Source organism: Talpa occidentalis, unplaced genomic scaffold, assembly GCF_014898055.3.
Source record: "Talpa occidentalis isolate TD23 unplaced genomic scaffold, MPIMG_talOcc4v2.1 talOcc4.17, whole genome shotgun sequence".
NCBI classification, from domain to species: domain Eukaryota; kingdom Metazoa; phylum Chordata; class Mammalia; order Eulipotyphla; family Talpidae; genus Talpa; species Talpa occidentalis.
The window spans coordinates 56,778,488-56,911,818 of NW_023601754.1; the positions used below are offsets into that span (position 1 = coordinate 56,778,488).

Genomic DNA, 133,331 nt, shown 5'->3' on the forward strand with positions numbered 1-133,331 from the left:
CTTCTGCCTGCTCTGCTCCCCGCTCTGGCTCTGGTGAATTCTCTCACCCTCCCGTGCTTCTGGCTGTACCCAGTGCATGTGTAAACAAAACAAACAAACAAACAAACAAATAAACAAATAAACATGCCTCTATAAAATAATAATAATAAAAAAAAAATTTTGAATCCATTCACAAGTCACATATGTGTTTATTCATAGGTATATTTAAAAATGCATATACTATAAGGTTTTTTTCTATCTCTAGCCATTCTCTATCCACCAGCCTCCCCTCTACATACACATCGCTAATTAGTTAAGAGGTTTCTGTGGCCATTGCAAACAAAGGTGAATATAGCAAATCTATAACCTCATGTACCCTTTCAAATACAAATGATAACATGCTGTACATGCTGTGAGGTATGTGGCTTCCTTAACAGCAAATTATTTTTTTTAAAGATTTATTTATTTATGCATACAAGAGCTGGGGTACAGGCCAGAGATGCGGAGGGAAAGAGGATTCACCAGAAACAGAATGGGGAACATATCAGGCAGACTGACTGAAACACACTGCTGAGGGGAGCAGCGGGCGAGACAGGAGAGGTCTGCTGTGCCATGTGGGTCACCTCCCTGGCTAGCCAGGGATCGAAGTCTTGCTGCAGAGGCTGCGGATTGCTTCATAGTCCTCTGCTTAACCCCTTGTGCCACCAGGGAGGCCCCTTAACAGTAAATTCTGAGATTTTTTTTTTCTTAGCTGTGCTGTTGGTTGAAATAACAATGAAGCAGTTGAAAGATCTTGCACTTTGAGGATGGGTCCGATATTTACCCTATGAAGTGGGATTGACAACTTTCTTTCTCTCTGATTATTTAATGAAAGACCATTGTTTTACTGCTTTCTTAATATTTTTCACAGTATAGGATTTCTCTTCTCAGCTGTAGTCATGTTGCTCTCTCACCACTAAAGCAGCCATGGTACTTCACTGCCGTCCACTGTCCTCTCCCCTCCCTACTCCTTCCCCTTGGGTGCCTCAGATCTATGGGCAGCTTTCAGGGTTGGTTTTAATGTTTGTCTTAGATTTACCTGCTGTTTGGTTTCTCTATATTCCACAAATAAGTGTATCTACTTCTGGTTAACTGCACTTAACACAGTCCCTTCCAGCTCCATCCATGTTGCCACAAATGGCATGTTTTTCTTTTATGATCACTGACTAATACTCCATTGTGTATATGTACCACAGCTTCTTGATCCACTCATCTGTTTATTTTCTTTTTATGAATGAGTATACCGAGATAGTTCCTCATTTTACACAAGAGCAGGGGAATGCAGGGATGCCAGTATTCCAATCTGTCCCTTCTCAGGGCCTAGACTGATGCTTAAACATGGATCCTGCAGGTAGATGGTAAAAGAGAAGGTTCCACTGTGTCCCAGCACAGTCATGTGCTTGATAATTACTTCCTTGGCTTGATAATTATTCTCTTGACTGTGAGTCTCTAGAGGACAGGAATGTGTTTTAAATATTTTTGTGCCTAGCACTGTGCCTGGCATATAACAAACACTCTATTTTTGGAAAGCTTTGGAACCTGAGTCACCAGTGGATGTCAATTTAGCAGGAAACAATTTTGCTATTTTTGTGCTTCATAAAGTACATGAGTATCTTGAGCATTTTAAGTTTGTTTTGCGTTTCCAGAATGAGTATGATTACTACCAATTTTTGAGCACTAACCATGCATCAGTCATTGTTGCCAAACACATCTCATTTAACCTACAACAACTCTGTGACTGGAATATTCAGATAATTTGGCAGATGATGAAATGGGTTCAAGAGGTTAAGCAACTCACCCAAGGTTGCACAGCTAGTGAGCATCAGAGCAGAATTCAAAAACAGGTGAGTCTGACCCCACAGCGAGTGACCTGAACCACTCAAACATGTCTACACATTAGTTGCCTACTTCTGGAAAGCTCCAAGGAAAGCTCAGCCTCTGATCTCACCCCATGACTTAATTTCAAGTGAGATGGCGGAAGGCAGGCTATACTCAGGGTCATCAGTATTTAGCAGTTTGAATGTTCACTATTTTGATGACCATGGATGTTTGAGAGGGAAATAACTCCAACCAAAAAAACATGTTTTTTGGTTTGTTTGGCAGGATTGCTTTCTAAATTGTGACTAATCTTAAAGCCCACCTATAATTTCTACTGTTTCCAAATGCCAAAACCTCACCAAGGTAAGGGGAAGGCTGATGTACTAATGTCCACCTTGATGTTATATTGAGACAGATGTAATGTCAGTACTTGCTGGTCATTTCCTGACAGGATGGATTTCAGGGGCCCTCTATTGGGAGCCCTTAAAATAGAACAGGTGTAGGGGTTAAGTCTCAGCGCTATCACCGCTGCAGCCTGAGTTCGACCCCTGGCCAGGGAGCTGATCCACACATGGCGCAGCAGACCTCTCCTGTCTTACCCACTGCTCCCCTCAGCAGTGTATTTCAGTAAATCTGCCTGTTCTGCTCCCCACTCTGTCTCTAGTGAATCCTCTCACCACCCCACACATCTGACCTACACCCCAGTTCTGTGCATAAATAAATCTAAAAATAAATAAAATAGAACAGGCAATTTTGTTCAAAAGCAGATGTTAGGTACTCAGCTTTAAAGGAACAAGAAAGTGAGCAAACAGTGTTAGTTGTAACATCTACCTTCTTTGGCACAATTTGAAGCACTGGGAATGCAGCAATAGACAAAAACTGACGAAAGTTCCTGTTCCTGTTCCTGTAACTTATATTATAGTAATAAGAGGCAAAAAGAAAAATAAAACACAAGTCAGATGGTCAGAGATCTTATGGAGAATGATAATGTAAGAAGGGGAATAGAAAATGATGGCTGTGCACACAATTTTATTTTTTTAAAGATTTATTTTATTTTTTAAAATATTATTTATTTATACAAGCACTGGTTACAGTCAGAAGCGTGGGAGGGTGAGAGAATTCACCAGAGCCAGAGCGGGGAGCAGAGCAGGCAGAAGGACTGAAGTACACTGCTGAGGGGAGCAGCAGGCGGCAGGAGAGGTCTGTGAGGTCTACGAGCCATGTGGGACCCTCCTCCGGAGGCGGGGGAGCAGCCGGGGATCGAACCGGCCCTCCAACCGGCGCTGCAGAGGCCACGGGCAGCTTCGCGACCCAGCGCTCAACCTCTGCGCCACCGGGGAGGCCCTATTTTTTTATTTTTTAAAGATTTATTTATGCCTACAAGAGCTGGGGTACAGGCCAGAGATGGGTGTGTGTGTGTCTGTGTGTCTGTGAGAGAGAGAGAGAGAGAGAGAGAGAGAGCATTCACCAGAGAGTGGGTGACAGAACAGGCAGTTTGACTGAAATACACTGCTGAGGGGGGCTGCGGGCAAGACAGGAGAGGTCTGCTGCGCCATGTGGTGGCTGCCATGTGAAGGGAACTCTTGCTGCAGAGGCTGCGGATTGCTTCATAGTGCGGTGCTTAGCCTCTTGCGCCACCACGGAGGCCCTTTGTGCACACAATTTTAAACTCTTACAGTGAATGTTGTGATTGTGAAGACCTATTGCCCGTTGGCCCCTCCTCTCTCTTTCTGAACATGCAAATAATAATCCACATTAGTATCACAACTCGTAGGACTTGCCTTCCCACCTCCAGGGTAAAACCCCAATAACCAAACATATTTAGCTCTAATATCCACTCTTTAAAGGAGGGTACTGGTGGTGCAGCAGGTTGAGCGCAGCGCTGTGAAGCTGTCCACAGCCTCTGCAGCACCAGTTCGATTCCCTGCCGGCCAGGGAGAGTCCCACATGGTGAGGCAGACCTCTCCTGTCTCCCTGACTGCTCCCCTCAGCAGTGTTTTCAGTCGTCTGCCTCTTCTGCTCCCTGCTCTGTCTCTGGTGAATCCTCTCACCCTCCCACACCTCTGGCCTGTACCCCAGCTCTTGTATAAAATAAATAAATAAATATTTTAAAATAATAAATCTAAAGGAGGGTATTTAAATAATATTGAGAGTTGGGGGCTGGGGGGAGGGGAAGGGGTGGGAATCAAAAGGGATTGGGGAGGGCCTCCCCTAGTGGTGCAGGCGGTTGAGCACAGCGCTGTGAAGCTGTCCGCAGTCTCTGCAGCGCCGGTTCCATCCCAGCTAGCCAGCAAGGGTCCCACATGGTGGGCAGACCTCTCCTGCCCTCAGCAGTGTATTTTGTCAGTCTGCCTGTTCTGTTCCCCGCTCCGTCTCTGGTGAGTTCTCTCACCCTCCCACGCATCTGGCCTGTACCCCGGTTCTTGTACAAATTAAAAAAAAAAAAAAGGGATAGGGGTGAAGAAATCAAAACAGGAACTCTTTAGGTAAGAGAAGGTAGAATTATCGTTACCTTTTCACCTTTGGCCTAATCATTTGGAAAGTAAAAAATAACTCGAAGGCTTGTCAGGGCCTAGAAGTAGCTGGAATGAGGTTCTGGGAAGGTTACAATAGCTAAGTCAGACAAAGAAGAAAATGGAATAATTTTGGTTTTCCCAAAGCAAAAGTTAGGTGCTTAACATTAAAGGAACAAGAAAGTGAGTCTAATGAATGAGGCAGTGGTAATGCCAAGAGGTGGTGATGGTGTATGGAGGTTTAGCCTCCACAAGTTTCAGCAGTTTTTTTTTTTTAGATTTATTTATTTTTATACAAGAACTGGGGTACAGGCCAGAGGCGCAGGCGGGTGAGAGGATTCACCAGAGAAAGAGCAGGGAACAGAACAGGCAGACTAATGAAATACACTGCTGCGGGGAGCAGCGGGCGAGACAGGAGAGGTCTGCTGCGCCATGTGGGAATCTCCTGGCCGGCCGGGAATTGAACCCGCGCTGCAGAGGCTGCGGCCAGCTTCACAGCGCTGCGCTCAACCCGCTGTGCCACCGGGGAGGCCCCCAGCAGTTTCTTATCTCTCTTTCAAAATGTCCCGCTACCCCCATTCCCCAACAAATCCAAAATAAACTCTCCCCAATATTCTTCATTTGTGGAAACTGACATTTTCTCCTCACGTCTCCCATGTTAAGTGTGAATAGAAGCATTTTCAGAGAACCCTGTTTTGTTTTGATCTACCATACAGATTAAGGCGTGTGCTCGCTAAAAGCAGCCACAAAACAGGCTCCTGTAAACCTGAGGCCATGTCTGGACAAGGCCAACGGAAGGGGTTTCATTGCAAGTCCTTACTTTAGACGTGAAGGCGGTGGTGGTGCACCTTCGGACTCGGCCAGGGACAGGAGTACAGGGTGAAACTGCGGATGGTGGTAATGAAGTCAAGATCGTAAAAAAAAAAAACAACAGGGACGCTCATGTCACTCAGGATTGAGCCCCCTCCCCGCCCCCGCGCTAAACAACAAGTCGTCTCCACGCGGCCAAGCCGTCCAACATGGGGTTCGAGGCCAGGTGTCTCCAGGCCTCCAGCCCTGCCGGCGTCCACGCTGGGCGCCAGGCGGGGCGAGCAGGCGGACCCCGCACGGCCTGCTGGGAGTTGTAGTTCAGCGGTTGGAGCGCCAGGTGGGGCTCTTAGGCGGACTCCGCGCGGCCCGCCTTCCCGTCTCCTCTCCGCACGGCTTGCTGGGAGTTGTAGTTCGGGCGTCGGAGAGGCGCGCCCAGCTGCGGGCCTCTTTCCTGCTTCCTCCCGGCCCCGGATGAGGGCGCAGAATAGACCCCACAGGCCGGGGGACCCGGCGCGCGGGGGGCTCCAGTTCCCGAGGTGTCGTCGTCTCCAGGGCCCAGCCCAGGGGGCCGGGGCGCGCCTCGCGCTCCCGCGCACGCGCACACGCTCCGGGCGCCGGCGGGATCCGGCCGCGTGCGCTTTCCCGCCCGGCCGCCCGACGGCCCGGCCTGCGTGCCCGGCGCTCGCCGCCCGGCGGCCCCGCGCCCCTCCTCCGCCGCGGTTTCCTCTGGCGCCCAGGCCCCGCCCGCGGCCCGCCTCCGGGCCTGGCTCGACCCGCCCCTGCCCGCCCCTCCCCGCGCCGGGCTGCTCCTGCTGAAGGCGGAGGCTCCATGTTGTCCCCTCAGCGAGCGGCAGCGGCGCCCTCGGGAGGAGCAGGTGAGGCGCCCCCTCCCCGGCCCGCCGCGGGACCCCCGTCTCCTGCTGTGGCCCGCGGCCGTGGTGCCCGCGCCGCGTCCCCGGGGCCGGGCCGCGCTCGCCTCCCCGGGGCCCCCCGGCCCGCGATGTCGGGGCCCGGCTGAGGTGCGGCGGCGCTTCCTTCCCCCGCGCGCTGGGGGGGTCTGGCTCGGGCCCCGCGCCCCGCGGGGCCGCGGGGGGCCGGGGCGGCGCCTGGAGGCTGCGCCGCGTGGACCCGCCCGGCCGGGCGGGCGCTGGGGCGGGCGCCGTGGCCGCGCGGACGGGGAGGGCGCGGGAAGGGCCGCGGCGCGGGGGCGCAGCGCCGGCGCTGGGAGTTGCTTTGCGCGAAGCTCTGTCACCGGCTGCGGCCCTGCCGGCCGGGCGCGCGGGGGGAGTTGGTGTTCACCCCCCTTATCCCGTAAAGGAGGTGGACTGTGGCCTAGGGTTGTGTCTTTTTTTTTTTCCTTTGTAAGTTTTTAAACGACGTGGGGTACAGGATGGTTTTCTTCTCCTGAAGACATAAGAAGTGATGAAAGTATCCAAATAAAAACTAAATAGAATCACCATACACCACGGGACGGCTGCATCTGTCACTTTCCCTGGCTCTGGTCTTGTTTAATGCGTGCCCTGCTGAAGCGGCCAGAAATTTCCCTTGCGAAATCTAAACGAGAAAAGAAAACACCCAAGCCATTGTTTGAAGACTTGCTAAATCCCAGCCCTCACATGCGGGTGACAACTTAGGTGGCATGTTGTGCGAAAGGCCGAAAAAGCGAAGGGACCACGTTTTGTCTGGGTTTGGAGAAGCAAAATTACATAGTTCCAGGCAGTGGCAAGTACTGGGCATTGCCGTGGACTGAAATTCAAATCAGTGCTGCTTTTCAGTCACCACAGAGGTTGTCTAGAAAGTCCTGTTGCTGCCTTAGTACCGGTGAGGGCCACATTTGCATAAAAAGGAGCTTTAATAGTGCAGAGTGGCACCAGCGCAGCGCGCTGCCTTCTTCGCCTTGGTCTGTAATCTCTCATTGGAGCAGTCATGACAGTAAGAGCGATAACAACGGGGCATAAATGTGATGATCGGTGCTGGCATAATCTTGGTTTCACTAAATAGGGCTTGTTCTGAATACTATTCAAAAGTAGTTTCTTATGAGTATTTTTTTGGGGGGGGCATTCACCATAGAACAAAGGATATGCTCAGTTATTTAAAATGAAATAATAGACTTGTAAGGAGCAAGAAATACAAAATCCTCATCTCATCCATTCCAAGGTGTTATTAAGTTTGGTTGTGTATTTTTTTTAAAGGATTTATTTTTATTTATGCATAGAAGAACTGGGGTGTGGGCCAGAGGTGGGGGGTGGTGGAAAAGAGGATTCACCAGAGACAGAACTGGGAGTAGAACAGGCAGATCTACTGAAATACGCTGCTGAGGGGAGCAGCGGAGAGGCAGGAGAGGTCTGCTCTGCCACGTGGATAGCTCCCTGGACTCGCCACAGTGGCTGGGATAGCTCAATAGTGCTGTCTTTAACAACCCTGTGCCACCAGGGAGGCCCTGTTCATATATTCTTTTAAAGATAACTTTAAAGTATCTTAGGGAACCCTAGATTGTAGTTCTTGTGTGAGAACTGCTTTAGAATTTACCTAGATGATTGAGCATGCCTGTTAAAAATTTTAAGGGCTTGTGTTTCTTATTGAGAAACTGTGCATGTAACTACAGCTTTGAGTCTGAATTTTAAAGCGTTTTCCCAGGTTATTTTTGAGATTATAGACACTTACTATCTAAAAAACACTAATGGGAAAAAGAGGGAACACATTTAAAAGGGAGAAAATAATCAGTTGCTTTACAGCTATGGTTCCTACATCTGCATATGCTAAAGTCTTAGATTCGGATGTAATTCATCCTGGGATCAGACAACAGTTAAAAAAACCTAAGTAACTAATCTACTTACTAACAAGTTTAACTGAAGGTGGTTGTTTACCTTTGAATTGATTTGTTACTTTATAGGAAGTATAATGTGTGAGTTCAGTGTTTTGAGAAGTTGCTCTTTTGTGTAAATTTCTGAAAATGCTTTTTCTTGGCATGCATTTTGATTGTCAGAACATGCTAAATATATTTCACAGCCAAAGTGTATTACAAATTAGGAAACAGACTTTACTGAAAGTAAGCAAAGGAGTTGTTGAACTTTTTATTAATGCCTTGAATGATAAGGAATCCAAGTCAGATATTGCTAGTGAAGAGAAACTTAATTAGTTGCAATACAGAAAGTAAACTTGGGTAACCAGATTAATTTTGGTCTTTTTATTTTTAGGAAAGAGTCAAGTAAGATGAATATTGAACTCTATTAAAAAAAAAGATTTTTTTTCCCCCATGCAGAATAACTTGGCATTATTTTTAGATTCAGTCTGGTCTCTGCATTTCTGAATCTTCAATACTGTTTAGTCATAATTGATTTTCATATATCATGAAGCACGACAAAATTCTTAGTTGATGAAGAAAATGTGGTTTTGCTTAGCATTCTGTGCTACAGTCCAGCTTTTTGACAACAGATGAAGTGAGAAAAAGCTTCCTTTAATTAGAATGTAAATTTCCCCCAATATTCTGTTTAGTTGGATTTAAGTAGTAGTTTTGCCGAAACAATCTTAAAAATATGTGTGTATTTACCTGCATATTTAATGCCTTAAGACAAACATATAGAAGCTCACCCCACCATCACCAAGAAGGTGCCACACCTAGCAGTCCCAGAGTTTCCTGAGACTTACCTGGAAGATGCTGATGTGTTTTCTCTGACTTGTCTGTGAATTGGGAACTTGTGAGGCTGCCAGCAGGCACAGCCCGTGGAAATGGTATGCTTCTGGTTTTGGGTGTGTTGTTCTTACCCTGTAGAGAATGTGGTGTCTCCAGAGGAGAGTGGAAACCTCAGGTCATAGCTTTTCCCTGACTCATGCACTCAAGTGTTTCTGTAACGTGAATTTGCTTTCTACAACTCGACACTGACTTTACCCCAGTGGTTCTTAATGCAGGGTGATTTTGCCACGGTAGAGATTTTAACAATGTTTGGAGACATTTTGGGGTCTCAAAATGCTTCCTCTTGTGTGGGAGGGGCACTAAACACAGTACTAGTACTGAGGCTGAGAAACTATGAGTTTCCTGAAATAGCAATTATAACTGCATCAATGAACTGGTTTCACTGAATTTATCACTGTTCACAGTCTCAAATATTTGAGACTTTTTCCTAATGGAACGTCTTTGATTTTATGTTTTCCATAGGACTGAAAAGGCTGATTATGGTTCAGTGTTCTCATCTACTTTGATTCAATCTGTGCAATTCTTTTAAGGCTTTTAAAAACCAAGTTAAGAGCTAATTCTAGGAAGAGTGCCCTTATCTGCACAGATCTCTTTATTTCTGTAATCATTTCACCCCGTGGTCATTCAACTTCATCTTACTGGACTGTCATCATTTTAGTTCAGAGCTAGTTTATTGAATGCAGTTTTTACAGAAATTATTTGAAGACATTAAAACCTATTGGTTGTTCTAGTTAAGGTGTGAGGTACCAAAAGTAAAGGATAAAACAGTAATTACAAGAAAAGCTGAAACTCACATGAACTATTGAAGTACTTTTTAATTATCCAACTATTTATAGCAGTGTCTATATACTTGAAGTGACGGTTGATACAGTATTATCATGAGCTCTTTGCTACAATAATCAGTATTTTTACCACTCACTTTTTTTTTTTCAACATTGGTTTTAAGTTCATTTACATGTGTATGAATGACAGATGTGGCTTTGGTCTATCCACATCTTTGTATATATACGGAGATGTCACATCTGCTATTCATATCTGTGAATGTAATATAGAATTAATTGCACATCTAAGCGAACATTAACTGTTGTCTCCGAATGCTTGTCTAAACCTTGGGAAATAATTACTTTGTTAAAGGAGAAGGCATATATGTAAGTTTGCCCATGAGAGGTTTTCCTAGTACCGTCCTTGGAGGTTAGATCTCCAGAGCAGAGATTCCTGAGAAGCGGGAATAATTTCAGTGTAATTAGGAGGAGCCCTTCCTTCCTTACCCCCCAGTATTTTGTGTGGGTCCTTACTGAGCAAGTTGCTTTACTGTTTTTAGCATCATGAATTTTGATCTGTTTTTGAGTCAGGCCTGTACAATTTCAGTGAAGTCAAGGGATGAATAAGTTAGCTAGCAAGTTTGGCTAGTTTTGGATATGCAGGAAATTGTCAGTTCAAGAGTCATTGAATTTTAGAAGTAGGAAACAGCTTCACGTAACTGCCTGCTTTTGTAGAGGACACGGAGACACTGAGAAGCGACACTGAGGTCGCTTATGCTGTTGTAGACAGCACGATACTGGGCCCAGAACTTGGGTCTTTCCTGATTGTGGGGGAAGGTATTGCTCCTATACACGCTGCCTCACCAGGACAACCTTTGCCAAAAGCAGAATTACAGCAGAGAAGGAAGAAATGCTGGGGTTCCCTGGTCTGTTGCATGTGGGAAGATAGAGTCAGGGGCACAGGCTGAGATGATTTGACAGCAGTGGAGTCACTGAGAGGACCCTTTTTTTTAAACAAGGAGCTATAATGGGCAACCACGAGTGGGTTCATTTTGATGATACAAACGTAGGTGGCCACGGTGTCAGCCCCAGAAGACTTGCCTGAGGTTCAGCCCTGACTCATGCCCTTTTGAGCTGAAGACTGGACATGCCCAATGTGCCCACTGTTAGTGGTAGAACTGGAACAGGAACTTGTCTTCTGACTCTTATGCGCAGATGTTTCTACATATTATTGCCGAGCTGAAGTGAAGGTGGAATTATTAGGTGAATCAGTCCCTTAGGCACATGTACTTTTGGATCTAAAAGCACTTTCGAAAATACTAAAGTTGCACCACTGAAAGAGAGGTCATAGTGAAATTATCAGCATGAAGAGCTCCTTGAGGAGTGAATGGGAACTTGGAAGACAGCAGGACACTGGTGTGTGTCCACTAAAGGCTGGAAAGAAGGAAAAGAACCAGTGAAATGAGCTGGTGAAGAGGTTTTAAGATGGTCACAAGGTTTTAAGAAGTTTTAAAAATGGGTGGCAATTGTGTTTTCTCAGCTGTTGATAGTCTTTTTTTTTTAATAAAATATTTATTTATTTATATAATAACTGGGGTACAGGCCAGATGCGCGGGAGGGTGAGAGGATTCACCAGAGACAGAGTGGGGAACAGAACAGGCAGACTGACAAAATACACAGCTGAGGGGAGCAGCGGGCAAGACAGGGGAGGTCTGCAGTGCCATGTGGAGCCCTTGCTGGCCAGCTGGGATGGAACCGGAGCTGCAGAGGCTGCGGACAGCTTCACAGTGCAGTGCTCAACTGCCAGCACTACCAGGGCAGGCCCTCATCCGATGATAGTCTTAAATGAGAAGCAAGAAGGTGGCCCCTAGACTTGGCAAGTAAGGTCACTGCTAAAACTAGAGGAGAGTTTCAGCAGGTTGAGAAGAAAGTCAGGTTGCAAGGAGCAGGTGGATAGCCAGTGGGTGAAGTCTTAGCTTTAGGGGGTTTAGCAATGAGAGGAAGGAGACTGGGAGAGAGAAGAAAAACGGATTTTTATTGAGGTGCTTTACCTGTCCTGTTGGGTTTAGTATTCACAGTACAAGGAAACTTACTCTCCTGTGTTGTATATTGCACTGAATATGACATTTCCCCTACTTCCCAGGCTGGCTGATGAACCCTAATTACAGTGTGACAGCATTGCAGTGAGTGGAATAACAGCATGTCCAAGGTTTTAGTGGGAATAGGAAAGTGGATCCATACTTAGCGTGTCCCTAATATGTGTGGGCATTGCTTTGAGATGGGTATTAAATTTATAAATAAATGGAGCCTCAGTGGTTCAAAATTTACATCCATTGTCACATTTTGACTAAGGGGTTGAGTTTGTTTAGTCCACAAATAGTAACTGGATGCCTGCCGTGCGCAAAGCACTGCCCCTGGCCTCTTGAGGGATGCGGGACTAAACAGACCTGCCTTGTGACGCTTACATTCTAGAGGGGAGAAAGGATCCAGGCCTGCCCATCCAAATTGCAGACCTGTTTTCTCTTTAGTAGAGCTGTAAAGTGATAGGCATGAGAGGAGGTAAGGTGGGCGAGGGTGAGCTAGAGCTTGAGAAAGTGCTTGGAGTCCAGCGGAAGAGGCAGTTCAGATGTGGGAACAAAGGGTTGAAGAGCTTGTACTTTTGAAATTTTGGCACCAAGACTGGACAGGACCTGAATCCTAACTTTCTTCTAGTAGAAGGACCAATGGGAATAAGTTTGCTTGGGAGAGAGAGTATGGAATTAAGGATTAAGAGGAAATAAGGCAGTGGAGGGGAGGAGGGGAGAAGGGTGAAAGGCTTTCACTTGAGGTTTGGCGATTTTAGCATTGAGCGCAATTTATAACTGGACCTCTAGTTACCGTCGTGATACGTCAGCACAAGTAACGAAGGGTTCAATCCTAAGACATGCAGTGATGTCATCGAAGCACCACATGGGGATGGTGACTGGGATGAGCGCCCGAGCAAGTACTGGTGGAAGGTGGCGTGGTGTACGGCAGGGGACCCCAGGCCTCCGATGCAGGGATCTAAGGGATTGGGTAGTCTGAGAAGTCAAGGATAGATCAGAAAAGGACACTTATGTGACATCTGGAAAGGGCTGAGTAGGAATAAAGTTTTTACCTGGAAAGTCAATAATATAGTCAGTCCTGCTGTCTTAGGATGTGACAGAGACGATGTGGGAAGTGAGCCGCTCTGCTTGTTTAAATCGAGTGCGATGTGCACAATTCAAAATGTAAGGCAAAGGGTTCCAAAGGATTTTTTCCTTAAATGGACCCAAACCAAAGGAACAAGATTTTTTTAAACCCAGGCTGCCCAGTCTGCTCCCAAGGGTGAACAGCCTGGTTCTCTTCCTTTTTACTGTACAATAGATGGAGAGGAAGAGATGAGTGAAGCTTTATCACCTCCTAACCCTCCTGACCTCCCCCAGTTGTCCTTCTCAGCCTCTTTAACTTATTTTGGAGTGTAATTCCCTGTGCGGAACTGCATGCATTTTGATCATTGGATTATTTCTGCTTGCCTGTAGCTTTTGAAACTTTTTTTAAAAAAGACGTATTTTATTTATTTATACAAGCACAGGAGGGTGAGAGAATTCACCAGAACCAGAGCAGAGAGCAGAACAGGCAGACCACTGAAGTACACCGCTGAGGGGAGCAGTGGGTGGCAGGAGAGGTCCGCGTGCCATGCGGGACCCTCACCCGGCGGCCGGGGATCGAATTGGCCCTGCAGAGGCTGCGGGCAGCTTTGCAACCCAGCGCTCGACCGCTGCACCACCGGGGAGGCCCAGCTCTTGAAACTTTATCTTCCCTGCCTGTTGCTCCGAGGATGCTACCTGCACCCTTGGGGTGATGGCCTAACTCTGTCACGGTACTTGTCATTCACTTTTTTTACAGTTGTGGGTTGTGTGCTTACTGTGTGTCGGTAGTGAAATAGATGAAGAGCTGGTACCTGAATGTCATTGTGAAGTGTGGGGACTTTTGGTTACTAGGTTTGGGTGTATCTGATAGAGCTCCCGAATAAATGATTTAAAAAAGGTTGACATTTATTCTTTCACGAAAAAAGTGAACCAGTATGGCGTCCTGCTGCACACAGCCCTTGGCCCTCTTAACCATGTTGCTCCCATATTCTTGGGGTGTTACTTTCCTATGCCTGGTTCAGGTGACTCACCCCTGTTCAAACTTGCAGCCAGCAGGAATGGTGAAGAGGCATCACCTGGAAGTTGTTGTATCTTTCCTGTCACTAGCTGCAAGATGGGGTTGGAAGTGTGTTTCTTTTGGGCAGTTATATATGCCCAGCCAAAAATCCATCACCATGGGGGTGGGGGCAAAATATTGAAGTAACCAGCCATCTGAGGGATTTTGGTGCTGCTTTGAGTGCTGCACAGCATTTCACATGGGCTTATCCACAAGGTCTGAATAATTGTTCTCCTTAGTTCTTTTGTATCAAGTGACTAAAAGTCTTTAGGTTCTGGATTCACCTGCTGTGGTGGCAACAAGAACTCTTAAGAGATTATATAGAGAAATGTTTCCTTTTTACCCAGGCGACAATGGGAAAGAAAAAGCATTAGTATACATTTGTTAACAGTGGCAGCATGACATTCAATCTATAACTTGCTTTTCAATAGTCTGGGGGGAAAAAAAGTGCAGGATCCCTTGTGTTGCTCTGATAAGGTAAATATACAACAGTGAACAACAGACCTGGGCAGGAGGGGTGGAGTCTGGCTGTTTGCTCTGTTAGCTGGCTGTGATCCTGCCGCCTGCCCTGCTCTCTAGGTGAGAGCCACCTGGGGGCCAGTCATATTTGGGGCCTTATCTGTCTGCCTGTACTATGCTTTACTGAATAACTGTCCTCATACTTAAAGTTTAAAGTTTAAACTTAGCCTGCTTATAAGTAATAGTCCATTAAAATCTAATTTTGATGTTTCCTAATATTAAAATATATAATCATTAAAATCATAAAATGTCCTTTTACCTCCCTGAAAAACGTCTCCCATAATATAGTGGTGTGTACGCTCACTCAGGAAGTAGTGCTTTGGCCTCATTCTCTAGGCCCTGCTAGTAGCTTTCGGCAAGCTTTGCATAAATCCGTGGCTACTAAGTGGCTCTGAATTTCAGAGAATAACTTTCTGCTTTCAACTCTGGTAGGGAAACTGCTAGTGAGTGCTTGATTTTTGAACTTTAGAATTAATTGCCTCTGACACTTTGACTAGGTTAAGAGTGATCTGTAAAACAGCCAACTGAAGAGCTCTCCAAGCTTTTCTCCAGGACCTGTTGGGTAAGATGCTTAACTTTTGTAAGTCTTAGTTTCCTTATTTTTAAAATGGGGCAGTATTATTTACCTCCTAGAATTACCTTGAGGATTAAATAAAATAATGTATGCGAACGACTTAGTGGAGGGAGGCACCCCTTCTAATGCTAATGGACATTTGGGTTATTTCCAGTTTTGGACTGTTCTGAGTTAAGCTGGTGTGAACATTCTGGTATATGTGCCTTTAGTGGGACATGAGCCTTTCTCTTAGGTGTACACCTATGAGTGGAATTGCTGGGTCATTGTGTGTTTAATCATCGTGGTTACTGCTAAACAGTTTTCCCAGGGGGTTATACTCCACCAGAAAGTCTGAGAATTCTAGTTGCGCTAAATTTTCTCCACCAATTCATATTGTTGGTCTCTTAAATTTGTTCCAGTCTAGCGGGCCAGTAGTGGCACCTCATTATGGCTTACTTTCTCTGAAAAGTAGTGGTGTAAAAGCACCTGTTCATATGATTATTGATCATTTGAATGTCTTTTTAATGAAGTGCTTGTTCATGATCTTTTTGCCCATTAATATATGTGAAATAGAAATATTTGTCTTTTCTTGATTTCTGTATTGATTCTTGCTATGAATTCCTTGCATATGGTTATTGTATTTTCTCCTAATCTGTGGTTTGCATTTTTACCCCCATAATGGTATATTTTATTTATGCACAGAAGAACTGGGGTAAAGGCCAGAGGTGCCGAGGGGTGGTGGTGAGAGGATTCACCAGAGTGGGGAGCAGAACAGGCAGATCTGCGGAAATACACTGCTGAGGGGAGCAGCGGGCAAGACAAGAGAGGTCTGTTGCGCCATGTGGGTTAGCTCCCTGGCTGGGGATCAAACTCATGCTGCAGTGGCTGGTGATAGCTTGATAGTACTGAGACTTAACCCCTTGTGCCACCAGGGAGGTCCTATCATTTTTACTTTTATGGTTAATGCTCTTGTGTGCCCTGTTCTGTTCAGAAATACATATTTTTTTTAAAGATTTATTTATGCATACAATAACTGGGGTACAGACCAGAGATGCGGGGGTGTAGGAGGATTCACCAGAGACAGAATGGGGAGCAGAACAGGCAGACTGACTGAAATACACTGCTGAGGGGAGCAGTGGGTGAGATGGGAGAGGTCTGCTGTGCCACGTGGGCTGCTCCCTGGCCGGCTGGGGATCGAACTCATGCTGCAGAGGCTGCGGATTGCTTCATAGTGTGGTACTTAACCCCTTGTGCCACCAGGGAGGCCCCACAAATACATATTTTAGAAATACTTGAAGGTCATTCTTTTCTTTGTGATAATAGGTGATGCCATGGAGAGTGGAAAACCTGGCCCAGTGCAGGTGGTGTTGGTTCAGAAAGACCAGCATTCCTTTGAGCTAGAGGAGAAAGCCTTGGCCAGCATCCTGTTGCAGGACCACATCCGGGACCTCGATGTCGTGGTGGTGTCAGTGGCTGGTGCCTTCCGGAAGGGCAAGTCCTTCTTTCTGGACTTCATGCTACGATACTTATACTCCCAGGTGAGCTAGAATTCTTTCATTTTATACCCAAAGAGCAAAATAAGCTCATGAATTATCCTTGATATATAAATGAACTCAAAATTTAAGATATAATGGAGATTTTATTTCTCCAATAGAAGGAAGGTGGCCATTCAAATTGGTTGGGTGACCCAGAAGAACCATTAACAGGATTTTCGTGGCGAGGGGGCTCTGACCCAGAAACCACGGGGATTCAGATCTGGAGTGAAGTTTTCACTGTGGAGAAGCCAGGTGGGAAGAAGGTAAGGCGGAAAACGATCTACAGGTAGTGCAAGAGCAGCAAAATGAGAACTGTAATGGGTGCTGGGATAATCCAACTTAAAAATAATTTATCAAAATGATATGAATAGATGGGTTAAAGATGAGCATGAATATAATTCAGTAGTAATGTAAGGCTTCTTTTTTGTTTTTAAGATTTATTTATTTATTTATACAAGCACTGGGTACAGTCAGAAGCTCAGGATGGTGAGAGAATTCACCAGAGCCAGAGGGGAGAGCAGAGCAGGCAGACTGACGAAATACGCTGCTGAGGGGAGCAGCGGGCGACAGGAGAGATCTGCATGCCATGTGGGACCCTCGCGGCAGCCGGAGATGGAACCGGTGCTGCAGAGGCTGCGAGCAACTTCCCAGCCCAGTGCTCAACCGCTGCGCCACCAGGGGAGGCCCCAATTATTTCTTCAACAGGCTGAAGCCCAGAACATTTTTATTACCACTGCAAGAAACCCCGTACCCTGAATAGTCACTCCTCAAACGCCTGTCCTCCCAGGTCCTGGCCACAGGGGTCTTCCTCCTCTGGACATTTCGTACAGATGGGGTCGTGCATTGTGTGGTCATTTTTATCTGGTTTCCCTACCCAGCTCAGTGTCCTCCAGGCCCGTGCGGCTCGGAAGGTCCCTCCTTTCTGGGCTGAACAATGCTCCGTGGCATGAATGTGCCCGCTACGTTCACCCTGCCCTCCCGGGAAGGCCATCCGGGTTATTTCCATTTCTTTGCTGTTATGAATAGTGTTGCCATGAGCATTTGTGTGCTAGTTTTTGTGTTGGAAATGTTTTCTTTTTCTTTGTTTTTACTGGGGTAGGAACACTTAACATTGCATCTGCTCTTTTTTTTTTTTTTTTTTTAAATAGAGGCATGTTTATTTATTTATTTATTTGTTTGTTTGTTTTGTTTATACAAGCACTGGGTACAGTCAGAAGCGTGGGAGGGTGAGAGAATTCACCAGAGCCAGAGCAGGGAGCAGAGCAGGCAGAAGAACCGAAGTACACTGCTGAGGGGAGCAGCGGGCAGCAGGAGAGGTCTTCGCGCCATGTGGGACCCTCCTCCCGTGGCCGGGGAGCAGCCGGGAAACGAACCGGCGCTGCAGAGGCTGCGGGTAGCTTCGCAACCCAGCGCTCAACCGCTGCGCCACCGGGGAGGCCCACATTGCATCTGCTCTTAACAAATCTTTAAGTGTACAGGTCATGGTGTTCCCGTGGACACGGGGCTGCACAGCAACCACTAGAACCCAGGTATCTTGGTAATCAAAACTTGAAGTCGCACCTCCTTCCCTCCCCAGCTCTGGTGCCCACCATATAATTGTTTCTCCGAGTCTCACTGTTGTAGGGCCCTCGAGGTGGAACCAAGCAGTGATTGTTCTTCTCTGACTGACTCACCTCACTCAGCATCCTTCCAGGTTCATCCCTGCTGTTATGTGTGGCTGGTGTCTTCCCCCGGCCCTCTTGCTGAGGCTGAAAAGTGTCCCGTGGTGTGTGTCCCCGGGGGGCTTCACTTGTCAGTAGGTGGACTTTCAGGCTGTTTCCATGTGCTAACTGTTGTTAGCAGGGCTGCTGTCACTTGGGGCTGCAGATATCTTTTCAAAATCCTGATTTCAGTTCTTTTGGCTCTATCTCCAGAAGTGAAGTGTGATTGCTGAATCATAAGGTGGTTCTATTTTTTATTTTATGCACAATCATACTTTTCCTCCACCATTTCCACAATGCCAACACCATTCTGTAGGCCCACCAGCGTGTGAAAGGGTTCCACCTTCCCCATGGCTTAGCTCTTGTTTTCTGATAGTCGCCCCCTCACAGCTGGGAGAGGGTGTCAAATTGTGGTTTGATTTGTGCTTTCTTGACGATGGCTGACGCACACCTTTTCTTATAGTACCTTTTGGCCGCTTCATGTATGTTCTTGGGAGAAATATCTATTCATGTCCTTATTTTTATTTTTATTTATTTATTTAAAAAAAGATTTATTTATTTATTTATACAAGCACTGGGTACAGTCAGAAGTGCGGGAGGGTGAGAGAATTGACCAGAGCCAGAGGGGATAACAGAGCAGGCAGACTGACGAAGTACACTGCTGAGGGGAGCAGCGGGCGGCAGGAGAGGTCTGGGCGGCAGGAGAGGTCTGCGCGCCATGTGGGACCCTCACCCGGCGGCCGGGGATTGAACTGGCGTTGCAGAGGCTACGGGCAGCTTCGCAACCCAGCGCTTCACCGCTGCGCCACTGGGGAGGCCCCGTGTCCTTATTTTTAAATTGGGCTTTTCACTACTGAGTTTGAAGGAGTAAAATATGTTTTCTGTTCTTTTGGGGATATACCTAGGAGTACAGTTTCTGCATCACAGACCCCCGTCTAACCCTTTAACAAATTGCTGAACTGTTCCTCAAAGCAGCTGCACCGCCCTGTGGTCTCACCAGCGGTGTAGGAGGCTCCTCTCTTGCTCCGCCTGGCCACACCTCAGCACACCTGGTCACACCTGATACTGTTCATTTTCTGATTATAGGCCACCTGGTAGGTGTGCAGTAGTAGGGTTGACTAATGATGTTGATATCTTTTCGTGTACTTATTAAACATTTATTTTTTTCTGGGAGAAATATGTTCACATCAAATCCATCTTTTTGTTGGGTTGTCTTTTTGTTTTCAAATTGTTCCTTTTGTATTTTGTATTTTTTTAAAGATTCATTTTATTTATACAAGAACTGGGGTATAGGCGAGAGGCGCAGGAGGATGAGAGGATTCACCAGAGACAGAGTAGGGAACAGAACAGGCATATGGACCGAAAACACGGCTGAGGGGGGCAGTGGGCGAGACAGGAGAGGTCTCCCGCTCCATGTAGGAATCTCCCTGGCTGGCCGGAGATCAAACTCACGCTGCAGAGGCTGTGGACAGCTTCACAGCGCTGCCCTCAACCCACTGCGCCAATGGGGAGGACCCCCCTTTGTATTTTGGATACCAGAGTCTTGTCAAATACTTTCTTCCATTCTTTGGGTTGTCTTTTTACTTTATTGGGAGTGTCTTTTGATGCACACGTGTTTTTGTTTTGATCAGTGCAGTTTGTCTCTGTATTTGGTTGCTTGTATTTTAGGTGTCCCATGGAAAAGAGCTGTTGTCTAATGCCGGGTCATGAAGAGTCATGCTTAAGTTTTCTTCTAAGTGCTTTATGGTCTTTGATCCATTCTGAGTTAACTTTTATGTGGCATGAGTTGGAACCCAGGGCCATTCTTTTGTACGTGGATCTCCTTGTGGCCTGATCCGTCTTGATTGCTCTTGGAGTTTGACAGCATTCTCATCACAAAGCGGATAAAGTGTGGGTGGGTTGAGCCAGCTGTGTTCACCTTTAGGTGCCATTGTATTCAGGTTGGAGACTTTATTTAGTTTGACTTTATCTTTCTTTTCTGCTGAGTATTTTTAACTCATTCCACCACCGTGGGTTGGGCATATGAAATTAAATCCATAAACGTAATGAGGTCATTTTGACTTGACATGCAAGTTATGTGAAGTGAACCTTCATTTCTAGGAATAAAAATACTTGAGCAACTTGGGTTTGACCTGTGCAGGCCCCCAGTGTGTGGCTTTTCTAGTCAATCCATCACCTGAACTTATGGAGACAGACAGTCTAGTACCGTGAACGTGTTTTCCCTAGTCGTTTTCTTTTCTCTAGCTTATGTTATTGTTAGAATTCCTATAATGTACAAAACATGTTAGTTGACCTTTATGTTATTGGTAACGCTTCCAGTCAACAGGAGGTTAATGGTTAAGTTTTCTGGGAGTCAAAAGTTACACATGGATTTTCTACTGAGTGGAGAGAGGAAGTCTATACCTCTTAACCCCCACGTTGTTCAAGGGTCAACTGTCCTTACAGTATTTTTATTTGCATTTGCTTCTATGAATCTTTAAAACATTTTGACTGATATTTCTCTTTTTGGACTCAGTGGAGCTTCCTAGAAAGTCCCCCTGTTGTCCTTTGCCATTGTCTTGATAAAGAATCAGCCCCTTGCTGATGAATTAACTTATTTTTCTGAACATACTAAGCCCAGTCCCTCTCTCAGAGTCAGTTACATTATACATGAATTTGAGAAGTTTTAGGATAATATACTATATTTAACATTTTGCATAAATCTCAATTTTAGGAAAACCTGAGGCTTCATGAAACGTAGTTCTGTAGGGGGTAATGATATCTAATTCTCCTGCTGTCACTTGGCATCTGTCTTTTGTAAAGATCAAAATAAACCTAAAATTTTTTTATGTCAACCAGAAAACCCTAGAAATTTGGGACCATGCAGCCTTGCAGGTGAATGCCGTCTGTTTTACTTTGTAATATACCTAAGTTTGAACTAAGTCCATTCATATTTTTTATTTCTTTTTCGGCAACAAAAAACATCCCTGTGATTAGCTGGATGAACTGTTTGGATAGGTGGGGTGATTTCCCCCTTCTGTGTTGCTCTCACCTCCCGGTTTTGTATCCTCTCACCAGGTCAGAGCAGACAGTCTTTCCCAGCAAAGGTCTCTGGTGAAAACAAAGCACCTAAACCATTGTACTATTTTGTGGAACCTGTAAGCAGGTGCTTAAGTGCCATTTAAGTGTTAACCTGTGCTTTTCAGTTTTTCCCTTTTTACATTTCTCTTTTCTCACAGCAACCTATTTTGTATGTCTTGTCTACTTTTTTTAGGTTGCAGTCGTTCTGATGGATACCCAGGGGGCATTTGACAGCCAGTCCACTGTGAAAGACTGTGCTACCATCTTTGCTCTCAGCACCATGACCAGTTCTGTTCAGGTAAAACCACTTGGCTAAAGAAAAAAAAAAACACAGAGGAAACACTAAAGGGAGTATATCTTGTGTCAGTTATTATGTCTTCCCAGTCTCTGGGTGAGATGTAAATGTTTTTAGACTGCAGATAAAAGTTAATCTTTTAGAAGCTTAAGAAGCAGCCTAAGCTGTTTTTCTATTTTGCTCATATGTGTGTGTGTGTGTGTATGTATGTGTGTATATGTGTGTGTGTGTGTGTGTTTGTGTATAAAATGTTCCAAGAAAAGCTTGAAAAGTAGAAATTGAGATGGCACCAGTTACACCAAATAGGAAACGTAGGTTTGGTAAAAACTTAGAAAAACTTTATTTCATGTTGTGAAAGAGGATTTTGTGATTTTAACCTTCACATTGTTTTCCAAAAGACAGGTAAAACTGTATTTGAATAGGCCTCATTTTCTTTTTTTTTTTTTTTAAAGATTTATTTTTATTTATTTAAGCATACAAGAATTGGGATCTAGACCAGAGGTGCAGGGGGTGAGAGGACTCATCAGAGACAGAGTGGGGAGCAGAACAGCAGATCTACTGAAATACACTGCTGTGGGGAGCAGTGGTGAGACAGGAGAGCTCTGCTGCACCATGTGGGTCAGCTCCCGGCCAGGGATTGAACTCAGGCTGCACCAGTGATAGCCTGATAGTGCTGAGACTTAACCCCTAGGTCACCAGGGAGGCCCCTCATTTTCTTTCTTTTTTTTTTTAAAGATTATTTATACAAGAACCGGGGTACAGGCCAGATGTGTGGGAGGGTGAGAGGATTCACCAGAGACAGAGCAGGGAACAGAACAGGCAGACTGACTGAAATACACTGCTGAGGGAGCAGCGGGTGAGACAGGAGAGGTCTGCTTGCCATGTGGGTTGCTCTGAGGCTGGCGGGGATTGAACTGGCACTGCAGAGGCTGTGGACAGCCTCACAGCGCTACGCTCAACCGCCTGTGCCACCAGGGAGGCCCCCCTCATTTTCTTATATGCAAAACTTTATTTATTTATTTATTTATTTAATAGAGGCATGCTTTATTTATTTGTTTGCTGGTTTGTTTGTTTTGTTTATACATGCACTGGGTACAGTCAGAAGCGCGGGAGGGTGAGAGAATTCACCAGAGTCAGAGCGGGGAGCAGAGCAGGCAGAAGGACCGAAGTACACTGCTGAGGGGAGCAGCGGGCGGCAGGAGAGGTCTGCGCGCCATGTGGGACCCTCCTCCGGTGGCCGGGGAGCAGCCGGGGATGGAACCAGCGCCTCAGAGGCCGCGGGCAGGTTTGCAACCCAGCGCTCAACCGCTGCGCCACCGGGGAGGCCCTTATATGCAAAACTTTCAATGCTTTTAAGCTTATTGAGATTGAGGGCTTGTCTGAAGTAAGCTAGAGTAGTATCAATTTGGATTTTTGTTTTCTAGATTTATAATTTGTCCCAGAACATTCAGGAAGATGATCTTCAACAGCTACAGGTATGGTAATAAAAATTTTAACATTATAACGTATCATTTAAGTTTTAAGACTAAGAAAAATATTTATGATTGAGTAGTTTTTTTTTTAATCCCACTCTCCCCTTCCTGCCCCCAAATAAGTAGTTTTGTTTTTTTTTTTAAGATTTATTTATTTATTTATACAAGCACTGGGTACAGTCAGAAATGCAGGCAGGTGAGAGAACTCACCAGAGCCAGAGCAGGGAACAAAACAGGCAGAGTGACAAAATACACTGCTGAGGGGAGCAGCGGGCACTGCAGGAGAGGTCTGTGCACCATGTGGCACCCTTGCCGGCAGCCGGGGATCTAACCGCTGCGCCACCAGGGGAGGCCCCCAAATGAGTAGTTTTAATAAAAGATTGAAATATGGAAGGTTTTTGGTTCACAGTAAACCCTACTCTCTGCACATGGATTGCTGGTTGTTTGGGGTTGACCACCCAGGGAACAGAAGGAAGGAGCAAATAAGCCCTGCAGATACCTCTGGGGGGAGTGATCTAAAGGAGGAAACAGCATAAGAAAGACCCTGAGGTTGAGTGTGCTTGGCAGGATCAAGGAACAGCAAGGAAGCCAGTGGGTGGGGATGGGGGTGTGACAGGAGACTGAGCCTTGAATTCACAGAAGCATTCACAGAGGTCCTGGGGATGCCTGGCGGGTGTACGTAAGGACGGGGGCTTTCCCTCTGGGTGGGATTGGGAGCCCTGATTGAGCAGAGGTGTGATGTTATTGACATACTGTAAAGGGATTGGTTACTCTGGCTGTCATGTTTAGAATAGATTTTTAGGGGACTGTAAAGGCATTCTGTGAAACTGGTAGTGAAGCTATTGCAATAATATTTGCAAAATATGTTATGTGCCTGAATAATACTATGTGCTTAATAACGGCTAGCCGTTATCTATTTATTGGGAACCCTGGATAAAGCTGATGTCCCCTTTGCTTCTTCCAGAGGTAACTGCTATATCAACTTTGTATATATCCTTTCTCTTTTTCTTTGTAATTACAAATAGATGCATATTCCCATAGAATATATAAGATGGCAGCAAGCCCTTACTCAAATCCTTTGAGGCAGATGTGTTTTGGAATTGACAGTTTTGGATTTTAGGTAGATGGTATGGTGTATACAGCATGAAGTCTAGTCTAGAATGGCCTTCAGATGATGCCTCCTAATTAAACATAGTATTTCTGCAGTGAGATGTTTGGCTAATTACATGAAATGAGATAAATAAGGGCTGTAAGAAACCTCAAATCAATTCAAGGTAGGATTTCATCTGAATGAGTTTGCTGCCTAACTTGGGATTTTAGGATTTCAGAATAATAGAGAATCTGTTTTTGTTTTGTGTGTTTTGTTTTACTTGTATATAGCATTTTATGTGTATCAGTACTTTTTTTTTAAGCAATATTTTGTTTTTTTTTAAAGATTTTTAAAATTTATTTTTGCATACAAGAACTGGGGTGTAGGCCAGAGGTAGCTGAGAGGATTCACCAGAGACAGAATGGGATGCAGAACAGATGGATTTACTGAAATATACTGTTAAAAGGTCAGTGGGTAAAACAGGAGATGTCTGCTGCACTGTGTGGGCTAGCTCTCTGGCTGGGAATCGAACTCATGTTGCAGTGGCTGGTGATAGCTTGATAGCGCTGAGACTTTAACCTCTGCAACACCAGGGAGGCCCAGCAGTGTTTAACTTTTTTTTTTTTTTTTTTTAAGATTTATTTATTTATTTATACATACAATCACTGGGTACAGTCAGAAGCATGGGAGGGTGAGAGAATTCACCAGATCCAGAGCAGGGAGCAGAACAGGCAGAGGATCGAAGTACACTGCTGAGGGGAGCAGCGGGCGGCAGGAGAGGTCTGCACGCCATGTTGGACCCTCCTCCAGTGGCTGGGGAGCAGCCGGGGATCGAACCAGTGCTATAGAGGCTGCGGGCAGCTTCGCAGCCCAGTGCTCAACCGCTGCGCCACCGGGGAGGCCCAGTGTTTTACTTTTTGATGAAGTAATAATATGTAATACATACACACACACACACACACACACACACACTCATGGTTTGGAAGGCAATAGTATGATGTTTGCAATAAATAGAGCATATGAGCATTGCGAATAAATAGAGCAGATCCTCTCCAGTGTACTTCGGTCCTTCACAGAAGAACTGGGGTGTAGGCCATAGGTGAGGGAGGTGAGAGGATTCATCAGAGACAGTGGAGAGCAGAACGGGCAGAGCTACTGAAATACACTGCTGAGGGGAGCAGCGGAAGAGATAGGAGAAGTCTGCTGCAGTACATGTGGGTTAGCTCCCTGGCCGGGGATCAAACTCAGGTAGTGGCAGTGGTAGCTCTGAGACTTATCCTGAGGCTGTCAGGGAGTCCCAAAGTGGAGAAAATTTTCTTAGCAGATTGAATAAAGAGATAAAAAGCAGGAATCAGGAGGGGTGGTGGGAGAGAGGAAGAGAGAGGAGGAGTTTTGCTATGTTAATGCTTTAGTGAAAGACAACAGAGAAAATGGAGAAAGAAATTACAAAAGCAATAATATGAGGTTCTAGAATTGAAGGACATGAGTTTTTGTCTTTCTTCCTGGAGGCTTTTCCCAAATGTCTGGTATCCCTTGCCTGGTTAGTTGCAAGTGAGCCACTGACAGTCTGACTTGGAGCTTTGGGGAAGGGGTAACCTGTGCACTAGTTTGGATCACAGCGATGTGACCGGGCAAGGTTATTTAGCTATTTTTGCGGCAAGCCCTAGATGTCTGCATTTGGAGACTGTTATTCTAGGGCTGTTATTCCCCCATCCCCACCCCTCCACCAGAAGAATTCTTGAACTCCTGCCTGGGAGCTGGCTGTGACACCAGCAGGGCAAGAGGATGAAGGTGTCTCTGTCAGTTTGCAGACTTTGATGTAAGTGCCTTTCTCCAGTGAGGCCCAGGGTTCCCACTCCTATCCTCATATTTGGCATCCAAGGCTCAAATTTTTGTGGTTCATCCTCTCTCTGTCTACATTTCCTGCTTGTGGGGACAAGAAGAGGCTTGGCACAGGGTGGCGGGGGCAGCATCTGGGTGTGTTGGTGCTCTTTCCAAAGACTTCCAACCTTTTCTTTACCTGTCAGCCCCACTCCCTCACTGCCTCCTGCAGGGCCTCTGGTGCTTCTGACTCCTGAGTCTCTCAGGGGTGCCACAGGGAGGATCTGACCCTGTGCCTTTGGCAGATGTCTTAGCAGGCCAGAGAATGCCAAACCCCAGGGAGTCCTCAGTTTGTCACTTTTTCTTCCAGATGTTTTTGACAACTCTTCTCTACTCTCATATTATTTCTCAACCTCTTCGTCCTGTGCTTTTATACCCTTTGGTAAGGCTTCATGTAGAAATTGGAGTAAATTTAGTTTGTATAAACCCTGACCTGAAAGCACCTGTTGTTTCAGTCACTTAAATGGCATAAACCCTGTGGGCCCAGCGCCTTTCCTGCTGCTGGAGGTGCCATCGTGCACAAAACAGACACACATTCCCGCCCTTGTGGAGTTTCTGTGCTTAACTCTCACAAGTTAAAGGTGAAGTGTGTTAGATGGTAAGACGTGCTGTGGAGAAAAATTTAAAAAAGATCCAGGTAGGAAGTACTGCATGGCGAGCAATAATCTTTTCAGGTAGGTGGCCGTGGAAGGCTTCTTTGGAAAAGAGCCATTTGAGTAAAGAGATCAAGAAGTGTGGTTACTGCTTGTGTTGATAATCTGGGGGAAGAATGTTCCAGGCAGAAGGAGGAGCCAGTAGTGCAAGGGCCCTCTGCAGCAGTGTGCCAATTCCCAGGAACAGCAGAGGGAGCGGTAGGGCTGGATCACACGAAGGCCTGGCTTTCCTGGTGAACTTGGGGGGTGGTGGGGTTTGCATGGAGGCTATAGGACCTGGCTGGCCTCGGGTATGTAACCGCCACTGTGGCTGCTGTGGTGAGAATGGTCTGGGCGGGTGAGGGCAGAGCTAGGGAGACTGGTCAGGCGACTCCAGCAGTATCCCAAGTCACGTGGACGTTGTGCGTGGGTGAGTCCTGGACTTGCTAGTGAACTGGAATGTAGGATGTGAGAGAGGGATAGCCAAGAGTATTTTAAGGTTCATAGCTCCCTCGGGCATTTGAAACTGCGGAACCGTGGCCTTATGTAAGTTGTGTGTCTTCAGTCTGTTAAATGAATGCTTTGCTAAAAAATAGCCACGGGAGCACTTTAAGTAATTTTGCCTGACAATCTGTAACTCTTCTTTTTTATAGCTCTTCACAGAATATGGCCGTCTGGCGATGGATGAAATTTTCCAAAAACCCTTCCAGGTAGGTTATTAGCTATAAATGCAATTCATATTTTTGTTTTAGTTGAGAGATAGCACTCAGGCCCAGTCTGGCCGGCTGCCTGTTTTTATATGACCTATGAGTTAGGAAAGGTCTTTATGTTTTTAATTGGTTGAAAAAAAAATTGAAAGGAAAATATTTCATGATGTGTAAATATCTGAAGTTTAAAGGTTAGTTTCTGTGGCTAAAGTTTTCTTGGAATATAGCCATGCTTCTTTGCATTGTCCACCACGGCTGCTTCTGGCTACAGCAGCCTGAAATGTTTACTCTCTGGTTCTTTACGAAAAGTCTGCTGACCTCTGCTATAGCTAATTGTTTCATGAGGATGGGGAGGCACAGTGACCTCAGAGTGGATGAGCTTGGAGTATTATTATGTACTTTCCCTCTCCTTTCTGATGTTGAAAGTAGGCCTGGGTTTGTACGCAGCTATTGCCATATTGTTTCCTCTCTCATCTTTTAGCACATTCCCCATACTTGCCTTTAGATCAGAGCCCCAGATTTAGCATTTTCTCATCCGCTTCTTCCTTCTGTTCCCATAAATCCATGGGATCAAAAATAGCAGATGGGATATACTGATCTCACATTTGGCCTGTCCATGTGCCTGCAGTGTAGATAGGGACATGCAGAATAGATAAACCCTTCAGCACATCTTCCTGCCCCCTCTAAGAAGCTGGCATTATGCAGAGAAGTATTTGTTATTTTGAAAATGCACTTATGCAACATTTTAACTAGTCTGCTCTTTTCCTAAAAAGACATTGATGTTTTTAGTTCGAGACTGGAGTTTTCCTTATGAATACAGCTATGGACTAGAGGGGGGAATGTCCTTTTTGGATAAACGTCTGCAGGTAAGTAGGACTACAATCTGAGGAATCACCTAAAAGTACTGATCTCTCTCATTTGCATATAGCTGTTGTTTTTAGAAGATTATGGAAAATGATATTAAGTGTATTAAATATTTATGAACATTAGTACACACTAATATGGGTCCTGCTAAGATTAGAGAAGATGGGTCTGGGCACATGTGCCCCAGGACTATAGAGTATGTGCCTTTAGAATGTCACATTCAAACTTCATTTCTGTTGTATTTATTCAAAATCTTTTTGTTTTGGGATGGACATAAACAGGCGTAGCCTGTTCTCCAAAATGAAAACAGAGAAGTCTTTTGTCTCAGTCACTACTAAGACACTACTAACTGGCTAGGTCACTACTAACTGGCTAGGTCCCCCTCATGCTCACAAACCTTCTCTTGTTTGCCCTAAGTATTGCGCAATGCTCCTTTAAGAAATCCTTTAGTACCTGTTCTTTGGTAGCTATAGGAACCAAGCCATGGTTAACCAAATTTGTACATTTATTGCTTTGTAGGGTTCTGAGTTTTCCCACTGGAAACATGGGCCACTGTGACCCATGAGATTTAGAAAGTCTTCTTTGCTTTCTCGTGCCAACTGTTGGTTCCTAGGAAAGAAACACAGTGGTCTGTTGTAAATCGTGGTCTTCCTTGGCAGGTGAAAGAGCACCAGCATGAAGAAATTCAGAGTGTCCGAAATCACATCCACTCATGTTTCTCCAAAGTCACCTGTTTCCTCCTGCCACATCCAGGGCTCCAGGTGGCAACAAGTCCTGACTTCGATGGGAAATTGAAAGGTGTGTTACAGATGATGCTTTATTTTTTTTTTTTTTAAGATTTATTTTTAGTTATTTATGCATACAAGAACTAGGGTGTAGGCCAGAAGTGCGGTGGGGTGAAAGGATTCACCAGAGACAGAGTGGGCATCTATGGAAATACACTGCTAAGGGGAGCAGCAGGTGAGACAGGAAAGGTCTGCTGTACCATGTGGGTCAGCTCCCTGGCCAGGGATCGAACTCGTGTTGCAGTGGCTACGATAGCTTGATAGTGCTGAGACTTTAACCCCTGTGTCACCAGGGAGGCCCATATGATGATGTTTTAAAAATGTGTTTTGATCTTTGGAATTAAATAGTGACCAGAAAATGTGAACTGTGCGTCCACTGAATGCTTAAGAGGATTAGTGTATTTTCTTAGAAACAACAGCATTCAGAGTCTAGCTTGGAATTCATTCCTGCTTTACTGTGACTGTCAGAATCAGTTCACCTTCATGGGGGTGGTGATGTCCAGCGATGACCTTCCCAAGTGACAGGCTATGATGATTGGTTTACAAGAGTTGAAAGTGCTAAATAAAGGAAGGTTAAATATTTCCTCAAGAAAGATAACATGATGCATGGTTTAGCTGTGGTTCATCTTACCTGTAGTCACTGCAAAACCTGGTACTGGGACATGTTTCAGTGTCAGGAATTGCTGACTCCAAGGGCGCTTAGCAAGACCAGAGTCGGGGCTCCTGGGTCTCATTGCTTATTTTTGGTTCCTTGTTCATTGAGACTTTGAGTCACTTGATGGCTAGCCCTCAGTTTACATGTGAGATAAACTAAACATTTTTGTCTATAAACTTACCTGAGCCCAGTAAAATGGAAATAATCATAGCTTTGAGTTATAGTAGAGGTTAAATAGGGAGAGGAAGTTGCGTGTGTAGGTGATGTGTTCTTTTAGGGTTACAGTGCCATTGTTAGGCGTAATTTCACCAAACCTAAACTCTGCTTTGTTCATCACTGGCAGGGAAGATGCCCAGTAGAATTCTTAATTGAGGATGTTTGGGAGGGGTGGGTTAGCATGACCCCTCATCCTTTTCCTCCTGACTCAGAGTGTTTCAGATGATGGGGCATAAACATACAAAATGGCATTCCTCCATATTTTTAAAGCATTTTAATCATGTTATGTTGTTCTAGAATATAGGAAAATAGGAAGTTTGTTGTTTTTTTTTTTTAAACTCCTGCCAACCACCAGTCTACTCCATTTCTATGCGTTTTGCTTTTTTTTTAAATTGAGGTAACTGATCTACAGCACTGTATGACTGTATATGATTCAGAGGCAAGAATCACACCTCCTCAGGAGCCTGTCACAACGCCACACCCACCACCAAAGCATCCTCAGCCTCCACCAGTGTCTGCTTGTGCCCCCTCTTCTCTCTCTTCTCTGCATCTCCCCTTCCCCTTCTCCATCGTGTTTCCTCAATTCTACAGTCCGATTTCTAGGATATGTTATTGGTTTGGTTTTGTCTGACCCTGTGTTTTATTTCTCCATATTCCATCTGTAAGTGGTACCACCCATTGTTTGTCTTTCTCCTAATTTATTTTGCTTTGTATTATCCCCTTCAGTTCCATCTGTGTTGTCTCAAATGCCGAGAGTTTGTCTTTTTTATGACTGAGTAATATTCCACTGTGTATATAGACCACATCTTCCTAATCAACTTATCTGTCTTTGAGCACTTAGGTTGTTTCCATGACTTGGCTGCTGTAAGTGGTGCCATGCTGGGCCCTATGGTCATCCTATTTTTAATCTTTTGAGAACCTCTGTGCTGTTTCCAGAAAGGCTGTCTACATTCCACCAACAGTGTATGAGGGCTCCTTTTTTGCCACATCCTTGCCAACACTTGCTGTTTCTGGTCTTTTGTTAAGGGCCATTTGTAGTTTCCTGATGAAAGTGATGATGAGCACTTTTTCATGTGTCTGTTGGCCATCTGTATGTCTTCTTCGGAGAAGTGTCTGTTTAGCTCAGGAAGAACTTTAAAGTTCTATAACCCTGTTGAAAAACCCTTGACATTCTGTATCACTTTTGGGTGTGCATAATGCATTAGTTTTCTAGGACTGCCTTAACAAATTGCCACAAACTGGGGTGACTTAAAACAATAGAGATTTAGTTCCTTCATGGTTTGGGAGGCCAGAATTTAGAAACCAAGGTGTCAGTAGGGTTGATTCCTTTTGGGGCTCTCACAAGAGAAACTGTCCTAACCTTTTCTCTTCGCTTCAGGTGGTTGCTGGCAGAGCCTGGCACTCCTGGTGGTTTGTTTTTTTTCCACTCCAATTTCTATCTCCATCTCACTTGGACACCTTCTTTGTGTATATCTGTGAGTTTTCCCTTCTTGCAAGGATACCACTTTCTGGATTTACATCTCACCCTAATCCAGTTTGATCTCACTTCATTAGCATATTATATCTGTAAATGAATTGAAGTTAACCTGTTCCTGCAATGGGCCAGACAGTAAATACTATAAGGCTTTGTGAACCATACAACTATTTAGCTCTGCTGTTGTAGCAAGAAAGCAGCGGTAGTCAGTATGTGAATGAATGGGCATGGTTGAGTTTCAATAAAACTTTATTTTCCAAATAGCAGGCCATAGTTTATCCAGCCGCTGTTAGTTTGCCAGTCCCATGTCTAGAACATCAGTACTGTTGCCTATTTCTGTGTGCTTCCTCCCAGTCATCCCTGCCTCCCCACATAAACAATCACTACTCTACATTTTGCTTATTCTGCCCTTGATTTAAAAAAAATTACATATATTTGATTAACTTAAGAGTTTAATAAGTTTCTTTAGTTTTGAATCTGGAGTTACCCAAGGATATGTGCTTTAAAGCAGAATTTTGGGATGTTAGAGTGTATGTCTTCACCTTATTAGGTCATGCCGAATTGTTTTCCAAAGCAGGTATTCTGGTTTATAGTCCCCACATCAGTGTTTATAAAATTTCTCATTGATCCATATCCTGGGCAATGTTTGGTTATTATCACTGTGGTCTTAAAATGTATTTATTACTAATGAGACTATATATGTTGTCATGTATGTATTTCCATTCATGTTTCTTTCCTGTGAAATTCCTGCTTACCCAGTTTTCAATTTAGCTGCTTGTTTTTCTTTCTTTCTTTTATATCCAAAAGGGCAGGTTTATTATAAAAGGGAGAGAAGAATAAAGGCCACTTGCATAGATACAAGCAGGCAGAAAGGGCTGTCCCGACAGGGACAGGTTTGCTGAGAGAGGCCTGCGTGGTCGCAGGCAGGCGGCCTTGAGGAGCACCGCCTCTGCTGAGGGATGTCAGTGCAGAGAAGCCTGGGCTGGTGCAGGTCATGGGCAGGCAGGAGGCTGCTGCCCCGCGGAGGGAGAGAGTTGGTGGCGAGGAGCACCTGCATAGGCACAGGTGGGCAGAAGGATGCTGCTGAGTTGCTTGTTTTTCTCTGTGATGTGAAGATCCTGTGCTTGTCTTAGACATGGCCGACCCTTTGCTAGTTATGAGCTGCAGAGGGCGCCTTTCCTCTTGTTGCTTGCTGTCTTCTTTCTGGTGCCTTAGTCTTCATGTGGTTGATTCTCGCCTTTGAGTTTGTTTCTAAGTCTCATTTTAGAAAATCCTTTTCTTTACACATACACAAGTGTTGACTCTCATACACTCACATGGACGGGGACACACACACACACATGCTCACATACATATTTAGTTTCTTGGAATTGAAATTCCTTTACATGTGAAGTTGAGCTGGAGTGTGAGGGTTTTGTTCTATGCTCACTGTGGTTGAATACGTCTCTTTGGCTTATTGCTTCTTTCTTCATGGTCCTGTGAACAGATGTTTCTGGTGAATTCAAAGAGCAGTTACAGACGTTGATACCATTTGTATTAAACTCGGCTAACTTAATGGAAAAGGAGATCAATGGCTCAAAAGTCACCTGTCGGGGGCTGTTGGAGTATTTTAAGGTACGTATGGGTTTTAATTATTGGAAATGTTTGATTTTGGGCAAAACTGATCTAGGTTTAAACTAAGTTGAATTTAATTTTTTTTTTTAATTTTTTTTTTAAAGATTTATTTATTTTATTATTATTATTATTATTTTTTATACAAGCACTGGGTACAGTCAGAAGCGGGGGAGGGTGAGAGAATTCACCGGAACCAGAGTGGGGAGCAGAGCAGGCAGAAGGACCAAAGTACACTGCTGAGGGGAGCAGCGGGCGGCAGGAGAGGTCTGCGCGCCATGTGGGACCCTCCTCCGGTGGCCGGGGAGCAGCCGGGGATCGAACCGGCGCTGCAGAGGCTGCAGGCAGCTTCGCAATCCAGCGCTCAACCGCTGCGCCACCGGGGAGGCCCTAAACTAACTTGAATTTAAATTTAAATTAAAACTTAGAGCAGGGCCTTCCTGATGGTGCAAGGGGTTAAGCACTGCACTATGAAGCAATCTGCAGCCTCTGCAGCATGAGTTCAATCCCTGGCCGGCCAGGGAGAAACCCACATGGCAGGGAGAAACTCTCCTGGCTCGCCTGTTGCTCCCCTCAGCAGTGTATTTCAGTCAGTCTGCCTGTTCTGTTCCCCATTCTGTCTCTGGTGGATCCTCTCACCCCCTGCATCTCTAGCCTGTACCCCAGCTCTTGTATGCATAAATAAATAAATCTTAAAAAAAAAACAAAACTTAGGGCAGGTTTCACCGGGGAGAGGGCACTTTTAGACATCTATGTCCTTCCACGAGTGGGCCACTGGGTGGCAGTATCAGCTAAGAACCAAGGAGATGTTCTTTGCACTCTTTTAGAGGAGCAATTACTGTGGCTAAAGGAAGATTGTTCCTCAAGGAAGATGATGTGGACAGGAGATGGGTAGGAAGTGGCTGTGAGTAGGAGCCGGCACCTAGATGGGACATGACCCCTCAAGGCGGATGGTCACCCTGCCCCCAGGTAGCGGCAGCCAGTGTGCATGGGGAGTCTGCGGGGAGCCAGCCTTGTGGGCTCATGCTGTGTGGGAGCATTTAGTTAGCTAAAAATGCTAACATGCACTTAAAGATGTGTTGTGTTTTTGCTAATTCCTGGGTGTGAAATCTAGATCTTTAAGAAAATGCAGTTGTTTCTAAAAATGAAAGTACTTTTAAATAAGACAGATGACGTTTTTCATAATTGTGTGTATGTTCCTACCCTAAGGCATATATTAAAATTTACCAAGGAGAAGATCTGCCTCACCCCAAATCCATGCTCCAGGTAAGCAGCTCTCTGCGGCCTGAATGAGAGTCTGGCTGCTTGAGACACAGGCAGTAAGCAGGATCCTTCCAGAAGACTGTTGTTCTCCCTTCCCATTCTGCAGAGACCTGTTACTGTCTGGCATGTTTTCTAGTGGTGAGACGGCCTTCGGTTTTCTGGTCTGTGTTGGTGGGGTACATTTGAGACAGGACGGCCTCCCTGGGCCTGGCCTCCCACCATACACACTGTGGAGAACAGTTTTTGTTCTGTACAGGTAAAACATACCCAGTTATATCGACAAGTCATTTTTCTGTTTTCTGTTATCTTCCTGTTTTAGTAAATAGTAAATTTGCAAATCTACAAATAGTAAATTTACAAATTTACAGCTGGTTTTCTAGTTTCCAGCTGGTCTTATTTTTAAGATTTTGATATTTTCAAGGTGTTATTTTATTCAAGCTACAATTTCTTTCTCATGAGCTGAGCATGAGGCCATTTATTGCCCAATGTTTGTTTCTTTAGTAGCAAAACATTTTTACAAAGGAAGCTCGAGCCTGGAATTGATGTCATATAGATAGCTTTTTCCTTTTTTTTTGATCTACATCAAAAAAGTTTAAAGCTGAAGCAAAGGAAGTGATATTTCTGGAAGTTTAATGTGTCGTAAGGATTCTTATGTATAAGAACATTGTTTTGGCAGAAAATTTGTCAGAAAAGGTATATTTTATTTCATAAATTGTATGAAATGGAAACCTACAAAGAAAACCAAGCCAAAACCAGAAGAACAATAAAAAAGAAAGAATGGCGGAAACTTTTACTTCTTATTGGTGGAAGGATGCGGAAAGAGGAAGGGTTTGTGATTCATGCTTTCCTTTCTTGAAAGGCCACTGCTGAAGCCAACAACTTAGCAGCCGCAGCCTCTGCCAAGGACATTTATTATAAACACATGGAGGAGGTACGTGGCATGATTCCTCCTCTGACATATCTGTGACCCGGCTGTTGTCGCTCATGTCAGCAGCTCACACTGGGTCCTGCTGAGTGTCCTAAAGGCGACTGGCCTCTGGAGCTGAGTCACGCCCTTCTCCCTTGTCGGGCCTTGTAATGATGGTGTTCCTTACTGGGTCTGTGTCTCTCTGGGCCCAGCACCCTCAGTGTTTAAGTTGTTTCTCAGAGAAAGGGGTGCCCAACATGGTCCTGGTCATCACTCGGAAGTTAGTTTCTCACATGGTGCTCTCATCCGGGCAGCATCTTTCCTCCTGTTCTGTTGGGCACTGGACTTTGAAGGGCTCTTCCATATATTGTGTCTTTATTCTTTTTAGGTCTGCGGAGGAGAGAAACCTTACATGTCTCCAGACATTTTAGAGGAGAAGCACGCTGAGTTCAGGCAGCTCGCTCTCGACCATTTTCAGAAGACCAAGAAGATGGGTGGGAAGGATTTCAGCCTCCGCTACCAGCAGGAGCTGGAGGAGGAGCTCAAGGAGCTCTACGAGAACTTCTGCAAGCACAACGGCAGCAAGAACGTCTTCAGCACCTTCCGCACGCCTGCCGTGCTCTTCGCGGGCATCATGGCCCTGTATGTCGCCTCCGGCCTCACTGGCTTCGTTGGGCTGGAGGTCGTGGCCCAGCTGTTCAACTGTGTGATCGGGCTGCTGCTCATCGCGCTTCTCACCTGGGGCTACATCAGGTATTCTGGCCAGTACCGTGAGCTGGGCGGAGCTATCGATTCTGGTGCAGCATTTGTGTTAGAGCAGGTAAGTGGAGCGGCCTGAGGAGCCCGGGGTTGACAACCTGTACGTGTCTGTGCTTATGTTGTCAGATATTTCTGTGTGGGAGCATTTCATAGTGAAAGAAGGTCTGAGGAACCTACTGTGGCCATTTTTTCCTGATAGCCTTTATGTTTGAATATCCTTTAGGTTGCTAGTATGTATGTTTTCCTAATATTTTGTTTCTGTGTCTAAAAGCTGCTCTTTTATGCAAAAAAAAAAAAAAAAAGACTCCGACTTAAGACACGCTGTGTTGTTCACAGGCTCTTCTGATTATATCCATTTATTACGTTCATTATATATTCCCATCCAAGATTGATGGGCTTCACTGGAAATCACGAGCTTTGGAAAGTAAGAACTTAAAATGTTGTTTGGAGTCCTTTTAATGGATGGGATCTCCTTCACCTAAAATCTTCCCAAAGCCTGTGATGTTGACTTTGTTATCGTCTCCAGGTTTACAGACCCTTGAGGCTCTGGTTCAGTTCTGTTTTTTTGGGGGGTATAATATTGACACATAACATTAGTCTTGCGCATGCCACACAGTGATGTGAAATTTGTATCTTACTGTCTCACCACGATAAGACTAGTTTACATCTGTCCCCATATGTAGTTAGAAAAAAGCATTTTCTTGTGATAAGGACTTTTCAGATCTACTCTTTTAGCAGATCTACTCTTTTAGCAGATTTCTTTTTCTGGCTGGTTTGAGTAGATCAGTTAGGTCAGGAGTGTGTAGGGACAGCGGGAGAGCTGCTCATCCTACCTCAGTAACAGAGCGGGGCCGCGGCCATCATCTTGGGAGCTGCCTGCCACAGGCCTCCCGGCCTCTTCCCTCCCCAGTGGCAGGAAAGGGAGACAGAGTTTTGAAAGTTATTCTCTGAGTATTTACTCTCTTGATCTTGTGCTGTTTTATCAACTTACATGTTGAATCTGGGGACTTTTGCAGGCGACGTCTCACATCGGTAATTCCACTCAGGCTGCTGTGAGGGATGCCCTTGTTGGCAGACCGCCCGTGGATAAAAAAACTCAATAGCAAGATAACAAGAGGCTCCAGCAAGAACCCGACCAGCCCCTGCTGATTTCTGGGATTCTGCCACAGCCACACATCTTGGTCCTGAGGAGCACAGGGCCACCCAGGATGAACTGGACATGGCACCAGTGAACGCACAGACCTCGCCTGTGGTCTCCAATCCTTGACACACTTCCATTTCTGCTGGAAGCATCTCTCTTCCTCGCTGATATAGATCCAAGCCTGTGTCTATTTTCTTATTATTCTGCTTTGTGCACTTTATGGGGGGGAAAGCTAAGGGAAAGAAGAGAAATATGGTTTTGAGTCCTTTCTTGTGCCGCTCAGTGCCTTGTAAGATTGAATCCAAGCTTTTGTGGACACGCTGGGGAGGGGATTGAGGATAGCCTCATGGAAGATGCTGTTTTGGGGTGAAACTTGTCGGTTCTTTCATACCTTACTCTCTTGAGCAGGAATTCTCTTTTAAAAAGTTTACGAAACTTACAAAAGCTTCAGAGCTAAAGACTGAAAATGATGCCATTATACTTTAAAATCTTATACCATCCTGCTTGTCACATAGTGTGGAAAAATCGTATCATATTTAAGTCCACCCTGAGATTTAAGGTCTTTGACCTGACAGGCTGGCAGTTTTGTGAGATGTTTTTTTCTGCCTTTGTTTCTATAGCTTCTTTCTAGAAAAGAGGCAAATATGCCTTGAAAAGTCAGTGGCCTATAATAAAAGGAATAAAAAAGAAATGAGCTTTTATTATAATAAGAGAAAAAAGCTTGAGGTTAAATGAACTCTGCGACCTCTGATTAGTCACTTGAACTTGTGCCTTGGTCAGCTTGTAAACATGTATGTATGTATCACACAGCACTCACGCAGTTGTCATTCCAGAGATTTTGTTTTCAAGAATACTGCATAAGAACAGAACTTTATTAAGGATTAGAGGAAAGACATGACCAAATATTACTGCCTTTAACAGATGTTCTATTTCATGTCACTTAGCAGTAAATCAGTTCTTTATCCAAAAATGGTTTCTTGCATGCTCTAATGTTTTTAATAATGAATCTAAAACTTGCCAATTTATTTAGTGAATCTCCCTTTATTTCACTTTACTTGACTAGTCTGATAGCTTTAAAATAGCTCCGGCTTAGTGAGGACCAAAATCTCACCCAAATATGGACACTATGTAAGTTTTTATTTACCTCGATTGTGTGATAAAATTTTTTCAGTCTATTACTTGCTTTTTTCTTTGATTCATAATGGTGAATTAATTGTGGATTTTAAAATGTCTTAAAACTTGCCTGCAAGTATTTATATATAAACATTCAGGTATAAGCCTTAATTCTGAAAATAATTTAATTTTTGTTGTGGGAGGGAAGTAGGATGACAAAGTCTAAGTGTAAATTGTAACTTCGTGAAGTATATAAATGAAAGGTGCAGAAAAGACAGCCTGTTCTAGCGTGGACTCTATCAGATAACTTCCTTGTCACTACTTTAACACTTTATTAAACTATTTTTGTGAGCAGTGAATTGAATTCCAAGAATTTTATATTCTTTTCATAGCTACATACCTTTGTGCCCAGAAGTTCTTCCTCTGTTATTTACTCACCATTAAACTTTAGATATGTTCCAGCTGTTTCTAAAAACTTGACTTGCACGTCATTGATGGTTAGCTGTGACTGTTAAATCGGAAGCTTCTGAAAATTTGGCATGTTTCCCCGGGGCCTCTCTGCCCTGAGGTTCATAGTTACTAGTTAGCTCACAGAGGTTGACATACTTTGCTTTTAACGCATTCTGTCAGCACACTGATTTGTCTTGGGTGGCCTTGCTTTTCATGGTGAGAAGGGGACAATATGTCTAAAACTTACGTCACACTTCAGTTTTAGGCCTTCTTTTTTTTCTTTTAAGAAATTATTATATAATAAATGATATAATCTTAGGGATTTGATGACTGCTTAACTGCTCACACTCACCATTTCTGTTTTGGCTCTTATAAAGGAAAAACTTGGCTTAATTACCATGGGGGAAGCCTTCTTGTTTTGTAATTTTTAATTTTTTTTGGGGGGGGGTCTTTATCAGTTAAACTTATCCTTCCTCTGAAAAGTGTTTGTAAAATTTTTTCACTGAGGATTTCTTTTGAGTTTTCTATGGCCTCTTTTTAACAGTAAATTGATTTTATGTTAGCTTTTTCAATAAGACGCATTCTTGTTGCTGACTGTAAATAGTTGAGAGGAGATTTATAATCAAGTTGAAAAAATGTCTTTGACCTCTTCCCTTAGCCTTTATTTTTTGGGTCAGGGACATTACTTGGGAATTCAGACTGTGTTTGCTTGGTGTTTATTGCTGTTCTACAACTGGCCGACCTTCCCACATGGGCATTTTTTAATTTGCACATTCCTAACAGTATATGGGACACATTCCTATTAACATAAAAAAAGTTTTCAGGATTTTCTATTAAAGCTCATTTCAGAAGTGGTGTTGCTAAGTTTCTTGTTTTTTAAATACTTCCAATTAGCTTATAGTAAAAGTAGACTCGGAGTTTCAATTCTTTCACTGAGAAATCTTTCTAAATTGGTTTGTAGACAAAATGAGGGCGGACTATCAGGCATAATGGTGATGAAATCTTTTTTTTTTTTTTAAAGATTTATTTTATTTGTACAAGAGCTGGGGTACAGGCCAGAGTCACGGGAGGGTGAGAGGATTCACCAGAGACAGGCAGGGAGCAGAACAGGCAGATGGACTGAAAGCACTGCTGAGGGGAGCAGCGGGGGAGACAGGAGAAGTCTGCAGTGCCATTTGGGATTCTCCCTGGCTGGCCGGGAATCGAACCAGTGCTGCGGTGGCTGCTGACAGCTTCACAGCGCTGCGCTAAAGCGGCTGCACCACCCGGGGAGACCCAGGTGATGAAATCTTGAAGCTTCAGAGTCGTACTTCATTTGAGGAATGTCCTACGGGATCTCTCTGTGGGTGATGCTTTAACGCTTTATCCTTGATAAAGTTGCCTATGAATGTTTTTGTTTTATTTTTTTCTCTTACTCAGCATGAAGCAAAATGCTTTAGGCAAACATACATACTGCCCTGTCCTAGCAGAGTGCCCTGAAGCAGGCCAGAACAGACCCACTGTTTACCTGGCTTTATAAAAGCCATGCCTTGCATAGGGAGAGTTTAGATAAGTATGTACTTAAGAATTATAAATAATTAAAATTTGAAGGAGATTTAAATCCAGGCAAAAGCAATAAAGTTTTATTTTTTCCCTGTTTTTTTTTTTAATGTAACTTTTATGGAAGTCTTCATAGAATGATTTCTCAAACTTTTGAAATGTAACATGGGATGCATTAGGATGGCTACCATTGGGCTAGGTCATTGAGCTTACATTTAGATCCGATAAAGTTTTTGGCAAGGAATAAGCGTAATGAACAAAAGCTTCACTTACGAAAGTAACAAATTTTTGTGTGCTTAGAATAGAAGACATTAAGAACAGTCTTTGTAAAAGACCTTTGCTTATCTTCCTGATGATAAGTTGTGTTACAGCTACACTTTGGGTGGTGGTGCTCATCTACCTGGGAGCATAACACTTAACTGGGGAGCCTTCAAAAAAATCCAAAACCCCAGCTTTATATCCAGGGATTGCCCCCGTCTGTCTAGGCCATGATCCTGGAACCACCACTTTTATAAATAGTATCAAGTTCAGAGGCCACAGCAAGAGAGACTTGGTGGGATGGGAAGTGCAACCAGTGTCTGGACACAGGTGGCCGACTCTCACCTGAGGTGCAGGATAGGGGGTCTGCTGGACACAGTCACTGAGCGTTTACAGCATTCAGAGTAAAGAGGATGCCTTTATTCTAGGTTATTTAAACTTTAAACTTTCTAAATTCAGATTATCAGTGCCTTCTCTGAAAAACGAATGTACAAGTATCCTATTTGCTAGTAGGTGTAATTTGGGTTAAAATTTTTTTGAAAGTTGTTTTTCTATTAAAAAGTGGAATTGAGCCCTGTGTTTTGAATCCCTAAATCTTCTACACACAGAAAACCTGAAATCACTAGTAAAAATTACGAACAAAAAGGAAAGGAAAAAAAAAAAAGGAGAGGATCATAATTTTGAAAATTACTGACACAAGTATCCCATATAAGGAACCTCAAAATAGATTTAGGGACAGAAATGTTCTAAAAGAACTTTTTCTTGGGAAGGAATTTCATGCGCCAGAACTGAGGTTTAAATGTGGTATTTTTATGACCAAGGGACGGTTGCATTTGATTCCCAAAGCTTTCTCACTTAGCTTTGAATAAATGCTGTCATGGACTTCAGCCTCTTTAAAGGCATTGATAGCGATCTTGAACATATATATATACATATTTTAAAATGATTTGTTAAAGTGACTTCCTTTTAGACTCTTGCCTTTGACTTTACAATTTAATATACTTCTATAAAAGTGCAATGGGATGAGATGCTATTAGTATATCAAAAGCATGTTTCTGTTTCTTCGTCGCAGGGCTGTTTAATGGAATAAAGATCAGCACTATGTTATCTGTGTGTGTGTCAGCGTTGTTCTTTAGTAGGGGACAGCTGTGACGGTTTGGCAGCGCTAACAGGGTATCTGAGGGGTGGAGAACTTGGTGATAGAGGTAGGGTGATTTCAGGGTGATCTCTCTCCTGCAAAACTGCGCTGAGTCTTACTAGCCTGGTGCTGGAGGCCGTGGTGGTGCTTAAAATCAAACACTAGGGTAACGGACACGGGAGGACCTAGCATTTGTAGCACTTCATTTGGTTGCCCATATGGAGCCAAGTGGTTCCACTTTGGGGTGAGGTGGGGTAAAGCTCAACTGAAACTTCTCATTCACTAGTGACCTTGGTGGCCCTGGGGGAGGTTTGGTTGAACTTGTCAAATACTGACTGGACTGCGCTGAGCCTCACATAAACAATGGGCGGTGGGCAGCCGGGTCCATCCACCCTTGAGTGTTGATGGTCCTGTTAGCACAAGCTGGGGGGAGGGAGCCAGCATGGGCAAAGGGGTCGTGTGTGGGTGGGGAGAAGTCAAGCAAAGGAAGGCTTGGGTGGCGCACCCTCCCCTCTGAGTGTCATGTCCATTTGCAAAAGATAAGTCTAGCTCCACTGTGCTTCACTGAGAATAGAGTTGTAACTGGCGAATAGTTTCTTGTAATTGGATGTCTGGGAGTAAAACTGACACCGACCCCGAAGCCCCCCTGAGGGCTATTATCTCAGGCGTGCAGTGGCCACATTATCTGCCCTCCGGGCTGCAGCTAAGGCCTGGCATCCCGGCCTCTGGCTCCCATCCTCCCACTTGAACATCCTCGGAAGAAAGAGGCTTAAAAAAATAATTCCACTGCCTATTAAAAGCTGTGTGTATCTAATCTCCATCCCGGAAAGGGCTTCTGACGGTCTGGCTTGGTCATACTCCTTGGAATCTGGAGCCTGGGGCACCTTCACCAGCCGGACCTGGTGACATGTCTCCCGTCACGGCCACGGGCCCAGCTCTGCCAGAGCCACAGCCACCGGGCAAGATGCTGGCCCACAAGCCAACAGCCCCTCGGCAGCTCCCCAGGCTGGCCACTCAGCAGTGGGGTGAGAGGCTGGGGCCCTTCTAGGACGGGTCTTTAAAGGGGAGCAGAGTCGTTGTACTCGGTGTTTCTCCAGTGGAGGCTCTTCAGAGATTTGTTCTCGCCTCTTCCGTAGGATCTGAGGGGTCTCAGAGGAGGAATCCCGGGGAAGTTATTATACTCCGTCTCCCCGCGCCCCCCCTCCCCGCCCCGATTTTCTGGTCGGAACAAGCCTCTGACACAAGCCTCCCGGGACACCTGGACACCTGTTGGAAGCAGGTGCTCTGCGGCTGCCGGCTCGTCCCTGTGGTGAGCGAAAAGCTGCAGCGGGGTGAGAGGCCGCCTTGCCGCCGCCCCCCTCAAAGGCTTTTGCTCCCCACTCCCCCTTTCTTCTTCTGAGCCTACCCTGCCGCGGTGTGGAGGTGAGCAGAACCCCCGCGGGGTCTCCTGCCCTCACCCCGCCTCTTCTATTTCGCCCTGGGCCATGTTGTCCCCTTTCTCGGCTCCGCCTTCCACAGGCTCCCCCGAGAGGGGCTCCTCCTGGGGCACGGTCTCGGCCTCTGCGACTCCCTCCCCAGCCCCCCACTCCCCCCAGGAAGGGGGCGCTGCCCAGAAGACCCGAGACGGCCGGGTCACGGGGCTTGGACCCTGCCGGGCTGGACACTCGGGGGTGACGGGGGTGGGCTGAGGACGCCTCCTGGTGAGGGCGCCCCAACACCGGGCCCCGGGGCCGGGGCTCCTGCATGACAGGCAAAATCACCCCGTCCCGGCATCCGGCCCCCTCCCCCCGCACCCCGCCGTGTGCTTTTGTCTCTCCCCGACACCGGCCATTGCGGCGGCGGAGCGCGCGGACTCGGAGAAGGTCTGTCTCCCCAAACCTGAACCCCTCGTCCCGGCTTCCCCCGGCCTCAGGGCGCGCCCCTCGCTCGGCGCACACAGCCCGGCGGGGCGCGGCCCGACGCACCCGCGACGTGGTTACTTTGCCTCGGACTCCCCTGGTGGCGGAGCCGCGGGTGTCGCGCGCCTCCCAGGTGCGGGGCCGCCCAGGTGCGTCGGCAGCGGCGCAGGTGACCGGGTGCGGCCCGCGCGCCGGCCGGGGCGCAGCGCCTGAGCAGCGCCGTCTGCTGCTCGCTCCCCTCGAGGACGCGCCTTTACGGGGTACGCGGTCACGACGCCGCCGTCACCCCCCACGGGCCGGGCGGGCCTGCAGGTGCGCGGGCGGGGCTGGACTCGCGCGCGGCCGGGGCTCCGAGCTGCTGGGGTTGGGGGCGCCATGGAGACGAGCAGGGGCGGCTTCTCCGGGGTGGGGCGCGGGGCGCGGGGCGGGGGCGGCACAGCTCGGGGCCTGCTGCCTTCCTTCCCCGGCCACTGCGCGCGGGGTTTGGGGGCGTCGCCGCTTAGCGCCCGGTGGCTAAAAGTGCTTTTCCCTGAGGGGCCCCTGGGCTTTGAGCGCTTTGCAGTTTTAATGCAGCTTTAGCCGATGAGTAAATCGCGCCACCCTCAGCGTACCCGGGGATCAGGCAGAACCCAGTCCTTGAATACCGGGGGGCCTGGAAGGGGTGCGGGGTGCGGGGGGTGCGGGGCGACCCGGGGGGCCGGTCCCGAGCCGGGTGGCGCGGCCCAGGGCGGCGGGCGGCGCGGCCCGGCTGTCCCGAGGCGGGGGGGGCGGGGGGGGGGGCGGGGGGGGCGTCCCTGGGCCGGGGCTGGGTCCGGTTACCCCGTCACGCGGGGAGGGGCCGCGTGACCTCACCCCGCCGCCGTCCGCGGCCATTAAACTCGCTCCTGACGTGGCGGCGGCGCTGACTCGGAGCGGCGAGGTGGGTGGTCGGGTCCTCCCGGGACTCGGGAGGGTGAGGTGTTCGGGGGCCGCTCCCGGCCCGCGGCTGCGTGGGAGGCGGGGACTTGGGGTGCGCTGGAGTAAACAAGTTCGGCGGCCGAGTCCCGGCGCGCAGGGGCGGGAGGAGCGCGGTGCGGCCCGGCCGGGCTGACTTTTTGGGGCGCGATGCTCCTGGCGAGCCGACGCCGACCGCGCGCCCCGCGGCTGCGCCACCTGCTCGCGGGTGTCGGGTGGGGGCCCCGGCCCTCGCGGGGTGGGGGGGTTCGCCGCCTGGTGCAGGGCAGGAGCAGCCCGCGAGGCGCTGCGCGGGTGGGGTGGCGGCTCCCCGGCGGTCGGAGACGCGCCCCTCGCGGCCTCCCTGCCGGGACCCGTCGCCTGCTGAGTCTGGGGGACTCGGTCTCCTGGTGGTGAATCCCTGCCCCCCTGCCAGGTGTCCACGCGGCCGAGCGAGCGAAATCCAGTGTGACATTGAGGTTCCACAGCCCGAAGGAAGATGCGCGCCCTCATTGTAAGTGTGGGGTCGGGCGGGCTGGGGTGGGGGCCCTGCGAGGGTGGGGCCTCCTCGCCCTGGAGCCCGAGTCTCGGCGCCCGAGAGGATCCTCGAGGGGGGGGGCCGCGCCCCCGCCGGGGCTGAGCATCAGGTGTCAGGCGGGGCGCAGCCGGCGGGCACCTCTGGGAAGCGCCTCGTGGGTCCGGGTGGAGGCCCCGGCCCGGGGCAGACCCGCGCGGAGACGGGCCCTGCGGGACGCGGCGAGGGCGGCCCCTCTCTCCGCGACGCCCTCGCTGCTTTCCTGGGTCGGAGCAGCACCTCTGGCCCACTCAGGGGGCGAGTGTGGGGCCTGGAGCTGCCTGCGAGGGGCTGACCCCACAGAGGCCCTTTCTGCCCTTAGCTCATTCACCTTGTGGCCAGCTAGGAAATTCCTTTTGCTAACCGTGCGGTGGTTCAGAAGCCAAAAAGGAAGGCAAGTGCTTCCTCTCCACCTGCTGTGGAGAGTTTCAGAGCTGGAGGTCAGGTTCCCAACCCCTGTGGGACTGGTCAAGAAGATTCTGGGGCTTCACATTTACGAAGTTCTGGGGACAGTGCTTTGTGCGCTTATCAAGTGCCCTGCCCTAATTCACTGCTAATATTATTTTAACCCCCTCAGTGCCTGGCATCAGGGTGTGCCTGGTGCATTGGATGTCTGGAGGGGTCATTTAAAAATATCTCTTTCCTTTAGCAACATTATTGTCAGTAATAATCACAAAATGGAGAAGATGCAGTGAGAATTTTCTTTTATTGAGCTGTGTATATGAAATCCTGTGTGAAACAGTGAAAAATGAAAAAGGTATAGATCAAAAATAGAAAAAATAATGAATTGATAGTTTGTAATGGCATGAATGTATTTTAAAATGGAAAAAATCTTAATACCTACAGGCTGATTGCAGTCATGGATAATACTAACATTACAGTGTCTGTTTTGGAAACTTAACTTCTGAGCAGTTCTCCATGACTTTGTCAATATTGATCTTTGCATTTTCATGTTCAGTATTCAGCAGAGCTAGCTTTATCAGTCCCACTTTGCTCCAGTTGAAGAAAGGGCATTTTATTTTAAAAAAATTTTTTTATTTATTAAGTAACTTCACATCTTTTTTTTTAAATAAATGTGACTTTTTTTTTAAATTTTATTTTTGTATTCCCCATACAAAATAACCTTAGTGTGTCTCTGGTTCATAGTTTTTTGTTGATTTTCATTTTTTCTTTCTTATAGTTATTCTTTTTCCTGGTCCCTTGTTTAGGTTTTCTAGATTCTTGCTATGAGTGAGACCATCCGGTATTTTTCTTTTTCTTTCTGGCTTATTTCGCTGAGCATGATCCCATGGAAGGGCATTTTAATCAATTTTTATTAACCCATAAAAATAGATCAACCTATCAAAATAGATTGATCACAATTAATAAAATCTATTAAACTATTTTAACTTCACTTCTCTCGCCTGAAACAGCACATCTGTTTAAGGAAAAGCCTTAGATATTAGGGCTTGTCAAAGACAAATAGAAAGCCCCTTTTCACAATAAATTCCAGAAATTGCAATACTGTATGTCTCTTAAAACATTTCTAGTTTTTAAATATCTCCACATTCTAAATATTTTAACTAAAACCTCTTCACCAGAAAACTCATCCTAAGTTTTCATTTTGTTTGGCAAAAATTCCCTCAAGTTTTTCTCACTTCTGTAAAAATCAGAGAAATGGCGAGCGATTAGGGAACACGGATATTTATTTACTCCATTGCTTTAGAGGGCGAGCCAGGCTCGTGGAGAACCTGGCCCAGACTTTGAAACACTCACTTTGAGTTGCTTCTGGCGGGTGACGGGAGAGCAGATTCTTTTGTCTTCTTAAGAAGAGGAAGATGTAGGTGAGCCAGGCTTAGTCACACAGACCTTGCCGCAAAGTGAGCTCCAGCTGGTGGGGGTCATTGGGAACTGAGTGTGGGAGCCCAGACACCCCGAGCCCAGTCTGTGTGTGGGGCTGTTGTAGAAAAAGATGTTCTGATTGAACTCCCATGTGGAAGACATAGCTTTGAAAAGAGTAAGAAATAAAAACGTGCTAATTGAGGCTCACGTATCACATCTCAACAGCGACTGTAGCGGGTAGGATTTAGACCAACTGGCTCTGGGCTGGGGAGTAGCATTTTATCACTGATATTCTTTATAATTGTGGGTTCCTGGTGATAATAAACAGCAGACTGACTCCTGGTGTGTCTTATTATTGTTTTAAAATTCTCCGTAGACCACTCACCCCTGTATGTCTGCGCCCAGGGATTATAGCGCCCACCTCCCCGCTCTGGGTGTGTCCCTGCCTGGGCCTCAGGGAGTCCCAACTGTAAGTTGTTACAGCAGCTTCAGGCACCCTTCCTGGGGCCACGTGCCAGGCTGCATGGCTCCCCCAGGGACCCACATTTCCCTGAGTCCTTGGTCTGGCGGTGAGGCCTGGGTCACACTGACCATTTTTCCCCTCTCTCCCTGCATCCACATTTGCCAGGCTGGGTGGGCCAGAAGGCTTTGTTTCCCTTCACCTTGCCCTTGACCTGGGGGGTTGCTGGGGAAATGAAGATGGAAAGTGAAAATGAGACGCTCCTGTGAAGCAGCAGTGGGGCCAGCCTGCAGGGGGGGAGGGGGGCTCAGCTTCCTCTCTTACTCTGCAGGACTCCTCCGGTTTGCTTGGTGTTCTGACAGATCTCTGTGGAGGGAAGGGGTTCATGCTCACTCTGGAGGGACCCCAGGCTGAGAGGGACTTGGGGAGTAAGCAGTGTCCCCGATGGAGGGGCTTGTGGCAGGTGGACTGGACCCAGTCCTGGGCGCCCAGTCTAGATGGCAGCTACTCCTTTTGGGTCAGCTCCACAGTGACAGCCACAGATAAGCAGGGTGTGGGCGGGAAGGCGGCCTCAGCACAGCCTGGGAGGCCGGAGGAGGTGGCTGAGCCCTTTTGAGGGATGAGCGGGAGTCTGAATGACCTGGGCGTCGAGACCCAGCCTGCAGTGAGTGGGAATGCTTGCTGTGGGCTCGCCATGGGCCTGCAGTACCCTTGTGGTAGCTACTTGTGTGTGGTGGGAGGAGCTTGGCCCCTGGACTGAGACGGTTCTGGCACTGCTTCTCCACCTCTGAGAACCTGGGCCTGTTACTTCCTGTCTCCATTTCCTGGCCTGTAAAAAGGCGCTGTATGAGTTTCTGGTAACTGATTGAAAACCCTGAGCAGTGCAGGGTGGTGGTGGCTGCCAGGGTGTGTGTGTGTGTGTGTGTGTGTGTGTGTTTGTAAGGGGGTGCAGTGGGGGGCTACCACATCAAATTTACCTGGGCCTAGAGGCCAGGAGCCCAGGAGGGCAGCTGAATTGGGCCTCCTCCTGGGATACTCATGGCCTCTGGGCTGCTGAGGCTGGACCTGGTGCCCGCTGGAGCTGCCACTGTCTGTGTCCCAGCAGCTCATGAGGGTAGGGGTGGCATCTGCCCTTCCCCTCCCCCAGCTTCTCTCTGGGCCTGAGGTTGGGAGACGGGCACCCACCCTTCCTGGAGTCTCAACTCCTCTACTTTTGCTCCCATGATCTCGTTTATTCCTCACACAGATTATGCTGGATGGTCTTAGCCCCCTTTTATCAGAGAAGCTCAGTGAGGTTTAGTGATTCCTGAAGATCACAGCAATAGGACACAGGGGGCTCAGTTGAGGGTGGACTGGGCTTTGCTTTTGAAAACAGCCTCAACACAGATGGACTGGCGCCCGGGCCACGGGTTTCTTTTCTTCCTGAAACCTTGGCATCGAAACTCTCAATTCCTTGCTGGCAAGTCCCTTGCAACTCTTGCCCTGGACTTTAGTCTTTCTTCATGTCACAAGAACTGTTCCCTGGAACACTGATGGAATGTCTTGAGGGATTTCCACATGCTCACCAGGGTGTGGTTTCGGAACACAGAGGAGAACTTGTCTGGGGCTGAGTTTTACAAGCTCCAGTGCCCCAGAGTCACCTCTCCACATCCACACACAACAATATGGCAGTGAGACCTGCCACTCCCAGCCCGTTCCCCAGGCACCAGGCCGCGTGTGTGTTTGACAGGGATTGATGCACCGATCCTCAGGGGGACAACCCGGTGCTTTGATGAACTTCACTGCACGGCAGAGGAAACTGAGGCTGGGAGAAGGTGCAGTTAGTAAGCAGCAGAGTCCGGATTTGGACCCAGCTGTGGGTTCCACAGCCTCCGGGCTGTGATCCATGGGCTGTTTCTGAAAACTCAGTCCTTGATGTAAACATGGAGGGTTGTGCTTCTCAGCTTACTTTCTGCACCTTTCCATATGCTGGAAATAATTCATTCAAAAATAAGACCGCAAACCCCTGTGCTGGGCTAAAGCAGGTGAGTGTGCGTGGCTTGGCCTTGAGTTCCTTAGCGGCCTTGAATCAAAGGAAAGCATTCTTTGTGTTTGTTTCAACCCTAGCACTGACAGCTCTTCTAAAAGTGCCCTCACCTTTCTCCGGGGCCCTTCCTGAGGCCACGGCTGAGGCTCTGGTACCGTCTGAGCGGCTCGTGGGCGGTGAAGCCCTGAACTCTGAACTCTGCTATGGGGCTGGGCTGTCTCCTTTCTTGTAGAGGAGTTTGGGGTCAACTTCTTACTTTGCCACTTTGAGGTTAACCCTGGGCACGTGCCCTCATCTCCCTTAGCTGCAATAACCCCCCTGCAAAATGAGGTGTGACTTCCCATTTCTGCCAAACCTCTCAGCTCCCCCTAGACATGCTCTCCTGTCCAGACCCACTCTGCGCTGCACAAGGCGTCACCTGCACGCTTTATGCAGGCCAGCCCTGGCTGCCCCAGGATGCTGCAGGGATTCTGCTTCTGGCTGAACCCCAAGCCCCTACCCCACTGTGCTTTGCTCCCTTGGTTCTGCACCCCTACCTACATGTTTCCACTGGCCCACTTTGCCCACGCCCTTCTCTGACTGCAGGAGTGTGAAGGCTGAGTATGGGATCTGGGTCTGAATTCTGTTTCTACCTCGTATGTGTTTCTCTCATTCTTCAAGACTTTTTTTAAAAAAGATTTATTTATTTATGCATACAAGAACAGGGGTACAGGCCAGATGTGCAGGTGTGGGGGCAGGGCAGGGGTGAGAGGATTCACCAGAGACAGAGTGGGGAGCAGAACAGACAGACTGACTGAAATACGCTGCTGCGGGGAGCAGCGGGCCAGAGAGGAGAGGTCTGCTCACCATGTGGGTTGCTCCCTGAACTTGGGTGCTGAGACTTAACCCCTTGCACCAGCAGGGAGGCTTCTATTTTGGTTTTTATTAATAGCTGTTTAGGTTGTTTTTCCAATAGGACGTTGGGAAGCCTGAAAATGCTCTTCAATTTGCTTGTTAGGGAAAATGATGGTTACACAGCTTATTGTGACGGGGCTTTGCAGGAGAAAGACTTTTTGTTCGGAAACCGCCTGGGCACCCAGCCCCCGAGGTCCAGGCGCCTCCCCCGCCCCCCAGCCCTGAGCAGGCTGGGAACACCCACCCCCACTTGCTGCTGGCAGCTGGGCCATGAGATAACCCGGGTCCTGGAACTGGGGGTCCAGCGAGCGAAGGAGGGGTCCCTGCTGATCCATGCATAACGCGAGCGGGCACACCTTTCTGTAAAGGGCCGGGCAGTGACTTGAGGGTTTGCAGCCGGGCGGGCTCGGCAGCCGCTCAGCTCTTCCCCTGCAGGGAGAAGGCGGCCAGGCCCAAGGGGAAGGAATGGTCAGGCCGGGCCAGTGGGCCTTCGTGGACTCCGAAGGCTGAATTCCCTATCAGGCAGCCTGTTTCTTTTGCCAACTCCCACCGCGACGGCGTGCACAGCTGCTCTTATCTCGCAGGTATAAAAATAAGCAGCGCCCCCCCCACCCCCCGCACCCCGTGACCCGGGCGGCCCAGGCCGGTCCTGCTAATTTTGCAGCATGATCTCTCGGGTTCTTAACTTTGATCCAGCTGAGCCGGCTGGTGCGCGTCGTGATGTAATTGCTTCTCTCGGCTGGTTTTGGGGGGCAGGGCCAATCACCCATAGTCTGGGTTCCTGGCACCCAGTCCCTGTGGTCGCTGCAAGGCCCCTCTGTCTTGAGGGTTTTCTTTTCGGTTCCTTTGGCTCTGGACCATCCTGCCCGTCTGCCCCCCTCGGTGGGTGGGTGTGAGCTTTCATTTGTGTGGTCCTTTTCTCGCCGTCGCTTTTTAAAAATGTAGTTTTCGAGTACGTGTCTCAGGAGACATGTTATTGGTCCGAGTGGGGCACATCAGAGAGGTGTGTGTGGGACCCGCTCTCGTTTTTTCCGATCCACGGGCGCGTGCACGTGCCTGGGGCCCCACGGGCGGTGCCACCCCCGCCACAGGCGCTTCCTTGCCAGGGGCCGCCTCGGGCTTGTGCGCCCTGGAAGTGGGTGCCTTTTGCCCTTGCAAGCAATTTGATGGAGGATTAAAAAAAATCACAACTATCTTTCCTTTCAAAGTGTAGGTGTCCATGAACAAATCTTTAACATCTTCATTTTTAAAAGATTAGTGTTTAAAAAAATTAAGGCCTAATTGATCCCTTTAGTATTGGAGTCTGTGGGTATCTTGGATAAAGGTAAACGGTCGCAGAACCACCACACCGAGGGGATCCGAAGGCTACAGGAGTTTGAATTGTCCCTGAAACTCCCTCACCCCTTTGTCTCAAGCCCCTCCTCATTCCCCCGTCCCTGACAATCGCCCCTGTTTTCTGTTGGGAGTGACAGCAGGGGTTAGGCGTCCCCTGGATTTGGGGCTGTGGCTTCTTTCACTTACCGTGTGTCTTGCAGCCCACACCCTCTGCTGTTTCCTTTTTATATTAAGAACTTTTCTAAGGCGTGTTCCTGTGTATAGGTCTCTCCTTGGTATTTGGAACACAGCCTTGGGTCTGTGCCCCCCATGCTGTATGTCACGGACACAGCATCACCCGTGTGCCCCCTTTGGGTAGCCTCCAGGGGGTGGGGCCCCTGTCCTTGCCTATTCATGGAGACCCCCAGCTAAATCCTTCCTTGGGGTCCTTAAAGATGCCCTAACTCTTAAAAAGAATTTTTTCCCTTTTGTTCTGGATAACAAGAGAGATCCGCAAGTTGTGACATTACCCATTGTTCTGAAGTAGGTTCTCAGGAAGGTCTGGGTGCGTTTATTTTTGGAAGATGAATTGTAATTGCTACATAAGAGAACATGATCTATTTGTAAAATCTCATGAAAAGTTTCCCCTGCCTAAGTGATGCTGGTTTGTGGTTGTTACTAAGTGGAAATGAACTGCCCTTGACCCTGCTTCGTGGTGGGTTGGGTCGGGCTCTTCCCACTGCGCGTTGCTCTGATCCCGGGGAGTTTGCACAAGGTCGGGTAATCCCCTCCTCACCCTAAATGGAGTCTCTCAGGTCCACAGAGCCTGGCGGTGGGATTTGGGCAAAGGAAATGGGTCTGTCCCCTAAGAGCAAGAGGACCAGGCCCCTCTCCCCACTTCACTGTGCTGAAGGAGGGGGGTTCCTGTGCCTGAAGACTCGGGCAAAGGATGGGGGGCTCTGTCTCAGGTGTGTAGGGGGGTGGTTTCCTCGTTCATGAACTAGATTTCAGGAGGAGCTGGGGCTGCTGAGCTGCGCCTTCCTAACCCGCCTGCCGCTGCCCCAAGGCCTCCTGGCGCCTCTAACAGCCTGTTCTTGGTTTCGCAGCCAGAGCCCAAGCCTGGAGACCTGATTGAGATTTTCCGTCCCCTGTACAGACACTGGGCCATCTACGTCGGTGATGGATATGTGATCCACTTGGCCCCCCCAAGTAAGGCCCAGGGCCTCGCTGTGCTGGGGCTGGGAGGAGTGGGAGATGGGAGCTGTGGGTAAGGGGTCACCCCAACATTCTCCTTGCTCCCCGACTGGCGGTTAGTTCCTGAGTGCAATGAGAAGGCAGTTTGGCGTGGGGTAGGGGTTCTGTGGAGGGGCTGAGGTGGGCTTCCGCGGGAGCAGCTCTGCTCCTCTGTGTTTTGTATCCTATGGCTTGATTTAAAACATTTATATATACAGTCCCGGAAAGAGCACGGGTGTTCGGGTAGCAGACTTGGCTGTGAATCCAGTTCTGCTCTCCAGCCTTGGTTTCCTCATTTGTAAACTGAGGCTAAGACTTAATGTGGAGAACTGCTGTTCACCCCTTTTCTTAAACAAATGTACCCACGCTGACCTGGTCCCCACTCTGGCCTGGTTCCCACGCTGACCTGCTCACAGACCCCAGACACAAGCACTGTCTCCTTAGCTGATCCAGGGGGCCCCTGAGTGCCCCCGTCCTCCTGGTAGCAAGTCTGAATTCCTGTGATTTTCTAAAATCTCAAGGTTTGTGCTCAGGGCAAAGGGAGACGGGCCTCTCTGAAGAGCCTCGCAGAGCAGCGCCGCCTGCCCTTGCTTGTGGCTCTCACACAGTGTCCCAGTCAGGACCAGTCTTGCTCCTTGAGCAAGGTGCCTCCCCTGTGAGAGGCACTGTGGGGGTCCCATCCTGGCAGGGCCAGAGGGAGAGTGAGCCCCTTTCATGATGTGCCCTGGGCTCCCAGGCCCACCTTTTCAGTGCATGTCTCACCCACCCCCACCCACCCACACACACAGGCCGGCAGCTCGGAGGGCTGTGTGGTCTCTGTGTTGGCTTCGCTTTCCCGCCTCCTCCTGGTCTGAGCATTGGCCCCGGATTCCCTTTCTTCTAAGCATCTTCACTTCTGGCGTTTTGGTGCCCCATCCCAGCTCCCAGCCTTGGCCAGGGCTATGCTGGTCTGCCCACCCGGCCTCCCTGGTGTCACATCCCGGGATACAGCTCTGGGGTTTTGGTCCTCGTGCTCCCAGGGCAGGGAGCACTTGCGCAGAGCACACCCCCTTCCCACACTTGTCAGATCTGTTTATGTCCAGGCAGAGTAACCACCACACAAAGCCCCACAGCCATGTGCCGCACCCTTCCTGCTTGGCCCTTCCACATCTACTCATGCCCTTGTGGACGGTGCCAAGTGTGGCTCCGGCTGGGGGCCTGCTCTGAGTCCCCGCGGGCTGCCCGGGACCCACCCCTGTTTCTTGCTTGTGAACCCACAGGTGAAGTCGCCGGGGCGGGTGCAGCAAGCATCATGTCGGCCCTGACTGACAAGGCCATCGTGAAGAAGGAGCTGCTGTATGACGTGGCTGGGAGGGACAAGTACCAGGTCAACAACAAACACGATGACGAGTACCCGCCGCTGCCGCCCAGCAAGATCCTCCAGCGGGCGGAGGAGCTGGTGGGGCAGGAGGTGCTGTACAAGCTCACCAGCGAGAACTGCGAGCACTTTGTGAACGAGCTGCGCTATGGAGTGGCCCGCAGCGACCAGGTGCGTCCTCAGCCGTCTCCCCGTCCCCGGGGAGCACCCTGTCCTGATGCTGGCGGCCTCTGCCCAAGGGCACCCAAGCCCAAAACCTGCCACCGGCTTTTGAGAAAAGAGCCAGTTTAATGCAAGGTCATCTGGCAGGAGATTGGAGGCAGATCCAAACCAGTCTCCCTGAGGATGGGGCTCTCGGCAGTGTGGGGCAGTATGTATGGGGTTGAGCAGCAAAGGAAAATGCAGGTTGGTAAAGTTTGATTGGTGGCTTTCGGCTGAACCATGGTGTCACTCAAATTCAGGTTCAGAACTGCAACAAAAGCGAGTGTGTCTGGATCCTGATTGTCTGTCTAGCCAGGAGGGGCTGTCTTAGTTCCATCTTCCAGCACTATTTTTCAGACCAAACAATGAGAGGTCACTTTGAGGACAGAGAGCACTCTTCTGGGCCTATGCTCTGAAACACAGATTGTTTCTCCCCCCATAATTTAAGATGGGTAGGGACATTTTTGCCCACTGTTGCAAGCCTGCCCTGCTCTTGCAAAATAATCAGAAATAGGAGATGACCATCATGACCCCCATGGTTTCAACTCCCTCCGCTGGGCATCTGTGTGCACTGGGGTGGAGATAAAGGCATGAACAGGACGAGTAGCAAAGATGATAGAATCCCTGTCCCTGAAGACATGGGGTGGGGACAAGGGTAGGGATGAGGGTGGGGAGATTAGCAGGATGATAGAGCAGACCAGCACATCAAGGCCAAGGCTGAGGGTCACAGCCAGGATGTCACCCCGTTGCTGAGCCCTCCCTGGCCACCCGGCTGGACCCTCACCACAGCCCTGGAGGCAGGTTGTATCACTTCGCTTTACAGAAGGGGAAACGGAGGCTAGCTGTGCTTCAGTAATTTGCTGGTTACCCTTCATGTCATCAAATCAATGTGTGTTGACTCTCCAGAGCCAGTGCTAATATTTTCTGGCATGTCTGCAGCCATGCTGATAAGTTCCAGAGTTGGAATTTGATGCACTTATCATGTTGATAAAAGCATCACCTTCTGAAATCCAAGGGTCAGTCCCAGAGACCCCGGGGGATGCAGTTTAATTCATTTGCTTGGTTTGATTGGGGCCATGCCCGCTCTCTTTTTTGAATCTTTTCTCCCGGGTAACTAACTTCCTTCCTTCCCATCCTCTCTCACTTTCTCCTCTTCCTTTTTTGCACTGTTGACATCAGTTTTTCCTTGGGGAGGGGGCTTTAGGACATTGTTTGGAAAAGTACACAAATGACAGGCTTTTGATTTAAAGTTTAACTGGGTATAGAATTCTAGGTTGAAAATAACTTCAATGAGAAGATCCCGGCTGCTCCCCGGCCAAGAGGAGGGTCCCACATGGCGCGCAGACTCCCCTCAGCAGTGTATGAATTGACTGTCAGTGCTGCAAAACAAATAAATTGAGAGTGTCTAGTGCTGTGTTCACTAACTTCAGAATTTTGAAGGTATCGCTCCATTGTTGTCTAGCTTTTACTACTGTTATTGAGAAGTCTGAATTGTTCTGGTTATTATGCCTTTGTGAGTGAACTGTTTTTTCCTTCCAGAAGCTTATAGAATCTTCTCTTGATCTTCATGTTCTGAAATATCACTGGTAGACCTTGTGAGGATTTATTTTCATGTGTTGTGCTGGGCATTTGATGGCTCCTTTCAATATGAAACCCATTCCTTTAGTTCTGGGAAATTTCCACTTTCTCTTCTTTCATTCTGGAGCTCCTATTATTTTGATGATGGACCCTTAGACTACTCCTCTGATTTTTTAATCTTCTTTCTCCTACTTTCCAATTATTTATCTTTTTTTAAATTAGAAAGTTAGCATTTATTTCTAGTTTATTGAGAGTTTTTTTTTAAAGCGGCATTGACAATATTAATATAACGAAGAGAAACTCTAAATAAATCTGATTGCTCCATTGGTGACATTGCAAATCAATTAAGATCTTCACCCACACACAATTACTGCTCCAGGTAAATGTCCATACTCCTATGCAGCAATAAACTCCAAATAAAGATTACAAATCTGGGAAAGAGTAAGTTACTTTATGAAATTCACCCTGCTACATTAGGAAGATTTGGTAGATGTATGAAATATCTCTAAAGCATCTCATTTTTAGCTATTCTTTCAGGGATCATTGATAGACCAAAGAACAGATTCACAAGTTTATAATAAGTAAAGCTTTTTGTGTCAATACAAAATTGTGACATAATTTAGTAAAATACATATGTTACTAGGCACAAATAATATTTAGAGCAATTAAATACAGTCCCAAATCTTGAGCTAGTGATGTTAACCAAAATAAAAGTCTCAATGGTAGTTACACAAAGTTTATTATATTATATAAGTGAGGATTTAAACCTGGGAAACAGCCTTTATACTGTAAGAACTGCTCTGACAATCACAAGTTTGAGTTCAGTTTATTTACTGTGTTACAGAGTGAGTCACTGGTCATAAAAATGTAATTATTCTTGAGAATGACCTCTGATTTTCATTGATAGGTTTATTTTATTTTATTTTTTAAAGATTTATTTATTTATGCATACAAGAGTTGGGGTACAAGCCAGAGGTGTGGGGGGTGAGATGATTCACCAGAGACAGAGTGGGGAACAGAACAGGCAGATTGACTGAAATACACTGCTGAGGGGAGCAGCGGGCGAGACAGGAGAGGTCTGCTGTGCCTGTGGGTCAGCTCCCTGGCAGGGGTTGAGCTCAGTGCTGCAGTAGCTGCAGATAGCTTCATAGTGCCTTCATAGTATTGATGCTTAAACTTTTTGCACCACCAGGGAGGCCCCTTTATCGATAGGTTTAAATCTTCCAGTTTCCTAAGTTCTCTGGACCTAAAGAAATGCTGATGCTATGTCTGTGCAGAGGAGGGCAAAGGCTGGGGATTAATCGTTTTCTTGACTTCTGAAGAACATACAGTGGCGATGCAAAGGCTAGGAGCTCATTGTTAACATCTTTGGCTGGCTCCTGGGTCATTAGTGAAGGCTGAAAGGTTGGTTTACTCACAGGCATTAGATTCCTATGTGACTTCTTCACAGAATACAGCCCGTCCTGACGTAAGCCTGTGCAGATGGCCGGTTCTCCTGCATGCTGGAGCCGGAGGCGGGGTCCCGGATTGTTCACAGTGTGCTCACAGTGAACGGGCTAAGAAATTTGTTCTACTGTTTAGTCTTGTTATAAGCAGTAATTCAACTCCTCTTGCAAAATGCAACAATACAAATTGGATGTACCCCATTTTCTTCCTGGGCCTTTGGCCTGTCCCACCTTCCCATCTACATGAAAGAGCGGAAACAGACAACACAGCAATAGTTGCTATGTAAACAGGCCTGCTGCTCCCCCTCAGACAACAACCCAAGAGCTCCTCTTTCATTTCTGGGGCTGGGAGGCGGGGCTTTCAACCTCAGCGCTGACATTGAGGTCACTGGCAGCACGAAAGGGCTGTTCAGGGTGATTGAACTGACTCCATCTTGTGTCTGAGACGCCATCTTACTGAACTTTCAACTTAAAAAATATCTATTTACTGACTGGCAAGAACTGGTTACTAGTTAGACTCGACCTTCTCTGAGAATTGTGCAAAAATAATTTCCTTTTTCTTTTCTCCATAGTAACCAAGGCCATATTGACTGAAAACCAGTGCATTGTAAGAAATATAATCTATAACCAATCCAAGCTCTTTTTAATTCTATCTTCTTCCCCCCATCTTTTTTTTCATTTAACACCCCCCCAAAAGACCTCAGTGGGACACATTGTGCCCTAATACCTGAGTTTGTGCTGCCTGTTTTTTGTTTTTGTTTATTTATGCCTACAAGAACTGGGGTGCAGACCAGAGGTGTGGGGAGTGAGAGGATTCACCAGAGACAGAGTGGGGAGCAGAACAGGCCAATCCACTGAAATACACTGCTGACGGGAGCAGCAGACGAGGCAGGAGAGGTCTGCTGCACCCTGAGTGTCAGCTCCCTCCCTGGGGATCGAACTCATGCCGCAGCAGCTGTGGCTAGCTCAAGATAGCTCAATCCATAGCATAGCGCTGAGACTTTAATCCCTGCACCACCAGGGAGGCCCCTGTGCTGCCTGGTTTTTTTTTTTTTTTTTTTATAGAGGCATGTTTTATTTATTTATTTGTTTGTTTGTTTGTTTTGTTTATACAAGCACTGGGTACAGTCAGAAGTGTGGGAGGGTGAGAGAATTCACCAGAGCCAGAGCGGGGAGCAGAGCAGGCAGAAGGACCGAGGTACACTGCTGAGGGGAGCAGTGGGCGGCAGGAGAGGTCTGCGCGCCATGTGGGACCCTCCTCCGGTAGCCGGGGAGCAGCCGGGGATCGAACCGGTGCTGCAGAGGCTGCGGGCATGTGCTGCCTGGTTTTTAACTTAAGACCCCAAATGAACATCTTATCGTGTCTTTCTCAGCGGACAAAACTGTCCCGAGGTGAGAACTACTGGTAATGCATGTTGTGGCTAAAATAGATTCAATTCCCACACACGCTCCCTCTCACCAGAGACGGCCATGGGAAGATGGAGGGCAGTTTTTCCTTGTGAAGCGCTGCCAAGCAGTAACTTTCTTTTTAGTTAAGGCACGAGGGTGTTTTTGTCTGTCTTTAAGAATGTGGTCGCCATGGTGTGGCTCTGTGCTGGGCTCCTCGAAGCAGGCTGGATTTTCCTTTAACAGAAGAAAAGTGGCGACTCATTTAACTTCCTACTATGAAAAGGAAGCAATGGACTCAAATGAAAAAGTAGTTTGTGCTTTATATGCCTGAGAGTATTCTAAAAAAAAAGGATTTCCTACTTTCCACCTACCTAAAGATACTCAGCCTCCAAAAAAGTACACTTAGTGAGCTTTTGTAAATAAACCTTCATACTAAATAATTCTTTACAAAAGCAACTAGGAGCAAAGCTCATCCTGAAGTCTACGCTGTCAGACAAAATCTTAACAGAAATGGAAATGGGAGATGTGACCAGTGGCAACAAGTAGGTTACCTGAATCTGAACAAATTTTCATTATTTTTAAAATGACTGTGAATAAAGGTAAATTTCTACACCAATATTTCATAACCATCTTCTCTCGTAACAGCTCATAATCTAAATTCAATTCTCTTCATGATAACGCTGCTCTCTTCACTTCCTTTTTTGTCCACTTAGAACATAGCTGAAGGGACGACCTTAAGCACATCAGAGTTTTCCTTTTCCCAGAGACAATTCAGCCTCACTCAGTCGGGAGCCTTCTCTAGCATGGGCGGCTATTTGCAATCTGATAGAATTTCAGTTTGCTCCCTTTAAAAACAACAGAATTTTTATATTGCTAATGCTGACAGCTCTTCTCTTTCACAACATTCTGATTGGACTCCTGGGATGTATACCACGTAGCCCATTTTCCTGATCAGAACCCCTGTCACTTCCGGCCAGCGGCTGGGCGGCAGCCGTCAGCTGGCGGTAAGAACATCCAGACAAGGACATCCTCGGTGGTGTCAGCAGGTAGCCCTGACTCCTCCAGGGATCACTTACCCCGTAAAATGTGCACTGTCAGCACGAACAGGGGCCCCTCTCTTGTACTGAATGATGACCTTGGACCCTGTGTTAGGGCCTGGCCACAATCAATGAGGCTATTCTTGTCCTCACAAAGTCTCTTTTGTACGAACCAGCTGCATCAACATTTGTTGTTACACTGTGAGGTTCTGCAAAGAACTGGAGGCACGTGTTCCTCCTGCACTATCAGCAAACCAATTTTCCAGCCTGACATGGAGCTTAGCAAGGAAAACACTGGATGCAGGTGGTTCCCCAGCTCATTAACCCCAGAGCTGGGCCCTGGACCTTTAAGAGGGAGGTGTAAAGGCTGAATGGTAGCCCAGTAGCTCCACCCAGACCTTTGTCACCCTGTGTTCCAGGCTCAGAGCATCAGTTCTGGGCACCTGGTGATATCATGATGCTGGTGTGTCCCTGACGTTGCACACAGCTGTGTTGGATGCACCGATGGCCCAGACTAGAAGCCCCGGAATCGCTCTGCTGGTCCTATGGTTTAGGCGGCCACAGCACAGACAGTTGAGCCAGGCTGTGTGCTAACGGTGCCCAGGGCAGGGTTGGCCATGTCAGGTGGGGGTGTGGGTTTTGGGCACTAAGTCCACATTTTCATCCTTTGCTGGCATTTTTCATACACTGTCTGCACTGTGCTTAGTGTGCACACAATGATGATTAGGGGGTCTTTTCCTTTATTGCTCTCCATTCTGCTTAAATGGCTGCCTAGGCTCCAGGGTGAGATTTCCTGCTGCGTGGCCATGGCCTCTTTCGTGACTCTGGAAAGTCATGTGTAGTCTTGCCCAGGAGAGGCTTTGTGTCTTAGCCACAGCAGCTGTGCGCTCGTGGGGCGTTTGCCCGCCCTTTGCTGAGGGTTAAATGTTCTCTTATTCTCTAATAGAGTTTTTATATTTTATTTTTAAAAAAGATTTATTTATTAATGTATACAAGAACTCCGGTGTAAGCCAGAGGTGGGGGTGAGAGGATTCAACAGAGAGAGTGGGGAGCAGAACAGGCAGATCTACTGGAGAACGCTGCTGAGGGGAGCAGCGGGGAGACAGGAGAGGTCTGCTGCACCGTGTGGGTCACCTCCCTGCCGGGGATTGAACTCGTGCTGCAGTGGCTGGGGATAGCTTCATAGTGCTGAGACTTAACCCTTGTGCCACCAGGGAGCCCCACATGTTCAAGTTTTATCCTGAAACTTATTCTTACTTTTGCATCATTTCCCCCTGGTCTAAGCAATCCAAGTGAGCCCTCCTTGTAATTTCAATATAATATCACTACTACCTGTCGTTGAGTCACTTAAGAATAAGTAAATTGTCCCCCCATGCTTGGCAGAATGGGTGCTTGGGGTAAGGCCCTGAAAAACACCGGGGAGGTCTTTGCTTTCACGGGGGTCAGAGGGTGTTTAATATCAATAGTGATTCCTCCTCCATTTCACACCTGCGTCAAGGGCTCCCCGTTGGCCAAGCCAGCTCTCAAGCATCCTGGCTCCAGCTCTCTGCCCTTCCCACAGCAACTCTGGGGATTGATGTGCTTTAAATACCCACAGGGTGAATCAAGTTCCCATTCAAGCCCGTGTCCATTCCTGGCCCGCTGACCTGTCCACTCATTCTTCCCCCACACAGCCCTCTGCTCCCCTTGTCCCAGCCAATATTTGTTGACGACTGAGTTTGTCAAGGAGGCCAAGGGGCACGTGGGGCTCTCTGGGCTGAACGCTCCTGGTGTGCGGACAGCCGTGCTCGTTCCCGGGGAGTCTCATCACCCTCTTCTCTTCCAGGTCAGAGACGCGGTCAGGGCGGTCGGCATCGCGGGCGTGGGCTTGGCTGCCGTGGGCCTCATCGGAGTCATGCTCTCCAGAAACAAGCGACAGAAGCAATAAGTTGAAAGGAACGGCCTGTCCGCAATGACTGTCCACAGAGAGGGTCTTTTTTTTTTTCCTGGAGGGTTTGAGGTTTGCTTTGTGGGTTTCATTCTATTTTATAATAAGGCTTATTTTTACAGAATAAAATAAAGCCCCAGTAAGGGAGGATTTTATGGGGTGAAATGCAACAAGAACTGCGGTGTGTGGTCTGTTGAGGGCACAGCTGGGGTCCCTTTCCGGTGACACCAGCTTGTACCTTGGCCCTGCAGGCATTTTCTCTCACCTTGGCGGGCTGCCTGCTTTACGTTGCTGGAAACAGAGTCCACCTCCCAGTTATCGCAAGGAATGGGCAGTCCCTTGATTGTGGGCATCAAGGAAGACAGACCTGACTGATAAAAAGAGCCTCCAGGAGCAGATGCCAGGCCCTTGTCCAGCGCCTGCCCTAGGGTGGCTGCTGTGGCTCAGCAGCTGGAGTCTGTGATGTTGGCCACAAATAAAAACCAAAGCAAACGAACCAGCCTGGTTTAAACCTTACCCGCCTCCTCTGCTCGCCCTCTCTTTCTTCTGCCTCATCACTCCTGCCCCCAGAGCCCCCTCTTCTCATCACTTGGGTTTGCATGACCTCCCACGGCTCTGATGACCCTCCCCCTCCTGGAGCCTCTCCTCCTGCATCAGCTCAGCTCAGAGATCCTGGAGCTCAGGTCTCCGGGACTCCCAGTTCAAGTTCCTCCGAGAGAACCTGATTGGCTCAGCTCACCACATCGCTCAGCCTGCGAACTGGTCATGGTGGAGCCGGGATCATAGGGAACAAGGGTCCCTCAGACCTAAGGGTGGCTTGTGAGGGACGGCCCTGCTGCAGGACCCTGGTGGGGGTTGGGGTGGGGAGGCCGGGTGGGGGGGGGGTTGGGGAGGCTGCTGGGAGGGCAGGGCTGTCACTGCTGGTCTCTTGAGATCTAGGCTACTGCCGGCTGGGCCCGGCAGCTGTTCACAGGGATGTTTCTCGGAAAAGGCCTTTTGCGGGTTCCTCAAACATACTCTGCTGGCTCTTCTCCAGAGGGCAAGACTTTTCCTCTCTCTGGGTGGGAATGTTTCCTTCCTTATACCTAGTTGCCTGGGAACCATCTCTGTTGGGCTCCTGGACAGAACGCAGGTGGCTGCTGGCCAGCTCCCTCCTGCTTGGCTCAACTCTGGCGCAAGATAAACATATGCTCGGCCATGCCCGCTGTTGATGGACGCAGCTTTCTCCCAGGACAATTTCCTTTCTTTTTGCCTCAGCTCTGCTGATGTAACATCTCATGTCAGTTCTCCAAGAGGCACAGAGGTCAAGCTCAAAGGGCTGGTCTCTGCAAGCGCCCCTCCCTGCCCTGCATATACTAAGGTAAGGGAGCACATGGAAGTGTAAACCCCCAAGCCATGGAGAAAAAAGGAATGAGGAAAAATAAACACAGGAAAGCAATAAAGCCCAGTTCAACTAAAAAAATTAAAAAGGGAAAAATAATATACAAAGGTTAGGATATACAAAAATAACCAAAAAGATGGGAGTGCTAATCCCAAATAGATGGGTAATCACCATAAATATACATGAACAGAACTTTCTAAGTAAAAAACAACACATTATGCAGGATTCGAAACTAATCCACGGACTACAGTTGATAGAAGGCATCCTAAAATGTAAGGACACAAAGATTGAAATGAAAAGGATGGCCACTTCATATGAAATGGGTCTGCTTTATAAATATGTTAGTGTCATCAAGGAGCAACACTGAGGCTGTGTGAAAACCATCCTCCTTTCAAAGACACTAGAGATTAGCAACAACATGTGAGAAAACAACCTTGAAAGTAATTTGGAATAAATGGGGAAACTTGAAGATAGATTGAATATTAAAGAATATTAAGGAAATATTTTTGTGTGATAATGGCATTAGACTTACATAAGATCATGTTCTAATTAAAAAGAATAGATATAGATAAAGCAAGTATGCATAGTTTTTAATCTATGCAGTGGATATGTGAACTAGTATTCTAGTGCTTTCTGTATGTGAAAAAATTTATCTAGTAAATATCTTTAAAATATCTGAAGTTTGAATTTGAAAGTTTAAATAAAAGAAGATGTTTGAATCTATTTCAATAAATTATCATTTATAGGAATTAAAACATAAAAGAAATATGCTAGGCAAATATTAACTGAAAACTGGTATACTTACTAATTAAAAGTTGGCATAACTATATTGGCAACCAAAAATATAAGGCAAAATTATACTGGACAAAAAGATGATTAAAAATGTGTTTTAATATGAAATATATTTGTTTTTTGCACTTGGCTCCTACATAGAGCACCAAAAGCCCTAGGAATTTTCTGAGTGAGAGCAGTTTCTTTTATTACTTGCAATGAGCCTCTTTTGCATGCACCTGACTTTGTGCTAATGAGGTGACTTACGATGGGGTCCCCAGACAGTCTTTTTTAAAATTTTTTTTAAAGTTCTTTTTTTTAGATTTATTTATTTATACAAGCACTGGGTACAGTCAGAAGCGCGGGAGGGTGAGAGAATTCACCAGAGCCAGAGCGGGGAGCAGAGCAGGCAGAAGGACTGAAGTACACTGCTGAGGGGAGCAGCGGGCAGCAGGAGAGGTCTGCACGCCATGAGGGACCCTCCTCTGGTGGCCGGGGAGCAGCCGGAAATCGAACTAGTGCTGCAGAGGCTGTGGGCAGCTTCGCAACCCAGCGCTCAACCGCTGTGCCACCGGGGAGGCCCTCCCCAGACAGTCTTATGTGGTCACCAGGAAGACCGAGTGATTAAAGGGTTTGAAATTTCAGCTCTACCTACTTACCTTTGGGAATAGAAGGAGGGCAGGAGATTCTACTCTATAAAACCTCTTGAACAAGGAGACTTGATGAGCTTCTATAGGTGTATATGGCAACAAGGGACTTACTGGAAAAAAATGAACAAATTCTTGGAAAGATGCAATATCCTAAGATTGAAGCAGGAAGAAATGAAAAATTTGATGACACTAATTATGAGTAAGAATATTGCAACAGTAGTCAAAAGTTTCCCAAAAAACAAAAGTCCAGGTCCAAATGGCTTCACTAGTGATTTCCATCAAATGATCAAAGAAGAATTAATACCTTCTCAAACTCTTCCAAAAAGTGAAAAGGAAAGAAAAACTTCTAAACACATATTATAAAGCTAACACTATCTTGATTCCAAAATCAGACTAGGGCATCACACAAAAAAAGAAAATCATAGCCAATAGATCTGATGAACATAGATGTGAAAATCCTTAAAAAGTACTGACAACGCAAATCAACAATACATTAAAGAATCATACACCATGATCAAGTGGGATCCATTCCAGGGGTTCATGGATGGATGGATGGTTCTACAAATACAGATCAATTAACACGAGGGAAAAAAAGGAAGGAAAAAAGTTATATGATCATCTTTCAGTAATGCAGAAAAAACATTTGACTTAACATCCATTTATGATAAAAACTCTCAACAAACGGGTATAGAAGGAACACATCTTAGCATTATGAAGTCTGTACAAGACAGAACCACAGGCAACACCACACTCAATGGGGAAAAACTAAAGGATTTTCCTCTAAGATCAGGAACAAGACAAGGATGTCTGTGTTCATTATAATCAATCAACATAGTACTGGAGTCATAGCCAGAACAATTAGGTAAGAAAAGGAAATAAAATATATCATGACTGGAAAAGAAGATGTTAAACTATCACTATTTACAGATGACATGATAATATATACATAGACTAGCCCAAAGATTTCAGTGAAGAAATATTAGAAATAATAAATGAATACAGTAAAATGGAAGGCTACAAAATCATTACACAAAAATCAGTTGCATTTCTATACAAAAATAACTAGCAGAAAGAGAATTTAGGAAAACAATCCCATTTACATCTCATCAAAAAATATGAATACCTGGGAATAAATTTAATCACAGATAAAAAAATTTAATCACAGATAAAAAACCTTTTACCAAAACCTATAAGATATTATTGAAAGAAATAGAAAAAGCTGTAAAGATCTATAAAAAATTCCCCGCTCATCAATTAGAAAATGATCATACAACCTAAAGCAATATCCCAATTCAATATAATACCTATCAAAATCTGAAAAGCATTCTTTACAAAAATAGAAGACAAAAAAATCATAAAATTTATTTGGAAGTACAAAAGCCAAAGCAATCCTAGCAAAAAGAACAAAGTGGAAGGTATCACACTTCCTGACTTGAAACTATACTACAAAGCTATAGTAATCAAATCAGCATAATATTAGTAGTAAGAACACACAGACTGATGGAATTGAATTGAGAAGCCAGATATAAACCCACAGTTATATGGACAACTGATTTATGACAAAGGAGCTAAATGCATACAATAGGGAAATGATAGTCTCTTCAAAAAATGATGCTGGAAAAACTGGACAGCCACATGCAGAAGAATGAAACTAGACCATTATCTCACACTATCCACCAAAGTTAATTCAAATTGATTAAAGACCTGAATGTGAGACTTGAAATCATAAAGTCATAGAATAAAAGGAAGGGGACACATTCTTGGACGTGGGCCTTAGAGTTGTCTTTGGGGCCTCACTCTGCAATTACGACGGAAAGAAATTCAAAGGTACACAAACAGCTATATGTCAAAGGGAAGAACTTCTGTGCAGCAAAAGAAACTATCATCAAAATGAAAAGATGTCTTACCAAAGGGGAGAAGATATATGTAAGTGAATACATTTAATTAAAAAATTGAAAACAGCTAAGAAAAAAAGAAAGAAACAAACAAGAAAATATTGATCACTTCAAATAAAAAGATTTGCTTCTCCAACCACATCTTAAGACTAAAGTTCTAGTTGTAAAGGTGACATGGTACATACAGAGTCTGATGGATCAGTTAACATGTTACAATATTAAAAACAGTGTTACTTCGATCAAGACAAAACAAAACAAAACAAAACAAAACAAAACAAAACAAAACAAAACAAAACAAAACAAATCAAACCCGGAACAAAGAAACACCATAAAGGAAATGAAAAGTGGGACCACACAGGTAGAAGATATTTTTTAAAGATTTTTAAAAATTTATTTATGCCACAAGAAGTGGGGTGGTGCAAGCTAGAGGTGCAGGGGGTGGTGGTGAGAGGATTCAACGAGAGAGTGGGGAGGAGAACAGGCAGATCTACTGAAACACACTGCTGAGGGGAGCAGCGGGCGAGACAGGAGAGGTCTGCTGCTCCGCCATGTGGGTCAGTCACCTCCCTGGATGGCCGGGGATTGAACTCATGCTGCAGTGGCTGGGAATAGCTTCATAGTGCTGAGACTTAACCCCTTGTGCCACCAGGGAGGCCCCTGGTGGAAGATTTTGGTAACACAAAAATATATCAAGAACTCGTACATAGTCATTAGATAAAGACAAATAGCTCCACAGAAAAGTGGGCATATTCATGGCCCCTACACAGAGGAGTAAATACAAACATCCAGTGAGCACGTGACAAGGTGTGGCACTCTGTAAGAAATCATGGCAAGTGAATGAAAGGACGCAGGGAGCAGCTCCCAGGCTGCCAGGATTGACATGGATGCCCAGCAGCTGCAGCTCTATCACGTGGTCAGTGGGCAGCTGAGTTTGGCATTCTTTCTCCAGTAGGATGAAGGTCACAACCAATGACCCAGAACTCTGGTTCTGTGACCCATTAGTGAGTGAAATCTTTCGTGTAGTCACAGTTGATATTTCCAGAGAATTAAATGAAACAGAATGACAGAATACATAAGAGGATGTATGTCTCTAGTTTTGGGGTAAATTTTTGGCAAGACTTTTATTGATGTTCCTCAAGTCTGTTTGTATTCTGGTGCATTGCAGTGTATTTCTTACTCTGAATCTTGGCCAAAAAGCCTGGAAAGTCTTTGCCCAGCAAAAAGACTCAGGTGCCCTGGGGGCTGGCATGAGGACAAGATGGCAGTTTGGCCAGTAATGGGACAGCCTCGTGTCCTTCGATGGGAAAGAGGAGTATTAAACTGTGCTGCCCTCTAGAATGGGATGTGAGCAAACGAATGAATAGTAGGGCCTCCCTGGTGGCACAATGGGTTAAAGTCTCAGTGGTATCAAGCTATCCCCAGCCACTGCGGCCTGAGTTCAATCCCTGGCCAGGGATCTACCCACATGGTTAGCAGAACTCTCCTGTCTCCCCTCTGCTCCCCTCAGCCGTGTATCTCAGTAGATCCACCTATTGTGCTCCCCACTCTGTCTCTCTTGAATCCTGTCATCCCTTGCACCTCTGGCCTGCACCCAAGTTCTTGTATGCATAAATAAAAATAAATCTTAAAAAAAAAATAAAGTAAGGGCCTACCTGGTGGTGCAGACAGTTGAGCACAGCACTGTGAAGCTGTCTGCAGCCTCTGCAGTGCTGGTTCGATATCCGCCCACCACGGAGCAACCCACACGGTGTGACAGACCTCTCCTGTCTCGCCTGCTGCTCCCCTCAGCAGTGTATTTCATCAGCCTGCCTGTTCTGTTTCCTGCTCTGTCTCTGGTGAATCCTCTCACCCTCCCTCACATCTGGCCTGTTTCCTGGTTCTTGTATAAATAAATAAAAATTTTAAAAAATTAAAAAAAATTTAAAAAATAAAGTAAAATAATTTACACAAACACACTGACACACATACATATACATATAGTTCTAGGTATATCTGTATGTGTAATTTATCTGTCTGTGTTTACATATGCACACGTATGCCCATCTCCCAAACAGTCACGATCCCTCTCCTTTTCCTTCTGTCTATGCAGCTGGCTGGAGCCCAGCCTGCCCGCCCCCCAGTCTGGCCAGCTGGGAGCCCTTTCTGGTCCTGCACGGGCAGTTCTGGGAGGAGCAGCAGCCCCTGCCCAGCAGCCCTGGTTGAGGCCTCCCCTTCATGGGGCTCGCGGACCTGCTTTTCTGCATCCTGAACAGATCCGATGAGGCGAAAGCTCCAAGACCAGCACCGGGACGGGGCGGTCCTGTGCCGGCCCACGCGGTCTCCTCAGCACCCACCAAGGCCGGCTGCTCGGGGACGGGCCAGTGACGTCTCCGCAGCGATGGCAGCGACTGGCCGGGCTGGGGGGCCTGACCCAAAAGTGCCCGCACGCCCGGGGGCGTGGGGGGGCTCGTGCAAGGGCTGTGGCCAGCAGCGCTGGGAATTAGCAGCCCCCCCCCCTCGCTCTCCCTCGGGAGGCGGTGAGGATGCTCCCAGGTGACGTGCCGGCCGCGGTCAGGCGTGCAGGTGCGCAGAGAGGCCCGCGCTGCCCCAGTTCGTGGGCTCGGAGCTGGGCGGGGCTCCGGCCTCTGGCCGATTCCTGCTCGGCTGATTTCCAGGCCGCCTCATCTGCAGGTGCTCACCTGGCCTGGCTCTGCAATTTATGATTCACCTTTTCCGTGAGCGCGGCCTGGGTGGGGCCGGAGGGAAAACGAAACTCTCCGAGCTCACCCGAGCCTGGGCCTCCGGCCGCGGCACAGCGCTCGGGCAGCCACGGAGGCAGGCTGGCGGCGGTGATGGAGTCGGTGAGTCCCCGGGAGCTCCTGTTCAAAAATCGCCCCCCAGGCAGAGGTGACGACCTGGGTGCTGCTGCGTGGGCGGCAGGGCCAGAGCTGCGCCGCCGTGGCTGGGCCTGAGGGTCCCGCTCTATGGGGTGGGGGGGGAGGAGACTCCTCTGGGCCGGCCTTGGGGGGCAGGAATGGTGGGCTTGGGAGACCCCCTTCCCGATTGTCCGGGGCCACTGCCTGCTGGGTGGGTGGGTGGGACCAGCTGGGGATGGGGATGGGGTGTGTGTCTCAGAAATATGATTGACAGCTGCGCGGGGCTGTGGCAGGGGCTGGCAGGCGGTGGCGCGCCGTGGGGAAGGCCTCCGGCCCCCCTTCATCTCCCGCACAGCCTCAGCCCCTCTGCTTTTCCTCCGATCGCATTATCCCCCTTCCACGTGCCCTTTTCCTTCCTGCTCAGTAACTGCCACATTTTCAAGCTGCCCGGTGCATCCAGACACCGGGGAGAGGCCTTTCTGGCATCTTTGCCGGCGCCGTGAGGCTGGTAATAATCATTCCCAGCCCGGCAGCCGAGGACTGGAGGCGCCTTACCACCGGGGCAGAGAGAGGGAAAGTCTTCGCTTAAAAAAACAAAAACAAAAAAGCCAAACCAAAAATTTTTTTGATTTCACAAAAATATGTGAATGTGTTTTCCTTGTTCAACAATGAACCAGAACTCAAGGGGAGCTAGTAGTGCTACAGGGCAGGGAAGGGGCACCCCAGACCCCGCAAACCTGCCTGCTCTAAATATTTGGCGCATTTCGATCTATGCGTAGTTCCGATTCTTTTTGATGCTCAAATTGTCCCCTTGTGGGTCAGGCTGACCTCTGCCTCCCATGGCCGAAGGCTTTCCTTTCCACCACGTCGCGCCACCAGACGCCCACACAAGTCAGCCTCCTGGCCCAGCTGAGTCAGAGGAGGAGGGTGCAGGGCGGCCTCAGGGTGCTCCTGAAAAGGGGTGGCCGGGGATTGCTTGAATTCTGAGTGTGTTCCAGGCAACATACTTCCTGCTCATTCAAACTGCAAACCTGGGTTTTGGTCTCGCGGCTCTGCCCAGGTGAGCACCTTTGGCAGGTTACCTGACGTCCCCGAGACTCAGCCTCCTCGTCTTTCAAGTGGGGCAGTGATTGTCGCATTGACACCACACTGACACTCGGGAGTCGGGGAGCAAGCTGTAGGAGGCAGGGTGCTGCAGAAAGAGCAAGATCCTGGCCTTTTTATTCTTAGAGTAAACACCCAGCATCAGCTGTGAGGGGAAGGAGGACAGAGAGAAGGGAGCGTGAGGCTAGAAGATGTGCTCCGTCATCTGCCGTCTCGGGGTTGCGCGTCTGCCCCCGGCACGTCCCATCTGCTTCATGACTCAGTCCTGCACTTGAGCTCGAACCCTAGACCCCGGCCACGGTTCCATCCTATCCACAAGACTTACCACTGACCAGCTTCTAGGGTCCCTTGTCACACATCCGTCCCCGCCCCCCCCCCCCCGTGTTCCCTGTCATGTCTCGTGATGTATAATAGGGAGTGTGTTTATGCATCGACCATCAGCCCCCCAGGAGTTCCTGGTCATACCTCGGGAGGCACAGCCTTCCCAGAGTGATCAACCTTTCAGCTCTTGGTTGATTTGAAAGGCACCGTGTAAGCTTTGTTTCCTGTGACCGGCCGGGCGGTTCTGACCTTGTGCAGGAACACGGAACTGCGGTGACAAAGAGTGGTGGCCGGACAGGCCGCTTAGGGGCAGCAGACCCCCAGGTGATAGTTGCTGCTCAGAGGAGTGAGGAAAACGGGGGTCAGGGTGGAGCACCGTGTCTGCCATGTTGGGCTTTGCAGGTGGCAGCTCTGAAACCCCCAAGAATCACACAGATGCGGGAGGAGGGGCAGGGCCGTCTGGGAAGGGTGTAGACCTGGGACCACAGAGTCACTGACTGTCACAAACATGCTCTGTGTGTAAAATGCGCTCACACACCAGCCCCCCCACTCCCTTGCTCACACTCCGCCACACGGCTCAGCCGACCCAGAAAAGGGAGGGGCTCCCCACTTGTAGGGGAAGAGCCCCCTGCTCCCTATTTCTGGCCGGTGATGAGCACAGCCTGCAACTGGGCTGGGTGTCCCTGCCAGGGCTCACTCATCTCTGACTTTTCTGTTGCAGGACCAAGGAGGCCCAAGACCTGGGGACCTGATTGAGATTTTCCGCCCTGGCTTCCAGCACTGGGCGGTCTTTGTGGGGAACGGCTATGTCGTCCATCTGAGTGTTCTAAGTAAGGACGGGGCCTCTGCCTAAGCACAGGCGTGGATTCGGAACAGGATAGCAGCACAGTTACACCAGGTTCTCCCTTCAGCGTAGGGAGCATTTGCTGAGTCGTGCTGCCCCCTGGCGTGCTCGTTATCAGTAAGTTGGTGGAGACACTGTTGACCTCTGTCCCATTAGGGAGTGGGGCTCAGTCCCAGCCAATCCACCATGGTCAGACCCTTCCTGGGCCTGCACTCCCTGGTCAGTGTTGTTCTGGAGAATAAGAAACAGTCATTCTCTTCAACTAGTGTCCAGCTGGCTGCCGTGTCACTGAAGCAAGGCCCTCCCAGCCAGACAGCCCCGTGTGCAATCCTGCGTCCTGTGCCCGCCCACAGTGTGGGTCGAACTTGTGACTTCACCTTGCTGAGTGCAGCTGCATCCTCTGCAGCCAGGGGTGTGTCCCTCGCTTCCTGGCAGTGGAGGGGTGACGTGGAGGGGTGACATGGAGGGGTGACATGGAGAAGTGCATGGAAGGCGGGGTGGAGCCTGGCCAGGCGCTGAGCCAACCCCCTTCCCTCTGGAAACTCACAGCATTAAAGAAATGCATCACGCCCCACACCACCCCACAGTGGGGACTGTCTACATGGAATCGGCAGCTGCATCTCACGGCAGTTGTGCAGTTGGTGTGTGTACGTGCACATACACGTATATGTGTGTACATGGATGTATATATTCAAATGCAATTCATAAAATTAGGTTTATTGAAAAGCAATTAACAAATAGTAAAATGTAACCTTTTTACAGCACAATTCTGAGTTTTGACAAATGCGTAGGATGATGGAACCATCAGTGCAATATGATAAAGGAGGGTTTTCTCACCTCCCCTATGATGATCCCCCAGGATCCTTAAAACTTGGACCCCTGCACCCCCTTATTCCTAGGTCCCAGAAACCTATGTTCTTTTTTCTGTTCCTATAGTATTGCCTTTCCCGGATGTCATGCTAATGGAATTATATAGAATGTTGCCTTTTCATCTCTTGGTAGTTTCTTCCACTTAGCACAGCGCAGTGGAGGGGCCTCTGCACTGTAGCCTGTGACCTGCTTGTTCCTGTCCATTGCTGAGTAGTATTCCCTGGCGTGGCTGTAGCACCCTTTGCTCATCCATCCACTAGCTGAAGGACCTTTGGGTGCTTTTTGATTTTTGACAAAAATTAAGGCCACTTTAATATCCCCGCGCAGGCCTGTTCTGTATGAGTGGACAGATTTTCATTTCTTCTGTGTAGACACCCAGCGCTGGGCTGGTGGGATCCTGTGATGAGTGAATGTTTAAGTTGCCAAACTCTGGAGCAAGTGCCCATCAGTGAGAGAGGAGAGGAGAGAGCGCGCCCCCCCCCCCCAGAGGGAAGCCTCCCAGACAGCAGGAGGCTGAAGGGCTGGGATGGGAGACAGAGGGGGAAAGTTGGGGGAGTTTTGGGGAGGTGAGGGGTGATAAAGGGGGGAGGTGGGGTCACTAGGGAAAGAGGCGAGAAGACTAAGGGGCAAAGAGTGAAAATGAGAAGCCCAGAAGGAGACGCTGGGGTTGGGGGTACCGAGCGGCAGAGTGGGGTAACAATGTGTTTTTCTCATGAAAAAGAATAAATTCTCGGATCTACTTTATGTCCACACTAATCCCCTCCCTGCAGCCTCCCTCTCTGGGTCTGTCGCTCAGGGAAGCTTCTGGCTCCTTCTCAGCGAGGCCTCTCTGCCGCACCCCTGCGCCTGCAGCGGGTGAAGCGCTGCAGAGAAAATCAGGATGAGCGAGGCCTGAGCACGCGCACGCAGGAAACACGGGCCCGGGCGCCCCGAGGGGGAGTCGTGCCGTCCGGGGCTCCTCTCTGCTCCGCGGGCTGCTCCCGGGTCCGGGGCGCGCACCCGAGCGCGGGAGACACAGGGGGCGCGGGAGACACAGGGGCGCGGGAGACACAGGGGGCGCCGGGTGCCCTCCAGGGGCGAACCCGGGAACTGGCTGCGGGACGACGTCGCGCGCACCCCTTCCGTTTGCAGGAGACCGGGGCGCGGAGACCCGAGGGCAGGGAGGGCGGAGCCCCCCCCCCCAGACCCGGCGCCGGGACGGGGCCCCGGATTCCCGAGCCGGTTCTTCCCGGTCTGTCCCGAGCTCCGGCCTGGCCTGGGGCACGGCTCTGGCTCGGGCGCCCCGCGGGGATGGTCCAGGGGTTGGCCCGGGAGGGGTCCCGGGCCCGGGCGGCTGCTCCGGCCCCCACCTGCCTCCGCCTGACTCTCCGGGGACCCCAGTCACCTGGTCCGCGGCGCCCTCGGGGCTGGGTCCGGCTCTGAGCCCCGCGGGCTGCGCAGGGTCCACGCACTGCTTCCTCCGACCCGCAGGTGGATGTTCTGGAAGTGACTCTGCCGGCGTCGTGTCCCCGCTGAGCGACAAGGCCGTGGTGAGGAAGGAGCTGCTGCGCCGCGTGGCCGGGAGGAGCAGGTACCGGGTGAACAACAAGCACGACGGCGAGCACCGGCCGCTGCCGCCCAGCAAGATCGTGCGGGCCGCGGAGGAGCTGGTGGGGCGCGAGATGCCCTATTCGCTGACCAGCAAGAACTGCGAGCACTTCGTGAACGAGCTGCGCTACGGAATCAAACGCAGTGACCAGGTGCGGCCCAGGAGTCCCCAGGAGCCGCGCTGTCCCTCGGCCACGCTCGGGCGTGTGCGCGGCCGGCCTGGAGACGGGGCGGGAGCAGGAGACGAAATAACCCACAAGACAGGATCCCGGCCCTTGGGGTGTACGTCTGGGCGGGACAGGTGCGGGCCCAGGGAGGGGCCACTCATTAGACCATGGTAAGGGGGCAGTGGCCGAGGGGGAGTCACAGCCAGCAGGTCACCCCATCACAAGCCCCACCCCCCCCATAGCCCTAGCTAGAGGCAGGTTGTATTATCCCACTTTCCAGATGGAGAAACGGAGGCGCACATCGCTTGAGTAGCTTGTCCACACTCAGTCAACGAGCTCTTGAGTCTTTACTATCTGCCAGTCACCGGGCAAGGTGGGGTTTGAAGCCAGGAGCACTCTGCTCAGAAGGCCCTGATCAAGGAGGGCTTCCCTGATCAAGGAGGGCTTCTTGGATCAAGGCTGCCTCACGGAGAGGCAGCCCCTGCGCTGGGTCTGATTTAATTCTTAGGTTAATACAAAACTGGAAGAGAGTTGGTAATGGCCAGGGAATGGGGGTGACCAGGAGTACAGGCAGAGGGAACAGGTGAGCCAGGAGCAGGCCGAGCTCAGCTCATGTCAGGCAAACCTTTCCTGCAGTGGGCCTGATCATAAATATTTTGATGTAAGTATTGATGATAAATATTTTGTGACAGAGGCTCGGGCTCTGCTACTCTGACTCTGTAGCTGGTAGCACACAAGCGGCCATGGACATGACATGAATGGATGGGCCAGGCTGTGTTCCATGAAGCTTTGTTTTACAAAAACAAACAACAGCTGTATTTGATGCACAGCTTGCTGACTCTGGCATGAAACAATTTGGAAAACCACGCACTCCTGCATATATTACAGTTCAGGTGACAGCAAACATTTAAACCAACATAATGCAAACCGCACAGGATGGAATTTGGGGTGCATTATACACAGCACACATGCTTTATGTACGTATTTTTTTCACCCCCTTGGTCAGACCCCTGATGTGGAGTGTGACCCGCCCCCCTTTTCTTCCGCTCTAGGTCACCGAGGCGTTCACCACAGTTGGAGTGACGGCAGGGGTCATGGGAGCCGTGGTGGTCACTGCAGGCATCATCGGGATGCTGTTGTCCAGAAACAAGCGGGAAAAGCAATAAGGCCAAGAAATTGTCCCCCAGCAGCCGTTGAACATGAAGACGTCCTGCTTAACCTGGGATTTAGCGTTTGATTTATTGACTTAACTGTGTCTTGTGATCTTTTGGGTTTTATTTAATGGAATTAAATAAAAGGACAGGACGATTTTATTTGGGGGAAATGCAGCCCAGTGTGGGTTCTATTAGAGACCCAGTTGTGTGGCCTGAATGTGTGTGTCCCACTACAATTCATGTTGAAGCCCTAACTTCCAATATGATGGTATTTCGAGGTGGGTCTCTGGGGGTAACTGGGTTGAGATGAGGTCATGAGGGTGAGACCCTGTGATGGGATTAGTGTCTTTATGGGAAGGAGGGAGACCAGAGCTCTTCTCTCTCGGTTCTCACCTGGAGTAGAGAGAGAGATAAATAAATTTAATTGTAGCGCCTACCAAAACACCAACAACATGCTTCAGAGGAATTGAAGGAAAAAACATTGAAATTTATATGGAACCATAAAGGGTGTCAACTAACAAAGGCAATCCTGAGAAAAAAGGAAACAGGCATTGTATTACCTGACTTTATATTATAAAGCAACAGTAATTAAAACTATGATATTGGATAAAAATAGATACATGGATCAATGGAACAATGTTGAAATCTCAGAACTAAATTTATGTACATCTCAATACTTAATTCATGCTGAAGCAGCCATGTCCACACAAGTCTCAGGGTACCAGGAAAACGGATGGCATATGGAAAATAATAAAATGGGATCATTCTCTAACAAAAACAAATTCCAAATGGATGAAAGGATAGATATACGACCTGCAGCAAAATACATAGAAAAAAATATTGGTGAAATGTTCTGTGACATCAGGGATAAAGAGGTTTCTGGGGACTCAGACCCCTGTGTCAAGGGAAATAAAAGCAAAAATAATCAGTTGGATTTACCTTTAATTAAAAAGCTTTTACACAGCAAAAAAAAAAAGTAAATAGACTAAAAATACATTCTACTGAATGGGAGAAAATACTTACATATTACACAGCCAAGTAGGGGTTATTAGCCAAGAGATATAAAAACCTTATTCAATGAATTAAAAAAAAACCACACAAACAATGAATAAATGGTCAATAGACCTGAAGAGACAATTCATCAGAGAGGAAATCCAGAAGGCCAGCACACACAGGAAAATGTGTGTCATTGCTTTTAATAGGAAGATGCAGGTTAAACGCAGGAAGAAATCTCGCCCTTGGGTAACAGCACATAGTAAAAAGAAACAACAATAAATGCTGCCGAGGGCGTGGAGAAAGAGCATTATTGGGAGTGTGTACATGGGTGACATTTTGGAAAGCAATGTGCATTCACCTTGAAAAACTAAAAACAGAAATGCCACATGGCCCACCGTCCTGCTCCTGGGCATGTATCCAGAGAACATGGAGCCATCAACTGAAAGACGCTGGTTGCGCAGTATTGATTGTGGCACTGTGTACCCCACCAGGGCATGGAGGTGAGTGACCGTCCATCAACAGATGATTGGACAGGGGCCTCCCTGGTGGTCTAGGGGTTAGTCTCAGCACTTATCAACCTGATGGCCTGAGTTTGATCCCCAGCCAGGGAGCTGACCCACATGGCGCAGCAGACCTTTCCTGTCTCCCCGCTGCTCCCTCAGCAGTGTATTTCAGTAGATCCACCTGTTCTTTTCCCCTCTCTGTCTCTGGTGAATCCTCCGACCCCTCACCTCTGGCCTACGCCCCAGTCCGTCTTCATTTAAAAAATTTTAAAAAGGAATCCAAGAGAACCTAGCAACTTAGTACAAACCCTTCCCCAGGAAGTGTTTTCTGGTCTAGTGTATGAGGAGTGCAAAGAATATACCCAGACCCACATGGAGAAAACAGACCCAGCAGTCCACAGCGGACGGAATTAATAGGCGTGGACACACAACAGTTCCCATAAAGACAGTCTGGGTGTTTAAGAAGGATGAGGAAGCATGTTCCTGAGAGACACAGAGGGTGAAAAGGCCCTGGACACAGCTCCGGCCAGGCAGGGCATCTTTTTGGAACATGACGGGGTGATATTGAGGGATAGAAGGTCACCCAGGTGGTAGGAGGATCCAGCTCCGTCTCAGGCCTCGTCTGTGTTCTAGACCCTGGGGGCCACAGGATGCTCTCTGAGGCAGGTTACCAGCCCCACTGAAGTTTTGCCGAGACGGAGAATTTCCTGAGGCAGTGGCAATGGTTAGAGGAGCCAATTCTGACGAAAGTATGGTTTCATTACTGAGGGCCTTTTCCCCTTCAGCAGAATCCTGGCCCTGACTCTGTCCCATGGGCAGAGCCTGGAATAGTCTGGTAAAGTATTCAACTTAGAAATTACACACTTTGGTGACTTGGCAGGTCTTTCTGGGGCCTCCCCAGTGGCACAAGGGGTTGAGTGTCAACACTGTGGAGCTATTCCCAACTACTGAGGCAAGAGTTTGATCCCTGGGCAGAGAGGTACCCACATGGCGCAGCAGACCTCTCCTGCCTCCCTGCTGCTCCCTTCAGCAGTGTATTTCAGTCAATCCACCTGTTCTGCCCCCTACTCTGTCTCTGGTGAATCCTCTCACAGGCTATACCTCTGGTCTGTACCCCAGTTTTTATATGCATAAATAAATAAATCCTTAAAAAAAAAAGGTCTTTCTGGAGACAGCCCTGACTTTTTTTTCATTCCAAAGATTCCCCCCATAATCACAAATTTGCTTTGTTTTCTTATGTAATATTAGGTGAATTTATTAGTCATGTGATAACCATGTGACCACCTCTACCAGGTGTTGTAAGGGGCGCTAGGTCCCCAGGGTAAAAGCCAGGACAGCCCCAGCTCTTGGTGGCCCTGCAGATCCAGCAGGGGGGACATCAGTAAAATCCGTGCATGCGCCAGTGCTCTGGGGCAACAGCGAGAATGTCCCTGATGGGCACCCTAGACCCGAGTCTCCCTGCAGGGGACCTCAGTGTGCAGGCCACACAAACCCCAAAAGGCCTGACACTCCACCGTCCAGACCAGAACAGATGTCCCTGGATGGGAATGAGGCGTGGGCTGGCAAGCAGCAGATGGCAGGAGTGAGAGCATGTCTTCTCTCTGTCTCTTCTCTCCACCTGCTCTCAACCTTTCGGTCATGGGGCCTGGAATCTGGCTAGAGCAGCTGGGCACCCGGAGTCCCGGGCAGCCCTGAGCAGGCCAGGCATGGCCCCTTCTAGAATCTGAAATGGAGTTTGTTGTCTCAGCCGGGGAAGCTGGGCAGGCCCTGGTGGTGGCAGTGATGATGAGTTTTTATTCTTTGTTCTCCAACTTTCTCATAGCCCCGGCCCCTCGGGGGCCATGGGAAGAGTTTCTGTGTGGCTTCTCCTCATAGGGGGACAGGGCCCCAGCTGTCACATGCCTGGAAGGTCCACCTGGGGAGGCTGACCTCCCTGATCTTCAAACCAATGCGGCAGAGGATGTGGGGCACCTGGAGGAGGCCAGAGGGAAGTCGCCCATGGGGTCGTGGGGGAAGGTGACAGGTGAAGAGGGGAAGGGGGACCCGGCTCTGGAAGACACCCCCAGAAGAAGGTGTTGAACTCTGCAACCTTCGCAGCCTTCCCTTTGGGGATCCTGGGATTTGTAGCTCCGGGTGTCTTGATGGAGTGGGGGTGGATGCCACAAAGCCTGTGTGGAGTTTGCTCAGGACACACTTTGCCCCTAATAGTTTGTGTTTCACAGCAACATTGAGGGGAAGGTCCAGAGGTTTCCATAGCACACCCGCCCCCAGGACTGTTTCCCCAAGGTCACCACCTCTCATGGTGGGCACCGTCATCACGCGGGGAGCCCTTCATCCACTCATCATCACCCCAGTGCATGGCTGATGTCAGGGCTCCTCCCGGTGTGGACTCTCTATGGGTTTGAACAAAGACACATGACAGTGGCTCAGCAGAGCACTAGGCCTTGAGTTAAAGTGAGAACAGGGTCTCCCTGGAGGTGCAGTGGGTTGATTGCCGCAGTGGGTGTGAAGCTGTCCGCAGCCTCTGCAGTGCAGGTTCAATTCCCGGCCAGCCAGGGAGATTCCCACATGGTGCGGCAGACCTCTCCTGTCTTGCCCGCGGCTCCCCTCAGCAGTGTCTTCAGTCCTTCTGCCTGTTCTGTTCCCCACTCTGTCTCTGGTGAATTCTCTCACCCTCCAGTGCCTCTAACCTGTACCCCAGTTCTTGTATAAATAAATAAATCTTTAAAATAAGGGGCCTCCCCTGGTGGCGCAGGGGGTTGAGCGCTGGACTGTGAAGCTGCCCACAGATTCTGCAGTGCCGGTTCGATCCCCAGCCGCCAGGTGAGGGTCCCACATGGCGCGCAACCTCTCTTGCTGCGCCCGCTGCTCCCCTCAGCAGTGTATTTTGTCGGTCTGCCTGTTCTGTTTCCCGCTCTGGCTCTGGTGAATTCTCTCACCCTCCTGTGCTTCTGACTGTACCCAGTGCTTGTATAAATAAATAAATCTAAAAAATATATATATAAATAAAATACAGCGAGAACAAAGCTTCATTCCTTTCTTTTTTTTATTTAAGGATTGATTTATTTATGCATACAACAGCTGGGGTGTAGGCCGGAGGTGCAGGGGGGTGGGGGTTGAGAGGATTCACCAGAGAGAGTGGGGAGCAGAACAGAACAAAGCTTTCTAAGGAGACCTGGTGAAGGAGGTGATGGGGAGGCTGGGGTCTCTGTCAGGAGGCTCCAGCAGCGGATGATGAGATTTATTAGAGGTGATTGTTTCCCCTGCGGGGAAAGTGGACAGCATGGAAGAGAGTGATGGCCCGCCCAGGGCACTGTAGACCGGAGGTGAGGCTTGGTCTCCTGCCTGCCTCAAGGAGTCACGGTGGGTGGCTCCTCCCTCACCTTAGAAGTGCAGGCCCTGAGGCTGAGGGTCAAGGTGCACACTAGAACGTGCTGGAAGTCACCAACAGGGCTGAGTTAATGTCACTTTCTTTCAGGTTCTGTCCACAGAAAGCTGTGTGTGCTCCCTGAGGGGCTGGGGGTCCACCTGGACGGAACCTCATCTGGGGGCATCAGCTCTTCTGTCAGCCAGTGAGAGAGTGAAGCCTGAGCAGGAGAGGAGGGGCTGGCAGAGAAGAGCTCGGGGGCCTTTACTGCAGGGCTGGGCTTCAAGCTCCCTCTGTTGTCACTGAATGGGGGATTGCAACTTCAAAAACGTATCTCATAGACTCAGAATTATGGAGACTGGGGCCTCCCTGGTGGCGCAGGCGGTTGAGCGCTGTGCTGTGAAGCTGTCCGCAGCCACTGCAGTGCCGGTTAGATCCCCGCTGGCCGCAGAGCAACCCACATGGTGTGGCAGACCTCTCCTGTCTTGCCTGCTGCTCCCCTCAGCAGTGTCGTCAGTCTGCCTGTTCTGCTCCCCGCTCTGTCTCTGGTGAATCCTCTCACCCTCTCACGCATCTAGCCTGTACCCCAGTTCTTGTAGAAATAAATTTTTTTTTTAAATCTTAAGAAAAAAAATAATATGTAAGTATTGCAGAGATTACCACCATTGCCGGCCCCAAGCACTTCATGATTTTTTCCACCTGGAAGGGAGCAGTTCATGTTCAGTGTTCAGGAAGCAGGATCTCCTCCTCCAGGACGTGGAGACCCACCCATTGTCTGCACTACAATTTGCTCACTGCCCCCTCTGTCCCCCCAGGGACATGCTGGCTGAACCAGGGGGAGTGTCCTGGGCCCTGGGCCCTGTGAGCAGCTCTGGGTGGTGGGTGTGTGGGGCTGCATGTGCTGAGACCCACAGGAGGGGCTGAGGGCTCCTGTGGGGGGAGCTTTTTGAGGCATACATGCTCTTGACCCAGGTAGGCCAGGGAAGGAGGGGGTGTGTGCCTGGTCTCCTGGCTCAGGTTCAGGGAGAGATTGGGGTGTCTTCAGGTCAGGGTTCTGACTTCAAGGGCTTCCTATATAGAAAGGGGCTGAGGCATGAGCTGAGAGAGATTTCAGGAGCCTCAGAGGTACATTTGGGGCCATGTCTCTGTTTCCTGTTCAGGGCGCAGCCTGGAAACTTCTATTTGCAGCCCCAGCTCAGCCCTGACCTCCAGACTCGAATGTCCACCTGCTGCTCAGTCTCTACCTGGAGGTGGAGCCGGGTGGTCACAACCCATCCCAGGCCCAGGCTCTCCGTTTCCCTCCCCAAACCAGATCCTCTGTGAATCCCTCCTCCCCCAGAGCTCCCTCTGTTGGGTGGGTGTGGGAGCCCTAGGGGTGCAGTCATGGGAATGTGAGGAGCTCAGTCTACAGAGAGGAGGCTGGGGTGGGTCCCGTTCTGCCCCCTGTGAGCTGTGTGTTTTGGACAATGAATGTGGGAGGCTAGGGTGGGGTCAGGGTATAGGAACTGTGTCCCCAATCCCACACCAAATGTTCTGCATCTTACATGGTTTATGGACCCAGAGCCTCCCTTGCTGGAATGATCTGGGGACTCAGGACACCCATAATGGTCCTTGGGGGGGGCCCAGTCTTGGTGTCAACCTGTCGAGCTTGGGAACCACCTTTCAGCTGATGTAACAGGTGACGGTATCAGAAAGTCAGAGCTGTGCAGGCCCCAGAGGTCCTGCGTCCTACTCCTGTATATGGGGAAACTGAGGCCCAGAGCAGAGGGAGCTGAACAGAGACCCCTGAGGGTGAGAAGCAGATCTGAAATTTGACTCCAATGTCCTGACTCCCAAGTCCAGAGTCCCCCAGAGCCCATGTTGTATCCATCATGGTGATTCTCCCTCTGGCTGCAGCACCTGAGCACCCCCAGCCCAAATCAACCTCCAGGGAGAAGAGGGTCACCCCGCAGCACAGGCCTTACCTGCAGGCAGCGAGCCTTGTCATATCTCAGATATGTGACGAAGTGCTCACAGTTATGGAAGAGAAGGTGGTACCATTTGTTCTTCCCAATCCTCTTCTTTGTATTCCAGACCATCTCTTTCACACATAGAGGGGCACACTTCTTGAGCTGCATGCTGGTGACCTTATAGGGGCTGTCCCTCACCACCTTCTTCAGGGGCTCCTGTTTCACCTCCCCCGGTGATGGGTACTTTAAAGCTGAAGGTCTTTAATCTGACTTCACGGAATTTATCTGGAATGGAGACACTGTCACCAGGGCTGCAGGGAAGGTGAGGGGGGCGGTAGGGAAGACGGATCCCACTCCCCAGGCCTGTGTCTCCTCCAAAGTGTGACAGCAGCTCTGACACACTTGTCCTTGGCCTTAAGCAGCTGTTACGCCTGGGTATCAGCTGTGTCCACTGTCCCCCGCCCCTGTCCTGTCCCACACCACGTCTGCTGCTCACGTCTGTCTGTCCACTGCCCTCATGTGCTCACTAGTGTCTTGCAAATGTTATTCCATTAGTCCTTACCATCAGCCGAATGGGTGACGTAGCCCTCGCCCACATAGGAGGCCGAGCGCTTCTCATCGCCTGCACCGAAAATCTCAATAATGTCTCCAGGTTCGGGTAGTTGAAAAAACTGAAAGAGAACAAGTGGAGATAGAAGTGGGTGTCCGGGCAACAGAGGCCCTGGCTGGGGGCAGCTGCTGAGCCTGGGGACCTCCTGCTGGTAGTCATCACCCGGGTGTGTCTGCAAGCTGGGGTGTGGAGGTTGGTTGGAGTCTCCTGGCACCAGTGGGGCAGTCACCCCTCTTGTCACTGCAGATCTTCCGAACACATGGGCTGTGAGCTTCAAGAAAGACTGAGAACAGGCGAGCTAATGTACAGTGTGTACTCGTGTGTGACACTGTGTTCACACGTGTGTATCCCTGCATGCTGTGCCTGTGTGTCTGGGGCACAGGAATGCATGTTGTTTGCGTGCACATGGGGTCAGGTAGTGCTGTGTGTGTCTGTGCACACGGGCACACTGGGATGCACACATACATGTGGGGACACTGTGCCTGTGCCCCTGAGCTTGTGGACTCCACAGCTACGGGTGACCCCATCACTGAGGCAGGTGCCCCAGGGTCTCCAGCAAAGTAGGGCAGTGACACTGAGCTTGTCCGCCCTGCCCAGACCCGCCTCCTCATCTCCCCTCCTGCCCTGGTTGTCTTGGCAGCACCAGGAGCCTCCCCCTGACTGTGACAACCCCCCTCCCCCAAGCCCTCCTGACCCAGGCCTGACAGCGCTGACGGCCCCGCCCCCCGGGGCTCTGGGGCCTCCCAGCTGCCGCGCCCACAGCGGCTTCTGCTGGCCGCGTCCTGCAACTGCAGCCTGCGCCGCCCTGGGAGGAGCCTCAGCCCCTGCTCAGGGGAAACTGAGGCCCAGAGAGAAGAGGGACTTGTCAGGAGGCCTGAGCTGGGAAGGGACTGAGCAAGGTCTTCTCTGCCTTCTCCTCCCCTGATGGGGCTCCCCAGCGTCTCCCCCTCATCTCCTCCTGCCCCTCGTGACCTACCTCAGGGAGCTGCAGCTTCTCCATTTGAGAATGTTCCAGTGTTTCTTCCTGTCAGAGATTTTCTCAGCATTGACAAACCTCCTCCATCCCTCACCTCAGGGCACCCATCAGGCCACTGGGGTCTGCTTGATGTCCTCTCTCCTGCCCATGCCCATACACCATGGGGACCCTGGGAGTGTCTCCTGGTCTCTCTTCCTCCCCTGTCTCCACCCATGGGCTCTATCTCTGCCCTGTCTCCATGACCCCCAGGTCTCCTCTGGAAGACCCCAGATCACTGTCCTTCGCACTCCATGTCCAGTCTCCTCAGGACCTGCTGACCTTCTTGAAGGCACACCTGGCCAGGCCCTCTGGGCAGCTTAGGCCCTCAAGACGGGCCCTCCTCACCCTCCCTCCCTGGGCTCTGCCCCCTGGGGTGACTGAGGGCGCCTATTCCTGGACTGAGCTGACTCAGCCTCCCCTCTGCCCACCTGCTGTCTCTGCCCCAGTCCCTTCCTCACACCCACCCTCCTGCTCACCCCACCTCTCTCTTCACTGAGAGGTGGCCTGAACCCCAACTTGGCTCTGCTGCCCCCTGGGGCCCAGGCAGGGCAAACTGATGTTCTGAGGCTTGGGGCTCCCCCACTCATGCATCTTGAAATGATGTCAATTAGATCTCAAGATTTACTTGGAGAAATTTTCTTTAAATAATGGTTCTGTGTGGGGTGTTAGCATGCCCAGGGTCCTGCTACTGTTCCTGTGCTTTAGTCAGACAGAGAAGACAGAGAGAGACCTGGCTGCCATGGCTCCACTGTCCTCACAGCTGCTCAGCGCAGGTTTGTGGCTCCTTCAGGCTCTCATGGGTCTGGGGTCTCCACTTGCCAACAGAGCTGACACTATGACCCAGAACCTGAACAGCATGCTCAGGGTGTGTGGCCTGATGTGAGCCGCTCATGCCAGAATCAGAGCCCAGGCAGCCCCCCACAGGCTCTCTCTCTGCCCTCCTGGCCCCTCACTGCCCCCAAGTCCCCCGAGGGACATGCTGGCTGATTCATGGAGAGTGTCCTGGGCCCTGGGACCCTGTGAGCACCTCTGGGTGGTGGGTGTGTGTGGCTGTGTGTGTCTGAGACCTGCAGGAGGGGCTGAGGGTTCCTGTTGGGGGAGCTTTTGGGCACATGTGCTCTTGACCAGGTAGGGACCCAGGTGGTGTCCCCCCTCCACAGCCTCTCTCTTTGCACTCCTGGACCCATACTGCCCACACAGTCCTCCCCAGGGCCTGTCTGGCTGATCCAGAGGGAATGTTTTGGGTTCTGGACACTGTGGGCACTTCTGGATGTGGGTGTATGAGGCTGTGTGTGCTGATACCTGGCAGGAGGGTCCGAGAACTCCTGTGTGGGACCTTCTGGGGGTGACACAAGTTCCTGGTGGTGTAGGCTGGAGAGACTGCAGGTTTGTGCCTGGTCTCCTGGGCTCAGGCTACAGTGGACACTTGATTTTGCCTGGGTGGGCCATTGCAGAGGAAGGGGCTGATGAGATCCTTTGGGAGATATCCCGAGCCTCAGGAGAGCCTTTGGGGTCTTGTGACTTGTGGCCTGTTCACAGTGAAGCCTGGAAACATCTATTTGCAGCCCCAGCTATCCCTGACATCCAGAGTCCAATGTCCACTTGCCCCCACTGCGGCTATTCCCCAACTCTACCTGGATGTGGAGCTGGATGGTCACACCCCATCCCAGGCCAGCCTCCCTTCTTCTCTGTCCAGCGTGTTCCCCCCTCTGGCCCTCCTCTCCTCCAGGGGACCCTCTGCCTGGTCACCCTGGGAGCCCTGGGCGTGCAGTCACGGGACTGTGAGGAGCGCAGTCTGCAGAGGGGCAGCTGGGCTGGGTCCTCTTCTGTCCTCTCTAAGCCGTGTGTTTTGGAAAATATACATGGGAGATGGGGGTGGGGCAGGGTGTGGGTCTGTGCCCCTGACCCCACATCAATGCTCTGCGTCTTACTCTGGTTACATGTGCCTGTCCTCCCTCGCCTGAGCCCTGGCGGCACAGGGGTCCAGTTGTGGTCCTTGCAGACCAGACTCTCCATGAGCCTAGGAGTGTTTGTGGGTGCCGTCAAGGTGAATCTTTTAGGGGAGGGTATGGAGGGGTCCTCCACCATCCTCTCTTCCTGCACATGTGGAAACTGAGGCCCAGCGGGGAGTGTCCTGTCCATGAATCCCCAGGGGACTAAAAGCCATCTGAGGGCCTCCCCGGTGGTGCAGCTGTTGAGCGCTGGGTTGTGAAGCTGCCCCCAGCCTCTGCAGCGCCGGTTCGATCCCTGGCCTCCAGGTGAGGGTCCCACATGGCGCTCAGACCTCTCCTGCCGCTCGCTGCTCCACTCAGCAGTGTACCTCGGTCCTTCTGCCTGCTCTGCTCCCCGCTCTGGCTCTGGTGGATTCTCTCGCCCTCCCGCGCTTCTGACTGTACCCAGTGCTTGTATAAATAAATAAATATATTCTTAAAAAAAAAAAACAAAAGCTGTCTGAGATGAGCTCATATTCCTAACTCCCAGCCAGAGGGTCCCCCAGACCCAGGTTTGAGTCATTCATGTTGATTCTCCCCTCTGGGGAAAGCCTGGTCACCCCATCACAGACAACCTCCAGGAGGGAGAGAGTGTCCCCAAACAAGGCTTTACCTGCTCACTGAAGGCCACGCCGTATCTCAGATGAGTGACGAAATTCCTGCCCCCTCCCCTGTACTTCACAGCTGCCCCGATCTTCTCCTTCCCACGACGGAGGATCCTGTCCGGGGGCAGTGGGGGGCACTGGGCGTCCAAGGGGTTGTTGACCTTGTAGTCACAGCCGCCCGCCACATCCTGCAGGAGCTTCCGCTTCACCACCTCTGTGCTGCGCCCAAATGAGAGGGAGCTGAGCCTGCTTGAGTCACCTGAGATCAGAGACACTGTCAGCAGGGGTGCAGGGAGGGGTGGCGAGGGAAGGCAGGGGGGAATAAGGACCCCACTGCTGAGTCTTCCTGTTTGTCCTTCACAGACAGGACTGAGGGACTCACAGAATTTGCTCGTTTTTATCAATGGGTTTGATATTTTTCTCTCGGCAGTGATCTCCATCGTCCGCGCGGCCTCGTGCTCCGTGCAGGCCTGTGCGTCCCCGGAGGGAGCATTTGGGGCTTCACAGGGTCAGCATCATAAACAGTGATTTGAGTGCAAACTAAAGATCCAGTCCCTGTGTTTTGTCTTTGATTTTCACAATTGCAGAGGGAAGAGAAGAATCCGGTATGTTCTTGCAACAAAGGCTGGTGTTTGCCCTTAGAATCCATCCACTAAGAGCCTGTCCTCACCCCAAAACCTAGGCGCCCTCTGCTGTTCTTCCTCTCACAAGCCCCGCCATGGTCATCGGGTCAGTGAGCTGATGTGTCTTCACCATCAACTCAGGTGCTTTTACAGCTCTGGGCAGGTAGACGGGGCGTGCTGCAAATGAACAGGCTGCAAATATCTTGTGCTGACACTGACGACAACGCTGTGTCGGGGACAGTGCACCTGCCCGGGGGGACAGGGCAGCAAGGCCGGGGCCACCTCCCCTCCTGGCGCCTGTGCCGGCCTCTGTGTGTTTCACGGGCCCCACACACCCGGGCCCGCGTCTCCCCTCCCAGGCTACACCGGCTGCTCCTCTATCAATGAGCTGATCACCCCACTTGTGCTTACTGCACCCCTGGGTGGGAGTGCTCTGGGCGGTAACCCCAGGAAGCTGCCTGTGCTGAGGAGCAGGGAGTCAGCCCTGTGGGCCCCTGCCCTGGGGCCCCCCGGAGGACCAAGGAACTGGCCTGGGACATGCAGAGGCGCCTCCTGCAGACCCAGACTCAGCTGCGGGCAGGGCAGGGCCTGTCGGCCTCTCCCACCAGGTCAGGGCCTGGCGCTGCAGAGACTTGAGGGGCAACAGCCCAGCTCCAAGCAGGAGCCCTGCAGCCCCTTTCTTGCTCCTGGCAGGATCTGGGGAACCCTGTCCCCTCCTGCCCCCCACCCCCCACAATGGCGAGGGGGCAGGGGAGCAGGCACTGCTCAGCTCTGCCTAGGGAGGGAGCACAGCGAGGGAGCCCCCCCGGCTCTGCTGCTCATGTCTGTCTGGCTCTGTTCTCAGTGTGTTCACTAGCATTTGGGAATTTTATAAATGTTCTTCCCTACAGCCTCACCTGGAGGAAACACATGGAGGACACGATCTTCTCCCACGTAGATGGCCCAGTGCGGGGCGTCCTTGCAGAAAATCTCAATCAGGTCACCCGGTTGGGGGTCCTCATGTATCTGCAAAGAATCAGTGGGCATAGGGCCTCCCTTGGTGGCGCAGCGATTGAGCGCTGGGCTGCGAAGATGCCCGCAGCCTCCGCAGCGCCCATTCAATCCCCGGCTGCTCCCCGGCCACCGAAGGAGGGTCCCGCATGGCGGGCAGACCTCTCCTGCCGCCCGCTGCTCCCCTCATCAGTGTACTTCGGTCCTTCTGCCTGCTCTGCTCCCCGCTCTGGCTCTGGTGAATTCTCTCACCCTCCCGCGCTAAATAAATAAATCTTTAAAAAAATAAAATAAAATAAAATGTGACTCCTGACTGCTTTTATTTAAAAAAAAAAAAAAGAATCAGTGGGCATAGTGGTGTGTCTCAGGCCACGGAGAAGCCCTGCTGGGGGCTGTGGCTGGGCCTGGGGACCCCTTGCTGGTGGTCACCATTAGGGAAAGGCTGCTGGAGTGGGTGGAAGGGGAAATAGCTCCTCCTGTCCCCTGTGGGGGTTCATTCCTGGTTTTTATAGATTTTCCTCAAAACCTGGTAGGAAAGAGGACAATATGACTGTGTGTGTTTGGGGGGGGACAGGGTGGCTGTGTGTGCATCTGCAGGTACAGGTGTGGTGTGTGCCCGTGCATATGTTCATACTATGGAGTTGTTCTGTGCTGTGCCTTGTGTGTGGACTGTGCTTGTGTGTTTTCTGTATATGTGTGTATGTGTGAATTCTGAGTATGTAAGTACTGTGTGTTCATGTGTGTATTTTGGGGGAACACTGACAATGCAGATATGCATGTGCGGGGACACTGTACCTGTGCCCCTGAGCTTGCCCACAGTGCAGCTGCGGGTGACCCCATCACTGAGGCAGGTGCCCAGGGTCACCCAGCAAAGTTGGGTAGTGACACTGAGCTTGTCCGCCCTGCCCAGACCCGCCTCCTCATCTCCCCTCCTGCCCTGATTGTCAGCACCAGGAGCCTCCCCCGGACTGTGAAACCCCCCTCCACCAACCCTCCTGACCCAGGCCTGACAGCGCTGACGGCCCCGCCCCCCGGGCCTCTGGGGCCTCCCAGCTGCCGCGCCCACAGCGGCCTCTGCTGGCCGCGTCCTGCAACTGCAGCCTGCGCCGCCCTGGGAGGCCTCAGCCCCTGCGCAGGGGAAACTGAGGCCCAGAGAGAAGAGGGACTTGTCAGGAAGCCTGAGCTGGGAAGGGGCTGAGCAAGGTCTTCTCTGCCTTTTCCTCCCCTGATGGGGCTCCCCAGACTCTCCCCTCATCTCCTCCTGCCGCTCCTGACCTGCCCCCGGGCTTGCCGCTTGTCCATTTGAGAATGTTCCAGTGTTTCTCCCTGTCTGAGATGATCTCAGCATTGACGAAACTCCTCCATCCCTCACTCCAGGGCGTCCAGTCAGAGGGAAGGTCAGCTCCCCGGTGGCCTCTTTCCCCTGCATATTCATGAACTGTCTGATGTTGGAAATATCTCTTGAATTCACGTCCTCTTCAATCTCCAGCCATGGACGTGGTTCAGGACAGCCCTGTCCTTGGCTTCTGGCCCTAACAATGTTCTGCCCAGCCCCTGCCTCCCGTCCCTCCCATTGCACCTCCTGTCTCCCCTGACAACTGTGACCTTCCTGAAGGGCACAACTGCCCGTGACCTTGTTGTGCTCATGGCCAGGGCAGACCCTCTGGGCCATTCAGGCCCGCAGGAGGGCCCCCTCCTAGAGCTCCTCCCCTTCCTGGGCTCTGCCTCTGCATTAATGAGGATTCCTCTCCCTCCCCACTGAGCTGGTCCACCCTCCTCTCTGCCTATCTGTTCTCTCTGTCCACAGCACCCTCCTCACTGAGCAGGTTCACCACAGCCTGGCCTGAAGGAAGACATTTTCCCACTGCCTCTCAAGGGCAGTTTTTCCTACTGCCTAAAGGTGCTGCCTGGACAGCTCCTCCCTGGGGCTCCTGCCATGTGAAAATGGTCTAATAAGGCAGGTATCAACAAGAGTGGGGGACCCTGACAGAGGATATAACACAGCACAGGAGCTATCTTGAGCCTCCCAGACTCTGCACTCAGTTTCTGGCCTCCAAAGAAAGTGGAAACATCCAGCCGCTGACCTCTGACCTCTGAAGAGAGAACTGAGAGCTTTCCTGTGACTGGGAGAGCTTTCCTGTGTTCTGCCTCTCGTCCTGCTGCTGCTGAGGTCTGGAAAGAGCGCCTTCGCCCTGGCCCTGTGACTCAAAGAGTGGTTAGATATTCCAGTACTGCCTCCTGGTGCTCCTGCCTCCTTTGTTGTCTGGCCTGGTGGCCGGTGCTGTCCACACCATCAGACTGTGGCTGCTGTGAGTCATCTCAGCTGCCCCCAGCCCTGAATATGGGTGCCTCCAGCTGTGGTGAGTTGGCTGCTGGCCAGCTACTGCTGGCTGCCACATCCTCTAGGGCCTGGCTGGTGGGACAGTGCTGTCTTGAATGAGAAATCTCTTGTTTGGAACTTCCAGACACTGCGGGCACTGTCTGTGGTGAGATTCTGTGGTGAGATAGTCAGCCCCTCGTGTGCAGTTACAAATGGCTGGTCTCTCAGATAAGCTTTGACAAGTTTGTCTTTCCTGTATTTCTTGCAATTTCCCCCTTGTTTTGTTAGGGGGAACAGGATGTCCTAAAGCTAATTCCATACAGGCTTTGTGGACTCCACCCCCACCCCAGGCCAAAGCCAAAGACACTGGGAACTCCAAATCCCATCCCCACCCAAGGGAAGGTGGCTGGGACCTGAGGGTGGGGTTCAGCAGCCAGGTTGGTATAAAGCCAGACACGTGGGCTTTGGAGGGGTTCCCCATTTTGACTCTCCGCCAGCTCGCAGCGTCCGGCCAGCTCGGAGAGTGCCTTTGGGTTTCCAGGTCGGCAGATCGGGTAGGACGCATTAAAGACTTTATTTCCCTATTTTCTCCCTGAGTTGTACATTTCCTTATTTCCTTTTCCCTTGTAAATAAACCTTTTATGAACCTTTTGTGTGTGCCTGCAGTGGAGTATTCATAAGTCCCTTGTAAGCGCGCGGGTGAGGACCCACAGCCAGGAACCCGTTCAATATCGGGGCTGTCCTATAACAGTTTCACAGGTTGGTCTTCCTGCATTCCAAGGAGAAGGGAGTTAAACAGCAGAGCCAGCTGGCGCCCACCGTCTCTGTGCCAACCCCCTTCCCCTCCCCTTCACAGACCCCAGCCCATCTCCCATTTTATATACCCCGCCCTCTGCCAAAGAGCAGGACGGTGGTCCTTCAGACATGAGTCTGCTGCTCTCCTCATTTGTCGACAAATTAAACCGCTTTCCTTTTCCTCGAACTCTGTTTCCTTTTCTTGGCTGAGGGAAACTGACACCGGCTTTCGGTATCAAGAGGAGAAAACTTAGGATGGAGGCATCGCAGCACCAGAAACTGGAGGTGGGGGTGAAATGATTCACATGTGCAATAAAGCAGCTGTGGAAAAGTATCCCGAGGTGAGGCACAGACCAGAGGCAGGATGTAGAGATGGAGGCCAGTGTGGAGAATCAGCAGTTGGCGAGGGCCAGGCTACTCATGCTGTCTGACAAAGGTCCGGGCATGGGGCAGATTCCTGAAAAGTCAGGAATCTCGTTAGCTGACTCCTGCTAGATTCTTCTCATTTGTGTGTGGCTGGTTTCTACCGTATATGGCAATTGTTAAAATACACATTTAAAAGTAACACTGCAAATGCTGTTCGATCAATTGGCGGCATAACCAATTTGAAGGCAAATGGCACTGGGTGATACAAATAATGCGTTGTTAAAAAAACTAGTAATCCTCTGCCAAAAAGCAGTAATTCAACATTTGGCCTTACATTGGCAAGTAAAAAACTTCTGGGAACAAAAGGCCGTAAACATCCCTGGCCAAGTCTTTTGATAAGGATTTGGGGTCTTTTTGAGGCAAGGGCTACATGGAGAAGGAAATTCTTTTGCTTTGAAGTTCGAGAGAGCGGCCGGGTGGCAGCCGGGAGGGAGCCATGCTCCAGTGTGAGGAAATTCCTGATAAGGCAGGAGGCTCCATAGCCGGCTCCTGTTAAATTCTTCCTGTTTGTTTAGGGCTGATTCCCCTGGAAGTGACAAGTGTTAGGGTAGCTGGTAGAGTGTGCATTCGAGAATAAGTCAACAACAATGTTGTGACTGGTTAAGCTAATAACCATGGCAGCACAGATAGTGCACTTTGGAAATAGTGTTACAACAACTGATATGTCACGTATCAACTACTCTGGGTATCAAAAACTATAATCATCTCCGGAGCTGCCTCCAGTGAAATATTTGTAGTTCCTTAAAACAACAATCAGCAATCTTATAGGAAAAGGAATTTTCCCTTGATTGTAAAGTTAGATACGGAAACTAGGCTGAGGAGATAAGGATAGGAGTAATAGGTAGAAAAACTCTTGTTAGATTAAGAGAATTCCTCCCTTAATTGAGAGCTTGGGGCCTGGGAAAATTCAGTGTGGCTTGTCTGGCATTGATGCCCTCCAGGCCCTTGTTTCCTTAATGGTGAATCAATATTTTATTAAAACAGTATATTATTAGATGATGATTTCTATATAAAGCCTTCTGATTTTGCTTTGATCATATGGTTATATGTTAGTCTTAAATTTATAGGTTAGTTAGAAAAAATCCCTTTGTCTTCCTTCCTCCAGATAACTTCCTGTCCTTTTTTTCCCCTAGCCCTTAGTTTATCGCTCACTGTGGTAAATATAGAGATGTTAGCCTCAAGTCACATAAGCTTTTTCTTGCTAGCAATAAGATGATTGGTTGTTTAAGATAAATGACTATTCTAAGAACACTTTTTTTAAAAAAAAGATTTATTTATTTATACAAGCACTGGGACCTCCTCCGGTGGCCAGGGAGCAGCCGGGAATCAAACCGGCGCCGAAGAGGCCGCGGGCAGCTTCGCAACCCAGCGCTCAACCGCTGCCCCACCGGGGAGGCCCTCGGTCATTATTCTTTTTTTTTTTTTTTTTTCTTTTTTATAGAGGCATGCTTTATTTATTTGTTTGCTGGTTTCTTTGTTTGTTTTGTCTATACATGCACTGGGCACAGTCAGAAGCGCGGGAGGGCGAGAGAATTCACCAGAGCCAGAGCGGGGAGCAGAGCAGGCAGAAGGACCGAAGTACACTGCTGAGGGGAGCAGCGGGCGGCAGGAGAGGTCTGCGCGCCATGTGGGACCCTCCTCAGGTGGCCGGGGAGCAGCCGGGGATCGAACCGGCACTGCAGAGGCTGCGGGCAGCTTCGCAACCCAGCGCTCAACCGCTGCGCCACCGGGGAGGCCCCATTATTCTTAATTCAAGTGAATGCACTGCACGCTTCTACAGGCAATATAAACTGAACTACTGTGCCCCAAATAGGAATAAAGAATTAAAAGGCTATTGAAGCAAATGAATTTCTGGGGATTTTGGTAAAAATCATTAATGTAATTCAAGAAATAAGATTTGCCTGGACTTCTCACTTCCAATTACATGCCGGAAACTTCTTGGAGAAACCTGATCTGATTTAGGAGAAATAATGGCAAATATGCAAAACTCATTCCACTCTTCCCACCACACTTAAAAAATAAATTCTTAACTTTCAAAAATAAATTTCTATAAACCCAGTCAACGATGCCTTTAAAAAGGTAAAATAGAACCTCAGTTTTTGAGATAAAATTTAAATATAATTTAAAAGTTCAAATAATAACACAGTCATTTATACAAGCTTAAGTAACAAAAAGCAGTCCTTTATACAAGCATCAGAATCCACATCCCTTTGTTATGGAGCAGCCCCGATATAAAACGGGTTGCCTAGCTGTGGGTCCTCACCTGCGCGCTTAAAAGGGACTTATGAATACTCCACTGCAGGCACACACAAAAGGTTAATAAAAGGTTTATTTACAAGGGAAGGGGAATTGAGGAAATGTACAACTCAGGGAGAAAATAGGGAAATAAAGTCTTTAATGCGTCCTACACGATCCGCAGACCTGGAAAACTAAAGGCACTCTCAGAGCTGGCCCAATGCTGCGAGCTGGCGGGGAGCCAAGATGGGGGACCCCCCCCCAAAGCCCACGTGTCTGGTTTTATACCAAACCTGGCTGCTTAACCCCACCCTCAGGTTCCAGCCACCTTCCCTTTGGTGGTGATGGGATTTGGAGTTCCCAGTGTCTTTGGCTTTGGTCTGGAGTGGGGGTGGAGTCCACAAAGCCTGCATGGAATTAGCTTAGGACAGCCTTTTCCCCCTAACAGCTTGGGCTATAAAGCGAAAATCATGAACAATCATCCTGAGCTACAAACTAACATGCAAGTCATATCACCAATTGCTAGTTCTATTTACACTAATGACAAGTAAAATATCTGCCAACTACAAGTCTACAAGTTTACTTGTTGGTAGTAGTTGAGCTTTTCAATAGGATTTTTTGGAGAACCTTTATGCCAGACCCTCTCTTTCTGATGGTTTCCTAAGGACCTTGTGATTTATCCCAGGAAAAACCCCATATTATCATTTACAACAGATTTCAGTAGATCAAGGCTTGTCAGATCACCCCAGGGAAACATAATTTGACCATCAGTTATCACTTCTTGTTTACAAACTCTGGTAGACCGGAGAGTAGAATTCATGGAGTCTGGGTGTCTCTTCCTCTTTGAGAAAGATTTAGAAGTTAAGTGCATTCTTCATTTTGAAATTGAATCAAAATTTGATAGTTCATATGATGTAGTCTTCTGTTCTTTAGGACCTGACTCGGAGCATGAAATAGAGGAATCTTTTGATGTCTTTTCTTTGGGTATTTTTTTTAAAGATTTATTTATTTATTTATTTATACTAGAACTGGGGTACAGGCCAGATGCGTGGAAGGGTGAGAGGATTCACCAGAGACAGAGCAGGGAACAGAACAGGCAGACTGATGAAATACACTGCTGAGGAGAGCGATGGGAGCAACAGGAGAGGTCTGCAGTGCCATGTGGGACCCTCGCTGGCCGGCTGGCTGGGATCCAACAGGTGCTACAGAGGCTGCGGACAGCTTCATGGTGCTCAACCACCTGCGCCACCAGGGAAGGCCCTTTGTTACTGTTTTTTGAAGATTTATTTATTTATGCTTAGAAGAACTGGGGTACAAACCAGGGGTGCAGGGGTGAGAGGATTCACCAGAGACAGAGTGGGGAACAGAACAGACAGACTGACTGAAATACACTGCTGAGGGCAGCAGCGGGCGAGACAGGAGAGGTCTGCTGCGCCATGTGGGTAGAACTCGTGCTGCAGTGGCTGTGGTTAGCTTCTCAGTGCTCTGCTTAATCACTTGCACCACCAGGGAGGCCCTTGATGTACGTTCTACACAAGAGGAAGAGCACTGTCACTGTCACGGCTTACTGCTTTAACCAGGGGAGAAGCAGCATCACCAAGACTTGCCAATTTACGCCTTACTGCTTGTCTGCTAGACTCCAACAAGGAGTTAATTCTTCTGACAGACTGATGGACAGGGGTGCATTGAAACTTAAGGGGTGACTTAACTGTTGTCCTATTTGGTTCATTTAAAGGAAGCTTGTTAAACCACTGCATGTGGCCTGAAACCTTTCCTGCTCTGTCCCTTGTAAACTTTCAGAAACTGTTTATCCCGCTTTCACCAATGACTGCTGTGCAACAATCCTCTCGAGGCTAGGTTTTGACAAGCTGGTTGGGTTACACGTGGTCTGCTCTAAGGAAGTGGTCTTAGCTGCACCGTCTTCCTCCCTAGAAGCTGCACGTTGCATAAAGTTCTCTTCCATTATATCCTCATTCTCCTTTAATGTAGCATTTAGTTTATCCGCCGGGGACTGCTGTTTCTTTATTTGTTCATCACCAGGCAATTCTTGTTTGCTTAAATTATATTTTGGTATCTCTGCATGAATGCTATTTTCGTTTTCCATATTCATCTGAGTTGAGAAACATTTTATAGTTAAACAACATCTAATTTTTAAATATTAGTATTTTTTAAAGGTTTATTTATTTATGCATACAAGAACTGGGGTAGAGGCCAGAGGTGTGGGGGGTGGGAGGATTCACCAGAGACAGTGGGGAACAGAACAGGCAGCTCAACTTAAATATACTGCTGAGGGGAGCAGCGGGGAGACAGAGGGGTCTGCTGCACCATGCGGGTAGCTCCCTGGCCGGAGCTCGAACTCGTGCTGCAGTGGCTGTGGATAGCTTCATATGTTGCATCTTAACCCCTTGCGCCACCAGGGAGGGCAATTTTTGAGTCTGATGGAATGAGAAATCTCTTTCTGAAAAACTATTTTCATCTGTACTAGTGTGGCATTCATTTGATTCTATAACAGTCCAATCATTAGTTTCCAATAAATGTTTCTCTGGGCTACATTCTATAGAACACATTTCATTTAATTTTATTTTCCCTACATTAGTTGTTGATGACACCCTATGATTTATCAATGTATGAAGATTACTCCAGATTCAGAAAATGCTTTCTGAATTTTCTCCAAAGTCTGTCTTTCTTTCTTTCTTTCTTTCTTTCTTTCTTTCTTTCTTTCTTTCTTTCTTTCTTTCTTTCTTTCTTTCTTTCTTTCTTTCTTTCTTTCTTTCTTTCTTTCTTTCTTTCTTTCTTTCTTTCTTTCTTCTTTCTTTCTTTCTTTTCTTTCTCTTTCTTTCTCTCTCTCTTTCTCTCTCTCGATTTATTTATTTATTTTATACAAGCACTGGGTACAGTCAGAAGTGCGGGAGGGTGAGAGCGGGGAACAGAACAGGCAGACCGACGAAATACACTGCTGAGGGGAGCAGCGGGCGTGGCAGGAGAGGTCTGCGCGCCATGTGGGACCCTTGCCGGTGGCCGGGGATTGAACCCGTGCTGCAGAGGCTGTGGGGCAGCTTTGCAACCCAGCGCTCAATCACTGTGCCGCCGGGGAAGCCCTCTTTTTTTTTTTTTTTAAAGATTTATTTATTTATGCATATGAGAACTGGGGTACAGGCCAGAGGTATGGGGGGTGAGGGGATTCACCAGAGACAGAGTGGGGAGGTCTGCAATATCACAAGGAGGTGCAATAGACAGGCAACTCTCACCATGATCCAATTTATTCTTTAGTGCTTTTAGACGAATAACAGATCCGGATGTCCTAAAAAGTCCGTCTGTGTGAATATGCTCTTCTAAAGATGTGCAGGTATCGACAAGAAAGCTTGGGGTTTGTCCACATTCAGGGACAACAGAATGGGGCGATGCATTAAAAGGCACTCCAAATATTTTACCCGCTCTTTCCGTGGCGGCTGCTTCATCTCCTGAGACCACACTGGCCACGGTCACTCTTTACCTCAACGCCATGGACAGCCCTGGGCTGCTGCATCAGCCTCTGATCCCACCTCCCGGGCATGTCGCCTAGTCTCCGAGGTAGAAGATGGGCCCTAAGTCTCCTTCGCCACCAAGTCTCCCAAATCCTGCACACGCTCAGGTTTGCACTCGACCCCGCTGCCTCCGGGTCACGCTGACCCGCCTCCAACCCGGAATCCCAGCCCCATCTGCGGCTTTTTCCTGATCCTCTATTCACTTCACAGACTGTCCAGCCTTAACCCTTTATCTAGCCACACCTCACCTCCTTCACTTTCCTGACCTCCTGTTGATACCGAACACCGGCCTCAGTTTCCCGCAGCCAAGGAAAGGAAACAGAGCTTGAGGAAAAGGAAATGGTTTCATTTGCTGACACCTGAGGAGGCAGCAGACTCATGTCTGAACGACAGCCATCCTGCCCTTTGGCAGAGGGCAGGGGGATTCATACGAAGGGGAAAAAGAGGAGATGGGCGAGGGGCTGCGAAGGGGAGGGGGAAGCGGCCAGCACAGAGACGGGTGGGCGCCAGCTGGCTTTTCCCCTGGCCTGCAAGAAGACAAACCTGTCAAACAAGGGGGGAATTGCAAGAAACACGGGAAAGACAAACGTGGAATGCTCATCTGAGACCAGCCAGTTGTAAGGGCATCTCTTCCTGTCAGCGGGCCCTCCCGCGGCTTACACAGACCTCCCTTTTGTCTCTCTGATCCTTTCCGTTCCTGTCCCACGGGCTTCTACCAGCTTCTCACCACTTTCGGCCGCGTCAATGATCACCTTTTCCCCCAAACTTCACTTTGCCCTCGCCTGGGTTCCAACTGTAAAGACTCCTCCCCTGGCTCCTCTACTCGGCTGGCCTAGCTGGGTGTTTCCTCACTGCCCCAGAGCCCCCACCCCAGCCCGCCCTGGGCCAGCGGCTGCTCAGGTGCCTCTTCCCCACCACCTTCGGTTCTGGGCCTGCTCAAATGGCCAAGAAGGACCTTTTGGATGTAACTAAACTTTCTGCCTCCTGGGGAAACTTGCCTCGTGCGCTGAAAGGGGAGCTCCCATGGGACTTTTCTCAGAGGCCCCCAGGACCCCACCCTCTGAACCCAACACCTTCCCAAACCGACATTAATTTCCAATAACATCTGGATCAGCTTCCTGGCCGCTGTACCTGCTGTGCCCGCACCTCCTGGGCCTTATGTGAATGTGACAGGAAATAGCCAGATAAGATGACATGTCTCCTCCTCTCCACCCTCCCCACCATCTCTATTTTTACCCCCTTTTAGAGTCTGGGATGATGAGAGCACACATAGGCCCCTCGAACAACCCCATAGCCAGGTGCCAGGGAACCCGGGACAAGCTGAATGAGAGCTAAGCTCACAAGAGTAAAGGATTCCAGCAGACCTGCCCTGGGGTGGAAATATCTCCTGCAGACCCCTCCCTCGCCTGCAGGCACCAGAAATTCTGGCAGTAGCCCAGGGGCCCCACCCTATAGACACCTGCTCTTCCCATTTCGTGAGCAGCTCTGCAGAGGGTTGCTCCTCACGGACTTTCAATAAAGCCTCCTCAGTCTGATACTCTTGGCTCCTTTCTTTTCTAACACTTTCCTGGCAGGAGAAGCGCCTGGAGGAGGAGGCGGGAGGAAGGACTGGAGCTCAGAAGGCCCAGACCCCCGCCAGCAGCTGAGTAAGGAGTCTTCCAGCTGTGGGTTCAGTCACTTCCCAGGTCGGGGTTCCCTCTGTGGGCCCCTGCTGGTGCCCTCCCCATAGGACTGAGTCCCTGAACACCCACTTCTGCTTCTGGAACATTCATCACCACCCACCACCCCCCCATTAGAAGGTGGGGAGGTGGTGGGTAGTGGGGGAGGTGATCTCTCTCTGCCAGAGAACTCACAGCCCTACAGGTAATGGCACTTGAAACAACAAATCCAGTGGCCCATGGAGCCACCAGACACAAGTACCTGCGCCCAAGCCAGGAGCCCAGCCCCAGGCCCCACTGGAGGGGAGCAGGCTCCCACCGTCCAGCTCCGGGAGGACAAGAACAGGAAGACTGGAAAGGGGGTGCCCCAAGACCTGAACCTCACTCACACAAGGAGGTGGGGGTAGAGGGAAATAACATGACCATTAACCCAGCTGGAGAAATCAAGCCCCTGAGGGCCAGCGCCTTAATACGTGGCTTTTCACGGCATCAGTAAGATTTCTCCAGTTTCTCTATCTTCATGTGATTCCATCTCTTTTTCTGAGGGGAGCTGATGTTTGGCGACTGTTCTGCTGTCCTACATGGACTGAGGGGCTCAGGCCAAGGCTACTCTTTGGCGGGCCCTAAAACATGGGGCAACGGCCTTCCAGTTGCCCTAGGCCCGACCAGGTGAATGCCTCGTGCCTCTGTCTTTGCCTCCCTGCCTTGCTAGTTGTAACGAACATATAAAACTTACAGTAAAACTGAAAACATGAAGGTGCCTGCGAGCACTGTGAGCTAAGTAGCTGAGGCCACATACTGAGTGGTAAAGACTGATAAAGCAGCTGGTGCCGGAGCCTGATAAGAAGGTATGAAAGGAGCAGCTACCTGAAGCCGACTCAGAGCGGTCCTAAAAACTAGCCCTGAGCAAAAGATTCCCTAGAGGCTACTCGTCAGGAGTCCAGCTTGCTGCCTCCCTTTTGCTGCCTCCCTTTGGACTCAGCCTCGCTCTCCAGCTGAAACTCTCCTCGCTCCTGCTCCTTGCTCCCCAGTTCGGCACACTATGAACCCACCTGCACTCCCTGGCTCTGCTCCCCGCAAAAATGGCGGCACAAGCACAAGCTTTCTATCAGCTCAACACCCTGCGCGACCATCCGCACTGCGGGCCCTCAAGCCTAGAGACTTCCACGGCCGGAGGACTTCCACTTAGGTGAAAGGCCCGGCTAAGATATGTAGCGGCTCCTGTCTTCAGTCAAAGGTACTTTGGGAACTTGGGGTTGGCTTGCCTGGGTGAACTTCAGTGCATGTGACTGTAGGGGCCTGGGATTCTACGAATGTGACCGGCTGCGAAGCAAACCGGAGGAGCCACCTGACCCATGCGAAGGGAGGCGCCCAGCGAAAAGCCTGGCCAAAAAAGGAAAAGACTCAGAGGAGAATGACATGTCAGCTCCCCCCCAACCCCCCCATTAAAAACCCCAGTGCCTGGTCCTGCGCGCTGTCTCATTGGGTCCCTGAGTGTTTTGGTGAGTCTCCGCCCGGCAGGGCTACTATGAAACTTTCCTTCCCTTTCCTCCTGTTTGCTTGTCTCTTCCTTCGGCGACTTTACGGCTTCACATCTGGTGCGGAAATCTGGGACCTCCACCCCAGCGGGAGTGTACCCCTAGGGCACCTCTCTCCCTGAGGTTTACTGCTAAGGCTGGTCAGGCCGGCCTCCCACTGGCGCGTCCGGCTATTCCCGAATAGGCTTCTCCAGATGTGGCCTGGTTTCATCCCATTTCCCTGGACTCTCACCGCATTATTGCCTGGGTCCAGAATTTATTCTTCCAGGGGACAATTATAGACTTCTCTCCTTGGAAGATTCTCTCTTTACCTTTTACTTCTTATCTGCCTTTCTTTACCCTCCAGTCTCAACCAGTAACTACTACTTCCAGGTTCAAAAAGCTTCAGGGTTCATCCAAGGAACAATCCTGGGGTCAGCCTCCTGCCCTCTAACGCACCCCCGACTGGTTAACCTGACCTTTAACCCATTCATTCTGGCTGCAGACCCCGACCCGGGACGCAACAAACTAGTCACTAATCCCAATGGGGAGCCCCCCGGCATTTGGGTCTTCTACACCCCTTTCCTGTGTTTTATTTCAGTTCAATCGGAAAATTATTGCAAGTCCTGGGAAGAATACTGGGGGGGCTGCCCTTACTAGCAGTGCAAATACCCCCGGACCTGCACTAGGACCTGAGGAGACAGGGAGAAACCAACAACACTTTCTTCACCATCAGCGACCCAACCTCTAGCCTAAGGGGTGCTGCGGTTATGGGGCGTGTATACCTTTACCTGTTTCAATGCCCAGTGGGGTCCATCCGCATAATTCACTTTCAGGGCCACCCACCTGAGCCGACCATCAAGGTCTTTGAAACAATCAGCCATTTTGTCAATCAGTCGCAACAGCAGCTAAGGGCAGGTCCCCTCCCCAGCCTCTGGGGTCTGTCCAGGAGATGCTGACCTGGTTGGACCTCATAACCCACACCCTTCTTTGGCTAAACGCCTCTAATACAGGTGCTCCCACCCAGGATCGCTTTCTCTGTGCACCCCTTACCCACGCAGTTTTGGCAGCAGTTCCACTAAAAGCTTCTCAAATAAACTCTACCGTCTCACCATCCTCTGTCTGCTGAACGGCGGGCCACCCTCCCCTTTGGTCCTTACTCGATGTGTCACTTCCGTGCTACCATACCCCCCCCTTGGGTCCGACATCTCTGATCTCTGCTCATCTCCTACCAATGTCTCAGCAAGCACAGCGCCCCCCGAGGGAGGGTTCTGGTGTAACTCTACCATCTGGGCATGCATAAACTGCACAACCCCAGGTCGGTGTCTCCCAATCCTAGTGACCCCCCAACTCATGCAATACACCCGGGTAGCACGCCAGTGGCTTCTACCACACGCACGGGCAAGGAGAGCGGCCTTCATCCCAGTTCTCACCGGAGTCAGTCTGGCTTCCTTGGCTACGGCAATCGGTATGTCTGGTGCATCCTTGGGCACCGGACAGGTTTCCATGCAAGCTCTCTCGGATCAGATTGAATGGGCTATGGAAACCTTGGCCAGATCCATAGCCTCTCTTCAGAGACAGGTAAACCCCCAGCTGGGGTCGCCCTCCAGAACAGGAGAGCCCTGGATCTCCTTACCGCTGAAAAGGGGGGCACCCGCTTGTCTTTACGGGAGGAAGGCGGCTCCTGTGTCAGCGAATCGGGCCTAGTAGAGCAAAATGTAAAAAGACTGAAGACCCTCGCCTCCGAGATCTGAAACCTTCAGCCCCCTGGGGGAGCACTCTCCTGGGGGCCCTTGACGCACCCCCTCCTGTCCTGGTTCCTGCCTGTCCTTGGCCCTGTCGTTAGCATCTGCTTGTGTTTTGCTTTGGCGCCTTGTGTGCTCCGCTTCCTACAGAGTCAGATATGGGAAATCCCACCGCCTCCTTCACTCCACTCCTGGGCCGAGACTCCCAACCTCTCGCATAGCGAGACCCACAAGATGCGTATCTCCCCATGGCTGCCCTCTGAGGACCGAGCCCCCGCCTGCCATACCTCAGAAACACCCCCCACAAGGCCCTTTTCAGCAGGAAGCAGCTAGAAAGACGTCCCGCGCACCCCTATTCCTATTGAGAGGTGGGCACATAGGGGCCAGGGCTTCCCGGAATGTGACCAGCCAGGAAGCAAACCGGAGGAGCCACCTGACCCTTGCGAAGGGAGGCGCCCAGTGAAAAGCCTGCCCAAAAAAGGAAAAGACTCAGCTGAGAATGACAAGTCAGCTCCCCCCCACCCACCAAAAACCCGGTGCCTCTTTCTGCGCACTGGGTCTGGTTGGGTCCCTGAGTGACTTAGCTAGTCTCTGCCCGGGAGGGCCACCTATCAAACTTGCCTTTCCTTTCTTCCCGTCTGCTCCTCTCTTCCTTCGGCGACTTTACGGCTTTACAGTGACCAATATGGGAATAAAATTCTCTTTGAGAGCCAACCTCTGACCGAAGCTTATCACGCTCCCAACACTAACCTTTGTGGAGCTGCCTCTCTACCTCGGGAAAGAGCTGGCTCCGGAGTTCAAACAAGGTCTCGCTCTTGCTGCAGAAACATAGTGAGCTTGGGTCGGCCATGTAGAAGGCCAGTGGGGCCGGCTGCCACTTTCTAGAAGACTCCCGTGAAAGGATAAGTGGGTGCGCACCCCGGGTTAGCTCTGGTCCCGCCAACCACAAGACAAAGGGTGCAGCAAGGCAGGAACTCGTGCTAACAAGCATTCCACACGTCCCAGCCCCCTGCTCTCCCCCTCTTAGGATGGTAAAACAACACCTGGCCCTGTTTTTTTTACAACCTCTCATACCTGCTGCTTTTCCCTAACCAGGACCCTGCACTCCCCAAAAAGCCCGTCACAGCCAGCAACATAATGGAAATTTCCAGGAACTTACCGGCGCCATCTCTGAGCAGTGTTGGGTCTGCCGGAGGCCCGTGCACCTGCTTTTACAGCATGAGAATTTTGCTTTCACACTCCTTTTTGACACTGCTGAAAAGCTCCTAAATAGGAAGTATTATTTTAAACTTATTTATTTATGCATACAAGAACTGGGGTACAGGCCAGAGGTGTGTGTGTGCCAGCTTTTGGCAAAATGTCGGGTCAGGTATACCTGAAAGGATGAGACGGCCTAACTTTAAGATCTAAAGGGGAGAGGGAGGGGGCAGACACAGACACTCTTATATTGGTGCTAGCATCTCCTGCTGAGGGTCTCAGCGGGTCTTTATTTATACATTAAGGCAAGCGATGGGATGACATCATCACATGCATAGAAGCAAAACAAAAACAATCAGTACGTTCCTTTCCCATAGATATTTTGGTGCCTACGTGTTTTTAAGAAAAGAAACGACCTTAAAATTAATAGATAATTAAAATTTAGACTCATTATTTCAGCGTTCAGCCTCAACAACTACCTAGGTCAGCTAACAGTCCTTGGTACTGCCCTATCGCCAAGGCTACAATAGCAGGATGTTCCTCTATCTATATGGCCTGCAGCTAGAGACCGGTAATCAGTTATTAGAACTTTTTCTACCTAGAAACTCCTAGTGTAATCAACCTTGTGATTCATTACAAGGCCTCTTTACGGAACTTCCATAGGAGGAATATTATTATGACCAGCTCTGGGTTGCTTATCAGACATGCCCTTGCACGATAATTATTTCCCATTGTCAAGTGGGCCAAAATTATTCAGTGTTTAATTTTTTAGTAGGTAATTCTCCGTGCCATGTATTTACAATATTCTTACACGTATAATTTATTGCCCAATGTATTTACTGAGAAGTTCTTTCTTATATGACGAAGAACAAAAAACAAAGGGATGTTTCATCTTCAGCCCCACGGTGTAAGGCTCTTTAAAAGTCTTTGGCCCCACAGTGTGAGGCCCTTTTTTTTCAGCCCCACGGTGTGAGGCTCTTTGAGCTTCGGCCCCATGGTGTAAGGCCGTTTTCTTAGCTGCTTGCCAGTGTCTTACCTGGTTGGGGCAACAAGGTCACCTGCAGCAGTATGTGTGAGAGGATTCTCCAGAGACAGTGGGAAACAGGCAGGTTGACTGAAATGCACTGCTGAGGGAAGCAGCAGCAGGGAAGCAGGAGAGATCTGCCGCGCTACATAGGTAGCTCCCTGGCCGGGAATCAAACTCATGCTGCAGTGGCTGCGGACAGCTTCATAGGTTGTGTCTTAACCCCTTGCGTCACCAGGGAGGCCCCATAGGAAGTATTTTTAAAGGGGGGGCAGACACTTCCTCTAAATGGAAATGTCAGTGATTTCCTACTACAGATTGCGGATCCCCTGGTGCTGTTAGAACCCCCAGGAAGTGATGGGGGATAAAATAGAAAAGACCTTTAACACTTTCTTTTGTCTTTCTATTTTTATACCTTCCTATTTTTATGCCATTTTACTCTAACACTAAATTATTTCTAAGACCTTTACAACATTAATTTTGAATACATTCCTTTCTTTTAAAACACATACCCATGGGCCTTCCCGGTGGAGCAGCGATTGAGCGCTGGGTTGTGAAGCTGTCCGCAACCTCTGCAGCGCCGGTTCGATCCCTGGCTGCTCCCCGGCTACCGGAGGAGGGTCCCACATGGCGCGCAGACCCCTCCTGCCACCCGCTGCTCCCCTCAGCAGTGTACTTCGGTCTTTCTGCCTGCTCTGCTCCCCGCTCTGGCTCTGGTGAATTCTCTCACCCTCCCGCGCTTCTGACTGTACCCAGTGCTTGTATAAATAAATAAATTAATTAAAAAAAACCCAAAAAACACACACCCCACTTTACTTGCATTCAGGATTATTACATCCTACATTTTTAGTTTCTGGATTGTAAGGCATTGTAATAGATGTTACACTGTCATCTCTTTGGACTGGATTGATGGAGAATAAGGATAGAAAAGTCGGAAAGGAAGCCACAGACCAGAAACCTGGTCCACACAGGGCCAGTTCAGGGGCGGGGTAGTGGTGGGGGGTTGGGGAGGGGAGCAGATAGAAGGGATTAACATAGTCCTTAAACCAGCTCTAGGAACCAAAAATCCTTAGGCGCCCAGGCACACCCCCAAGCAAAGTGTCAGATGCTGATAATATCACAGGGCTCAGATCGGAGGGAGGGATAAGGAGGTGGAGGGCCATTGTAGAACCTCTGGTCCCTTTCAAATTCTACACAGTTATCCAAAATCAACAGCAAAGAGACCACCCCACAGAGCCCCCACCTCAAAAGAGACTGTGCATGTGCAGTCTCTGCTCTGGCACAGGGCAGTGTCCTTCTGCCCGCCTGTGCCTATGCAGGTGCTTCTTTTCACCAACTCTCTCCCTCCGTAGGGCAGCAGCCTTCTGCCCGCCTGTGACCTGTGACCTGTGACCAGGCCGGGGCTTCTCTGCACTGACCTCCCTCAGCAGAGGCGGCTCCTCCCAAGGCCGCCCGCCTGAGACCACGCAGGCCTCTCTCCTAGAAAACCAAACCTGTCCCTCTTGCGGCGGCCCTTTATGCCCTCTTGTGTCTATTCAAGTGGACTTTATCCTTCTCTACTTTTTCGTAACACACCTGCCCTTTAGCTCCAACTAACGTCTCTGTGTCATGGAGAAACTCGCCTGGGAAACTAGCAGGCGCAGGTGAAAGGGGAACTCTGGTGAAACCTTTCCCAACACCCCACTCTCCTAACCCACCAACTCCCAAAATGACCTCATCATGACCTACATGTGCTTTAGGGGCCTCCCTGGAGGCACAAAGGGTTAAGATGCAGCACTACGAAGTTATCTGCAGCCACTGCAGCACAAGTTCGATCCCTGGCCATGTCAGGGAGGTGACCCACATGGCGCGGCAGACCTCTCCTGTCTCTCCTGCTGCTCCCCTCAGCAGTGTGTTTCAGTAGACCCACCTGTTGTGCTCCCCACTCTGTTTCTGGTGAATCTTGTCACCTACCGCATCTCTGGCCTGCACCCTAGCTCTTGTATGCATAAATAAATCTTTTAAAAAAATGCTTTAAATTTCTTCTAGGTGATATGACGTTAAAACTTTAGTCTCCTAACAACAAGGAGCAAAAAATTAGCCTGAAAGTTTACTTTTACACTAAGGAGCCAAGAGTTAACCTGAAAGTTCAGTGATTTTAGAGAAAATTATTTTAGCTATTTAACAGATTCAGGATTCAAGTTACTAGTTGTAACTTAAGTTACTCTTAGGATGGAATTCCAAATGCAGGGTTTTTAATGGAACACTCCGCACACCAAGGTTTCTCTAGGCTGGTAAATAATCAAACAAGCATTAGACAGATTGATGAAAGCAAGAAAATCAGAGAGACGTCTTAATACCACGTACATTTCCCATATACGCGTCACTCAGTGCAAATGAGTAGCTTGTCCACTTGGCCTTAGATGCCATCTTGAATTTTTTGCTAGGACCAGTGGGAAGAAAGAGACACATTTACTAGGAAAAACGAAAGTTCTCTTTATTTTCTTTCTTTCTTTAAAGGTGTAATGCAATGAATTTTTTTTTTTTTTAAGATTTATTTATTTATACAAGCACTGGGTACAGTCAGAAGCGCGGGAGGGTGAGAGAATTCACCAGAGCCAGAGAGGGGAGCAGAGCAGGCAGAAGGACTGAAGTACACTGCTGAGGGGAGCAGCGGGCGGCAGGAGAGGTCTGCGCGCCATGTGGGACCCTCCTCCGGTAGCCGGGGAGCAGCCGGGGATCGAACCGGCGCTGCAGAAGCTGCGGGCAGCTTCGCAAGCCGGCGCTCAACCGCTGCGCCACCGGGGAGGCCCTTCTTTCTTTCTTTCTTTCTCTCTTTCTCTCTCTCTCTCTCTCTCTCTCTCTGTCTCTCTCTCTCTCTCTCTCTTCTCTCTCTCTCTCTCTCTCTCTCTCTCTCTTTCTCTTTCTCTCTTTCTTTCTCTTTCTCTTGCTCTCTCTTCTTGCTCTCTCTCTCTCTCTCTCTCTCTCTCTCTCTCTCTCTCTCTCTCTCTCTCTCTCTCTCTCTCTTTCTTTCTTTCCAGCACTGGGTACAGTCAGAAGCGCGGGAGGGTGAGAGGATTCACCAGAGCCAGAGCGGGGAGCAGAAACAGGCAGACTGACGAAATACACTGCTGAGGGGAGCAGCGGGCGCCAGGAGAGGTCTGCGCGCCATGTGGGACCCTCTACCAGCGGCCGGGGATTGAACCGGCGCTGCAGAGGCTGCGGGCAGCTTCATAGCCCAGCGCTCAACCGCTGCGCCACCAGGGGAGGCCTGAAAGTTCTTTTTAAAGAGATGATTGGATGTGTGTTCCTGGAAAAGAAGTCTATAAGTCTAGGTATAGGTTTTAAAAAAAGAAACTTATCTTTGTTGACATAGACCAGGTTAATTATTCTTTCTTGCTCAATACCACGGGCTTTCTTCTTAAGTAAACACACTAAACATAAAGTATTAATACTCAGCATTATAACTTTAAGACATACATGCTTTGAATTGTATCATTAGACTTTGAACGAGAGCTTGTTTACCAAAAATACTAGATTGTGATCTCAAAATTTGTTTTTGTTAGAATTTATATAGATGCTGTTTATAATGAAACCTCCTGAGGTAAAACAAGAAATCTCCTGATTTGTATTTAAAATTTTGGCTATGTGTCCTAATTTGAAGAGATAGTTATTCACCAGTATTTGTAAAGACACTGAGAAACCTGCTACTGATTTCTATTTCAGTCCTTTAGCAACTCCTTCAGATGAAACATACCTTAAATTTGCATTTTGTAAGAGTGACTCTTTGGCTTTAAAGAAATTGTAAACAGAGACTTTACATTAGTTTGATAAGGCCAGAAAAAAATTCTGTTTTAAATCTCAGAAGAGGCTTGCACAACACTTTCAACAGTCTAGGTAATTTCCCAAGTCAGTGCGGCCTAGTTTTTCAATTTTGTAAGCGACAACCTAGGCAAGAGTCCGAGGGAACAGAGCGAGCAGAACCCATCAGGGTGAGTGCCTAAAACAGAGGTTGAATCTGTCCCGGGCAGATTATGGTGGGGGCAGCCAAGGTCAGGGATTGGGGAGCAGCCACGGGCATAAACCTCACAGGGAATGGTCCTATATTAGTGGGTGCCCCCACTTTCCAAAGGAATTCCCCTCGGTCTGGGCATCCTCAGGCCCTGACTTACTATCCGCTCCTTTCCTCTGTGTGGAAAGGAAGCTGTCTCAAAACCTGGGGTGTTAGGAGTGGCCTGTGTCCAGGTAGGAGGATTTGAAAGTTTTTCTTTTTTTTTTTTTTTTAAAGATTTATTTCTTTATGCATACAAGAACGGAGGTACAGGCCAGAGATGTAGGGGGTGAAAGGATTCACCAGAGACAGAGGGGGGATCAGAACAGGTAGACTGACTGAAGTACACTGCTGAGGGGAGCAGCAGGTGAGACAGGAGAGGTCTGCTGAGCCTTGTGGGTCAGCTCCCTGCCCTGGTGGGATTGGAACTCGTGCTGCAGTGGCTGCCAATAGCTTCATAGTGCTGTGTCTTAACCCTTTGCTTCACCAGGGGATTTGAAACTTCAGAGCTTTAACTAGTCTCTTACGTGCTGCTTTGGTTAGCCTTCTTGTTCCAGGGCAACCCCAGTGTGAAATGGGTTGACCTGAGTGTGGGTCCTCATTCACGTGCTGAAAAGGGACTTATAGTGACACTCAGCTGCAGGCACACACAAAAAATGTTAATAAAGGGTTTATTTACAAAAAGGGGAAACGAAGAAAGGAGTAACTCTGGGAGAAAGAGAGAGAAATTGGTGAATGTGTTCCACCAGTTCCGCTGCTGGGACCCCAACAGCACGCTGCAGGCGGGTGAAAAACCAAGCACCCCCAAGGCCAACATCAACACAGCAGCTGCAGCAGCTGAATAACCAGACAAAGGGCCACCCCCACGCAGCTCAGAGAGGCGCCCAGCCTGGGTCTTCGCCTTGCGTGTCAGGCTGTGACCACAGCAAAACAGGAAACAGTTTCTGCCTGCAGCCTCTGAATGTTTCCTCTCTGAGGTTGGCCTCTCTGAGACCTCTCAGAGGCCTGCAGCATCCTCTGGAAGATCAGCACGGTGGGGGCAGAAATGGCTGAGCCTGGAATCACTGAAGATACAACAATGCTGAACACTGAATGCTCAAATGTTGAATCCTGGGGGCTGCTTCTGCAGTCCTTATATTTCTTATCAGAGTCTCCACCCCCACCGATACTTTGTTTGCATTTTCCCAGGGGCTCCCCATGCTCACCAGCAACTCCTCCGGGGGTCACCTGCAACAGTCTTTGGCTTCAGCCACGAGTTACATAATCACCCTTTGTTCCCTCTGTCCTTGGCCCTCTTCACCACTGCCTGTGACCTGGCCCCACCTGCACTCCTGGGCCTTGGGCAGTGGATTGGATCACCTCCCTGATCCATTCTGTGTGTTCCTCTGGGGCTGAGTGCTTGTCAGGATGCTGTGCAAACTCCTGCTGGGAACGTCAGGCACCCCGACTCCTGTGGCCTGGGGGCCAGGAACCTCCTGGGCCTGGAGACATGAAGCCATTGCATTCCTGGGCCCCTATACACTCCCAGCACCCTGGTATTGGGGAGTCAGCTGTGTTGGGGGCCCATCCTGACACCTCCCTTGAAGGCCACCTCGCTAAACTCCTCTGCGTGACTCCCTTTCTTGTGGCCCGGAGTTGGGCTTCTGGCCAAAGCACGAGACCTTGGTGGCTCCTCCACACAGGAAATTCTACTGGGTCCCTAGCTGATGGTGCGGGGTGATGTCTTTCATGGAAACCTGACTGCACCTCTGAATGCTGGTCTCCTCCCGGGATGGTGGGCACCCTCTCCTGGTGGTAAGAGGGTCTCCCGGGGGGGACAGTGGCCAGAGCACTACTGTCTCAGCCCTGAGACCATGGGGGCAGCTCTGTGTCATCAGGGTGTTTGGAAACAGTGTTTTCCCACCTGGTCTGCAAATCCAGTTGTATCTCCTTCTTCTGGAGAGAAGAGGGAGGTGGTTTCCCTGAGCTGAAGTTGCAAACCAGGCTCAGCTGCGGGCCAAGGCGTCTCCTGGGCACCTTGAAGGCAGGCAAGGCCCAGCTGGGTGCTGGCCTGTGGGTGTGTTCGGTGCTTTTGTGACTTAGGGTCTTTTTGACTTAAGATGGGTTTAGGGGACGTCACCCCACCGTAAGTGAAGGAGCTTCTTTAGTTTAGAAAACTGACCAAATAGGAGGGGAATCATGACGTTTTTGAAGAAGGGGTGGGTGGAGGCTGGTTTGTGCAGATTCCTGGGTGTCTGTACCCTGTGCCGGAGTGAGAGGCAGGATGGGAGTGAGCAGGGATGGGCGACGGAGAAGAGGAGAAAGCCCAGGAGAAACCATCGTGCACTTGGAAAGGGAAGATCATGGAGCCGGCTTCCCACCCAGCGAAGAAGTGAAATTGAAGATATTTGCACTTTGAGTGTCGGGTGTGAGGAGTGACAGGATTGGATTTACTCTCCTAGTAAAACCAACTACAATTTTGACAAAAAAAGATGAAACAGGGGCTGTGGGTGTTGACAAGGTGCCCAGGATGGAGGTCCCCAAGGTGGAGGCAGACAAGGGGGCTTGTTGGGCCCAGCCTAGAGCCTGAGACATCCTGGGCAGCAGACAGGACCCCACTGAGCTCTGTTCCCTGGAGAGGGGACAGGAGGAGCTGGGGGGTCGGGGTGCTCAGAGCTTGCAGCCCAGCGTCAGGGGAGGAGGGTGTGGCCCAGGGGTCACCTACCTGCGACCATTAGGTGAAGCTACCATTACTTTATGGCCCAAAGTGAACGGGCCAGCCTGGTCCAGGTTTGATTTCTGGAAACTCTCCTTCCTGAAATGGGCTGGCTGTCTGCTTGCCTCAGCCGTGGGCTCAGAATGGTAAGCCCCCGGGTCCTTCTACTCTGGCATCCTCCCTGGCTCCGCTGCCACCTGCAACCTTCCCCAGGGATGGCTCCGAGGATCAAGTCATCCTCTAGGGGGCCCATCGCCACCTCTGGCCCATCCGGCCAGGGGGAAGTGACACTTACTTTGCTCACAACCTGAAAGTTATGAAAATCTGGTCCCTTAATCCCCAGAGCACAGCATATCCCAGCCTGCAGCTAATAAGAAGAACTTACTAGAAGCTGAGGGATACCAGGAAGAACTACTAAGGAACAACTTATTGACGCCACAAGGTAATGGACGGGCCCAGAAGCCCGGCCTGAAGCAGCCCACACCCTGACAGGCCCTGAGCAGTGGCTCCTGCGTTGTGCCGGTTGGCTCGGTGTCCAAGGGCCCAGCTGACCACGCTCAGCGGCGACAGCACCAGGCTCTGGCCCCAAGAGCACGTGGGCGCAAACAGTGCCGGGGAAACACACACATTTGGTGTCAGAGTGTGAGAGAAGAATCACCCAGCATCAGCTGTGAGGGGAAGGAGGACAGAGAGAAGGGAGGGTGAGGCTAGAAAATGTGCTCTGTCATCTGCCGTCTCGGGGTTGCGCGTCTGCCCCCGGCACGTCTCATCTGCTTCATGACTCGGTACTGCACTTGAGCTCAAACCCTAGACCCTGGCCATGGTTCAATCCTATCCACAAGACTTACCACTGACCAGCTTCTAGGGTCCCTTGTCACACATCCGTCCTCGCCCCCAGCCCGTGTTCCCTGTCATATCTCCTGATGTATAGTAGGGAGTGTGTTTATGCATTGATCATCAGCCCCCCAGGAGTTCCTGGTCATACCTCGGGAGGCACAGCCTTCCCAGAGTGATCAAGCTTTCAGCTCTTGGTTGATTTGAAAGGCACCGTGTAAGCTTTGGTTCCTGAGACTGGCCGGGCGGTTCTGACCTTGTGCAGGAACACGGAACTGCGGTGACAAAGAGTGGTGGCCGGACAGGCCGCTTAGGGGCAGCAGACCCCCAGGTGATAGTTGCTGCTCAGAGGAGTGAGGAAAACGGGGGTCAGGGTGGAGCACCGTGTCTGCCACGTTGGGCCTTGCAGGTGGCAGCTCTGAAACCCCCAAGAATCACACAGATGCGGGAGGAGGGGCAGGGCCGTCTGGGAAGGGTGTAGACCTGGGACCACAGAGTCACTGGCTGTCACAAACATGCTCTGTGTGTAAAATGCGCTCACACACCAGCTCCCCCACTCCCTTGCTCACACTCAGCCACATGGCTCAGCAGACCCAGAAAAGGGAGGGGCTCCCCACTTGTAGGGGAAGAGCCCCCTGCTCCCTATTTCTGGCTGGTTCGATGAGCACAGCCTGTACCTGGGCAGGGGGTTCCTTGCAGGTCCTAGGGTGTCCCTGCAGGGCTCACCTCTGCCCGTCTCTGACTTCTATGTTACAGGACAAAGTAGAACCAAGTCCTGGGGACTCACTAGAAGTAAGATTGAAATTTTCCACCCTGTCTACCAGCACTGGGCCGTCTCTGTTGGGAACGGCTATGTCGTCCATCTGAGTATCCTAAGTAAGGACGGGGCCTCTGCGTAAGCACAGGCGTGGATTCAGAATGGGATAGCCGCACGGTTCTGCCAGTTTCTCCCTTCAGCGCAGGGCATTTGCTGAGTCGTGCTGCCCCCTGGCATACTTGTTATCAGTAAGTTGGTGGAGACACTGTTGACCTCTGTCCCATTAGGGAGTGGGGCTCAGTCTCAGCCAATCCGCTGTGGTCAGACCCTTCCTGGGCCCTCACTCCCTGGTCAGTGTTGTTCTGGAGAATAGAAAACAGTCATTCCCTTCAACTAGTGTCCAGCTGGCTGCAGTGTCACTGAAGCAAGGCCCTCCCAGCCAGACAGCCCCGTGTGCAATCCTGCGTCCTGTGCCCACCGACGGTGTGGGTTGAATGTGTGACGTCACCTTGCTGAGTGCAGCTGCAGCCTCTGCAGCCAGGGGTGTGTCCCTCCCTCCCTGGCAGTGGAGGGGTGACATGGAGAAGTGCATGGAAGGCGGGGTGGAGCCTGGCCAGGGGCTGAGCAAACCCCCTTCCCTCTGGAAAGTCACAGCCTTAAAGAAAATGCATCACGCCCCACATCACCCCACAGCGGGGACTGTCTACATGGAATCGGCAGCTGCATCTCACGGCAGTTGTGCAGTTGGTGTGTGTACGTGCACATACACGTATATGTGTGTACATGGATGTATATATTCAAATGCAATTCATAAAATTAGGTTTATTGAAAAGCAATTAACAAATAGTAAAATGTAACCATTTTATAGCACAATTCTATGAGTTTTGACTGATGATGGAACCATCAGTGCAATATGATAAAGGAGGGTTTTCTGGCCTCCCCTATGATGATCCCCCAGGATCTTTAAATTTTGAACCCCTAAACCCCCTTATTCCTAGGTCCCAGAAACCTATGCTGTTTTTTTCTGTTCTTATAGTATTGCCTTGATACCGGAATTGTCAGGCCTAGTCTCCCAGCCAGGAACGGATCCCAGGCTGCAGGGCAGCGCTGAGCCCCAGCCACTAGACCCCCACGGGTTGGTGTCTCACGAAGCCGCAGCAGGAACTTCGCAGACGCTCAGGCAAGCAAGCGAGAAGAGGCAGTTTGTTTAGAAAAAGAAAAAGTTTATTGGGGAGAAAAAGAGCAGAAATAAAGTGGGACTCCCAGGCCAGGGAACCAGGCCTGGGAGGGGCAAGGAAGCCCAAGTGGAGTCGTGTCTCAGGGAATATATACTTTCTTTCCCTGATTATTCTAAAGCTCCACCAGTCTCTTTGTGATTGGTCAGTTCTCTGCTGTCTCACTTAATTTGTTACTGAGCGGGGGATCTTCACATTCCTTATCTAACAGGTTTGTCTTTCCCCATTTGTTACATCTTTATCTTTATGGCCTAGTCTTCCGGGAGAGCATCTCCACACCTTATCTTTATCACCTGAAGAAAACCAGGACCATCCTTAACAAGATTGTCTGTGGTTCTAGGATGTTTGTTTTCCCCTATTGTTAACAATGGTCCTAGGATGTTTGTTTTTCCCAGTGGAATTGGTTACATTTTCTTGGTTGTCCTTATCTCTGAAGCCTCCCTAAATTCTTCAGAGGTCCCCTCCTGCACTGTCCCTAAAACTGCTTAATAACCCTAGCTTGCCCTGTGTCTCAGCCTTATCCCAGATGTCATGCTAATGGAATTATATAGAATGTTGCCTTTTCATCTCTTGGTAGTTTCTTCCAGTTAGCACAGTGCAGTGGAGCGGCCTCTGCACTACAGCCTGTGACCTGCTTGTTCCTGTCCATTGCTGAGTAGTATTCCCTGGCGTGGCTGTAGCACCCTCTGCTCATCCATCCACTAGCTGAAGGACCTTTGGGTCCTTTTTGATTTTTTTTTTTTCAGGATTTATTTATTTATTTATACATGCACTGGGTACAGTCAGAAGCGCGGGAGGGTGAGAGAATTCACCAGAGCCAGAGCGGGGAGCAGAGCAGGCAGAAGGACCGAAGGACACTGCTGAGGGGAGCAGCGGGCGGCAGGAGAGGTCTGCGCGCCATGTGGGACCCTCGCCCGGCAGCCGGGGATCGAACCGGCGCTGCAGAGGCTGCGGAGGCTGCGGGCAGCTTCTTCGCAACCCAGCGCTCAACCGCTGCGCCACCGGGGAGGCCCGGTTTTTGATTTTTGACAATAATTAAGGCCGCTTTAATATCCCCAAGCAGGCCTGTTCTGTATAAGTGGACAGATTTCCATTTCTTCTGTGTAAATCCCCAGCGCTGGGCTGGTGGGATCCTGTGAGGAGTGAATGTTTAAGTCGTCAAACTCTGGAGCAAGTGCCCATCAGTGAGAGGAGAGGACAGGGCGCCCCCCCCCAAGGGAAGACTCTCAGAGAGCGGGGGGCTGAAGGGCTGGGGTGGGAGACAGAGGGGAAAGTTGGGGGAGTTTTGGGGAGGTGAGGGGTGATAAAGGGGAGAGGCGGGGTCACTAGGGAAAGAGGCGAGAAGACTAAGGGGCAAAAGAGGGAAAATGAGAAGCCCAGAAGGAGACGCTGGGGTTGGGGGTACCGAGCGGCAGAGTGGGGTAACGATGTGTTTTTCTCATGAAAAAGAATAAATTCTCGGATCTATTTGATGTCCACACTAATCCCCTCCCTGCAGCCTCCCTCTCTGGGTCTGTGGCTCAGGGAAGCTTCTGGCTCCTCCTCAGCGGGGGCCTCTCTGCCGCACCCCTGCGCCTGCAGCGGGTGAAGCGGGGCGAGGCCTTCTCAGAAACGCCTGTTGCAGAGAAAATCAGGATGAGCGAGGCCTGAGCAGGCGCACGCAGGAAACACGGGCCCGGGCGCCCCGAGGGGGAGTCGTGCCGTCCGGGGCTCCTCTCTGCTCCGCGGGCTGCTCCCGGGTCCGGGGCCCGCACCCCAGCGCGGGAGACACAGGGGGCGCCGGTGCCCTCCAGGGGCGAACCCGGGAACTGGCTGCGGGACGACGTCGTGCGCACGCGGAGACCTGAGGGCAGGGAGGGCGGAGCCCCCCCCTCCCCCCCAGACCAGGCGCCGGGACTGGGCCCCGGATTCCCGAGCCGGTTCTTCCCGGTCTGTCCCGAGCTCCGGCCAGGCCTGGGGCGCTGCTCTGGCTCGGGCGCCCCGCGGGGATGGTCCCGGGTTGGCCCGGGAGGGGTGTCGGGCCCGGGCGGCTGCTCCGGCCCCCACCTGCCTCCGCAGGTGACTCTCGGGGGACCCCAGTCACCTGGTCCGCGGCGCCCTCGGGGCTGGGTCCGGCTCTGAGCCCCGCGGGCTGCGCAGGGTCCACGCACTGCTTCCTCCGACCCGCAGGTGGATGTTCTGGAAGTGACTCTGCCGGCGTCGTGTCCCCGCTGAGCGACAAGGCCGTGGTGAGGAAGGAGCCGCTGCACTGCGGGCCGGGAAGAGCAGGTACCGGGGGAGCAACACGCACGACGGCGAGCGCGGGCCCCAGCCGCCCAGCAAGATCGTGCGGGCCGCGGAGGAGCTGGTGGGGTGAGATGCTGTCGAAGACCAGCTTTCTGCAAAATGGGTTCAGGTGTCCTTGAAAGGATGAGAGGCCTAGGCGAAACTTTCCTAAGGGCTGAAGGGAAGGGGAAAGGGGAAGGTGAGGCAGATACAGACACTCTTATTGGTGCGAGCATCTCCTGCTGAGGGTCTCGGAGGGTCTTTATTTACATGTTTAAGGCAAGCGATGGAAGTACATCATCTTAAGCATAGAAGCAAAATAAAACAATCAGTACATTCCTTTCCCATAGACTTTTTGTCGCCTATGTGTTTTTAAGAGAAGGAATGACCTTAAAAGTTAATAGATAATTAAAACGTAGATGCATTATTTTAGCCTAAACAACAACCTAGGCCAGCTAACAGTCCTTGGGACCGCCCTGTCGCCAAGGCCACAATAGCAGGAGACTCTTCTATCTCTTTGGCTTATGGCTGCTTACCAGTTGCTTCCCGGTAATCAGTTATCAGAACTTTTTCCTATTAATCAGAAACTACTAGCATAATCAACTTCATGATTCGTTACGAGGCTTCTCTATGGAACTTCCATATGATGAATATTATTATGACCAGCTCTGGATTGCTTACCAGACATGCCCTTGCACAATAATTATTTCCCACTGTCATGTAGGCCAAATTATTCAGTGTTTAACTTTTTTCAGTGTTTAACTTTAAAGCAAGTAATTTTCCATGCCATGTACTTACAATATTCTTATAATTATTCTTATATATATTGTATAAACATGTTCTTATAATTATTTGCCCAATGTATATTCCGAGAAATTATTTCTATTATGACCAAGAACAAAAAACAAAGGGATGTTTAATCTTCAGCCCCATGGTGTGAGGCCCTTTTCTTAGCTGCTTGCCAGTGTCTTACCTGGCAGGGGCAGCTAGGCCCCCTGCAGCAAGATGCCCTCTTCGCTGACCAGGAGATCTGTGGGCACTTCGTGAACAAGCTGCGCTGTGGAATCAAACTCAGTGACCAGGTGTGGCCCAGGTGTCCCCAGGAGCCCGCTGTCACAAGCGGGGCGTGTATGCGGCCGGCCTGGAGACAGGGGCAGGAACAGGAGATGAGATAGCCAAGAAGACAGGATCCCAGCCCTTGGGGTGTCAGTCTGGGTGGGACAGGGGCGGGCCCAGGGAGGGGGCACTGATTAGACCATGGCAAGGGGGCAGTGGCCGAGGGGAAGTCACAGCCAGCAGGTCACCTCATCACGAGCCCCGTCCCCTGCCCCAATAGCCCTAGCTAGAGGCAGGTTGTATTATCCCACTTTCCAGATGGAGACACGGAGGCGCACATCGCTTGAGTAGCTTGTCCACACTCAGTCAACAGCGAGCTCTTGAGTCTTTAATATCTGACAGCCACTGGGCAAGGTGGGATTTGAAGCCAGGAGCACTCTGCTCAGAAGGCCCGGATCAAGGAGGGCTTCATGGAGAGGCAGCCCCAGAGCTGGGTCTGATTTAATTCTTAGGTTAATATCAAATTGGAAGCGACCTGGCGTTGGCCAGGGAGTGGGGGTGACCAGGAGTACAGGCAGAGGGAACAATGAGCCAGGAGCAGGCCGAGCTCAGCTCATGTCAGGCAAACCTTTCTTGCAGTGGGCCTAATGATAAATATTTCAGACTTTGTGGTCAGAGGCTCAGGCCCTGCTACTCTGACTCTGTAGCTTGGTAGCACACAAGTGGCCACGAACATACGTGAATGGATGGGCCAGGCTGTGTTCCATGAAGTTTTGTTTTGCAAAAACAAACGACAGCTGTATTTGATGCACAGCTTGCCAACTCCTGGCCTAAAATAATTTGGAAAACCATGCACTCCCGCATATATTACACTTTAGGTGACAACAAACATTTTAACCATCATAATATAAACTGCACAGGATGGAATTTGGGGTGCATTATACCCAGCACACATGCTTTATGTATGTATTTTTATGTATGTATTTTTTTCACACCCCGGGTCAGACCCCTGATGTGGAGTGTGACCCACCCCCCTTTTCTTCCGCTGCAGGTCACCGAGGCGGTCACCACAGTTGGAGTGATGGCAGGGGTCATGGGAGTCGTGGTGGTCACTGCAGGCATCATCGGGATGTTGTTGTCCAGAAACAAGCGGGAAAAGCAATAGGCCAAGAAATTGTCCCACAGCAGCCACTGAGCATGAAGACTGTGAATTTATCGTTTTATTTATTGACGTAACTGTGTCTTGTGATCTTTTAGGTTTTATTTAATGGAATTAAAGGAAGATTTTATTTGGGGGAAATGCAGCCTAGTGTGGGTTCTATCTGAGACCCATTTGTATGGCCTAAATGTGTGTGTCCCACTACAATTCATGTTGAAGCCCTAACATCCAATATGATGGTATTTCAGGTGGGTCTCTGGGGGTAATTGGGTTGAGATGAGGTCACGAAGGTGAGACTCCATGATGGGATTAGTGTCTTTATGGGAAGGAGAGAGACCAGAGCTCTTCTCTCTCTGTCCTTACCTGGAGTAGAGACAGAGAGAGATAAATTTAATGTAGTGTCTCTATAAAACACCAACAATATGCTTCAGAAAAAATGAAGGAAAAAACATTGAAATTTATATGGAACCATAAAGGGTGTCAACTAAAAAAGGCAATCCGAGAAAAAAGGAAACAGGCATCATATTGCCTGACTTTATACTATAAAGCACCAATAACTAAAACCATGATATTGGCTACAAAATAAATACATGGATAAATGGAGCGATGTTGAAATCTCAGAACTAAATTCATGTACATCTCAATACTTAATTCATGCTGAAGCAGCCAGGTCCACGCAAGTCTCAGGGTACCAGGAAAACTGGAAAGGCGTATGGAAAAGAATAAAATTGAATCATTCTCTAATAAAAACAAATTCCAAATGGATGAAAGGTTTAGATATATGACTTGCAACAAAATACATAGGAGAAAATATTGGTGAAATGTTCTATGACATTAGGGATAAAGAGGTTTCTGGGGACTCAGACCCCTGTGTCAAGGGAAATAAAAGCAAAAATAATCAGTTGGATTTACCTTTAATTAAAAAGCTTTTACACAGCAAAAGAAAAAGTAAGTAGATTAAAAATACGTTCTACTGAATGGGAGAAAATGCTTACATATTACACAACTAAGAAGGGGTTATTAGCCAAGAGATATAAAAAACTTATTCAACGAATAAAAAAAAAACCAACACAATGAATAGTCAACAGATTTGAAGAGACAATACATCAAAGAGGAAATCCAGAAGGCCAGCAGACACAAGGAAAATCTCTGTCATTGCTTTTAATAGGAAGACGCAGGTTAAATGCACAAAGAAATCTCACCCTTGGGTAACAGCACGTATTAAAAAGACAGAAACAACAATAAATGCTGCCGAGGGCGTGGAAAAAGAGCATTGTTGGGGGTGTACATGGGTGACATTTTGGAAAGCAATGTGCATTCACCTTCAAAAACTAAAAATAGAAATGCCACATGGCCCGCCGTCCTACTCCTGGGCATCTATCCAGAGAACATGGAACCATCAACTGAAAGATGCCAGCAGCGCAGTGTTGACCGTGGCACTGTGTACCCCACCAGGGCATGGAGGTGAGTGACCGTTCATCAACAGAAGATTGGACAGGGGCCTTCCTGGTGGTCTAGGAGTTAATCTCAGTGCTTATCACCCTGATGGCCTGAGTCTGATCCCCAGCCAGGAAGCTGACCCACACATGGCGCAGCAGACCTTTCCTGTCTCCCCGCTGCTCCCTCAGCAGTGTATTTCAGTAGATCCATCTGTTCTGAACCCCACTCTGTCTCTGGTGAATCCTCTCACTCCCGCACCTCTGGCTTATACCCCAGTGCTTCTTCTTTAAAAAAAATTTAAAAGGAATCCAAGAGAACATAGCAACTTAGTACAAACCCTTCCCCAGGAAGTGTTTTCTAGTCTAGTGTATCAGGAGTACAAAGAATATACCCAGACCCACATGGAGAAAACAGACCCAGCAGTCCACAGGGGACGGAATTAAAAGACGCGGACACACAACAGTTCCCATAGAGACAGTCTAGGTGTTTGAGAAGGATGAGGAAGCGTGTTCCAGAGAGACACAGAGGGTGAAAAGTCCCTGGGCACAGCTCAGGTGGGGCAGGGTCCCCTCTTAGGACATGACGGGGTGATGTTGAGGGACAGCAGGTCACACCAGGTGGTAGGAGGATCCAGCTTTGTCTCAGGCCTTGTCTGTGTTCTGGACCCTGGGGGCCACAGGATGCTCTCTGAGGCAGGTTACCAGCCCCATTGAAGTTTTGTACAGATGGAGAATTTCCCAGGCAGTGACATGGTTAGAGGAGCTAATCCTGACAAAAGTATGGTTTCATGACTGAGGGCTTTTTCAACTTTAGCAGAATCCCAGCTCTGGACTCTGTCCCATGGGCAGAGTCTGGAATCATCTGGTAAAGTATTAAACTTCCCAATAACACAGGTTGGTGACTTGAAAGGTTTTTCTGGGGCTTCCCTGGTGGTGTAAGGGGTTAAACATCAGCACTATGAAGCTATCTGCAACTATTTCAGCAGGAGTTTGATCCCCAGCCAGGGAGCTACCCACATGGTACAGCAGACCTCTCCTGTCTCACCCGCTGCTCCCCTCAGCAGTGTATTTCAGTCAATCTGCCTGTTCTGTTCCCCACTCTGTCTCTGGCAAATCCTCTCACCTCTCCTCCCATATACCTCTGGCCTGTACCCCAGTTCTTATATGCATAAATAAATAAATCTTAAAAAAAAGGAAAGGTCTTTCTGGTGACAGCCATGATTTTTTTTTCATTCCTAAGATTCCCCCATAATCACAAATTTGCTTTGTTTTCTTATGTGTTAGTTGGTGAATTTATTACTGTTGTGATAACCATGTGACCACCTCCACCAGGTATTGTGACAGGTGCTGGGTCCCTAGGGTAAGAGCCAGGACAGTCCCAACTCTTGGGGGCCCTGCAGATCCAGCAGGGGGGGTGTTGGAGGATGCCCCGCGTAGTGAGCAAAAGGGCCTTGACCCGAGTCCCTAAGGCATGTGAAAACACATGCATCTCGGAAGAAAACCTCTGGGTGACAGGACTTGGTGTTGAGAGCCTGGAAGTGACCTGCGTACATCTCCACAGTTTGAGAATAACAAAAATAATGAGCGAACCTCCCAGGCTCTGGCTAGGGGGCGATAAGATTATGTGTGTGAGAACTAAACACCTGGTACCCTACTGTCTGAAGTAAATAGATAATAGTGAGAAAATAGACTAATCACTCATGCATGTTATCATTATATGGTATGCTTTGATGTTACACCTGCTGCAATGAAAAAAGTATATAATGAGCACTAAGACAATAAAGATTTACTGCATGCTAGACATGACAGTCCCCCATATCTGATTTCCCTCACCGTCATGTCCCAGGTCTCGGACTCACCAGAAGTCCAAAGGGGGGGCATTAGTAAAATCCCCACATGCACCAGTGCTCTGGGGCAACAGTGAGAATGTCCATGAGTGGCACCCTCAACCCGAGACTCCCTGCAGGGGACCTCAGTGTGTAGGCCTGACACTCCGCTGTCCAGACTAGAACAGCTGACCTTGGACATAAATGAGGGCTGGGCTGGCAAGCAGCAGATGGCAGGAGTGAGCAAGTGTCTTCTCTGTCTCTCCTCTCCACCCACTTTCAACCTTTTGGTCATTGGGCCTGGAATCCGGCTAGAGCAGCTGGGCCCCCTGAGCCCCAGGCAGCCCTGAGCAGGCCAGGCCTGGCCCCTTCTAGAACCCGAAATGGAGTTTGATGTCTCAGCCCGGGAAGCTGAGCAGGCCCTGGTGGTGGCAGCGATCATGAATTATTATTCCCTTTCTTCTCCAAATTTTTCATTGCCCCCGCCCCACGGGGGCCATGGGAACAGTTCCTGTGTGGCTTCTCCTCATAGCATGGTAGGGCCCCAGCTGTCACATGCCTGGAAGCTCCGCCTGGAGAGGCTGATTTTCAGACTACCGCAGCAGAGGGTGTGGGGGCCCGTGGAGGGGGCCAGAGGGAGGGACCCCTCATGGGGTCGTGGGGGAAGGTGACAGGTGAAGGAGGAAAGGGAGACCTGACTCTGGGAGACACACCCAGAAGAAGCAGGGGAGCAGCAGTGTCTGCTGAGGGGGCGGGTTCCCTGAATCTTTATTGCTTTAAGCAGATTCACAGCAACATTGAGGGGAAGGTCCAGAGGTTTCCATAACACACCCGCCCCAGGACCGCCTCCCCACAATCACCATCTATCATGGTGGGCACCGTTGTCATGCGGGGAGCCCTTCATTGACTCATCGTCACCCCAGTGCATGGCTGACATCAGGGCTCCTCCCTGTGTGGCTCTCTATGGGTTTGAACAAAGACATATGACAGGCGCCACCACCATGCCCCGAACAGCGTGGACCGGGTGTAAGCGCGTGGGACGTGGTCAGGGAGGAGGTAGAATTCCCTCAGGAGGCTCAGCAGAGCACTGGGCCTTGAGTTAAAGTGATAACAAAGCTTCATTCCTTTCTTTCTTTTTTAAAGATTTATTTATTTGTGCATACAAGAGCTGGGGTGTAGGCCAGAGGTGTGGGGGGTGAGAGGATTCACCAGAGAGTGGGGAGCAGAACAGAACAAAGTTTTCTAAGGAGACCTAGTGAAGGAGGTGATGGGGAGGCTGGGTTCTCTCAGGAGGTTCCAGCAGCAGATAATGAGATTTATTGGGAGGCGATTGTTTCCCCTGAGGGTAAAGTGGACAGCATGGAAGGGCGGCGATGGCCCCACCAGGTCAATGCACACAGGACGTGGCATGAGGTCTTCTGCAGGTCATCTCTGGTCGTCCTCAAGGAGTCACTGTGGGTGGCTCCTCCCCCACCTCAGAGGTGCAGACCCTGAGGCTGAGGGTCAAGCATACTAGAACTTGCTGGAAGTCAACAACAGGTGCTGTGTTAAGTCACTTTTTTTCAGGCTCGGGATCCACAGAAAGCTGTGTGTGCTCCCTGAGGGGCTGGGGGTCCACCTGAATGGAACCTCGTCTGGGGGCATCAGCTCTTCCGTCAGCCAGTGAGACAGCGAAGCATGAGCAGGAGAGGAGGGGCTGGCAGAGAGGAGCCTGGGGGCTTTCACCGCAGGGCTGGGCTTCGGACTCATTCTGCTGTCACTGAATTGGGGATTGCAACCTCAAAAAGTGTGTGATAAACTCAAATTTTTGCGGACTGCATCACTGCATACCCAAAGAACTTTTTTTTTTTAAAAAAAGATTTATTTATTTATGCATACAAGAACTAGGGTACAGGCCAGAGGTGCGGGGAGGGGGGAGTGAGAGGATTCACCAGAGACAGAGTGGGGAGCAGAACAGGCGGATCCACGGAAATGCACTGCTGAGGGGAGCAGCGGGGAGACAGGAGAGGTCTGCTGCACCATGCATGTAGGTCAGCTCCTTGGCCGGGGATCGAACTCATGCTGCAGGTGCTATAAGTGGCTTCATAGTGCTGAGATCTAAACCCTTGCTCTGCATGTCCAGGATCCCAAGGAAGAAAAACTGCTTTTTCTTCTTCTCCAACTGGAAGGGAGCAGTTCATATTCAGAGTTCAGGAAACAGGATCTCTTCCTCCAAGCTGGGGAGACCCACCCTCTGTCTGCACTCCAGGTACCCTCTCTGCCCCCTCATTCCCCCCAGGGGCCTGCTGGCGGATCCAAAGGAGTTTCTTGGGACCTGGGACCCTGTGAACAGCTCTGGGTGATGGTGTGTGGGGCTGTGTGTGCTGAGACACCCTCAGGAGGGGCTGAGGGATCCTGTGGGGGGAGCTTTCTTGGGGACACACATGCTCTTTACCAGGATAGGCCAGGGAAAGAGGTTTGTGCCTGGTCCCCTAGCTCAGGTTCAGGGGGAGAAAGGGGTGTGTTCAGGTCTGGGTTCTGGCTTCATGGGCACCCTAAGTAGGGAGTGGCTGAGGCAGGAGCTGAGGGAGTATTCAGGAGCCTCAGAAGTGCATTTGGGGTCATGTGCTCTGTGTCCTCTTCAGGGCCCAGCCTGGAAACTTCTATTTGCTGCCCCAGCTCAGCCCTGACCTCAGACTCCATTGTCCACCTGCCACTCAGTGTCTACCTGGATGTGGAGCCGGGTGGTCACAGCCCATCCTAGGCCCAGGATCTCCATTTCCCTCCCCAAACCAGATCCTCCCTGAACCCCTCCTCTCCACCAAGAGTCCCTCTGTGGGGTCAGTGTGGAAGCCCTGGGGGTGCAGTCATGGGTGTTTGAGGAGCTCAGTGTGCAGAGGGGCAGCTGGGGTGGGTCCTGTTGTGTCCCCATGAGCCGTGGGTTTGGGACAATAAACGCGGGAGACTTGGGTGGGGTCAGGGCATAGATACTGTACCCCCAACCCCACACCAAACGTTTTGCATCTTACATGGTTCATGGGCCCAGAGCATCCCTTGCTGGAATGGCCCTGGGGACTCAGGAGATCTGACAAGGTCCTTATGTGTGTGGGGGGGCAGACTCCCCTGACAACCTGTGGGGCTTGGAAACCACCTTTCTGCTGATGTAACAGGTGAAGGTATCAGAAAGTCAGACCTGTGCAGGCCCAGAAGTCCTCCATTCTACTCCTGAATATGGGGAAACCGAGGCCCAAAGCAGCAGGGACTGTGCAGTGACACCCAAGGGTGAGAAGCAGATCTGAGGTTTGACTCTGATGTCCTGATTCCCAGGCAGAGGGTCCTCCAGAGCCCATGTTTGTGTCCATCATGGTGATTCTCCCCTCTGGCTGCAGCACCTGAGCACCTGCACCCCAAATCAACCTCCAGGGAGAAGAGGGTCACTTGCAGCGCAGGCCTTACCTGCAGGCTGCAAGCGTTGCCATATCTCATATATGTGGCGAAGTGCTCGCAGTTCTGGTACCAAAGGTTGTATGGTTTATCCTCCCCAGCCTTCTTCTTTGCACGCTCGACAATCTCATCCACAGACAAAGGTTTCCACTTCTCGTCCAGCTTGTTGTTGACCTCATACTTGTCGTCCCCCACCACGTCCTTCAGGAGCTCCTCTTTCACCGTCCCATTGATCCATGATTTTGGGGTGAGACCTGCAAAAAAGCATCCAGTGTCTTTTTCTGGAAAGGAGACACTGTCACAGGGGCTGCAGGGAAGGTGAGGGGGTGAGGGAAGACGGAATCCCCCTCCCCAGATCTCATGTGTCCCCTCCCAGGTGTGACAGCAGCTCTGACACACTTGCCCTTGGCTTTAGCCAGCTGTGATGTCTGGGCATCGGCTGTGGCCACCGTCCCCCGCCCCTGTCCTGTCCCACACCACGTCTGCTGCTCACGTCTGTCTGTCCACTGCCCTCATGTGCTTACTAGTGTCCTGCAAATTTTATTTCCATTAGTCCTTACTGTTAAAAATCAGATGGACGACCTTGCCATCGCCCACATAGACGGCCCAGTGCTGATACTATCACGATGAGCGGAAAATCTGAATCAGTTCTCCAGGTTTGAGTTCAGAAAACTGAAAGAGAAAAAGCGGAGAAAAAAGCGAGTGTCTGGCAACAGAGGCCCTGGATGGTGGGTAGCTGATAGGCCTAGGGATCCCCTGCTGGTAGTCATCACCCGGTGTGTCTGCAAGCTGGGGTGTTGAGGTTGGGTTGGAGAGCTCCTGCCAACAGTGGGGCAGTCACCCCTCTTGTCACTGTAAATCTTCCCAACACCCGGGATTGTGAGCTTAAAGAGAGACTGAGAACAGGGGAGCTAATGTACAGTGTGTACTCGTGTGTGTCACTGTGTGCACATGTGTATCAGTGCATTCTATGCCTGTGTGTATGGGAGTACAGGTGTGCATGTTGTTTTCCGGTACATGGGGTCAGGCAGTGTTGTGTGTGTCTGTGACACGGGTCACTGGGGATGCCACATATATGTGGGGACACTGCACCTGTGCCCCTGAGTTTGTGGACACCACAGCTGGGGGTGACCCCATCACTGAGGCAGGTGCCCAGGATCATCCAGCAAAGTAGGGCAGTGACACTCAGCTTGTGTGTCCTTCCCAGACACTCCTCATCTCCCCTCCGGCCTGCCTGTCATGGCAGCACCAGGCGCCTCCCCCAGACTGTGACAACCCCCCTCCTCCAAGCCCTCCTGACCCAGGCCTGACAGCGCTGACGGACCCTGGGACTGTCTCCTTGTCTCTCTTCCTCCCCTCTCTCCTCCCTTGGGCTCTATCTCTGCCCTGTCTCCATGACCCCCAGGTCTCCTCTGGACGCCCCCTGCCCTTTTCCCTCCCACTCCACATCCAGTCTCCCCAGGACCCGCTAACCTTCCCAAAGGGCACCCCTGGCCAGGCCCTCTGGGCAGCTCAGGCCCTCAGAGGAGACCTCCTCACCTTCCTCCCTCCCTGGACTCTGGCCCCCGGGGTGACTGAGGGCTCCTCTTCCTGCACTGAGCTGGCTCAGCCTCTCCTCTGCCCACCTGCTGTCTCTGCCCCAGTGCCCTCCTCACGCCCACCCTCCCGCCACCCCACTCCACTCCTCACTGAGAGGTGCCCTGAACTCCAGCCTGGCTCTGCTGCCCCATGGGGCCCAGGCAGGGCAAACTGAGGTTCTCAGGCAGGGGCTCCCACACTCATAGATCTTGAAATGAAGTCAATTAGTTCTCAAGATTTATCTGGAGAAATTTTCTTTAAAAAATGGGTCTGTGTGGGGTGTGTGGTCCTGCTACTACTCCTGTGCCTTACTCAGACAGAGAAGACAGAGAGAGGCCTGGCTGCCAGGTGGGGCCTTCTCCACGTCTCCACGGTCCTCACAGCTGCTCAGCGCAGGGTTGGTGGCTCCTTCAGGCTCTCACAGATTTGGGGTCTCTCCTTGCAACAGAGCTGACACTATGACCTAGAACCCGAACAGCATGCTCAGGGTGTGTGGCCTGATGTGAGCAGTTCATGTCAGAGTCAGAGCTCAGGTGGCCCCCCACTGGCTCTCTCTCTGCCCTCCTTCTCGTGGCCCATGTATGTCTCATGGCTCATGTTCTATCTTTCCTAGGACAGGCCTCATCCGTGAAGTCAAACAGAAACTAGGACTCTGTAAAGCAATTTGAGTTTTCTATGCTTGTCTTTAAAAATGGTTCCAATCTTGGGTTCTAGAGGTTTTAAAATGATTAAAATGGGATGCTTATTAGAACATGTAAGGACTTTAGCTTCCATCTCTTATTGGAAACCTCCTTGATTAAAAAAAAAAACAACAAAACTTAGATGGCTATATCAACTTAACTTGAAAACTTAAGTTGTTTTAGGACTTAGTCTCTGAATTGAAAAGGGATATAGTTTTGGGGAAACTGTCTACCAATCCAATATCTCTTCTAGGAATTTAAAGGAATATGTGGCCTTAGAAAACTGATAGGGAATTTTCTGCCCCACTTTCTTTAGAACCTAAGGGGCATTCTTACAAATATAATGTGAGAAATGTTTTCTTATCTGAAGGAGTTAGTTAGAAATGATATTAAAAAGTAAATTAATAATTGTTGTCAGTGTTGTCAGAAATATTGGTAAAATAACTATCTCTAAAAATTAGTGCAAATGGCCAAAATTTTAAATGAAAGAGATCTCTGTGTCTGTGTCTTTGCCTTTGTGTTTTTTGTCTCTGGAGGGTTGCTGTGTTAAAAATCATTATAAGGGCCTCCCCGATGGCACAGCCATTGAGCTCTGGGTTGTGAAGCTGCCCGAAGCCTCTGTGGCGCCAGTTCGATCCCCGGTTGCTCCCCAGCCACCGGAGGAGGGTCCCGCATGACACACAGACCTCTCCTGCCGCCAGCTGCTCCCCTCAGCAGTGTACTTCGGTCCTTCTGCCTGCTCTGCTCCCTGCTCTGGCTCTGGTGAATTCTCTCACCCTCCCACGCTTCTGACTGTACCCAGTGCTTGTATAAATAAATAAATATTAAAAAAAAAAATACATGGGCCTTTACTGCAGATGGAAAAGAAATTAAAGTTTGGTTTTACATAAGTACACCACTGATAATAAGTTTGAATATTCCTAAAGCAAGTAATTCTAGCACATAGCATTTTTTTTAAGATACCAAGAGGTCATCTGGTCATCCGGGGAGTACAAGTCAGGCGCCTGGCCAGAGAAAGGCGATATCATTCCCTGAAACTTTTAGTCTGCACTGAGGCCTTGTCCCAGCCTATCTTCAGCTAATTAACAGGCAAGCCTCACATTTTTCACTTCAAGACATTGTAAGAGCTGTTATGCTATTATTCCTTTGTACTGGATAATTCATACATAAACACATGTTTTATTTTTTTTTCCTAGATGATGACAATAAAGTTTAGTTTTCCTACTATAAGAAGCAAAAATACACCAAAAGCTCATCAAGCAGCCAACAAATTTTCATTATTAAACTTAGTAAATCCTTAGTTTTATAGGAGAAATATACCACCATTTAAATAATGAAAAGAACAGATTTTAGATAGAGATACCAACTGTAGCTCTAGTTTTTCTTAGGATAAGAAGTTCAAATTGCAGAGTTATAAATGAAACAATTTTATGTACCAGAGGTTTTTTTTCTGTTTTCCTTGGCTAGGACGAGGGAAGGAAAGATCAATTAAGGTGCTTACCTGGGGAACAAAGGTACTTCTTTCAAGGTAAAGAAATAGTGGGTTAGTCTTTTTAGAAGAGAATTTTATCAAAAGAAGTCCAGGTATAAACAAAACCACACTTATCTCTGTTAACATAGACCAGGTCAATAACTTTTTTTTTTGACCACTCCAACCTTTTTAAACACATTTAACATACAATAAAACTTTTAACTCCCAACATTATAAATCTAAGACATACATGCTTTAATTAAACCATTACATTTTGAACTAGTTTTTGTTTACCAAAAATTTTAGATCGCGATCTAAAATTTGGGTTCTTTTCTATTAGAATTTATATAGGCGCCATTTATAATGATTTTTTTTTTTTAAGATTTATTTATTTATTTCTACAAGCACTGGGTACAGTCAGAAGCGTGGGAGGGTGAGAGAATTCACCAGAGCCAGAGAGGGGAGCAGAACAGGCAGAAAGACCGAAGTACACTGCTGAGGGGAGCAGCGGGCCGCAGGAGAGGTCTGCGTGCCATGCGGGACCCTCCTCCGGTGGCCGGGGAGCAGCCGGGGATCGAACTGGCGCCACAGAGGCTGCAGGCAGCTTCACAACCCAGCGCTCAACCGCTGCGCCACCGGGGAGGCCCAAGGCTCAAGTATTCTTTTTTTTTTTTTTTTGCTGGCTTATTTTTTTTGATTATTACTTTTCTTTTTTTTAATAAACCTTTTTTTTTTCAAAGATTTATTTATTTATTTGTTTGTTTGTTTGTTTTGTATATACATGCACTGGGTACAGTCAGAAGCGCGGGAGGGTGAGAGAATTCACCAGAGCCAGAGCAGGGAGCAGAGCAGGCAGAAGGACCGAAGTACACTGCTGAGGGGAGCAGCGGGCGGCAGGAGAGGTCTGCGCGCCATGTGGGACCCTCCTCTGGTGGCCGGGGAGCAGCCGGGGATCGAACGGGCGCTGTAGAGGCTGCGGGCAGCTTTGCAACCCAGCTCTCAACCGCTGTGCCACTGGAGAGGTCCAGTCCTTATATTTCTTATCAGAGTCTCCACCCACAAAGATACTTTGTTTGCATTTTCCCAGGGGCTCCCCATCCTCACCAGCAGCCCCTCTGGTGGTCAAATGCAACAGTCTTTGGCTTCAGCCATGGATTACATAATCACCCTTTGTTCCCTCTGCCCCTGCCCCTCTTCACCACTGTGTGTGAACTGATCCCACCTGCACTCCTGGGCCTTGGGCAATGGATTGGGTCACCTCCCTGATACATTCTGTGCCGTCCCTCTGGGGCTGAGTGCGGGTCAGGTGATGTTGTGCAAACTCCTGCTGGGATCGACAGACACCCCGATTCCTGGGCCTGGGGGCTGGGAAACCTCTGGGCCTGGAGATGTGAAGCCATCGCATTCCTGGGCCCCTATACACTCCCAGCATCCTGGCATTGCGGAGTCAGTTGTGTTGGAGGCCCATCTTGCAACCTCTCTTGATGGCCACCTTGCATAAACTCCTCTGTGTGACTCCCTGTGACTCCCTTTCTCTTCGCCCGGAGTTGGGCTTCTGGCCAAAGCACGAGACCCGGGTGGCTCCTCCACAGAGGAAATTCTACTTGGTCCTTAACTGATGGTGCGGGGTGATGTCTTTCATGGAAACCTGACTGCACCTCTGAATGTTGGTCTCCTCCCGGGATGGTGGGCATCCTCTCCTGGTGGCAAGAGGGTCTCTTGTGGGGGACAATGGCCAGAGCATCACTGTTTCAGCCCTGAGACTATGGGGGCAGCACGTGTCGTCAGTGTGTTTGGAAACTGTGTTTTCCCACCTGGTCTGCAAAACCCCCAGTTGCGTCTCCTGCTTCTGGAGAGAAGAGGGAGGTGGCTCCCTTGAGATGAAGCTGCAGACCGAGATCAGCAGCAGCCAAGGCGTCTCCTGGGCACCTTGAAGGCAGGTGAGGCCCAGCTGGGTGCTGGCCTGTGGGCATGTTCGGTGCCTTTGTGACTTAGGGTCTTTTTGACTTAAGATGGGTTTAGGGGACGTCACCCCACTGTAAGTGAAGGAGCTTCTTTAGTTTATAAAACTGACCAAATAGGAGGGGAATCATGATGTCTTTGAAGCATGGCGGGTGGAGGCTGGTTTATGCAGATTCCTGGGAGTAGTACCCTGTGCCGGGTTGGAAGGCGGGGTGGGGGTGAGCAGGGATGGTGACGGAGAAGAGGAAATAGCCCAGGAGTGCTGCAGACAGGACAGCCGATGAAGTTCTCTGCCATTAAGGAAGACTTGGAATCTAAATGAATATGCAGTGGGGGGAGGCCAGGGAGAGCCATCGAGAGCAGCTCTGCCTCTCAACGCTCCCAGCCCAAGCTTTTATTGAAGATATGAACAAAGGAGCAAGAAAATAGCACGTAATTGTGTTTTTGCTTATACAGATGAATGAGTTACTGCTAAGAGGCTGCGGGCAGCTGGCACTAGCCAACTTTCCTGGCTAGTGGGGAACATGCACAGAAGCCAGCTCATCTTCAGAGAACAGGGGTCAATTCTGGGAAGAAGTGCTGTTTACAGAACTTCCGTTTACAGAAGTTCTAATGTTTACAGAAGTTCAGCATTCAGAACTTCTAATGTCCCGGAACTCCGTGTAGAGTAAACAGACATTCCCAGAAGACTCTGGCTCTCCCTAGGGTGATGGGCTCCCAACATATCCCCTTTTTGTTTTTAAAGCAAAGTATAATTAGTTTTGGTAAAACCTATATGACTCTTCTGGTGCAGTGTTTTAAGTAATACAACAACTCCTGTAGGAATGCGATAGAAGGGGTCTCTTGCCACTGATCCCGGAGTTTATCTGGAACCCAAGTGGCTGCCAGCCCTTTCGGTATTAAGAATGTGATGTTTGGACTAGATTCCCAATATGTCTGGTTAATACATTTTTTGTAGATAACAGTCACTACAAGTAACAGGATACATGAATGTAGTATAACTAACATGAACATTTTTTGACAACAAAACATGGATTGAGCACACAGGCAGGATCCAAAATTTTCTTTTGGAAGATAATATTCACACAAGTTCAGTTTCCTTATTCAGGATGGAAGCCTCCCACACACGTAGCAGGCCCAGATTTTAAATGGAGTTTTGTATAAGCCCGTGTCTCAGCCTTTACAGCTTCCCAAGTTCTCCCAATATAAAATGGGTTGCCTGGCTGTGGATCCTCACCCGGGTGCTTAAAAGGGACTTATTAATACTCCACTGCAGGCACACACAAAAGGTTAATAAAAGGTTTATTTACAAGGGGAGGGGAAATGAGGAAATGTACAACTCAGGGAGAAAAGAGGGAGATAAAGTCTTAAATGTGTCCTACCCTTTCCGCGGACCTGGAATCCCCATGGCACGCTGAGAGTTGGCAGAGAGCCAAGAGTCATGAAGCCAAGAAAGAAAGACCCAAGGCCCACCTGTCTGGTTTATACCAACCCTAGCAGCTTAACTGCACCCTTAGGTCCCAGCAACCCTCCCTTTGGTGATGATGGGATTTGTCTTTCCCAGTATCTTGATGCTTTCGGTCTGGAGTGGAGGTGGAGTCCACAAAGCCTGTATGGAATTAGCTCAGGACATCATTTCCCCCTAACAGTTTCAGATTTTTTTTTTAGTCCCCCCAGACAGAGCAAGACTCCAAGCAGCTGCGAGGGTATGGGGCGTCGATTCTATCTGGTTACTTCCTGCCGAAAGGGGGTGGAGTAGGGCAGGGCAGTGATTCTGTCCAGGGGGCTGATACAGAGTCAGTGGACTGGGGATAACTGCAAGCTGAAGGTTTACAGCTTTTAAGCTGTGGGAGACAAAACTTCCTTGAGGTTCCAGGTTTCGTGACCCTGTTTAGGTGCCACTGCCACGGACAGGACAGCTGATGAAATTCTCTGCCATTAACAGAGACTTGGAGTCGAAATGAATTTGCAGCAGGGGGAGGCTGAGGAGAGCCATCAAGAGCAGCTCTGCCTCTCTCTCCCAGCCCAAGCTTTTATTGAAGATATGAACAAAGGAACAAGAAAATAGCACGCAACTGTGTTTTTGCTTACACAGATGAATAAGTTACTGCTGAAAACAAGTTTTCCTGGTTAGTGGGGAACATGCACAAGCCAGCAGGTCCTCAGAGAACAGGAATCAATTCTGGGAAGTTCTGTTTGCAGAACTTCTAAAGTTCTGGAACTCTGTACGCAGAGTAAACAGGCATTCTCCCAAAACTCCAGCTCCCTTTAGGGCAGCAGCTCCCAACACAGGAGAAACCATCATGCACTTGGAAAGGGAAGATCACGGAGCCGGCTTCCCACCCAGCCACGAAATGAAATTTAAGGTATTTGCACTTTGAGTGTCGGGTGTGAGGAGTAATGGGATTGGATTTACCCCCTCTGGTAAAAACAACTACAATTTTGACAAAATAGATGAAACAGGGGCTACAGGTGTTGAAAAGGTGCCGGGGACGGAGCTTCTTGAGGCAGGAGCAGACAAAGGGCCTGTTATCTGGCTCAGCCCAGAGCCTGAGAGTGCCCTGAGCAGCAGACAGGACCCCATCAAACCCTGTTCCCTGGAGAGGGGACAGGACTTGCTGAGGGGTCCGGGTGCTCAGAGATTGCAGCCCAGCGTCAGGGGAGGAGGGTGTGGCCCAGGGGTCACCTACCTGGCACCATTAGGTGAA

At 49.6% G+C, this 133,331-nt stretch overlaps 3 protein-coding genes and 1 pseudogene across 5 annotated transcripts; 3 read left to right on the top strand and 1 right to left on the bottom strand.

The window, feature by feature from the left end:
* Positions 1-5,885: 5,885 nt before the first annotated feature.
* Positions 5,886-41,419, top strand: ATL3 (atlastin GTPase 3). The gene is made up of 13 exons (XM_037517730.2): positions 5,886-6,034; positions 16,216-16,430; positions 16,547-16,690; positions 21,381-21,485; positions 22,907-22,957; positions 27,211-27,267; positions 28,038-28,130; positions 28,788-28,926; positions 32,745-32,872; positions 34,079-34,135; positions 34,992-35,063; positions 35,428-35,859; positions 36,815-41,419. The coding sequence occupies exons 1-13, from the start codon at positions 5,989-5,991 to the stop codon at positions 36,899-36,901; spliced, it is 1,626 nt and encodes a 541-aa protein (XP_037373627.1). The 5' UTR covers positions 5,886-5,988; the 3' UTR covers positions 36,902-41,419.
* Positions 41,420-43,245: 1,826 nt separating this feature from the next.
* PLAAT3 (phospholipase A and acyltransferase 3) lies at positions 43,246-62,050 on the top strand. 3 transcript variants are annotated; one of them, XM_054697593.1, is made up of 5 exons: positions 43,246-43,299; positions 44,705-44,782; positions 52,464-52,566; positions 53,850-54,118; positions 61,423-62,050. In XM_054697593.1, the coding sequence occupies exons 2-5, from the start codon at positions 44,768-44,770 to the stop codon at positions 61,522-61,524; spliced, it is 489 nt and encodes a 162-aa protein (XP_054553568.1). In that variant the 5' UTR covers positions 43,246-43,299; positions 44,705-44,767; the 3' UTR covers positions 61,525-62,050. The 3 variants fall into 3 exon arrangements, with proteins under 3 accessions (XP_054553568.1, XP_054553569.1, XP_037373706.1); XM_054697594.1 differs by lacking the exon at positions 43,246-43,299 and adding an exon at positions 43,626-43,647; XM_037517809.2 differs by lacking the exon at positions 43,246-43,299 and adding an exon at positions 44,189-44,254.
* A 7,002-nt stretch (positions 62,051-69,052) lies between these two features.
* On the top strand, positions 69,053-75,283 carry LOC119248819 (phospholipase A and acyltransferase 2-like). The gene is made up of 4 exons (XM_037515695.1): positions 69,053-69,061; positions 71,223-71,331; positions 73,686-73,954; positions 75,022-75,283. The coding sequence occupies exons 1-4, from the start codon at positions 69,053-69,055 to the stop codon at positions 75,133-75,135; spliced, it is 501 nt and encodes a 166-aa protein (XP_037371592.1). The 3' UTR covers positions 75,136-75,283.
* Positions 75,284-94,111: 18,828 nt separating this feature from the next.
* LOC119248821 (rho GTPase-activating protein 11A-like) lies at positions 94,112-97,101 on the bottom strand (annotated as a pseudogene).
* Between the last annotated feature and the right edge of the window lie 36,230 nt (positions 97,102-133,331).

What these genes read in the sequence shown, in the direction of transcription:
- PLAAT3 (XM_054697593.1), top strand. An exon ending in GATCCACTTGGCCCCCCCAA is followed by an intron (nt 52,567 to 53,849) that starts GTAAGGCCCAGG and finishes GTGAACCCACAG; the next exon opens with GTGAAGTCGCCGGGGCGGGT. An exon ending in GAGTGGCCCGCAGCGACCAG is followed by an intron (nt 54,119 to 61,422) that starts GTGCGTCCTCAG and finishes CTTCTCTTCCAG; the next exon opens with GTCAGAGACGCGGTCAGGGC.
- ATL3 (XM_037517730.2), top strand. Translation starts at nt 5,989, where the DNA reads ATGTTGTCCCCTCAGCGAGCGGCAGCGGCGCCCTCGGGAGGAGCAG. An exon ending in TTTTGGATAAACGTCTGCAG is followed by an intron (nt 28,131 to 28,787) that starts GTAAGTAGGACT and finishes CTTCCTTGGCAG; the next exon opens with GTGAAAGAGCACCAGCATGA. An exon ending in ACCCCAAATCCATGCTCCAG is followed by an intron (nt 34,136 to 34,991) that starts GTAAGCAGCTCT and finishes CTTTCTTGAAAG; the next exon opens with GCCACTGCTGAAGCCAACAA.
- LOC119248819 (XM_037515695.1), top strand. An exon ending in CGTCCATCTGAGTGTTCTAA is followed by an intron (nt 71,332 to 73,685) that starts GTAAGGACGGGG and finishes TCCGACCCGCAG; the next exon opens with GTGGATGTTCTGGAAGTGAC. An exon ending in GAATCAAACGCAGTGACCAG is followed by an intron (nt 73,955 to 75,021) that starts GTGCGGCCCAGG and finishes CTTCCGCTCTAG; the next exon opens with GTCACCGAGGCGTTCACCAC.